Source organism: Triplophysa dalaica, chromosome 3 (assembly GCF_015846415.1).
Source record: "Triplophysa dalaica isolate WHDGS20190420 chromosome 3, ASM1584641v1, whole genome shotgun sequence".
Classification (NCBI taxonomy): Eukaryota; Metazoa; Chordata; class Actinopteri; order Cypriniformes; family Nemacheilidae; genus Triplophysa; species Triplophysa dalaica.
In genome coordinates this window covers 13,148,251-13,287,629 of record NC_079544.1, presented here as the reverse complement: position 1 = coordinate 13,287,629, position 139,379 = coordinate 13,148,251, and the positions used below count along the sequence as shown (strand labels likewise).

The 139,379-nt window shown below is 38.1% G+C and overlaps 16 protein-coding genes and 1 pseudogene across 30 annotated transcripts in view; 9 read left to right on the top strand and 8 right to left on the bottom strand.

Moving 5' to 3' along the window:
• Positions 1-9,449, top strand: part of pex5lb (peroxisomal biogenesis factor 5-like b) — a 27,531-nt gene extending 18,082 nt beyond the window's left edge. For both annotated transcript variants that reach the window (XM_056744440.1, XM_056744439.1), the window contains 7 exons: positions 794-913; positions 2,899-3,042; positions 4,194-4,264; positions 5,506-5,724; positions 5,964-6,129; positions 7,628-7,785; positions 8,150-9,449. In XM_056744440.1, coding sequence (XP_056600418.1) covers positions 794-913; positions 2,899-3,042; positions 4,194-4,264; positions 5,506-5,724; positions 5,964-6,129; positions 7,628-7,785; positions 8,150-8,339 — 1,068 coding nt within the window. In that variant the 3' untranslated portion in view covers positions 8,340-9,449. The remainder of the gene's footprint in view (positions 1-793; positions 914-2,898; positions 3,043-4,193; positions 4,265-5,505; positions 5,725-5,963; positions 6,130-7,627; positions 7,786-8,149) is intronic.
• A 2,736-nt stretch (positions 9,450-12,185) lies between these two features.
• Positions 12,186-20,189, top strand: gnb4a (guanine nucleotide binding protein (G protein), beta polypeptide 4a). Of its 2 annotated transcripts, none has more exons than XM_056742974.1 (10): positions 12,186-12,343; positions 13,767-13,869; positions 14,158-14,196; positions 14,640-14,746; positions 15,250-15,313; positions 16,406-16,568; positions 16,729-16,795; positions 17,209-17,410; positions 17,558-17,774; positions 17,893-20,189. In XM_056742974.1, exons 2-10 carry the CDS (start codon positions 13,813-13,815, stop codon positions 17,997-17,999), a joined length of 1,023 nt encoding a protein of 340 aa, XP_056598952.1. In that variant the 5' UTR covers positions 12,186-12,343; positions 13,767-13,812; the 3' UTR covers positions 18,000-20,189. The 2 variants fall into 2 exon arrangements, with proteins under 2 accessions (XP_056598952.1, XP_056598951.1); XM_056742973.1 differs by having other exon boundaries at positions 12,186-12,347.
• A 1,879-nt stretch (positions 20,190-22,068) lies between these two features.
• Positions 22,069-33,037, bottom strand: mfn1a (mitofusin 1a). Its single transcript, XM_056742419.1, is given in 21 exon segments — positions 22,069-22,162; positions 22,387-22,521; positions 24,251-24,441; positions 24,515-24,637; positions 24,803-24,918; positions 25,120-25,222; positions 26,171-26,275; positions 26,434-26,560; positions 26,681-26,802; positions 27,315-27,386; positions 27,698-27,847; positions 28,551-28,650; positions 28,754-28,882; positions 29,268-29,290; positions 29,293-29,333; positions 29,336-29,393; positions 30,438-30,477; positions 30,479-30,548; positions 30,551-30,585; positions 30,887-31,022; positions 33,007-33,037. Coding segments are annotated over 21 exon segments (2,001 nt in total).
• A 1,232-nt stretch (positions 33,038-34,269) lies between these two features.
• si:ch1073-184j22.1 (erythroferrone) lies at positions 34,270-40,135 on the top strand. 2 transcript variants are annotated; one of them, XM_056743718.1, is made up of 9 exons: positions 34,270-34,640; positions 35,024-35,381; positions 35,685-35,801; positions 36,203-36,317; positions 37,959-38,086; positions 38,318-38,429; positions 39,263-39,353; positions 39,461-39,539; positions 39,729-40,135. In XM_056743718.1, the coding sequence occupies exons 2-9, from the start codon at positions 35,244-35,246 to the stop codon at positions 39,825-39,827; spliced, it is 879 nt and encodes a 292-aa protein (XP_056599696.1). In that variant the 5' UTR covers positions 34,270-34,640; positions 35,024-35,243; the 3' UTR covers positions 39,828-40,135. The 2 variants fall into 2 exon arrangements, with proteins under 2 accessions (XP_056599696.1, XP_056599695.1); XM_056743717.1 differs by having other exon boundaries at positions 34,992-35,381.
• Positions 40,136-40,922: 787 nt separating this feature from the next.
• si:ch1073-184j22.2 (dual specificity protein phosphatase 18) lies at positions 40,923-44,012 on the bottom strand. 4 transcript variants are annotated; one of them, XM_056744617.1, is made up of 4 exons: positions 43,880-43,909; positions 42,990-43,083; positions 42,740-42,778; positions 40,923-42,400 (listed from the first exon to the last, which is right to left on the bottom strand). In XM_056744617.1, the coding sequence occupies exons 3-4, from the start codon at positions 42,770-42,772 to the stop codon at positions 41,837-41,839; spliced, it is 597 nt and encodes a 198-aa protein (XP_056600595.1). In that variant the 5' UTR covers positions 42,773-42,778; positions 42,990-43,083; positions 43,880-43,909; the 3' UTR covers positions 40,923-41,836. The 4 variants fall into 4 exon arrangements, with proteins under 4 accessions (XP_056600595.1, XP_056600598.1, XP_056600597.1 ...); XM_056744620.1 differs by lacking the exon at positions 42,740-42,778 and having other exon boundaries at positions 40,923-42,419; positions 43,880-43,918; XM_056744619.1 differs by lacking the exon at positions 43,880-43,909 and having other exon boundaries at positions 40,923-42,419; positions 42,990-43,305.
• On the top strand, positions 43,492-45,033 carry sft2d3 (SFT2 domain containing 3). Its single transcript, XM_056744616.1, has one exon. It carries the CDS (start codon positions 43,722-43,724, stop codon positions 44,562-44,564), a length of 843 nt encoding a protein of 280 aa, XP_056600594.1. The 5' UTR covers positions 43,492-43,721; the 3' UTR covers positions 44,565-45,033.
• A 165-nt stretch (positions 45,034-45,198) lies between these two features.
• On the bottom strand, positions 45,199-57,450 carry wdr33 (WD repeat domain 33). Its single transcript, XM_056744613.1, has 22 exons — positions 57,268-57,450; positions 54,902-55,124; positions 54,755-54,823; positions 54,572-54,676; positions 54,324-54,419; positions 54,077-54,228; positions 52,494-52,591; positions 50,268-50,394; positions 49,877-50,031; positions 49,716-49,794; positions 49,513-49,623; positions 49,319-49,413; positions 49,150-49,236; positions 48,924-49,063; positions 48,637-48,789; positions 47,843-48,553; positions 47,692-47,755; positions 47,338-47,575; positions 47,168-47,239; positions 46,805-46,950; positions 46,366-46,563; positions 45,199-46,250 (listed from the first exon to the last, which is right to left on the bottom strand). The coding sequence occupies exons 2-22, from the start codon at positions 55,103-55,105 to the stop codon at positions 46,123-46,125; spliced, it is 3,228 nt and encodes a 1,075-aa protein (XP_056600591.1). The 5' UTR covers positions 55,106-55,124; positions 57,268-57,450; the 3' UTR covers positions 45,199-46,122.
• A 978-nt stretch (positions 57,451-58,428) lies between these two features.
• dusp28 (dual specificity phosphatase 28) lies at positions 58,429-63,394 on the top strand. The gene is made up of 2 exons (XM_056744622.1): positions 58,429-58,826; positions 59,115-63,394. The coding sequence occupies exons 1-2, from the start codon at positions 58,482-58,484 to the stop codon at positions 59,238-59,240; spliced, it is 471 nt and encodes a 156-aa protein (XP_056600600.1). The 5' UTR covers positions 58,429-58,481; the 3' UTR covers positions 59,241-63,394.
• A 136-nt stretch (positions 63,395-63,530) lies between these two features.
• On the bottom strand, positions 63,531-67,649 carry proca (protein C (inactivator of coagulation factors Va and VIIIa), a). Of its 2 annotated transcripts, XM_056744615.1 has the most exons (10): positions 67,546-67,649; positions 67,222-67,274; positions 66,743-66,826; positions 66,419-66,576; positions 66,318-66,342; positions 66,129-66,239; positions 65,851-65,991; positions 64,962-65,083; positions 64,735-64,852; positions 63,531-64,373 (listed from the first exon to the last, which is right to left on the bottom strand). In XM_056744615.1, the coding sequence occupies exons 3-10, from the start codon at positions 66,810-66,812 to the stop codon at positions 63,814-63,816; spliced, it is 1,305 nt and encodes a 434-aa protein (XP_056600593.1). In that variant the 5' UTR covers positions 66,813-66,826; positions 67,222-67,274; positions 67,546-67,649; the 3' UTR covers positions 63,531-63,813. The 2 variants fall into 2 exon arrangements, with proteins under 2 accessions (XP_056600593.1, XP_056600592.1); XM_056744614.1 differs by lacking the exon at positions 67,546-67,649 and having other exon boundaries at positions 67,222-67,512.
• A 4,252-nt stretch (positions 67,650-71,901) lies between these two features.
• Positions 71,902-73,718, top strand: LOC130417106 (collagen alpha-2(VIII) chain-like; annotated as a pseudogene).
• A 611-nt stretch (positions 73,719-74,329) lies between these two features.
• Positions 74,330-79,224, bottom strand: saga (S-antigen; retina and pineal gland (arrestin) a). The gene is made up of 15 exons (XM_056743196.1): positions 79,162-79,224; positions 78,955-79,015; positions 78,796-78,840; positions 78,235-78,434; positions 78,073-78,132; positions 77,436-77,503; positions 77,125-77,260; positions 76,843-76,927; positions 76,660-76,732; positions 76,439-76,576; positions 76,185-76,262; positions 76,074-76,088; positions 75,566-75,618; positions 75,421-75,430; positions 74,330-75,250 (listed from the first exon to the last, which is right to left on the bottom strand). The coding sequence occupies exons 1-15, from the start codon at positions 79,207-79,209 to the stop codon at positions 75,148-75,150; spliced, it is 1,173 nt and encodes a 390-aa protein (XP_056599174.1). The 5' UTR covers positions 79,210-79,224; the 3' UTR covers positions 74,330-75,147.
• Positions 79,225-80,570: 1,346 nt separating this feature from the next.
• Positions 80,571-82,848, bottom strand: cldn15la (claudin 15-like a). The gene is made up of 5 exons (XM_056743816.1): positions 82,431-82,848; positions 81,540-81,704; positions 81,345-81,426; positions 81,063-81,176; positions 80,571-80,960 (listed from the first exon to the last, which is right to left on the bottom strand). The coding sequence occupies exons 1-5, from the start codon at positions 82,645-82,647 to the stop codon at positions 80,873-80,875; spliced, it is 666 nt and encodes a 221-aa protein (XP_056599794.1). The 5' UTR covers positions 82,648-82,848; the 3' UTR covers positions 80,571-80,872.
• A 2,698-nt stretch (positions 82,849-85,546) lies between these two features.
• On the top strand, positions 85,547-89,529 carry crfb16 (cytokine receptor family member B16). 2 transcript variants are annotated; one of them, XM_056743522.1, is made up of 7 exons: positions 85,547-85,856; positions 86,278-86,401; positions 87,269-87,456; positions 87,546-87,670; positions 87,783-87,924; positions 88,334-88,485; positions 88,646-89,529. In XM_056743522.1, exons 1-7 carry the CDS (start codon positions 85,736-85,738, stop codon positions 88,766-88,768), a joined length of 975 nt encoding a protein of 324 aa, XP_056599500.1. In that variant the 5' UTR covers positions 85,547-85,735; the 3' UTR covers positions 88,769-89,529. The 2 variants fall into 2 exon arrangements, with proteins under 2 accessions (XP_056599500.1, XP_056599499.1); XM_056743521.1 differs by having other exon boundaries at positions 88,331-88,485; positions 88,646-89,522.
• Positions 89,530-89,555: 26 nt separating this feature from the next.
• On the bottom strand, positions 89,556-94,364 carry parla (presenilin associated, rhomboid-like a). Of its 3 annotated transcripts, XM_056743519.1 has the most exons (11): positions 92,900-93,038; positions 92,596-92,807; positions 92,009-92,195; positions 91,794-91,907; positions 91,588-91,717; positions 91,363-91,458; positions 91,118-91,267; positions 90,631-90,701; positions 90,259-90,360; positions 90,068-90,165; positions 89,556-89,921 (listed from the first exon to the last, which is right to left on the bottom strand). In XM_056743519.1, the coding sequence occupies exons 2-11, from the start codon at positions 92,673-92,675 to the stop codon at positions 89,795-89,797; spliced, it is 1,155 nt and encodes a 384-aa protein (XP_056599497.1). In that variant the 5' UTR covers positions 92,676-92,807; positions 92,900-93,038; the 3' UTR covers positions 89,556-89,794. The 3 variants fall into 3 exon arrangements, with proteins under 3 accessions (XP_056599497.1, XP_056599498.1, XP_056599496.1); XM_056743520.1 differs by lacking the exons at positions 92,596-92,807; positions 92,900-93,038 and adding an exon at positions 94,227-94,364; XM_056743518.1 differs by having other exon boundaries at positions 92,596-92,988.
• A 784-nt stretch (positions 94,365-95,148) lies between these two features.
• On the bottom strand, positions 95,149-98,224 carry LOC130418293 (uncharacterized). Of its 2 annotated transcripts, none has more exons than XM_056744355.1 (4): positions 98,004-98,224; positions 97,758-97,876; positions 97,116-97,280; positions 95,149-96,914 (listed from the first exon to the last, which is right to left on the bottom strand). In XM_056744355.1, exons 1-4 carry the CDS (start codon positions 98,126-98,128, stop codon positions 95,464-95,466), a joined length of 1,860 nt encoding a protein of 619 aa, XP_056600333.1. In that variant the 5' UTR covers positions 98,129-98,224; the 3' UTR covers positions 95,149-95,463. The 2 variants fall into 2 exon arrangements, with proteins under 2 accessions (XP_056600333.1, XP_056600334.1); XM_056744356.1 differs by having other exon boundaries at positions 97,758-97,889; positions 98,004-98,143.
• A 129-nt stretch (positions 98,225-98,353) lies between these two features.
• mb21d2 (Mab-21 domain containing 2) lies at positions 98,354-104,106 on the top strand. The gene is given in 3 exon segments (XM_056744357.1): positions 98,354-99,045; positions 102,013-103,196; positions 103,198-104,106. Coding segments are annotated over 3 exon segments (1,521 nt in total). The 5' UTR covers positions 98,354-98,795; the 3' UTR covers positions 103,285-104,106.
• Positions 104,107-105,707: 1,601 nt separating this feature from the next.
• fgf12a (fibroblast growth factor 12a) lies at positions 105,708-136,531 on the top strand. Of its 4 annotated transcripts, XM_056744426.1 has the most exons (6): positions 114,662-115,526; positions 116,230-116,277; positions 118,037-118,147; positions 126,650-126,753; positions 134,069-134,267; positions 134,986-136,531. In XM_056744426.1, exons 1-6 carry the CDS (start codon positions 115,331-115,333, stop codon positions 135,099-135,101), a joined length of 774 nt encoding a protein of 257 aa, XP_056600404.1. In that variant the 5' UTR covers positions 114,662-115,330; the 3' UTR covers positions 135,102-136,531. The 4 variants fall into 4 exon arrangements, with proteins under 4 accessions (XP_056600407.1, XP_056600406.1, XP_056600404.1 ...); XM_056744429.1 differs by lacking the exons at positions 114,662-115,526; positions 116,230-116,277 and adding an exon at positions 105,708-105,800; XM_056744428.1 differs by lacking the exons at positions 114,662-115,526; positions 116,230-116,277 and adding an exon at positions 109,394-109,939.
• Positions 136,532-139,379: the final 2,848 nt, after the last annotated feature.

The window sequence follows — 139,379 nt, the reverse complement described above, 5'->3', positions numbered from 1 at the left end:
TTAGAAATAAAGAGCTTTGCTTCAAAAAGTCTTGATCGACTGTGAACAGCAAGAGAATGTTTTGTTTATTTTGATAAAGGTGCATGCATGGTGATACTTGTTAAATGTTATGTAAACCGTTCATAGCTGTGCTTTATTGTCAATAAAGCAAAGCTATTGACCAATCAGAATCAAGACTGGAACTCCACACTGTAAGTATGTAATATTTTACAACACAAACACAAACACAAGGGTCATTTACCATAATACTTCTGCTTGGGGTCCACAGTCAATGATAGGCTAACTGGAATCTGCTCTGACTTATATCTATAATAAAGATCTATTACTGACACATTAATCTCATTGGGAATGAATAAGTCATACACACACACATTGAGCACCGCTTTTGCTGACCTCTCAGATTGATACTGTATAAACTGGATACTGAATGAAATCGGAGAGGTCTGTCAGTAATCCTGTTATTAATGTGCTTCCTGTAGATGATGATCCATAAAGAAGACTAATATGGCTCTTCGACTTTTTGACCTTCCGGCTTCAAATCCCATTTAGGCTTTTATAGATAAAAATAATATTTCCTTATAAAACTGGAGCATGCGTGAGTATCATTGCTCCTATGGGGAACAATTAGAATCAAAAAGCACACAGATCACGCTGCCAAGTGTATCCTCAGTGTTCCCAGCAGAGATACATTGTTGTTAAAACCGTATTTTACGGAGGCCATCCCGTGTGGGCCTCTTGTGTGTGATATTCCAATACAAGCTGTGTTTAAAATTGATGTGTCTGTCTCCTGCAGTCAGATACTGAGTTCTGGGATAAAATGCAGGCTGAGTGGGAGGAGCTGGCGCGCAGGAACTGGCTGGAGGATGCTGAGAGTGAAGGCCTGGTTCCACTCAACTTCTCGCCCACTGAAAAGGTATCTCAACCAGTCAGAATGCTCTGCATCGTGATGCAATTCTCATCATCCCGACAGCTGAAAATGAACACTAACAAGTCTGAAGGCAAATAAAAAAAAGCAAAAAGAAAGGGTTTTACAGTACATTACCCAATCAGAAAGCACTCAGGTTATTCGTATCCAATCAAATGTGCTATACCCAACTGCCCCATGAGATTACTTGAAGGTAATGCTTTCAGACCTTCAGTATTAAAAAATGTTCCATGCTATCACTTCAAAGGTTACAGACTGAGGTCAGATGTCAGATAATGCTCACTTTCATCTAAAATTCCCTCTCATGTTCCAACATTGTGCGTCTCCAAGCAGCAAAGAAAGTTCAGATAAAAACCACCACAGAGCTTATGGAGTATTCATGGTTTGTTAACATTGACTTTTCACTTTGCAGTTTCAATTACATGACTCATTAATGGAGGTAGTCAAAAACTGAGTCATGAATGATCTAAATCTTTACTTGAGAAGCGACTGGCTGTTTTATAAGTGCAGCAGAGCAGTTTATAACAAGATTCTGTCAATGGCTGTGGAGAACAAAGTCACAGTGTGGTTCTAGGGTGTTCTGTGGAGTTGCTAAGTATTTACTGCCCAAGATTTAATGCCCCTAAGTCTATGAGATCCCAGTACCTGGATATTGGAATCTATAAAAACACCTATAGATTTTTTTGTCTGTTTGTGTCCGCCAGAGGAAAGTCATTTACAAAAGACAACACAACTCTCCTCAACAAATCACATCATTTAAAGGTGCAGTTTGTAACAATGTTGCCGTAAAATATCCAAAAAACACTATGCCAGTGTTATATATTTTGTTCAGCTGAGTACTTACAATATCTCAAATGTTTCCAACTACTTGTAAGTCATGAAAAAATCGGCATTCTAAACAATGACAATAAACAAGTGACAAGGGGCTGTGCATTCGCCTGTCAGTGGCGTCATATCCGCGTTCCCTGTTGTTACCGGCTTTACTTGCGTAGAAACCTCGTGACAACAGTGTTGGACAAATGTGGAAGTAATGTCTAGCAAGCCACTAACTTGTTTCGAGCAGTCACATATTTATGGACCACAATTATTCGCAACAATTATAAAACTTTACCTCATCTGCTAACATGATTTCTCCTTCCCGTCTGATTGATGGCCATCAGCGGTGGAGTTGAAGACAATAGATGCCATCATTTCACACTCCTTCACAGCGTCATCAAGCTACGGCATTGTTGTTGTTTTGATCGTGCGCCCTCTAGCTGCGGTTTTTACAAACTGCACCTTTAATACCTAATGTCTGTATCACAAATGTCTTTGGTATGCAGTTTGAACGAGACAATGGCAACGTGTCACCTTGGAATTATAAGGTTCGATCTGCATTCTGAGTAGTTTTGAGATATTGAGCTTCAAAGTTTTTGCATTGCATTTAAGCTTGTAGATAGAAGCTTTTTGTTTTCTAAAGTCAGTCCCAAAATGTACACAACATAAAGAAAAAAACTCACGAATATGTGAATAACTAAATTTTGACAATAATATCCGATAAAACCTTTAATTCCATGTTGTCTAACAGTGTTGACTGTTAAACTTGCACTTGGTTTGTCTTAAAACAGTAAAACCGGCACATAGACATATAATAAAAGTAAAAATTAGATTTTCACCACAGGTGGAGTCTTTGAAGCTCAAACTTTGATGTGTAGTGTCCTGGATAGAGGTACCGCAGTGTAGTATCAGTGTTGGGCATGTGTATTAGATCATGTGAAGTTTCAGTTCCTGTGCCCTTTCCATCTCCACACGCCTATGATTAACCCAACTGCACTTTTCACTGCAATATTTAAGACCTCAGCATGATCCAATTATCAGTACCAACTACCTCTCTAGATATATAAAAGCATCACACTTCACACCACACTCGAGTACTCTATTAAATATACATGATATTTGCCGCTGTGTTTATTCTTTGGTTCTTTTGCTTTCAGGGTTACATCTTTCAAACCAATAACCCGTACAAAGACTACAGCAATGCCTTTGAGCAGGGCCTGCAGAAGTGGAGAGAGGGTGATCTAAACAGCGCTGTAATGCTGCTGGAAGCTGCTATCTTACAGGACTCTCAGGACTCCGAGGTAAAAGCCTCCATCTGTTATCGTGACTCTGGAGATTTTGCCAGATCATTTATTAGGCGTTTACACGTCAGATCTGTTCTTACCTGATGAGCTCCAGACCTAAACAGCATTTGAAAGCAAAAAAGGCTGTTGATATATGCTTCCGGTCAGAATCTAAGGCATTTTTGCATGTAACCTTCATGGATGTGACTTTCCCAGAATGCATTGTGCTGAGTTCAGCAAAACAATTCATCATAGACTTTGGATGAGGCAGGAGAAATGTGGACTGTAAATGTGATTGTGTTTTATTTCAAATTGAAAAGTAATACAAATGTTAAAAACATAGTATTTGCTTAAGATAAATTATGTATTAGCTATGATTTAATGTTCTATATTACGAGAACATACGATTTTTATTTTTATAGGTGGTTTCAGCACCAACAACATAAATAAACGTTATTTGGCAACAAATATTAGTTCTTTTCAACACTCATTGAGTTAAGTACATAAAAGTAACATGCTATGTTATGTTCCATATAGAGATGACTATAGAGAGGCAAAGGTTATTGCAGCTTTAAAACATTTCCTATTAGTCACTGTTGAGGTCCAGTTCTGTTAAGATACTGCCTTAGTTGTCTGCTGTCAGTCTAAGCAAGTTTTGGAACCGAGCAATCATTTAAGTTTAAATCCTTTTATCAGGATCACCTCCTTACGAAAGGCGACAGATTACATAACCTCCCGACTTGATGTTTTTAGATTTTTTTACTGCCCCAAGCAAATATATGTGATAGCCAGTGGAAATTCATTTCCTTCCTTCCCTCATCGTTGCTCAGTCAGCACCGCTGGGCATTTAATGAAATTTCCCACATTTTATGAGCCGAGACGTTGGTAGACAGATGGCGTAAACCTCTGGGATGGCTTATGAATGAGATCCTGTTTAATTCGTATCAAAGCCATGTTACAATCCACCGTCAACGTTCCTTGAGTGACATTCCAATAAATGCACTGACCAAGCATATAATGAAAGGGCACAATGATATGTTTTATAAAACTGTCAGCCCTGGAAACTGAAAAAAAAATTATGTTTCCCTTCAAGCTATTTATGTCCGGTCTATTATTTTGGCCATAATGATGCTTGTTTTATATTGTTATGTTTATTGTTCTTCACATAGGCTTGGCAGGTTTTGGGGACCACGCAGGCAGAGAATGAGAATGAGCAGGCAGCCACTGTTTGTCTGCAGAGGTGAGTAGACGTTCACAGGACTATTGCGATTAATGCTTTACTAAAGATGAGGTTACACACGCAGCTTCTACCAATCTCATATTAATCTTGAGGACCCATACAGTAGTATTACATACGTTGTATCTTTGAAGAGTATTTAGTTTGATCCGATTTTATAAAAGATAGTTACAGCTGTATGATTATTTCTTGAAAAACAAGAGTTGCTGGAAGCAGGCAGGAGGGATGGAACTAGAGCACGAGCACACAATAACATTACCTCATCGAATTAATCCCTTTGTGTTTTTTACATTATGCACGTAACGTTACGCGCCAAATGCCAACAAAACACAGACGTATGACTTGTCCGGCATCTTTTCGCACTAGGATCGTGCCATCTATCAGTTTCAAACGATCTCCAAATCCAGCATTATATCCACTGTTTATATAACATCTATCACTGAAATGCTGTGAAAAAAACAAACGACTAACTAATATCACTTACGCAAGTGTAACGAGCTGCAGGCCACAGCGCAGCCAATCTTGACGCAGTGCAGCCAATCTTGATGGTTGTTGCTTGGGTGGACTATGTCTTTCGCCATGCCGAGGTTTTTTGGAGGAATTGCACAATAAAAGGTTTCGAAACAAGTATGAGTGCTGGGGGAGTGTACTTCAGTATTTCAAGGGCAAAAAAAACTACGTCATACATCCAACATGTTGTTTAAATTGACCATGCTATGCATGAGAAGACAGCACGTTTGACATTGTACAGAAGTCAGAATGCATGAAACATTGTTAAATCCCCCCTTTAATGCTCTGTTCTCTGAGAGTGAAGGATGTTGTAAAAACAGCCTTTTTAAATTCCCTTTTGTCAGGGATTACACACGCTTTTGGCGCACTGTGATGAATCTGAATCGTCTTGAAGAATGCAAGGTGTTCAGGATTTATTTCCTTAATCCACAAATCATTGAAACATCTGCTCGATTAAATACTCACATGGTTTATCACTGAACATTCTATTAAGATGACTTTAAAATCATGTTTAATAATAATTTCATTATAGAAATGTTATATCGAGTATGCTTAATGTAAGCCTATATAGAAAATCATCCAGATACAGTGACACACTTTTCAGCGCTCTACGTGTATAAATCAGCTTCCTTTTTCTGCCTTTATTAACTGTCACTCAGTCATTATCTTATGTCTCAATTACTTCTTACTGTTCTTACTTACTCCCTTGTGTCTGTCTGTCCTGGTTTTATCAGATGTTTGGAGCTTCACCCAAATAATCTGAAGGCCCTAATGGCCCTGGCAGTGAGCCTGACAAACACAGGGCAACAACAGGAAGCATGTGAGGCTCTCCACCGCTGGATCAGATATAACCCCAGATACAGACATCTGCTGCAGCACAGAAGCCCTCTGGACGGCTCCCCGCTGCCTCGCCGCAGAGGATCCTCCATCTCCCCCATCTCTACTCTTGGATGGTACAGTCCACTTTGTTGTGCCTCTCAGTTTATTTATTTTCTTGCTAACTATGTTTTGCCAAATTTAATAAAATATAGCTTTAGATCAAAAACACAATTCACAAATGCTTAAACATAAATCCAGAAGCCAAGAACTTTAGGGCTTCTGTAGAGTATGTTTGGTAAAATATTTGGTTGTGACACAAGCGTAACTTACGTTGTAAAGCAGCGTAAGGTTTACTTGACTGATGTGTGTTTAGTTCTCAGCTGGTGGAAGTGTTGGATCTGTATCAGGAAGCAGTGCAGCAGAATGCAGAAGTAGTGGACCCAGATCTCCAGACAGGTCTGGGTGTGCTCTTTAACCTCAGCTCGGAGTTTGACAAAGCTGTGGATGCCTTCAATGCTGCATTGTCTGTGCGACCCGAGGTAAGCGAGATGGTCAGAGTCATCAATTTTTTTTAATGCTCCAGAGTTTTTTATGCAGACATTGTCACCCAGCTGTTTAAAATCAACGTGTTATCCCAGTCTGTAATGCATATCCTAGCTCATGCTTACCGACGTCACACAACCTTCATTCAGGCAGCAAGGACATTGAGCCATGTAAGATTATTTATATTTAACAATAATTGAAATGATATACAAACGTTTTTTATTTTTATATTTTGTATATAAGTATGTCTTTACAAATACAAAATGAATATGCACAGAGCACAGACATATATTATGTAAACACAAACTTGATTCTGGATGAGATTAATCGCAATTAATCATTTGACAGTCCTACTACATAAAAATCATCCTACATAAAAAAATATTTAGTCCTGTTCCAACTTAAATGATTTAGACATCGCTTCTTGAGCAATTTCTAAAATCACATAAATGGTTATATGTACACATTTGTTTATATTGAACACATATATAATAAACATAGCCTTCAGTAAAATAATAAAGCAACTTATTCTGAAATCTCGAGAGATTTCCTTTGTTTACAGTCAGGATTTAGTTTGAATCTGTTCGTGTGTGGTGTGCTTTCTTCATCACATCACAGCGTAACACACATTACTTGAGCAAAACAATTAAATTTATGATTTTTTTGTCCTTATGTTTGTGGTGTCTCGCAGTTAAAAACTCTAATAAGATTTGAAAAATCTGTTGGTGAGACCCCGGCTTAAGGACCTGTCAGATTGAAAGCAATGTTTTTTACACCGTGTCTAGACCCGACAAGACACTACAAAAGACATTAGAAACGCATTAGAACCCATTATAATTTCAAATATTGTCCACACTGGATGCGGTGCATAAAACGTTGTGTCATAAAATCAGTAATTTGAGTATTTATATATAATCTAAAATATCTCAAATAAAAATATAAAATATATATAAATTTATATATATACCGTATATATGTCAGTTTTGAGTACTACATCTCATATTACGTCATGTAATCTATTATTAATAGCAATAAACACACATTCCCTATTTTCTGCAATTTTATGGCTATGACTGATGCGCCTAATGTCATAATTAGAAATCACAGTCAGGGTCCAATATACATCCCTTTTATAGCATAGATACTGTAAGCACACTGTATTTCTGCTATAAACGGGTGTTTATTTTCCTTGTACTTATTTAACCCAAATCTTTTTTTTACTTTTTGCCAGATGTACTAGATATAATAATTGAGAGAATTTTTTATTTAATCAATATATTGTTGCAAAAATAGTAGAGATAATCTATCTATTTGTTTTTATTTCCATACTGAATACGATTTGCTAAATCTTTTCATTTCTTGTTACATTTTCCACTGACTATCTAGCACCCTCTTGTGGAATCTGTTAGTTCCTTCACCTCATTTTGAAAACAACCTGACCCTGCAGTGCTTTTAACTCACCTCCTTTTTTTTCTAATCCTGACTGTTCCACAGGACTATTTACTGTGGAATCGCCTGGGGGCCACGCTGGCTAATGGAGACCGCAGTGAAGAGGCAGTGGAGGCTTACACCAGAGCTCTGGAGCTCCAGCCAGGCTTCATCCGCTCCAGATATAACCTCGGCATCAGCTGCATCAACCTAGGGGCACATCGGTAAAAAACCTGTTAAATACTGTTTACCATGACGTTCGTCAATAAAGGGTACATATAACCCATGAGTCAGGATCCGGTCAGAATCATAATTGTACTTCATAGTTTCAAGCATATTTCCAAAGGGACATGTGCCGTGCATTATAGACATCCTGGGCTGAGAGGCAAAGAATATTATGATATTCTGAAGTGTTCTGGAAGGCCTCTTCCTCATAGGACTGTAACAGACACACCTTTTTGAGTGATCTTTTACAAGTGTCATTTTATATGTGGTGTTGAAAATCACTTGCATTAGCTCTGGGAAATACATTCTTAACTGTTCTTGTTCTCAAAAAGGCTTATGCATACAATTTCTTTTCTCCTACAGGGAGGCAGTGAGCAACTTTCTGACAGCACTGCACCAGCAGAGGAAGAGCAGGAGTCATCAGGTGATGTCCAGCAATATTTGGGCTGCTCTGCGAATCGCCCTTTCCCTCATGGACCAGCCAGAACTTTTCCAGGCAGCCAGTGTGGGAGATCTGGACCTTCTTATGAGGGCCTTCAACATGGACATTTGATTAATATTGGACATGTGAAATCTTCTATTCACTTCAACCGCAGGCACAAAGCTAGGCATGAGTGAATGAGAAATGTCAATATATTATGCAGAGCGTGCCCAGCTTTTTTTGGACTAAAAGACCATCTTTACCTTCTTTAGAGGACTTCCACTGTGTAGGTTATTTATTCAATAGAGCACAAAATGAAGGGTTTAAAACTAGAGTAATAGATAAGATGGACCTGAAATATTTAAAGAGAAAGAGTGAGAGCAAAAAGCACTTTTCCTTGATGTAAGTTATATTTTATTGTAATATTTTTAAGCTTATCTGAAGACTTTGTATACTTGAGAAAATGAACCAAAAGGGAATATCTGAGATATTTTGTTCAGTATGCATTGAATATTACGCCACACAAAAAATATCTATTTATCATGTCCACTTCTCAAGCATGCTCTTGTGACATACTGCAAGGCTTATTCCTCACCACTAAGTGGAGCTGTTGCCCACTGAAAAAGCACATCCATAATATATCAGCGCATCATCTACCAAACCCAGTGACACTAAGTGCGGTATGACATTATGAATGAATTTTACTTTAGGATGCAACGCCCTCTCTGGGTGATCTATGCCCAGGTGTGCAGGCAGGGTGTGTTCCCCTGGCCATCTGTCTTCCAACAAGCCCCTTTTAATGCTGTGTGCTCCGGGGCACTCTGGATCAGGGCTCGGTGGGGAACAACTTCAAAGACTCTGCATGAAAGGTCACAGCAAAAGCGGTAGCATGTTGAAAGTGACTTGATGTTAGAGCATTATCCCAAACGTTTAAATAGAACTGAATACATTGACAAATACTGTAAATGATCTACTATATGTAAGCAACAACATCCTGGCTGTACAGTTCAACTGTTAGGCTTTGTAAGTTTAAAGTGCATTTACTGTGACTGAAAACCCTTTTTTCTAAAGAGATACTGTATATTAACAGAAGCCATTTGAGGAGGTAAACTAGCACAGTTATGATTTGAGCCCAGTTCAGTTTTAGGCTGAATATTTTTTGAAGACATAACTATGCAAAACGGAATTGCTAAATTTACCAAATATTTTAGTGTGTGTAATAAAGTTTGTCTTGCCACTATGCACCGATAGTGAAGTCTTTTAAGAAGTCGGATGAGATTTTTGAAGGTGCATTGTGTAATGCTGATAAATTAAAGACAGATGATAAGTTGCATGAAAAAATCAAGGCATTATTCTGTCGGGCAGTGAGAGACAAGACTTCTTCATTAGATACACCTACTGCTTACATATTACAATAGATTTAAGTCAATTGATAAAAGTGATAGCATGCATGATACACAAATAGCCTTTTCACATTACTGAATGTTATTAATGTGCATTTTAAAGCCTCCATTGCAATATAACAAAATTAAAACTATGTTCATATGACAATATTTAAATGCCACGTGTATATATGGACACAGTATGGGGCATTAAAACACTTGTCTAGTAGTATATAACACTAGTTTTGCTATGACCAGAGCTGTTACCTATGTAACTATCAATATTATTAGAAATGACTCTTTAATATGTAGAATAGCAGAATAACATTTTATTTTATTTTTTAATAATGTAAAAATGATAATTTCATGGAATGAACAGTCATACAATGTATGCATGTCTAGCTGTCAAATATCATGATTCTATCACACCTACATTATCAGGTAATCCATAAAGTCAAAATGCATTTATAACCAATTTATTAAAACTGTATTTTAGAAGAGCTGAAATATAATGTCTCGGTTTTCTTTCAAAAGGAGTGCATGTTGCATGACTTGTTATCGAAACCCCACTCCCTCACAGGAACTTGGCTTTCCTTCCATCTGACTTGCCACTTTTACTTTTGAATGAGGATGTTGGAACCGGAAAGATGATACAAAAATAAAAATAAACAAACATGAAAAACATCCTTTGTAAAGGCCTGTAGTTTTACAGTGCCCTTACTGCAATACCTTGCATTTGTAGACCAAATGTCTATGTCCCTCCTATTTTAATTAACACGTAACTTTGAATAACCTTATAAGCATGAATATGTGTTCAACCTCTTTCCCCTTGACAGTGGTTTGAAATTTTAGACGGTGGCATCAGTTAAGCTCTGAAAAAGAAGCTGTGTTGTTGAGAAGGAGCTTAAATTAGTTTATGGATTTCTTTAGGATTTTAGGGACAATGAGGATGTGAGGTTTATGTCTCAGCTGGGTTCTGTTTCATGCCCTATCGTATCATCCTTAGATATATAGTGACTCAAAATACTTCCTTTGTAACTGGAATCTTTTTAGTGCTGTCAGTATTTTTGGGTAGAAGCATGCAAGTAAATTCTGAGGCCTAAATTCGACTTCTTTTTACTTTCAAGGTTGATTTGCTCATTCTTGCAATCGACATTCTTTTAAATGCAAAATCTTTGTCTGTTAAAATCACGCATAAACATATAAGTTAGGAGACATTTTTTGATCAGCAAATAATTTGTCTGTATAATTAACAGCAAGCAGTTCAATGAAGCACTTAAAATAAGTGTTGACAATGCATTATAAAAAAAGCTTTCCATTTTAATAAATTATTGACAGCCCTTCGTTATGCGATCAAACAAATGGCAGTCGTTCCAGCATTTTGTGCAAACACACAGATAATCTAAACAAATGGTTAATAATTAAAGGTGCTGAACAATGCATATTTTGCTTAATATTTACTCAGTTGTGACACTGACAAATTGAACAGATGGCGACACCAATACTGTCTCTTTAAGACCTCATCTTTCCACTTTCACTACCCAGCCTCCCCCATTCAACCCCACCTTGTCACCACTATGAGCAGCTCTCACTGTAGATGTGCTGGTCATTTACTAAAGTACTTACTGCCTATTCAAGTGACAGTACTCTGATCAACACCAGCTCACACACACACACACTACGGAGGGAGCTCTGTGCTTCCATTGACCAGCCTAGCACTGAAGGATTCCACCTACACAATAGGTAAGACCTGAAGTCACTATGTAATGGATTTGTCACTTGTTTTTTATTTGTGTACTTTCATTTGGTTTACATATCAGCAGGCGAGATCAATTTATGAGTGAGGAGTTTGCCATGGTTGTCTTTTAACCCGTGGCATGCCACATGATGCTTTCATATTTGCTATTATAATTGAATCCTGATGTGTGAAATGTTTTACATTAAATATTACACCATATCTTATATTTATATTAAACATAACTTAATCAAGGCAAAATATAAACATTTTTTTACATTGAAAGTTTAGCTGAGAAACATGCAGCGTGTCTTTAAATAACGTGTAATTCCGTGAGAGGATTCACCCCAAAATCAAACAAGTAGATGAAAGTTTGCTATACAACTAAGAGCACCATTGTGGTCTCTTAATTATTCTTAAAGAAGCACTAAATTGTAAACATCTCCATGTTTTTAATATATTCTGTCAATTTAAATTTACAGAGAACAAAATATCACATTAACTTCCCATTCAGAATGTATGTGATTTCATATGCACCAATATCTGTTACAAATCAAAGGCTTTTGACATCGCATCCAAATGTAACAGTCTACTTAAGTCATTTTGATAATTGAGGAAGCTAATGGCCAGAACCATTGCAAACGCGGGTGACACTTTAAGATGGAAACGGTTGAATATCACATTCTTTAGATAACAACTAACAATTTGTTTATAATATATTATATCACGGACATACATACGGATTTGATTTGATCTTTGTTCCATATCCAATGAATAACTTGGATTAAAAACACAGTAAGCTTTCGTTTCCCCCTTCACCCAACTGTTGCCATGCTCTCAATATCAGTATGGGTGTGGTAATCGTACTGTGAATTGCCTCGAATCTCGTCAATTTGGCGCTCGAGGGCCTGTTTTGGATATAAATAAGACGAAATGGTCAAATTAACATTTTGAAACCTTTAATCTACCCATTAAAGGCATCGTTCCAGACGGCGGGAGGAATTTGTAGTGTCGTTACAGTAGGTAATGTGTCAGTGTCTGTGTTGTGGTCTGAAGTAACTGACATGATACAGTTACAGTTCGCTAGCCTGTGTGCTAACCAACTAAATAATAATATAACTATCTAACAGTTAGTTCACCGGTCCGATAGACACATCTGCAGGTAGTTGTGTTTTAAGACCGTTTTCGTGCAAACGGTGGAGTAGATAAATATTTGTGTAGTGCAACATGTGGTTTTAAATCTGTTATAGTTGAGCAACGTTAGCTTCAAGCAGCGCGAGATGTAGCATTTATATCGGCATTAAATGACAGTTATCTTCTTAAAACTACCGACGAGTTTAAATTAAACGCTTACGAAGTAAAATAGCTGCACAATGTTGACGTGTTATTTACAAGTGCGTTTTCTAGGGTTTATCGCAGCATTTTTAACTGGCTCTGGCTGTCATAGGTTAAATTGGGAATTATGAAGGATTATTTTATTTGAAAACAAACACCCGGATGTACATATTAAATTGTTGGATTAAAAATGCAGTATGCTTTGAGTAAGAGGCTTTGCATATTTATTTATCCTATGCTACCCCATTATTGAATCGCAATTTTGTGATTGTTTGTGACAAGAGTGTTCATATTTTTAAATGATATAAATCTATTGATAGAAGGATATTAGTTAAAAAAAATAGACTGGTTGTGATTGCTTGCTTTTCCTGTATTTTGTCGTTGGGTTGGTGGGACCAGCAATCTTCCTGTTTTTAGCAATGCTTGCCATGCCACTGTTGTTCCCTAAAAACCTTTATGATGAAATTTACAAAAATCACATATGCTTCAGAAAGGTCAGGACAGCCTTAAGGGGGTATTCCCATATTGTGTCAAACCACAAATGAAGTTTGCCAGTTCATCTTCCTGCGTTTAATTTTTGCTGAATATTGTACTGTATTTGCTTTAAAACCGAGGCTGTACAGCAATGTGATTCTTAGGATACGGTTGGAATAACTGTTGGAGGGACTTTGCATATGGCATTTGAATACGCCTCATCCTTTGGTTTCACTAATGTGAGTGTTGGTGTAACTTCTCCAAGGTTTAAGCATTTTTTTGGAGGTGGTGACCGCTTTATTTTAGGGAAGTCAACTATTAGGCTGTGCCAAGCCGTACTCATTAAACAAAGGAGCAGAGCGTGCCCATCTCTTCAGTTGGCACTGCTATAGCTGGTGTTTTGTTGAATGGCGATACAGCCTTGGCTTCATTCAGCATAGTAAAACATTTCATAAGTGCCTACAACACGCATTTCAATGTGAACTTGAAGTTCTGTCACATTCATTAGACCTCTGAGAAAACGTTGACATGCGAAATAGAAATTCATGATATGTGATGAGTGCCTTGACTTATCGATCCACCACAAGTGCTTCCTTTTACTTTCTTCATTGACATGTGACTCGTTTGTTGCAGATCTCAGTATTATCGAAGCAGAAGGGATTTAATTGCTCTGAGTATCATGAGTGAGCTGGAGCAGTTGCGGCAGGAGGCGGAGCAGCTGCGCAATCAGATCAGAGTAAGATCCTATATGCTTTTAGATTTACCAATCCATTTCCACACTTCATTAGCCGGCAAACTAGTATTAGATTGATATGCATTGGGCTGGATTGGCGAATATACATTTTAAAATGATCTGTGTGATAACTGTCCCTCATTGGCTGAACATTTAAAGGGGAAGTTCTCCGCATATAACATGGAAGCGTTCAATATAAATGTACTCTTTTAAAACATACTTGATGTGGAACTGACGTGCATTGTATATAGTAGAATGACTACTTATAACATGCTGCTGATCCCATTGCAGGATGCCAGGAAAGCATGCAGCGACTCCAGCCTGTCCCAGGTAAACCGCTCTGCCACCATCCCTGCTGTGTCCCCCTCACCGCATCTCGGGACTAACCCATCTCATCATGGGGAGTGTCTATGGAGGTTCCCATTCTCCGTGTTCTGAGCTCAGCACAGACATGCAAATTAGCCACTGACGTATACATGCCGAACATCCTCTTAAGTGCACTGAAATATTAAATGCACTCCTACATGCCAGAACCTCCATCAAAATTTAAACATCCTGCTGGTTTTTGGACTTGTGTGATTCATAATTTCATTTTGGAAATTTATGACTGCTGTGACTTGTGTGCAAAATGTGTAATCTACAGTAGATAATCAATATATCTCCTGAACTACCAGCACATTTCACGCTAGAGTGATCAACAGCAAGACTCGTGTTCATGACCGTGTCCCGCTTGCTTTGAAATGTCATTGTAACTCATGAATTCTGTGTGTTAGATTACAGCAGGTCTGGATTCAGTGGGAAGGATCCAGATGAGGACGAGGCGAACCCTTCGAGGCCATTTAGCCAAAATCTACGCCATGCACTGGGCCACTGATTCCAGGTCAGTTTACGGAGCGAGAAAGCAGGTGGGAGCTGGAGGATGGGCTTTCTCAGAGAAGCCCTGCAGCTCTGTCAGTGTACACTCAATGAATAATACAGCAGGCCTCTCACAACTCGGGGGTGTTCTGGGATTATGCAGGCTGCCTCCTGCTCCAGTCTCTCTTTCCCTTCCTCCTCTCCTCCCTCTATCATTCTCTCTTTTTCCGGCCGTGCATCCCTTCTAGGGATTCAAGGGAGGAGGCACAATTGTTAGATGAAGTGGGCTCATGCCCATAGTACTTGTGTAACACTAAAAAGTATGGATAAAATATTCTTCAATAAATCTCAATCAAACTGTGTTTTAGATCAGTCTTTACTGAAAGGCATTAGGTTATTAACAAGTCACTTGAAATTGTCTTTCAAGAAAGTATTTTCTACCGACAGTTTTAGCAGCAGTTGAAATATAAACTTGCTATATAATATAATTGCTGTAATTTTAACCGCTTTGTGTTTTGGAATATTAAGGTTACTAGTTAGTGCCTCACAAGATGGCAAACTCATCATCTGGGACAGCTACACCACAAACAAGGTGAGTCCATCCCAACAAGTGACTGCTAGGGGTGTGATGATATCTTGTGGCACGATTGATTCGACTGGCAGCAGTGCTTTGGGAGCGCGCAGCGGACTGTACCACAAGTAGTATAGCAATTGCAAGTTCACATTACCTCTGCTAACACGAGGACTATGCCAAAGCATATAGAGAAAACAACCACACCACTTTCCTAAAAGCTGCACCTGTTAAGAAAACCAAGCATACTTTTTTGCAATTACTGACTGACAGTTGAGTTTGTAAGAAAACATTTTGCATAGTTTACATATTTTATAATTAATACAAATAGTTGTAATTTGTTTGAAAAAATACTAGTTGATTTTAGAATGCCTACCTTTTTTCCATTTTGTGTTTCTTAAGGTGAAAACGAGACTTTTTCCCCTATGTATTTTATTATTGAGGATTTCTATAAAAAGTTTTGCTCTCGTGAACTCCGTCTTGTGGGATAAGTGTCTAGTCACACCCCTAGTGATGGCATATCATTTATATATTGTGTGATATCTTCATTGCAGAATCTACAAAAACAGATTTTCAAAACAAATGCACAGATCTTACCTTTCAAGAGACCGAAACATCAAATTTCAATATGTATTAATATTCATTCATGTTATTTCATACCTGTATGAATTGTGTTCCGATGAGCAAAAAGACGGCTAATTAGAAGAATGTTTATAATCTTCCGGTACATCATTAACTATCATAGTGGGAAGAATTAAATGGTATCAATTTTCCTAAATTCTTCAAAATATCTCGTGTGTTCATCAAAACAAAAAATACCATATTTTTTTTCCTACTCTGGTAGTGGATAATGTCCCACAACTGAAAATTGCTAATATACTTCCAAAAATATTTCTCGTGTTCATTGGAACAAAGACTTTATACAGGTTTGAAACAACCTGGTTGAGTAAATGACAACAGATTTTTCATTTTTGGATGAACTATCCCTTTAAATGGTCCCAGCATTAGGACCCAGGCTCTGTGCAGTATGAGCTCACCCTGCTGTCCTGTCCAAAACTTCATGTTTTACAATCGCTAAATTGATCTGGGTACTGTTTCTGATGTACTATACAGATGCATGCCATTCCTTTACGGTCATCATGGGTGATGACTTGTGCTTACGCTCCCTCCGGGAACTATGTAGCATGTGGAGGCCTGGACAACATCTGCTCCATCTACAGCCTTAAAACTCGCGAGGGCAACGTCAGAGTCACCAGAGAACTACCTGGACACACAGGTAAACACGTCACACATGGACCAGACAAATGTTTTACTGTGGATCTGTAATCTGTACGTCTTTGATGCTGGGGAAAAAGTCATTGGGTGTTAGGTAGTGAGTTTAAGTGGAAGATACAGAGGTGTGAAGCCAACTTGTGTTGTGTTGTGTGTCTCACTAGGCTATTTGTCCTGTTGTCGCTTTTTGGATGATAGCCAGATAGTTACCAGCTCCGGCGACACCACATGGTAAGGCCATCCCAGTTTTGAATATTTAAATAAACTATATCTTACCTGTAACTTGAGTCATGACTGTTTGATTTAGGAAAGCCATTGTTACAAATGAATGTAGAAGTTGGATGATGAATGGATGATGTAAATGAAGTATTTAAAATCATTAATCGGTGAGCTGAAAGCAATTTAGTCAACCAATATGAAGTTTTCAATGTAGAAAAGGCAGGGCTGATATACAGGACCGGCTCCTTTCTGTTTGTTCCCACCATTGTCATATTTTAGGAACTCTGCTTGGCCACTTTGACCAAGTTACTGCTTTTCAGCATAATTGTTCAAACTTAAAGGGCAAACTGTATTCATATTAGAGTACTACGCTAAGGAGTTATGCAATTTTGTTCGGAGTATGACCCAGATGTCCTCCTATGCAGTGCGCTTTGGGACATTGAGACCGGTCAGCAGACAACCACGTTTACAGGGCACAGCGGAGATGTGATGAGCCTGTCCCTCAGCCCAGACTCTAGGACCTTCGTGTCAGGTGCCTGTGACGCGTCCTCCAAACTGTGGGACATAAGAGACGGAATGTGCAGACAGTCTTTTACTGGACATGTGTCGGATATCAATGCTGTCTGTGTGAGTGTCCAAATGAAAAATCAGTTTATGATCTTCATCTGGTTATATACATTTTTTTTTAACACCTTTGCTATGTTATTTAAATGTTGTATTGTATTCTTCACAATCGTGTTTGTTTGGAAGTGAATCATGTTAATGTTTCTACAGTTCTTCCCGAACGGTAACGCATTCGCCACTGGCTCCGATGATGCCACATGTAGGCTGTTTGACCTTCGTGCGGACCAGGAACTGATGATGTACTCTCACGACAACATCATTTGTGGCATCACCTCTGTTGCCTTCTCCAAGAGTGGCCGGCTTCTGCTAGCGGGCTACGATGACTTCAACTGCAATGTGTGGGACACATTAAAGGGGGAACGTGCAGGTCAGTACTGATGTACCCACTGTACATGCTAAACATGTGCTTTGTGTCGGCCATCATTATTACAGCTTTTTAGAGATTTTCCTGATATTCATCCCAAATACATCCTTTGTTGTGGTAGGTGTTCTAGCTGGGCACGACAACAGGGTCAGCTGTTTGGGCGTGACCACTGATGGCATGGCTGTGGCCACTGGTTCTTGGGACAGCTTCCTCAGGATATGGAACTGATCTCACTGGGTGGGACTCTACAGAACCACTCTTTCCAATCACAGTCACTGTAGTGCACCTCTGCCACGCAGGACCGTCCCCTTTCCTTCTCCCTCCTACAAATGGCCTGGTTTTCTTCAGCTTCTCTTTCTTAGACCACACTATCCTTCCATCCTGCAGTCAGTCAAAGAGACAAGGACCAGCATAGAAGACCCTCCACTGGTTCTCTCTCTGTCTCTAGGGCTCATGTCAGACTTGAGGTGGAGGACAGACTGTATTCTGTATATATCAGTCATTCTTCGTGCTTGTATGTATAACATATGCACTTCTGACAGTGTTTGGATGTTCTGATGTGTGGGTACTTGTGGTGGGTGTCTTACTGTCCCCGTTTTCTTTTCCTGCTTAAAGATTCTTACATTTTTGCCCCAATCGTATGTGCCACGTGCAGAGGCTAATGTCCCGAACGGAAGGACGAGCTGCGAGGGAAGGGATGAGGCTGACACAAGGTTGTAGGCTATTGCGTTAGTCTTGTTGCTTATGTGTTTGACCTCCGCTAAAGGGATGTTTCACCCTGAAATGAAAATTGTTTATATTGTGTTGTTTTAAATCCATTTGATTTGACAAGCAACACACTGGAAAGATCAGACCAAGCCTGCCTTACATTCTTTTGTGTTCCACTTAAAAAGGCATGTTTCAGTTTTGGTGAACTATAGCATTTAACTTGGCCAAATGTGTCTCTTGGTCTGTTCCATCATAAATGGTTCAGTCTCAGGTTGCTAGCGTGTTGTTGTGAGAATCACTGATATAACGAAGCTCATATTTGCTGTCCTTTAAACCTGACAAGTGTTTGGCCTGTTTTAGTATAACTGATTGTATTACTGACTGCTGACTGCTAACTCCAACCCATGTCTTGTGATCGTTCCATATTGTCACTAGGGCTCAAAAGATGCTTTCCATGAGCCAACTAGACGCATGTATTACAGAATGATGGTTAAGCTTGGGTTGAACGGTTTGTTTTCGCAAACAATAGGCCACCGCTTCTGCCGAATCTGACTTTCAGCCTTCCCACACACTATTAACACCTGCCCATTTGAGATGAGAATCTAGGACTGAATGCTTTTGCACCAGAAGATAGTCACGTAACACTGAACACACTGATGTTTCTGCACACGTTTGAATCTGAATTTAATGATGTAGTGCTTCGGTTGTATGACAAGCTGAAAACCCTAAGACACAAGCTACACTGTGCGTATATTTCACAAATGTGAGTGGTGAATGTGTCTTTTCCCTATGTCAGAAAAAAAGATTCAGAAAGTAAGCCTTAATGTCATAAATCACTTGATCATCATCATTCATTTTGTGCCAATCGATACAAATGAACTCGATCAGTCTGAAGGTTTTTGTATGCGTTTTAAAAATTGTATCTCTTCTACTTCTCTTTTAATTCTAGTTGTTGGACTACACACAGGATTTGGGGCATTTTAGCCATTTCTGAGGTATTAACAATGCTTGCAGGTTTTATTATCCGTTTATGATACTAGAATGCATTGAGTGTTATGAATGAATTGATGTTGCTTCATGCCTTCGTCTCATGACTTTGCTGTTCAACAGATAAACTTTTGTTAAGCATTTGAATATTTAATTAATCATGCGGTTAGTTGTGCTATGAAAGGACATCCAAACAAATAAAGGAAACTAAGTGATGTTCCTCAGGTGTTTACAACATTTAAACGCTTAAGTTAAGGTACATGAAGTTGAATTAATGTGAAGGTAAAATGAGTCAGTATAACAAACATACCGTAGATTCAAGAGGGATTGTGGTTCTGGAATGACAAGTATTTAACAAAGTTAGATTTGATGAAATGTTCTGGGTTCAATTGTGATTCTTTCAATGATACAGACTTAACACTGAGACCATTTCTATTACAGCGGTGCCGTGTTAACTTGTAAGAAATTAAAATTTTAATTGTAGTCCATTTACAGTACATCTTCCTTGCATTTACTGTATGTTCATCAGAAACATTTGCATCAGGATTTGTGAAGGTGCAAACCTTGCAGTCCATACAATCAGAATAACAAGGGGCATCATTTTCTAGGTTCCCATTATTAATCATGTCGGTCATGTTGTGACTTCTCTTTATTGTGATATGTTTGTTACTATAGTAGCTAGAGTGTTTTTGTGGTAATCAATAAAATGCCACAAAACTGTCAGTAGTTTTCTTATTGAACCTGGAACATTTCTTTAAGCATACTTGTAACATTAAACCATAAACCCCACTTTCAGTGACCATAGCCGTAAGGAGCAAGCTACAGACTATCCTATGGATATTTCCGCTAGCCAACTGAGCCTTATCCTATGGATAAGATCACACACTGTGCTAGCCAGTCCACAGTCCACTCACTCTGAAAAAATCAGCTTGCTCCCTCAAAGCTGTAAACAAAATAAACCTAAACGGTTTCTGATTCATTGCATATCGAAGTGCTCTAAATAAGGGCCTTTATGGGGTTAGAAGAAACGAATCGGTGTGAACAAAGGTAACTGTGAAAATGATTTTAAATCTGAATTGTTAGAACTATCATACTATAATGATGTGGCGTCTGTAATATCCAGCTCTTTCTCAATCAGCTTTGGTTTCATTTACAGTAGACGCTCAACCTGTGATACGATCCCTGAGTATTTATATTTTCCAACAATGGTTTAATTTTCAAAGTTCGCTTTCCAAATGTGCTGGCCTTGTTGTTGGAGGAAGTGAGCGGGAGCTTTAGTTTGGTGAATGGTAACTAGGCCATGGTTGTTTTTACTGAAGTGCTTGTGCTGGCAAACATTACTGAAATTGCTGCACTGTAACCTAGAGTAAGATTTCCTCATTGCAGCAATTCACGTCAATCATGTGATCACAATACTACAAAGAAGTGCTCTGCCCTCAGCTTTAAAATTGAAAGTGTTACAGAGGTAATGCAGCATTCATTCGCTGTAGCACGAGCATAGGTTTAGGGGGTTTAACGGTTTTGGCACACAAGTACCAAAAAGCGAAATATTTGTTGTGCTATTTGTTTTTACTTGAAACAATTTGAGCACAGCAGGAACTTTATATGGTTATTAAACAAACAGCACACAGACAACCGAAGTGCAATCTTGCAAGCATCTCGCACCTGACGCTCAAAACGCATTGTGTTTACCAAAAAAAGTATGTGTAATTTAAGTGGTTTTGATGTGTTTTATATAGATTCCAGCGGTAGATAGTCAAAATATGGAAAGTCAGTTCAATGTGCCTGTAAATTACAAAAGAACGATACTAGCTGGCTTAATGATGGACAACAAGTATCTGGATGGTCCTACATATGCTGTAACTATCTGATTAAAGACCTAATAATTTAGTTTTTCATTAACTTGATATGTAATTCTGAGTTCTGCTGTTCTTGAACAACAACAGCAGACATAACTGCCACTCGACTCTAACACATTCCTCTTAATTTAGCTGCTTTATTGAAAACAGATTTGTATTATATCATTACGTTGGTTCTTAAAACAATGATCACTTGCTGTGGGACCTTTGTCTTTTTTAACACCCGGAATTTATTTGTACTTGTAAAGTGGCAGTGACACCTGTTACTATTTGTTCTCATAACCAATAAAGGCTTTTCATCAAAAAGGGCATGTGTACAGGGTGCTCATTTCTGAATACAACACATTTAGTTTTTATGAGTGTAAGAACAAATATAGCTGCAAGCAGTGATGATGGGCCCAAACCATCAGTGCAACCGCCACCCTGATGGCAGCAGGAAAACAATGCCCAGGGGGCACATGAATTTACAGTAAACCTCTGAAAAAAGGAGGTGGAAAGGGTTCTCGCTTTTTGAACACAACACGTTTGGTTTTTATGAGGGTAAGAACAATCGTGACCTCCGCACTAAATTGAAATACATCTGTATGTCAATCAAATACAGAAGAAAACTCATTAGGGATTTTATCACACACTGTAAAACATTATAAATACATAGATCTTGTGATATCCTCGACTAACTCATGGTGTTACTGAAATGTGAAGATGTTTAAGCTTTGAACATTAGAGAACAATCTAAATACAGCTCACCAGCATCTCTGCTCTGGGTAGTTAATGTTAATTTGTAGATACTGAGCGGAGAAGGACTACAGTTGGGATTCCAGATCAGTGGCTTTGTGCCTGTGAATAAACAAGTTCCATTTACAACAGTATGACACAAGCTTGTTAACAAAAATCAGATGAACCTAAATTCAAAGATGTGACAAAGGGTGATGCCTCACCTTTCCTGTACTTACCCTAAAACCAGTCTTATCTAAGGATTTGATTTCAATTAAAAGTAATTATCTCCAGTATCTGCTATCATTCAGTATTTCTCTCTCACACATATCGTGACTGTCTCATACCAGAGCATTTTGGAGTGTCTCTGGACACTCTCCAGATGCTGGATACTGGCAGCGAGTCTGCAGATCTCCGATTCAAGCTCAATCTCGCTTTTGTCAACCTGTTGACACATGCGGGCGAAGACGGCCACCATCTTACTGAAAGAATGCAGAGACGCATATCCTTCACACCTCACCCGCTCACCCTCATGCTGCAGAGCTGGTAAACCAATATTTCATATGGCCTAATACGTTCATTAAATGTATGCTTGCATGGAGATCGTGAAGTGAACTGTTTTATTTTTATTTTTAAGTTCTCATCAGTTTGAAGATATATTTATTCTAATCTAGTGCTGGCAAAGGAAATTCATGTTTCACATTGTTTAACTTTGTTTCTTAAAGGTCCAGTGTATGAAATTTAGTGACATGGCATCTAATGGTAAGGTAGGGAACTGCAACCAATGGCTCACTTCACTCCCCCTTTCGAAACACTACATTGGCTGCCACAGGACAAAGATGTCATCACGTTTGAGCTTCTTTGCCAAAAAAGATAACGTATTTTGAAATGCACCCTGTAGAGCAGTTTGTCCTTTCAGGGCTACTTTAGAAACAACATGGCGAGTTCCATTCAAGGGGACCCGTGGTGTATGTAGATAGAAATAGCTCTTTTATAATGTAATAAAAACAACGCTTCCCTATGTTAGGTATAAAGGAATTATGTATAAAGCACCTCTGAAGACATCATTTTGTATATTGCATTTTTGTCAATAGAGCCTCCAAAAAATTACACATTTGACTTTTTAATTGTGTCAGTCAGGAGTTATTTGAAAAACAGTAATTAATTTGCTCATTCACCACTAGGCCTAGTTTTGATATAAACTAAGATTTGAACTGTGATAGGTTTATATAAATTGTTATATATTAAAGCGCCCATTCCCTGTGATGCCAATTTTCTAACTTTAGATAGTGTGTAATGTTGCTGTTAGAGCATTAACAATATCTGCAAAATGATAAAGCTTAAAGTTCAATGCCATCGAGATATTGTCTTTAACATAATTCTCTTTTCAAGGACTATAGAGAACACCTGAAATCGGACTACAGCCCTATACTTACCGGGTAAATGATGTCACTAACACAAACTACTTTCACTTTCATCACAGTCCCACAGCTGGTAATAAGAATTCCGCTACACACATTTGAAGATATCCAATGGTCAAATAACAGTTTGCACTTTAACTTTAACATCGGCTGTGAAAGCTATTCTCTGTAATACACTGATATTTTGTGTGTGTGCACATACCTCTAAAACACTTGAACACTATGAAAAGTCCTTTGAAGTCCTGCTTGCAAATGTCTCCTGATCAATCTGCTTGTTTTATTATCTAACTTAGGTCCAATATAAAAAGGCAAAACTAACGCTTCGGTTATTAGTGCTAATTAATATAACCGGTCATACCCAATCAGTCCGGTGTCGTTTCCCTCGCCATAGTAGGGAAAAAATAGATCTCTAACAAAGATAAACGTTTGTACATGCACTCGCAGACCTCCAAAAATACTTTAATCGATCTGCTTGTTTTTAACTGATTAAGTGGAGTTGACGCCATTGTTACTATTTATTGCTAAAAGCCAAAGCTTATAAATACACGTGACCTGAGAAGTGGAAGCTCGCTGACATGGTACCAATCAGAACGTTCAGAAGGAGGGACTTTATATAATCCGGATAAAATCCAGCCATTGTGTGAGTAGTGGGACAGCGGTGAACAATAGACTTCAAATATGTGAAATATAATGCGTTTTTCGACACTAGAAACATGAACATCCATGTAAAACACCCCAAAAAGATAATCAAAGCTTCAAAAACAGCAAAAGAATGTCTCCTTTAATAAACACCTGCCGTCCACAATTACTGCTGATAATATGATGGATGGCCTGTACTCTTTGAGTTGCATAATCCACAGACTGCTGTTTGAGGGCTCTCTCTTTAGAGCTGTTTGTCCAAGTGAGTCTTTCATACAGGTAGAGCAAACTGTAGAGACTCACAGAAAGAACAACAACCCTCCATCCCACAGACCTCCACACCTGTGCAAACAAGAGATGTGTACATGTTTATGTTCCAGAGCTATAATAGAGCTGTTTAAATCCTAATTCTTACCTCTCCAGCTACAACCAACATGCTCATTGATGCTCTTGAAGGGAGAGAGACCAGCCCTGTTGCCATGGAGATGGCCAGCTCCACACGGGCCTGGGTTCCCATGGGAGCAGAAGAGGATGTGGCCTGTGAAAAACCACACATCATCTCACTTAGTTTTAGAGGCAGATTACTGGCATTACTTCATAGCATTTGTCTCTCTCTACATTTAGAGAGGAATTCATGACAAACGGCTAATTTGTAGACCTTTAAAATGTTTCATTTCGTTTGAGCTATTAAAACAGCAGGTACTTTGACATTTTGATCCAACAGGCTCAATGCTTGTCTCGCTTTTGCAGGGCCCAGGAAACGGTTCATCAAAGATGCCAAGCCCAGTGAGAACTGAAACTCGATGTCTTCCTCGAAATCTGCACACAGGCTGGCAAAATTCAGGTCAAAGGTCATATTAAACTTCCTGTTGTAGTTGACCTCGGGCAGCAGGGGGCAGTAGAGGACGAGCAGTCAATACTTAAAGCAGTTAGGAGTAAGGTCTCATGCAATGATATGGAAAGGTAAAGCTCTCTAAAAAGTAAACTTTTTGTAATGATCTGTGTGCAGGAGATATGTACCCATAATATTCCTCTGAGATCTCCGAACACAACCATTATTAAAACTAGAACAACGGAGGTCCACATTTTTCACCATTCTCTCTTTTACATGCGCCAGAAGTTTCTGCAAATTAGGCACAAATTACTTTCAGCTCTAATACAATTAGCAATCCCATAACCCTTAACTGAGATCTGCCAAGTAGGACATGTACCTGGACATGCTCCTTATGTCTGGATCTTTGATAGACCTGGAACTACATTCCTAACAGTCAGATTTTAGGATTAGGGTTAGAGCTGACATTGGGTTGGGCATTGAAAAACGTTCTTATCAACAATCATTAGCCTACAATTGTAGGGGTAGTTAAGGTTTCGGGTTAAGGATGGAGACTGGACTTTGGTTGTTAGACAGGAATGTTGTTTGGGACCTGCCAAAAATGTTCATCCAGGAATATGACCTATTCAGCAGTTTTTTGGGTTACTATAAAATATTTGTGTGTTTCTGTGTTTAACTAAAAAACGGACTGAAAAGTAACATACCATCTGAACTTAATGAATTATTGAATCATTTTACAAATTAATGCTAAAGTGTATTTGTTCGAAGAACTGGTTCTCTGAATCTTAAAGTGATAGTTCACCCCAACTGTCTTCATTAACTCACCCTCAAGTTGTTCTAAACCTGTATTCATTTTATTTTTTCTGTTAAACCTCAAAAGAAGATAGGCTACAGTATTTTGAAGAATGGTTGTAACCAAAGAGTTCTGAGGCACTATTGACCGTGTCCTATGCTAGAATTGTTTGGTTACAAACACTCTTCCATCCAATTTCCATCCATTTATTCAGAATAACAACAAACTTTATAAAGCTTGGAACATCTTAAGGTGGGTTATGATGACCAAATCAAAACTATCCCTTAAACTTTGCATAGATTTCATCCTTAAATTGTGCACATCAATTTTTTTATTCTGATTTCTTTAGCTTTATTGGTGTATAATATAATGAAATATTGTTGGTGATTTTTATTATATGTAAAATTGGAAGAATTATATAAACTTCAATGTAATGTAAAACTCACAGTGTTGTACAGGGCTTAAGCATTAGGGGCAGGAATAAAATCAATGCAGAATTCATCCACTAGTACAGACAGGCCATGAATCTCTTCAGCCAGCGCATTGGCTACCTAAAAAGCAAAACTGAGGACGTTTATTTTCTGGAAACAAAGTTTAAGTATCGTCAGATCGAGATTATATTTACATTTTATTTATTTATAAGATATATATAATGTTTTGTCTAAACAAAGGTAACCATACTGTTGTAAGAGGTGATGTAGGAATGTACATTGGCGGCCACTTCGTCCGTGACAGCCTTTATTTTGTCTTTTACGTTCTTGGTTAGGAAATTCAGCTGATTTCTTACAAATTCCAACCGGTCCATGAAAGCCTCACGTTCTTCCAGGGAGAAAAGTCTACAGAACAACAAGACATGTTTATGTATACAGCAATGGCTTTGAAGTAGAACACCTTTAGAAGAAACGAATGGTTCTGTTCAGACTGAGAGGTCTCAATAGTGTGATCCTGGAACTCACTTCTTCTCTGCTGAAGAAATATTGATGGCATCCATGATGGCTTTGACAGACTCCTTGATCTGCCAAGCTCTGAATGTGTGCTGCTCAAACTTTGTCTTCACTGGAGACCAGGAGATAAATTCCTGTAAAATGTACACAAAGCAAATTCTAGAGTAATTATTGTGCAGTTTACTCAAGGTTCAGGGATCACACTGCTATTAAAATGAATCTAAAAGAAGATTCCTGCTAAGATGTCATCTACACTCAACATAGACGACATGTTTTGCTGCACTCTGCTTTCATAGTTAGATGTTGAATGTTTTCAAGGTAGACCCATCTATTATGCCATCATAGATTACTGTGAATTTTCATCCCTGGGTTCAAAGAATGAGAGGTGCACTCACCTACTCGCATCCACTAACTGCCACTATTGGAAGGATGGTTGGAATCTATGAGGGAAGCTAAGCATCTCGCACATCTAGGATCCAGCAGCAGAAGGCCTGAACTGACACAAAGCAGCTTTGCTGAAAAGGGACTGTCTTCTAGTCTAAACAGCACGCAGACCGTACTCGGACAACACCAAACACTTCATTCTTTTCATCTTTATTGTCAGACAATGATAACCTTGAAGCCGTTGATGGCAGTGTGTCCTCGCCTCAAATGTTCTCTCAAAACTCTGGAACTCTGTCAGTCGCTCCTGGAATCCTTCAGCCAAAGTGCCGCCAGTGAATATTAAAAGCACACAAGCCATTTCGCCCTCATAATACCAGCCAACAGCTTATAAAATATAGAAATGAGGCATGTGCAATTGAGCATCATTTTGTGTATTTTTCCACACTTTACGGTAACATGTAAAGCATCGTTTTTTAAATGACTGTATCAACTCTGATTTATTAGCATCTGCCTCTGAGAGTTTTATGGTTGTTTTACTCTCATTTTTAACTTGGCTGAGACTAGTTTTTCCTGGTCTCCCTCCAGAACAGTGTCAAAAACAGAAGGCTCGGCGCTGTGGGACACAAAGCAGTGGAGCCTACCAGTCTCTGGCATCTCCTGGGCCCAGTGCATCCTGGCACTCAGCACCTCCTTGGCAGAGATAAAGAAGATGCGATCAGGTGCTTTGCTGAGATCCACTACCTTCCGCTCCTCCACCAAGAAACTGATGCAGCGATCCATGTGCTGCTACCGCACCTGAAACACAATGAAGGAGAAACGAAGCAAATCAAAACGTTCACAAATTTATTGAAAAATAATAACAAGAGAAAATGTTTCATTTCATTAACATACTACTGCTTAATGGACCACAAATTCAATTATTATGCATTTGGCAGATGCATATAAACAACATATTAAAGTACTCTATATGAATGTTATACATTGTATTAAGTAAAACAACTAAAATGTACATATTATATATATTATATATAATTAAATATATACAAAAAATATTCATATTTAAATGTACACAAAACTTATCATTTACTCACCCTCTTGTCATTTCCGACCTGTATGACTTTCTGTTTTCCGCAGAACAGAAAAGAAGATATTTTGAAGAAAGTTGATAACCAAACAGTGACAGCCCTCATTCACTTTTATTGTATGGACACAATTCCAAAGCAAGTCAATGGGTGCCGGTTTACAGCATGCTTCAAAATATAATTTTTGTGTTCTTCGGAAGGATGGTCATATAGGTTTAAAATTACAAGAGGGTGAGTAAATTATGACAGAATTTTCACGTTTTGGGGAACAGTCGCTTCAAGTTTACCCTGAAATATGAATCTATAAATATCAAATGACAAAGAAACATGCATCATGGACAAATCTCACTTAGCACAGTGGTTTATCACTCATAATTCATAAATAAAGTTTATGAGTTATGTGTTATAAAACATACATCTTCCAGATATTCTGACTCCAGGACAGATGTGTCAAAGCTATTGTTCAGGAATAAGATGTTGTGCTTTGAAATGCGCTCATTCACTTTGTGACTTAAAGTGACATGTGAAAAATGAGCCTCCCATTTAATAAAGAAACGTAATTGATAAATGGCAGATAAAATATAATGAAGCCAGTAAACATGTATTGTTTTTGTTACATTGTTTGATTTGTCTGCTCAAAGTGTTCATGATGGTAGATTCAGAGTTGGCCACGAGCACAAAGACATCAGCATCTAAACAGAACTTCTCAATCCAGCTGTCCAGCTCTGATGCGACATTGGTCCCCGGGCTGAGAGGTGAGATGCATATTGGGTCATTAAAATTACAATCAACTACAGATCAAGTTTTGCTTTTATATCAAAGATCTGACATCAGTCTAGATCTTGGTGTCTATTATGCCTGTCAACAAACAGCATTTAGAAATGAAATATATGCACCAAATAAGCTTCTGCCACCCATGAGACATCTAGGGCGGTACGCTGCCAAAATCCATTAGTGTTTTCACTTGCCCCGCTTTCATAACACGTCAAACCTTGTAGAGCTCCTTGCAGACGTCCATGTATCTGCCAGAGTGCTCTGAGTATGCCAGAGATTGTCTGTTGTTTGTTAGCCAAAACCATGCAGAGACTTAATCCAATCCTGACAACCCGAGCTCAGACTTGACCGATACTTACCTGTCTATTAGGACCAGATCATCTCAGAAAACAGGGCACACTTAGTTTTGGGCCAAAAACTGTGACTAAACAGCCAAAGTCAAGATCCCTGTCCACGTGAAGAGCGTGGGCCAACTGATTGACTGTCTGTAGAGTAAAAAAAGAAAAAACTTTGAGCTTTAATATAACAAAGTATTCATTATTGGAAGACCTTCACACAGAAGAAATTTATCTCAGGCCACAAACGTTATTTAGCAAATGGTGCATTGTTAAAGTTGTTGAAATTTTGCATGTAAGCTAGTTATTATTATTTATGATAGTGTTTTTATTATAAAGCCACCATGAAATGGAAATTGTGATCGTGTTTTCTTCCAAATTGGGGCGTATGTCTAAATGCAACCATAAATATCGACCACTTCAGAAAACCTAAACAACACTGATTCAATGCTGGTCCAGAAAAACTTTCCGTCTTTTAACACTACACAAATGTTTGAACCAACAGAACATTTATAACCCAAACAAAATGTTGAACAAATATATTTTGAATGGATAATTAAATAAATAAACCATTTGAAACTCTATTATAATGTTTATTACTTTCAAAGCGGTCTATACTTAGAGTGTAGTGGCTTCTTGAATAAGAAATATGTGTTTTGGAATTGATTGGACTGTTTGAAGGTTGATCCCTGGCCATTGGACAGTCAGTATAGTCCCGCCCCAGGCTAAAAAAAATCATGCAGAGAACGTTTTTGGTGAGTTGTATAAAAAAATAGGCACTCAATTGCTCCAGCTTCGACCATAGATTTGAATATGCAAATGAGTCCCCGCCTCCATTCAATCGCACGAGCTTGGACCATTGATTATAGGTACATATTTCTTATTCAATGTGTGAGCATTGTGTGCTTGTGTTACAGAAGCGGAGTTGAAACAGCAGCGATCGGTTCAGTAACGTGTCTATGCGCCATCCTTACATTTCTATGGTTCAAATCTGTACCAATCACGTTAACAGATTTGAGCCATACATGAAGTTGTAAAGGGGGCAGTTTAAAACTGCATTCTTTAAACTGTCTTTAGTAAACTGCTGTTATATGGAGAAAATACTCTGCAATGTTTTAAAATGATGAATTAGCACATGGTTTATCTTAAACCATTAAAATCACCAAAAAGACACTTCGTCTATCACAAGGAGACTTCGATGCTCTTCCTGTTGTCAGAGTTGTCAGTGTTAAGGTCCGTCTCTGCCCTCCACATGTAGGAAACAGTTGGTGGTGTCTCCGCTTCCACTGGGCAGAACTCGCGGGGCATGGCATTAATGACTGTACTCCTTCCATTACTCGTCCTGTGAGGAACAACATAGAGCAGCAAGAAACATGCTATTTACCTTTTTGTTGTTCACATGTTAAAAAACTTTGAGCAGTCCTGTGGTAACACACAGCTTTTTCTACACTGTTCATGGTTTTGAATACATTATTGTAATATATTGTATATATTAGCCTATCTGTGCATATAAAACTACATGTCTTATGTTATTTGGTTTGGCTGAACTGAAAACGTTAATAAGCCATCTCATTCTACTGGCCCGTCGTCTCCATTTGGTTTACATACCAGTAAGCTTAGATCAATCATCGTTGTGGTTTTACCTGCCAGAGAAGGCCACCTTCATATGTCTGCGGGCTAACACATCTTCACTGACGCTGACTTTCCTGGAGCAGGCCTGGATCTGCAGGCACAGCTCTTCCTCAGCTACACGCTCTAAATCCTCACTCTTCCGGGTCTCTGGGTACCCCCCACATATATACAGATGACGTCAAACACCACCTAAAAGTTCTTCTCTAAAGTCTGAAATAATGGCAACCCTTCGTACAATGGAATTGTTGTAAGCGATACATTGGAAGTACAAAAAATGATCTACATAAATGGGGCATATGCATATGGGACAATGACGCACTCCTGCTAAAATCTCAGCAAGTTATTTCACTTCCACTCTCATTGCGCTGAGGTTATTTTTCATTAAGTGATTACGATGTGTTTAGTAATAAAACATTCAAATTTCAGCGAACCGAACACTACGGCTGAACATTGCTATATCCCTGTTGAAAAAACAGCATATGCTGGTTTGGTATGTTTTGATTCTGGTATGTGTTGGTTCAAGCTGGCCGTGTGCTGGTCACGTGCTGGTCCTTAACTGGTTATTAAAGATGGTCGAACCAGCATCAAAACATACCTAACAAGCGTATGCCGTTTTTTTCAACAGGGATGCCTTTGTCCTCATGCCTCGAGTAAGTGTAAAAGTTTACGTAGCTTTTTTCATATTTGTGAATGTAGCTGAAATGGATAATCTGAAGCGCTTCTCCTTTTTGGTTGATGATGTATGATGTAGTATTTGGATAATTTGACTCATGTCGTTGACTGTAATCATGTGCTTCTTGACCGAGTGAAAAATGCCACGCTACCTGCAGGCTCTCCTGTTTTTGCCAAGTGGTTGATATCCTTAGGACAACGTCATGTTGACCCTGGGACAACATTTAAATCAACCAATCAGAAGTTTACAGTTTATTTTAAGTTTAAGTTTAGGTTTTACCTTACCGTATATTTAATATCCTTTATGTTCTTGTTGGCTATTGGTCATTTGATTGCTTCCCTCTTAACCCCGACATTATTCACTTTACAATAATGGCTAATGGCAAAATCCTTTCAATTCCAGTGCGTCCATCGAAAAAAGATGTTTATACAATAGTATCTATCTATACTTGAAATAAACCACATATATAGTTAAACAACATATTTATAACAGTAGAAATGATATATATCCTTACCTTCTACAAAATCGGATCCCTCTGACAAACTGCAGCAGCTGATGAGAAGTACTGCAGTGGTGAAATATCATCCATGTTAAAATACTAAAAGCACAGTGAGTTTGTATGACTAAACACAGGATGACAGAATGTTATATAATTGTATGAGCCTGTAAAGTGGTAGCCTATATGCATGAGTCTTTGGTACTCATTCAGCCAACAGGATTTCAGCCAAAATATCAACTGTACCGCTTCTCAAATGAGGTCAAAGATCAATACAAGTATATTAACATCTGTTCTATGTTTCTGTATTTAAAACTCATGCAGCCATTAAGGAATTCTGTTTGTGTACAGTAGTGAGCAGTGAGCGTGTCTGTGCATAGCAACGCTAGCAATCTTAAATCCTCTTAACCAAGTCTTAATTAAGTTGACTGCCTACCATCACCTTGTAACCACAAACTGTTATTTACAACATCAGTTAAATAGCTTCAGGATTGTATAAATTGGCAGTCAGATGTGTTTTTATTACAAAAGCAGTGGATTTAAATTAAGCTTTTAAAATAAATAAAAGAGTTGCCATTCCCAGCAGTGGCTTTGCAGATCCCATTACTTCGAAAATTTGTTTTTTGATTTTGGTTCATCAGTACTTTTATCCTAACTGGATTTCACTTACACATTAAACATTTATTATTTACAGTCTTTCTCTGAGAAAAGGTAAATAATTACCCCCATATGCTTAAAACATGAAAAAAACAAGCTCTTGTCTCTCATTTATTTGTTTAATTATTGAATCTCCATTAGTTATGCACAAGCACATTGCTGTAGTCTTCTTCCTGGGGTCCACACTTTAAATTCATACGTAACATACATAAAAAAGATTTTCACATAAACCTTTCTTAAATCTTTAAGTACCTTTAAAGGTACAAAACCTTTTAGAAATACAACAATCCAAGGTGTGGCTTTACCTGGCTTTAAAGGTCCAATGTGAAAATTCATGCAGGATCTATTGACAGAAATATAGTATAATAAACATAACTATGTTTTTAGATTTGTATAAAATGACATGTTTTGATTAAAGTGGAATTATTTATTTCAATCTACATACACCGCGGGTCCCCTTACATGGAATTCGCCGTGTTGTTTCAACAGTAGCCCTAAACGGACAAACTGCTCTACGGCCCACATTTGCTATTACATTTTCTCCTTCGGCAAAGAAGCGAAAATGTGACAACACCTTAGTGCTCTGTCAGCCTCCGTACTGTGCTTCAAAAGGGATGGCTGGAGCGAGCCGATGGTCCAAATTAGCGACCTCACAGATGCTGCTAAAATGTATACACTAAACCTTTATATTCTGATTAAATAATGACAGTGGTAAAAGATTGCATGCTTTCATTGCTCTATACACTACTGTATGTTTAAGAAAATTCAAGGGACGAACTGTCCACGCTTTTTTATGTGGCTAAAGATGATACCATCACCTAATAAGGATAAGGTGCTCTACTCTTCTCTAAATGTGTTGACTCAGGCTGAAAATGATTATTGTTTTTCTTTAGCATTTCGTGTGGCAACTGTTTTTCATTTTTATTATCTTGTTTGGTTCCAAGGGCTGGTGCCTGTGTTCTTGTATTTGAATTTTGCAAAGAATGAGTCCAACATTTTGATGCTTTGGTAGCACAATAGAGTTTGTGTGAAAAGTAAAGACCAGCACAAATTTCTGTTGTGTCAGCCAGGAAAAAGCAAGGGCCAAAGGCTGATAAAGAGAGAGGTGTGGTGGTTTACTACATGTAATGCAACTTTCCTCTCAACTGTCATCATGCTCTGTAATTCAGCATATCTGAAATGCACATTTTTGACCCACCCACATGCTGCTCGCTGCTTGCAAATACTGAATATAGTCTGAGGGAAGAACCTTTGGAGCAGATCAAGTTTGACAAATTAAGAATTAAGAGGTGGAATTGAACTTGGATGAGAATGAAGCAATGCAACCGACTGTAAAAGTCTGAGAAAATAACTTTTTTCTTGCCATTTAGCCATTTAATGTGTTTGCTATTTATTGCTTGTTACTTATCTGTAAGGAACATCTTTAAACAGAGTAAACCCCTTAATCCATTTGATAAATCCCATAACATGGCACTAGGACCCTGCAGCTGATGGTGATGGTGAGAGTTAGTGTTGGCAGAAACAGAGGAATGAGGCAAACACAAGACAAACGAGAAAAGGGGACTCCTGAACACATTGTAAGAAAGAGAGACAGACAGAGAGATGGAGACAGTGTCCGACTAAAGAGACAGAAAGCTGATGAAAGACAAAGTGACAGGTCAAGATTGAGTGTAAGATATCAAGAGGAGTGGACAAACTAAAGGGGGAGGAGGAGTCTGGTCTGAGAAGAAGCTAAAAAGAGTGGAGCGCGAAAAGAAGCCTTCAAAACACTGAACCCACCGAGGCAGAAGGTGAGACACGGGGTTGAAATGGAATAAACTAGAATCTGGCAAGAACTAGGCTGACAAAATGAATTATCATCACTGAAGGAATTACCGAAAACATAAACAGACTGTGCGAAGGCACCAGAGGGGATCAGAAGACAATTCAATGTAACAAGGTGAGATACCACCCACAGAGAGAGATTGTGTATGCCACACACAGGCTTCATCACAGCCGGTCACATCACAACCGACAATAAACAAACACGTTAACAAAAGCCACACACAGAGTATTTATGGAATACACACCTATGCACTGTGCGTGACTGTAACACAGACTAGACATCCATAAGTCAAGCTAAGAGAGTTTAGACTAAAGTCAGGAGGCATTGAGAATCTTGGATGACACGTGAGGTAGCCTAAGTGTGAATGAGAAGACTACTGGCAAAGCCTGGCAGACAGCTCTCGGTCTCTTACATCAGAATGAACGCATGTGGTCTCGCTTCTGAACTGATTTAAACCAACTACAGGTTATCTTTTCCACTTGAAAAACAAAACACAGTGGAAATCACCGAAGAACATCTTTAGGAACTACCGTCAACAAGAGGACTATTCCCAAAGTAACATATTTCCTCATCCTCGGATCTTCTGGACCACAAATCAGTTCCAGCGTGTGAACCCAAAGGACGTTCGGTCACCTTTTTGTTGTGGGATGGAAGCTGTGCATTGAGCTGCCAAGTAGGGGTTGAGTGTGCTGGACGCTTATCTACTGACACTGCAGCATGAAGCTCAGGCATGGGGCTGGAGGGGCACTGATGGCCTTGCTGTTGAGTTTCCTGCTGACTACATGCACCACACAAGACAGTGAAGAGAGCCTGGAGTTGCTGGATGAAAACAACACAGTCAGCACAGAGAGCCCTGTAAGTCATATTTCATACACACACCTGCTCTTCACCTGTCAGGGCCTAAAGTGGGTAACAGTGAAATATTCATAAATCAGAATGAAATACGCTGCAAATATGTGTTGAATTTCATCGCGAGGGTGTGACTATCATTAGACACGAGGGAAGTATGGTAATGGCCATTGTAGACTTTGTGGAGAATGTGACCATATTTTGAATTACTGATTCTTTTTTGCATCTATTTGTTGTACTGTTAGCTTGATGACAGGTTGAAGAAGAAGCTGTCATGTAAAGCACTGACATGCTTAATAACCTTTACAGGAGACTGTATCATCAGACTTAACCTTCGTGAGCCCCCGCAAGACATGGATAGCCTTTAGAGACAACTCCAACAAGGGTGGAAATAAGAAACCAAGAGGAAACAAAAGGCCCTCCAAGGTAATATAGGTTAAACACATGTGTTGCTTAACATGTATGAAATTAAACATTATAACTACACTGACTGAATATTTAACAAAAAACACAATCATTTCGCTGCCGTCCTTCTTTAACATTGTATCTCTTTATTTTGTTATTTTTTATAAATAATTAAATAAATCGTTGTTATTTGTCATCCTTTATGTTTGTCACTGGATTGCAAATATCTTACCAATAAAAAGTATAAAAGATTGCGTTAAGTGTTCCTGAAAACGGCAAATTTGGACATCAGGTTTCAGAAAGACAGCATCTTTTTACTATTGAACACACAGGCACCCCAATGAGGCCTACAAGAACATGTTGACTAGAAGTATGGTTATCATGTAATGTTATGGTAACTTGAAAACTTTTTACATTTCCAGCATGGCCTACCAGGTCCACCAGGTCCTCCGGGCCCCCAGGGGCCTCCTGGTCCACCTGGCCCCCAACTGCCCCATCATCCAGAATTGATACAGGACTTCCAAGTCAAATTGAAAGGTATTGTGGCAAATGTGGGGCCCTTCATCCATTTACACACGATCACAGACAGAAAGGGGGAGACATATCTCATCACTCATGATTTTATATGAATCTCAAGAAATTAAGAAAATCTGTGTATTTTAATACTGTAATATGATATGTTATTTATAGCCTACTGACCGTCTTAGAGCTTTTATAATGCCATTGGACTCTCAGACACTCTTGGGGCTTGTGTGAATGTCTACAGTGGGTTACATCACGCTTGATGTAAATATTCAGAATACTTGTACTGAGACACCAGCATTGCTGAAGTAATTGGTGGAGACAACACACACGTTTTTACAAATGGGGATGTCCCCAAAGCTTTTTTTTATTTGTGAGGTTTTTGCGATTTTTGGGTACATATTTGTACCCCCAAAAGATACAAATAGACACATACACAAATTAAAGATAATTACTATAATAGTTATAAAATTCTGTCATCATTTACTCACCTTCTTGTCATTTCAAATCTGTATGACTTTCTGTCTTCCGCAGAACACAAAGGAAGATATTTTGAGGTACTTTGGTACCCGGTGACTTGCATTGGTATTGTGTCCATACAATAGCTGTAATTGTACCACCATTGCTCGGTTACCAACATTCTTCAAAATATATTATATGTGTCATACAGGTTTGAAATTACTTCTAAATGATGACAAAATCCCTTTAATCGTTTTAAATTATATCAATATATTTAAATATGTATCACGTATGCGTCTTAAACAACTGCTTCTTTCCCCTTACCCTAAAAAAACTTTGTGGTTTTATTCTAGTATTAGTGTACAACTATGTTTTTGACAAATGAATCGCCATTTATATTACTATAGTTTTACTACAAATCATATGGTGGTGAAACCAAAGCAAATGTGCGGTTACTATGGTGCTACTACAAATAAAACAAAAGTATGGTTGTTATAACCATGGTTAAATTTCATTAGGCATGGTTGTATGTTTTTGTTTTGGCTAGTTCACCTTTAGCATTGCTTGATGTTTTGGGATGTGTGTTGTCATGCTCATTTGTCGGGCAGGCAGTTATTCTGGTTGTGGGCTGGGCTGATCTGTTAATAGGTGTAATTTTCCAGGACGTGGATTTGACTTGGCCACGCCAGAGAATTCCACGGATTCCAGATTTTGCATGTGTGTGTATGTGTGTGTGGAATGAGTGCTGGAGCAGTGCCAGGAAAGCAGACACAGGCCTGTTTGTGCTCTGGTGCAGTGAGCTGCGGGCTGTTCTGACAGCAATATAAAACATAAAGGCTCTTATTCACAGAAAAGCACGGTGGCGCCGTTCGCTCGTACGCGCTAGCGTCCTCATTGCCTCACACTTCCATCCACTCAGTCTGCTCGTAGACGTTCACGCACTCCAAATATTTACATCTCTTATTCACTGAGAGATTGTTTAATGACTTCATATGCAGCCAAGTGTCAGTCAAAAACAATCCCAAACATTTTCCACTGGCTGTGTTTCAGTGTTTTCGAGTATGAGCGGCGGCAATCTGCCCTGTCACTTTTGAAACAGTGAAGTCAGATCTCAGTTTCAGGATTGATGGGAATTAAATCTTGTCTTTAGAAGAACCCAAGATTAAAACAAAGTATTGACATTCTCTTTCCGCACAGAGATGGTAGAAACTCACTGTCTGCAATGTGATCAACCACCTCGTGTGGCCACGGCCTTCCGCTGCCGACTGCAGCACAACCTGATCGTACCCCGTCGCAGTCTTCAGGAGCTCCAGCCCTTCAGCACTGTGAGTGGAAAATCACATTTTCACCCAAACCCGAAATGTTTTGTTCTGTCCATCAACCGTAAGGTAGCACCTCCAAAACCATTTGGTTAAAATGAAACTCTGAGTGGCCCTGAACTCATTAGGTATATTAGTTGAGCTTTTGTTGATGGTGGGACAGACTGCCGAGGAGCTGGCATGGGAAGAGATGGGCAGCGGCATATTCAGTGATTCCATTTCTGTGTGTTTCCACAGCCTTCAAACACAGAGCAATTCCATCAGAGAGGACAGGCTTTTAACACCAGCAGTGGCCGATATACAGCTCCAGTGTCTGGCTTCTACCAGCTCACAGCTAGTCTGCTACTAGGTACGTGGTTCAGAAATGTTTGATCCAGGGTCGTTGATTTTGAGAGGGATCTGCCTTTTTCCAACCAATTTGAAGATCAGTTGTTACTGATCGCATTTGAAACACTCATCTAATGTTTGGGAAATGTTCTTAGGCTGCCTCTTTAAAGTGCAAGGCTGCTTTGTGGTGAAAAAAGATCAAGATTCAATGTATAGTGAGTTTTCGGTATATAAAGGAACAAAGGAACAGGTTACAGGAACATTGAAATAATTTGATGGTAAAATAATTACAGAAATCTCTTGTAGCTCAAAACAATTCCTATCATGCATGCGTCTTTTTAAGGCTCCAATGTCAACCACAGCAAGTCAATTAGTGGTGAAAATGAACTCCGGTTTTACGAAAAGAACCATAGTTTACTTAAGGTATTTGTAGTAAAACCATGTACAATGAAAATGTGAAATATGTACAATAGTTTCTCTACAGTGAATACAAATGGTACTATAGGATTTACTTACATTTTTAAGTGTGTGTAACTTTTTTAAGTAAATCCTACTAGGTGTTTTTGTCGGTATAAGCAGATTACAAAAAAGTAATAATCGTAATAGTTTGTTTCCCTTGCAACATGCACTGATAGGAAATCAAGCTGTTCTGTTTAGACCCCCTTGAAGGTTGCATCATGCTACAAGCACTATGCAATATCTTATACCTGATTGCATCATGCCATTTCTTAGGGAGTGTTTGACAAAATAGTTCCATCCAGCAGTCTGTCCTTCAGATAAAGCTCGGCAGAACAGGGGTGGGGTCCTTGTGCTACTCTGTCTGATGGCATTGTGTATGTGTTTGTTTCCTCTCAGACTCAAACGAGTCTCAAAAGAGGCCTCAGGCCAGGCAGAAGGACTGTGTCAAGGCCTCCATATGTATAGAGTCTCTGTGCCAGAGTAACGTGTGAGTATTAATGATCCATGATCATGCCCAATAAAGTCTTAATGTTAAAACCTCAAAATTAGTCAAGCAAATCTCAGATTAGGATTAATGTGTTGGTAATGATGCAGGTCTTTAGAGACGGTGACTGGGGTGAGTGCTACAGGGGGAGTATTCAGTATTCTACTTACTGGAACGCTTTACCTGCAGGTATGAATAACAAACATAACACAAAAATGTAATAAACGTTTTTAATGCCAAAAAATAAATTGAATAAAACATATAAGGAGGGGGGGTCTCTTTTTCTTCAGGGCCTTCACAAATGACTCAAAGATGCATTGAAGACCTAATGCACAAACACAAAAACCTTCACAAATGTACATGTTTCTGTTTTTCCAGGCTGGCGAGTATGTGTCTATTCTCATTGACAATGGAACAGGCTCAGCCCTCACAATTCTCCGTGACAGTTTGTTTTCTGGCATCCTCATTGGAGTATAAAGACACCTAATTCCAGTTTCAGTGTTTATGTAAAGTATTCATGACAAAGTAGAGTAATTGCCTAAGAGAAAGCATCTAAAAGAGACTGGAAGACGCTTCAGTAATTATATCCTTAATGCTGTTGCCGGGGCAGCAGGATAGCACTGTTATTGCTTTCCAAAATAATGGCAACAATCAAATGCTGTTTATAGAGGTGTATGTAATTTTTATGTGATATGTTTATATATTCCATTCTAACAGGACTGAAGTTTATTTATTTGCTTTTTGAAAAAAAATGCTGATATTTGTGTGTGTTTGTAATAAAACACTTCATAGCTGCTGAAACATGCTCCGGGAATGAATTCAAAATGATTTACATAAGTGTAAGAGTGCTTGTTAACGCCTCAGGACAGTGTTTCAACACGCATTTGAAGGTTTAGCCTGATGCAGATGCACAGATTTTTCCCCCATTTTTTTTAATTATGCAGTTATAGGCGAATTACAACGCATGCTTTCAAGGCACACTTTCAGTACGGCTTAGTCTTTGTGTTGTTTGTTAATGCAACTAACCTACTATTTGTAGGGTATGTAGGGTGGACCTGGACGAAAATCTCTGCAAGAACAACAAAACAATCCTGTTTCCAGAACAATTTAGCAATGGCAACAAAACCTTCATTACACAATAACAAAACTGTTCATTTTAGCTGGTAGTGCTGTTGATTTTTTGTGCATGGATGAGAACAGAGCCTCTGAAATGATGATGTATTTAGACTATATGTTCTATTAGGTTGGAAAGGGGATGAGGTCATTGCGCTGGAAGAGTGGCGCCTGGTGTTTGGCACTATGCCCTGCCCCCTCTCGCTCTCTTTCACACACACATACAAACCTAAATGAAAGCTCTGCTATACCTTCCAGGGAACATCTAACATTGCATTTGCGCGGTTGGACTGCATTACCTTACAAGGATGGTTGAAATAATGTGCAGACAGATAAATGACTGCATGATAATGACATAGTTATTTATATCATGATGGGCTTAGTGAAAGTAGCCTCTCATTTAACACACAGAGACACAAAAAAGAAACACAAACACACAACTTGTTTCATTAATTGCAGAAGATGGCTACGGGCCAAACAAAAATTACATTTATTTTTCAGGATAAATAAGAGCCTTTCCATCCCAAACATTTCTGTTCTCTTTACCGTCTCAAAGCTTTCAGCACATTCCCTCGCCCCGCTCAAGAGAAGCATGTCTAAAACTTCTCTCTCCTCACTCAGCACCAACACAACATCGCCAAAAGCACTAAACACACATTACTGAAATGAGATTTAGAGGCATAAAATGGTATTCGAAGGGTGATGAGAGATAATCTGACATTGTATTTACTAAGTGAAATGTTCACCTTGTGTCACTCAGCTAAATCTGTGATACAGAAATATTTTCAAAAGTCAGATTTAAAAAAGAAAGCAAATAAATACAAAATTAGCCACTCGATGTGAAGATCTATCAAATGTCAAACAAATATTTAAGGTGGTTCCATACAAAATAAATTATCTTGTTCACGCCCAGTACAATATACATCACAAACTCAAGCATGTTGTTCTTATAACATTGATCGAAAGCTGGTTTATAATACAATGAAAAATTTTCATATTCATAATCATATGAAAAATGTTAATATTTATCCTTTTTTCAATATAGATTCAATCCTTACCCTTTGTTTCGTACATGATTTTCTAGATGGTTCAACAGTGTCCTCTGTTGGTTAAAAAATGTAACATATAAGGTGTCAAAATGTTCTCCATAACCCAGGAATTCCAGCCAAGGCCAGCAACAACAAAAGAATAAACAAACATGAATGATGAATTACATTAGATACCAGGGGTAAATAAAAAAAGTTGTTAAAACTGAACAATGGGGAAAAACAGGACAGTTGGACCTTTTGAGATGTTTGTGGTTTGGCTCTCCATAGTTTTTCAAGTTATGATTGAAAAGGGCCTGTCCACTGCAGCTGTAATTCCTCCAATGGTCATTTAGCAGAATAAAGCATAATGGAAGTGTATCGTCCGACCCGGCCAAGCCTTGGAGACGGAGGAAACTGTCTCATGTTATACTTAGGAGCCAGTCTTGGTGTTTTGGGCAATGGAAGTGGATCCAATGGTTCAGCCACCTTCACAGTATTCTTCCCAAATAGTTTCTTCTCATAATCTAGAAGCTGGGCCCAGAAGCCTGAATTAAGGCGGATATAGGGTCGACTATCTTTAACCCAGTTATGCGCCTGCCGCAGGGTCACTCCTTTGTACTTCATAAGGTAGGCCATAATCAGAGCAGGTGAGCGACTCATGCCCGCAACACAGTGCACCAGGGTTCCTCCAGCCCTGTTGTTGTGGATTCGAGCTGCCACATGTTCAAAATGATCACACAGACGGGCGTTCGGGAGATCGGACACAGCGACACGTATACATTCCACACCTGGGTAGAAAGGACAGGTGTGGGACAGGGTCACGTTCACAATGAGTGTGATACCTTTCCGGGTGACAAGTGGTTGATTCAGAGGCGCATCAGCCCCACTCAGGAAAAGGGTTGGTGTAATCTGTGAAAATGACATTGCTCTGAGTGGAAAGAGATGGAAATTTCATTAAAAAAAAGATATTGTCTCTCATATCAATTGTTTTGTGTCAATATAGTCTTTAAACTTCTATATCTCTGAAATACACATAGAATTGTTATTGCACTTAGATCATACATCAGAGAATCACAAATGTCCGCACATGTATGAAAAAGCAGTCAGGAATATTACATAATTATGAAACACAACAATAAAGATCACACAAACAGCAAAAGGCCTAAATCCATCAAATAGGTAAAATGGTTAGTCAGTTAGTGATGTAAAATTGTACAAGACAACCACAACAAAAACATTTTGGCTTACCAGTCGAAGGCAAAATACAAAATGGCCACACATGAAAATCTAAATACAGACACGTAAACTGTGCTATTCAATTACACATTAACATTCCATTGCAATGTAGCATGTTGCCCATTGTGTAAGACTTTGTCACATGCAAGCAGTTTATACAGTCCGTAAGCTTTGAGGCTCCATTTCTATTGTTTTTGTATACTAAACAAGTGCATTGACAATTGAACTAAAGTGTGTTTCAAGGCTTATTTTCAGTACTGACCTGGTCCCTTGGTGTTTTCTGTCTAATATTTAGGCTCTGAGTGTAGGGAGACCCCTGTTGGCACCTTCAAACCCTAAAAAGGCTTTGAAAACAACTGGCCAATAGAAAGAGAGATTAATTATAAACACACCCAGCAGCATTGGATGAGCTCATGGGAAAATTAGCCTCTTCATGACAAATCAATGGACAAGCCTGTCTCAAGAAGTCAAAAATAAATAAATAATACAAACTCGAGACTTTTTCAAAATTGAAAAGATCTTAAAGGAAATCTTACGTTACATTAAAACAAAACAATATGATTTAGGTACCAGACTTTACAATTAAATGATCTAAAAGAGATTATCCAAATGATCTGAAATTATCTTATTTTAATTGTTAACTTTTTGCAAAGTAACGTTTTTATTAACTTTCTTAATTCAGTCATATACTAAATTCTGTATGAAAATTTATAATTTTCGGTTTCGGTATTCTATCTATTTGATAAACTAGACTACGTTATGAGCCCTGGACCGGTAGATGGAGCACGTAACGTTTCTATGACCCTTGAGTAGACTTGTCAAACTGGTGTATTATTCATTAGTAAAAAAAATGCTTATTTTTTTATCAACTGTTTGCAAAGTAACGTTTTTTTCTTTCTTATTTCAGTCATGTGTTTAATTCTATATCGGCCGTGTACAACAGCGTCATCGGTTATGCGCGACTTCATGAATCGCTGCGCAGACCAAACGGCATATGACACCCAAGTACCGCGAGAGCAATGCGAGCGCATACTGCTTTGGAAATTTTCGCGGTGTTTTGATGTTAAACACCGATCGGTCCGCAGCGCCGCATAAAGTCAAACACGTCTATTGTGCGACGTCATCACAACTTCCTGTTTGGGTTTCACTTACTCTTCAGCTAACAATGGCTGAATTAAACAGACAACTACAGGAGTATTTGGCCCAGTCTAAAAGCGGCGCGAAGACGATATCAGAGTCTAGTTCCAGCACCATCGTAGACATCGATAAACCCGCTTCGGTTTCAGGCAGCTGGTTCGGTAGGTGGTCCAGTCCGATCTCCAGGAACAGTCGAGGAGCTTCATCAGGCCAAAGCTCCGGCAGCGGGGTCTCTTGGCCGTGGTCATCAGAACCGGACCCATGTTTACCGGGCATGAGTCGATCCCAGCGCCTGATCGGGTTCGGGACGTGTATTTTCTTCTCCGCACTGTGCTTTGGACTGTCGGCGCTTTACGCTCCGTTGTTATTGCTAAAGGCGCGTAAATTCGCGCTGTTGTGGTCACTCGGCTCCGTGTTCGCGCTTGTCGGTGCGGCTATACTTCGGGGACCCAGTAAACTCATCTCGACTCCCACGCCCGGAGCTGTGGTGTATTTGTGCTCTCTGGTGGGCACCCTGTACGCGGCCCTGAGCCTCCACAGCACGCTGCTCACTGCTCTCGGAGCCGGCCTTCAGATTGCTGCTATCGTCGGTTACATTGTGGCTTTGCTGCCTGGTGGGAGCGCTGGGATGAGATTTGTGGGTGGCATGGCTGCTTCGGCTATTAAAAGAACCGTGTCCGGTAAGACAATGCCGATATGAGCACGGATGTCACGGAATGTACAACACACAAACTGTTGAAGTGCTACGCCATGGACACCGTAATACTTCTACTACAAAGTGTGATTGTGAAGACTTTATATTTATAGAGGAGCCGTGTAAACAGCATGGATTGGATGTTCACATTTTGCCAGTTTAACTGTGACAGGGACCATATACTAAACCTGATAATGTGACTAAAATATCAAATGCAACTTAACTTTTAATTGGGTCTAGAAGATTTTTATGAACACTTTATTCAGTAAATAAAACGAAGCTTAAATCTGATGAAAGATGACAGTCTATGACCTATTTAAGATTTTGGTAGGCCAAATGTAAAAGTTGAATGGTTTTGTAGGTGGTTAAAGACAACTTATTACTTTTATACTTTAATAACTACCTTTTGTAATCTTGGATTTTAAGGCAGGTTTTCAGTTTCCCTCTTGGATCAATAAAGTTATTTTTGAAATCACTTGTGGTTTAAATTCATAAAGACCCTTTTAACTTCACAACCGAGTTTGAAAAGCAAATAACCAGTGATTTTAAATTTGATAAAGAATACCCTAACAGTTGACACACTTCCTGGAGTATCTTGAAAAATGGCTAAAGAAACAACAAGAGCGATAGACGGTTTACATAAATTTTGCACAAATTCTATTTTGGTTTCATACAAAAATGACAAAACAATACAACTTTTGTGACAAACTGTACATACAAACAAAGCAGCCTCGTCACTTGAGTAACCTGGTAATGTTACAGAAAGGTTCTCTTCATTATCTTACATAAAAAGGAAATTAAATACATGGCACATAGCCACTGGAGGAATAAACATTCAGGAGTCCAGTTTCTCCTATAATAGACTTAGTCCTCAAGATGATGTAAATTTTGCATCGTCCCTTACCTAAATTGACTTCCAGCTGCTGGATGACATGTCACTTGTGTGTTCTTTACATGAGAATCATTTAATTTCATCGAAATGGAAAAGACAAAGGGGTGTTAGGGGGTGGTACAAACTCAATTATGTTGCCATTGTTCAAATGAATCGTAAAGCAGGTCATCTGCTCAGTGCTGATGTGATTATTTGGGAGGGGATGTCCATGGCTTCTACATAGAGTTGTACCATGCATCACAAATATGCTTTCTGGACCACAAACAAATCTATTACAAGAGATGTTTCTTCAAACCATGATGAACCCTCCATTCGTCACTTGGTTGGGTGATAAGTTTCATGTACCATGAGTACATGCATAATAAAGTCTGGATCAGCAGGTGGCAGAAGGCATCATGAGCCAAAATACCTAAACCTGCATAACCTTTTGTCCTCCAGCAATGAACCCACCACCTTCTGTCCAACAAGTCAGAGTGGAAAAACGCAAACCATTGCCAACAATTATAGTGCACCTAAATGATTGGCAAATTATTCCACAACTTTCTTGCTGATGTGCCTCCAAACATCTTTCAGGAAGCTGATATTTGGGCTATGTGTGGTTCTTTTTGTCCTTGTTGACACTGCAGCCGTTTTTTGTCCTCCTGTGCCCTGGAAAAGCGGGCTTGACTATTCCTACCGGCCCCGACCTCCCCTCATTACACCGCGTGGAGGCCTGTTAGGGGGTCCACCACGGCCCCAGCCACCTCGTCCTCCCCTTGATGGGGGCCCATATCCACCGTCATCTCTTGTTGGTGGTCGACCTATGGACAGTTAAATGATATTAGTTGGATTAATTTCTAAAAGTTGTTCCACATACTTGCTAGAATGTTTTACACGGTAACATTCTTTGGCTGTTAATTTCACTACTCATCTTACCTGCTCCTCTTTCGTCAGGTCCCGCACTGGGAGAATCCATGTCTCCTGTGCCTGGGCCGTCATGCCATGGCCGTTTACGTGGTGGCAATGAAGCCATATCCATACCCTGTAGAGATGAGGAACGCTCCCTACTTGCTGGCGAGGGACTGTCGTGAATATTATGGTCTGGGCGCTGACCATCCCGATAGCCATCATGACCTTAACATACAAACACCAGCATTTATTTTATAATATTTTACATTAAGCCTTATGTACTGGTGCAAAGTCTACACTACTGATACAATCCTGCTGTATTACTACAAAAGAAGAAACCCTAAACTACCATATGCAGTCAACGTTAACTTGCAAAATGATCCACCTGAGCAGATCCGCGACACTCCCGGAATAACTGGCAATAAAATCTACAACAGGTTGAAAATAAATCAGCCAATGGTTTTACCTCCTCTTGGTGGCCCGCCACGTGGTCTGCCTCTTCCACCCCAACCTTGGCCCATTTCTTCTTGAGAATCGAAGCTTTCATCTCCTCCATACTCATCTTGATAGCCTCCCATTCCACCACGCCCGCTTTGGCCACCCCTCCTGTACCTGCAAATTCAGAGTGTTCAGAGATTATAGTGTGTTCTATTACATAGTTTCTTTGTTTAAAGCTAGTTTCAAATTAGTGGATACCCCATTATAACACTTTGATTTGAAGCTAGGGTTACCCAAGTTACCACGTCTTCCTGCCTGAGTAAACGTTTAGAATAATATGTAACTTTACTGTGAAAATGATTAAGGACTATATCACACAAATAACACTTACGACTCATCACCATGTGGTGGCCGTCTCGGTCTCTGTTCAAACTCTTCACCAGAGCCTTCATACCCATCATACCTGCAAAAGAAAACATGTAAGACACTCATTTAACTAGGATTTTACCTTTTAATCCAGAGTATAATCTGGACATTAAACATATGTTGAATTTGAAGTACCCGTCGTGACCCATGTACTCTTCATCATTGGAGGAGAACATTTCTTGGCTTTCCCATTGGCTTCCAGAGCCTCCTCTATGGCTCCTGGAGTCTCCAGGACCTCTTCTCCAGCCCTCTTGATAACCTCCCTCTTCACCCCAGTACTGGCCCCCATCAGAGCCCTGACCTGGTCCTCCTGGGCCTTGTCGCTCTGGTGGAGGTCCCATATGATGGTTAGGTGGTCCTCGAGATCCGTCTCCTTAAACAAACAGAAACATAGTACACTAAGAACACTCACATTAGTATTGACTAAACCACATTGGTCAAGTTGCATCACAACTAAAACAACACACAGCAATGTTTACGGAGAAATACCTTTGGTGTTGGGGCCCTGCTGTCCTATGCCATGCATCATTGATTGATGCCCAGAATTCTGTCCCTGGAAGACATGCAAAACATATAAGTTCACGAGAACAAGAACTCATTTCATCTAGAATCAGCCTGACAGTTTGTTTTCTGTTGTTACCTTATTGAACTGTCCTCTGCTTCCATCACCCATGTGTGGTGGTTTGCCTTGCATATATGGTGGAGGGCCCTGTATGTTTCCTGGGGGACCCTGCATGTTGTTTGGTGGTCCATGCATACCCCCTGGAGGAGGACCCATCCCATGCATATTTCCCATGCCCTGCATATTGCCATGAGTCCTGGGCGGAGGTCCCATCATACCCCCTGACATGGGACCCTGAGGACCCATTATGTTTCCATGAGCCACGGGACCCCTCATATCCTGATGCATCATACCTCCCTGTTGTGGTCCCTGTCCTCGTGGTGGTGGTCCCATCATACCACCAGGTCCTGGGGGAGGACCCTGCATGCCTCTGGGGCCAGGTGGCATGCCAGGAGGACCTTGGGGTCCCATGTTCCTGTGAGGGCCAGGATGACGTGGGGGTCCATGCATGTCTGGAGGTCCCATCATTCCCTGTGGAGGGGGACCCTGGTGCATGGGAGGTCCTGGTGGACCCATTTGACCTGGAGATATGAATGGACCAGGCATTCCACCAGGGCCAGGTGGAGGCATGTTGTGGGACATTTGTTGGGGGGGCATCGACTGAGGAAAGCCTTGTGGGGGAGGGGGCATCGAACCACCCTGCCCAGGAAAAGGAGGCATTGGTCCTGACTGGCCAGCAGGAGGCATTCCCTGTTCCTGCAACTGTGCCATTCTTTCGATCTTTAGTTGCTATAAACAAAAAGACGTTTTGCTTGAAGGAAATAAACTGTGACAGAAGTGATAGAACTGCATATGATGTGATATCTACTGACCTCCAGCAGCATAGGGTTTGTATACTGGAGGGTAGCCATTTCCTGCTCAATCTCTGCTTGAGTCTTTTTCTTGCCATCCCCTTTTTTCTCATCCTTCCTTTCCTTTGGAACCTCTCCAGGAGGCATCGCTGGAACTTTATTATCTGCCCAAGCCTAGTAAATATTTTAAAGGGGACAGTGGAACACATCAGTTAAATTATGAGTATACTTTAAGATTATAAAATATTCCACAACACCAAAACTTCAGTGTGTCTAAACGTGCTGCCAATGGTATGTTAAGTACTGACCTGCTGAAACTGAGCAGGAATGGGTTTTGCATAGGGAACCTTTTTGGTTGGAGCCCTTTTCATGTCCTTCTGCATGACCTCCTCCATTCCCCAATCCAGTCCTGGGATGCTCATCTCAGACTCTGTCACAGTCTCTTTACCTGAGCGCATATCATCAACAATAACCAACAATCCTATTGTTTCTTGACAGTTACGTTATTAAACAACTTAGTATTCGGATCCTTACCAATTTGTTCTTGTTCCATGGCACTCTTCAGTTGTTCTGGGATCCCCATGCCAGGAATGGCTGCAATACTGTTGGGCTCCAAGTCATCTAGAATTTACCATAAAAGCATTGATTTCATATCCATATCCTACAAAACGCTTTTAAAAAAAACTGGGCAAGTAATACTTACCATATTCCACCCCATCCTCTGACATCCCTGGCAACAAGTTTAGATTATATCTATCCCGCATCTTGTCGCCCGGCCGATTCCTGGTCCAAAATTTGCTGAATAGAAAACAAACAATATAGTAAAATAACAATGTTTGGCTAAAGAGTTATGATAGATACATCTGAAAATATAGATATTCTGTTAAACTAACTCACCTGGTGTGGTCATTAGACCCTGAACATAAGATATGACCAAGCGGATGCCAGGCCAGACTCCAGATCATTCCTTCATGAGCCATCTCCATCCCTCCCACCTCCTTTTCCACACTATTAAAAACATTTGACCATATTAGCACTTAAACAACATAAATAAATATATATTTGGTTATGGCTACTGAGAGGACGTGAACAGTGCCCACCCTGCATTCCAGAATAGCAAAGATCCGTCAGATCCTCCACTGGCAAACATGCCTTCATGAACCGGGTGCCAAGCTACAGCTGCAAGCAACAGGAAATTTTGAGTATATACATACAGCTTCACACATAAAAGCAGTTTGTCCAATAAAAAATTTGAATAAACCTGTGGCTTCTTTTTTGTGTCCTCTAAAAACCTGCAGCTCCTCCTTGAGGTTGCGAATGTCAAACAGTTTGCATAAATGGTCACGTGATGCAGTCAACAACCAATTGCCATTAAGGTTCCACTTCACCTCCATGACTGTGTTTTTATGAGCGTGTCTAAGGGTAAAGTATATAAAAAAATATGTTTATCCTGTCCCAGCAGAGACAAACTTGTCAATATTAAGATAAAACAAAAGTTACAGCTATTACTTTAAAAAGGTTCAGAATGCAACAATTCTACTGTTAAAAAGACTGACTCTTTGTTTTAATCCGTCAATCCTCTCATGTTAGAAAGAGTTGGGTACAAAGTGTAAAGGAGCCTCCATCTTTCTAATAGCAGTCTGTTAACTTACAGTGTAGCCAAACTCTGTCCAGTCTTGGGGTCCCAGAATTTGATAGGTTGTTGGCTGTCTTTGCTGCCAGATACCACCAAGCCCTTAAAGGGATGCCAGTCAACACACTTCACATCTGCTCCGTGACCTGGTGAACAATAATAAAAGAATGTTTTAAACGTTTAAAAAAATATACAGTTTTATAATGTGCCTATTTTAACAGTCTAATTTTTAAACATTTTATTTTATTCAAGCATAGTATTCATTTTAGTATTATTTAATAAAGAACTTAGCTTTGCATGTTCTCAGTTCTGTTGTGTAAAATAATGTTAACTGGATCGAATTCTATTATTAATAGTAAATTAAACAAATACAATAGTTTTATAGCGCTTCAAGCTCGAACCCTAATAAATGAATAAATAAAATAATTATACAATCTTGTGGAAATAATTTCAAGGAATTCAAGGGTGTTGGATGGAACTAAGAAAGGGTTAAAAACTAAGTGAAAATCTCTACAGAAATATGCAATCTCATGCAAATGTATTTGTTTGATATTGAATTAGTAAAATATAACCGATTAAATGCAGAATACAAATACCATGTGGAACAAAAAACACTACGCCTGGAAAAATTCAAACAATGTGGCATTAAAAGCTTAAAACAACACCAGGAGGAAGATTTAACAGCAATGACGAAACCTATGCTGTATTTTTGTAATACTATTGTGTTTCATTTATTTATCTGATATTCAGTCAGAACGTTTTAATGGCCATGTCTGAAACATGACAATGCTGTGCTTTCGCTCTGCATATTAAACATCTAACTGGCTTATTAGGCCAAAGTCATCCCTGTGTTTAGTCATCTGAATAAGGAGCTCAGAATATGCATCTCAAGATTCACACACATCATTCAGATCAAGTACATCAATCTTTTGACCAAGTTTAAACCAGTAAGAAGGAAGTCACAACAATAGTAATGTTTGCATAAACTAAATTGTTGGCAAAGTGCTTTCAATTTCATTGAAACCAAATTTTCAAACACACCACTACATTATAAAAGAATTGAATTTCAAGTCCCTTCATTTTATCATGCTGATGATCGCAAGCATAAAAACAGCTAACTTGGTATTAGCACCCTCTAGTTTTCATTTAAATAAATATGTTTCGTCATAAGGTTTTTTATTCACATTTTAAAGAGCCATCTAAATATAAGAAAAGCTGATCATGCGTTTTTAGAAAATGTTGACAAGTCAGTGATATAAATATTTGTACTGTTCGTATTAATTAAGTGAAAGAGATAAAGACCTTAACCTTTCCAAATTGTAATGGAATCTATAGCAGAAAACTTTTCTCTCTCATACAAAAAGATAACTAAAAGGAGTACCAGCCCACATTTATCTCCTAGCAGTTACAAAAAGTATTTTTAATCATATATAAAAATGTTTATAATATAACAATTTGTTTTATATATATTTTAAATGTATATTAATATTTTAGTGTACTAATTGTATTAAATTGCATTAAAACTGCTCAACAGTTACTGATTGAACTGTCTTCAGCTAAATAAACCCAATAGGTTTGAATTTGAATCAAATATGAAAGGGTAATCATTTAAATTAGCAATATACCTGAAGTGATGTTATGTCAATTCAATAAAATGTCAAATTTACTTAAATCATCTGATTAAAATGTATATTGTACTTCTTGAAATAAAACTAAATCACAGAGGAAGAAAATCCCAAATGTAAGATAACACACAATGTTTAGAATGACTGATATTTTAAAACGACTAGTAAAAATAGTTGGGAAATATGTATGACAGATGCATTTTTATGGAAGATTAAGATTTTGTATGTTTATCTCACGGCAGAAAAACAACACAAGAAAATAAACAAGAATATAACAACAGTGATTTCTAAAGACACAAAACATTGTAAACATGAAGTAAACTATATGTCTTTATCATTAATATTTAACATACAAAAAGCAGCACTGAGTCAGCTCAGTAAACAGTGAATTATTAATTACATTGTCAAACAAAAGGCCTAATGAACATTTATTTCATCAAATAACAGACCTCCGGAAAAAACAGTGCAGATATAAGAAACTGACATTGGAAGCCCATGTTAAATAGTGCATGTTTGTGTGAAAAGCAATGTGAAATTTGTGTTTGTGAACCCAGATGACAGTGTGCTTTCACATTTAAAGAAAAGGTTATGTGAAAATCTTCACATCTGACATAACATACCTCTCAGAATTCTTTCCTCATGACAGCGTAGAAAGTCCCAGATGCGTACAGTTCCATCATCAGAGCAAGTGGCAAATTTATTATCCGTAGGAGAGAAACTGAAGACACAGCAGGAAGAGAATGAATAATGAAGGACAACATAGCAGCTCTCTGTAGGGGCCCTTTGAGTTGATTCTGACAAGGAACCATCCATCTCTTTAACCGACTTTTATGACAGCTCAATCTACTGAAAACTCCTATCCCACAACATACTCCAATGCGTGAAATGCTTATTTTATGAAGAAGTGACTGATGCAAAACCTTAAATGTGCACTGCACCAAAGAGCTTTTATTCCCACAAGCTAAAAGGATCTTCCCTGTATTCGAAATCCTGTCATGGAGCATTAGAAAATGGTATTATGGTTTACTTATATAGATAGATGAAATGCATTTCTTCTCTTAGCTCAAGCAGTACTTTCAAACATGAGTTTATTCAGGCCTAATATAAGGATTTACTTTCTCCAAAAATCAAACAAGCAAATTAAGATTTCCCAAAAGTGAGCCTGCCTCAACTGACTATGAAAACATTATTTAAATTTCCAAAAATACACACATATACAAGCAACCAACACCGTGAAGCACAATCCCTAACCATAGTGCTCAAATATGTTCTGCAGTTATACTCAATTTTACTCAAAATTAGCATTTTACTGAGGTGAGCAAAACTCTCTTATAAGCCTGTTACACATCAACCCATGAGCAAGAAATCTCATCTAATGATCTAATAACGCAGTTTTTAGATAGTTATCCCCGTTGTTTTTTGTACTTTGGAGTTTACGTGTTATTTTTATTGCATCAGAAAGGACTTTTATGTGCTCTGCATTGTGTTTGGATAAACAAGATAAATGAGAAAAATGTACTGTGTACTGTGATTGAAAAGGCTAAAACAGCCATTTGCATTTGTACCCATGTCAAAGTTGTCTTAAAGTGAAAATCTGTATTCTTTATTGGTAAAATGTTTATTAGGAGGCGGATTTTGTTATAAAAAGTTAGGGAAGAATCATCCGGGGCTGATTGAAAGCATGTCACAAACTGTGATGGCCAGCACAGCTCTTGCCCGTATGTGTGGTACCAGTGTGAAATGAGACCTAGGGTCATGCAGGTTTCCACAGTGCACCATTGCATGGACAAGTGTCCATCCTCTCCAAAACAGAGGAACCATAAAACCTTCCAACAAACACTTAAGGCCCTGAGGGTCTTTTCATCAATCATTTTTGTATCTAGCCTGCATGTGTAATCACCTTAGAATATGAATAATTGGGAATACTTTATTAAAAAGTGTGAAAATACACCTTTGCTGTACAAAGTAGATCCGTATATAAAAAATGAGGATACATAACTCATAAGCCACAATTGACAAATAAATGCAGTGTTGCAACAACACACACGTGTCAAAAATCCAGGACATAAACACTGAGCAGCACAGGGAAGAGTATTTCAAAACTGACAGCACTGAGGAGAGCCCCCTACAGGCAGAGCCCTGCCATTGCAGGGGTATTAACAGGCTTGGGTTAACTACAGAAAAGGGTAGATTGTGTATAGACCTGGCCTCTCTAATCGCCTCCTTGTGAGCCTGGAACATCTTGACGTTATTCATGTTGGACTGCCAGTACTTCACGTAACCTCCGTGGTCAGCAGTCAACATCCACATGTCATTGTGAGACCAGGTCATTGCCCGAACAGGGCTGTCGTGAGCCTGTAAAATGGGAAAAGAGAAGGGGACAATCAAATTGCCCTTTCACAAGCTTTTGAAGTTATGAGGAGGAGTTTGCCCTTCACAAATGTAGTTACCTGCAGAATTGTCTCAAAGTTAAAGGTGAGTCCATTCCACAAAGTAAATTCCCCACTGGAGGCACCGGTGACAAGTCGTCTCCCTTCCGGTGTCCACTGTAAGAAGAGGAGCAAGGAATGATTTAGAGCAGTCAGAGGAAAACATAGACGACATAGTAAAGGACAAAATTTTCCCTTTGCTTTGGTTAAACAAACACACAGATCCTACTGCCAATTTAGCACAACTTGAACGTAAACTTAACACTTACCCGCACAACAAAGACGGGGCATTTTACTTTGTTGGTGGAGGTTCTGACAAACTTTGTCGTAACAGCATTCATAGAGTTACTAAGCATACCAACCGGAGGTACAAGCTGCAGATAAAGTGAGATATGAAGAGATTACATACTAGAACTATCTTCAAAAGCTGTAAACAATTACATTTTACTTACATCATTGTAATAGCCTGCATCTGGTTGAATAGCACGAAAATCTCTATGATCTCGCTGCCACAATCGGTTCTGAAACAGAGTATTTTGCAAAATATTAGAATCATTGAGGCTTCCTGTTTTTAAATTTCTGTTTTGTTAGCCCTATACCTCCAGATATCTGATGACAGAGGGATTATAATCGATGGTCTTGCGGTTAACAGCTTTCCTCATGCGCTTGCCATCAAAAGTGAGCTGTTGCATGGCCTGCTGCTGGGCAAAGTCTGGCCTCTTGTAGAAGAGCTGCCGAGGTGCCTGGTGCTGAAATCGAGGCATGTGGAAGAATCGGGGAGGAGAGCCGATATCTGTTGCCATGGTGACAGTTTTTTAACACCTAAGGATGTAAAAGGAAGGCCGCTTACTTAGTCTGACACACATTAACTTGTTTTAAATATAAACAAAAAGTAAAAATTAACTGGACATGTCCTAGAAAAACAGACGTGCAGGAAGAAAATAACACATCAATGTCAATCTTGAGTAAAACTTTTGGCACACTTTCCCATACAGAACCCCTTCCAACTTGCATCCTTTAATTTGTTATTAATAAGACGTTATGGAGTTCCTTTTATAACCTTTATAAAGCTTAATAATAATCAACACTGCTTATGGACCTAAAAGTCATTACATACACCTCAGCATATATAACCTGTGATCTTTCAGTACTGTGAAATATTTCCAAAATGCAGACTTTGTAACCAATTGAATTCATGTCTAAGAAACCACCCTTAAACTGTTAAAGAATGTTATAATTTGTTTAGGACTTTTATGATATTATGTTGAAGGTAAACAAGGTTATTTAAAATAAGCATTTTCAGATCAAGTAGTGGTATAGCGCAAGGGAAATAGGCAAGATCACAAATTTTTACAAATTCCAGTCTTTTCCAACAAACATACTGGTGTTACAGATGTGCTGGGATGAGTAAAAAACAAAGCTCTATTTGAAAATAAAAAAAGCACAAATGTTGATTATATAAATTTAAAAAAATCATCACGAAAGCACTAAACTTAACAAGCATTTAACCAGCAGAGCTTTAAATGTTTAATAAAGTGCAGACAAATATAAAAAAATCCAGTCTCTCGTAAAATATATGTTATTTCTTCACACCATTTTCTTAAATCATTCAAATTATTGAATAGAAACACAGACAGTAAGAAGGGGTCTGAATACTCGTGCCTTCAGAAACTGCATACAGCAGTGCATAACATTAACAATTCTTTAATATATATATATATATATATATATATATATATATATATATATATATATATATATATATATATATATATATATACACATATACCATCAGTCCTGTAACCTTTCTTTATTTTCTTGACATGGCCGGAACACTCAAATAAAGTAGAATTTATTGGATTATATCAGTTTTTCTTACAGTAACATTTTAAGAAAGTAATGATTGTAGCTGTTGTTACAAACAGTACAGCTCTGGTAAACTGTTTAAATGTGTAACCCCATCAGTAATTTGCTTTGGATAAAGTGTCTGCAAAATGACTAATGTAAATGTTATTAGGATTTGAGGAATAATGAATGACGTCAAGTATAAAACTGTTTAGACATGTTCCAGGCTATTACGACTAGTCTGTATTAAAGTGTATTGATGCCGATAAAGAAGAAGAGGATTTAGCTAAAATAACCATTTATTTAATATGTTTGTCAGGTGCCTCAAATAACAACAAAAGCATGTTATGGACAGCTCTTAAAGTAAAAACCCTCTCAAAGCAAGTGTAAAGAGTAAAGGATTTCCCATAACATGTTGTCCATAACACAGCTTAATAAATCTGCATAAAACAAACTGAATACAGTTCTTCTGCATATTTAGTTTTAAAAAAAAATGTGTTATGACAGGGTGGAGGAAAGAGCACGTTTCACTAGCATAATAATGGCACTCAAAATTAGTTAAACTTGGGTAAAAAGAAAACTAAAATAAATACCACGCAACTTCTCAATCATACTAAATTACACTATTTTAAGCGTTATAGATTAATACAATCCATTTTGGTATCATTGTCGGGTTTGTGAAAGCCAGGAAAAACACGTAACGTTAAAGGAGCATGTTTCGTGTAACGTTAGTCTCTTTAGGTGGAGTGCTGCATTAAACATTCATATTAAACACTCATGTATGCAAACAAACACAATAAAACAATACTGCCGGCTGCATAACAATTTACACGTGTCGCCTCTTGTTCACGATATCTCTGTTCAGTTTGAGGTCTGTTAGCCGCTAGCCAGCTAACACAATAACTAACGTTATCGCAGGCCCTTAGAAACGAGACACATTTCATCCGTTTAACAAAACGAAATTATTCCCCATCAGTGGGAAAATTGTGCATCGAGTTTATTTGAAAGCAGAACCTTTCCAATGAAGGCTTTAAATGTGTGCTGTGAGAGTGGCTGTTTATTCAACTATCTCACGCACACCGTGTTTAAATGGCGCCCGGTCAATACTTGAGAAACTCACCCAAAATATCCAGTGCTGACTGTCTATATATCTAAATTTAAAACACGACTCTTCCTTGTGGAGACTGTTGTGTTCTCTTTCTGAAAATGATAAGTCAACCGTCTCCAAATTAGCTATCAACTTGTTATTTTGCGTTAAATTACCCCCCTGCCTCCATCTCGAGGCTTCCTCTCATCTCGTTGCTTTGAATACCGGAAATGACGTTATGACGCCATACGTAACGGCGGGAGTGTGGATAACGGATATTTGTTACGCTCAGATTGCGTATTCTTTTTTGCTTCTAGTATTACTACTGCGAAATATTGATTATTAGTGTCTAAAAACTGCCTAATGCTTAATGTTATTTATAAAGAGCGTAGATTGTATGTAGTGGCGCTATGCTCAGATTGTGAACATCTTCCTCCGAGCAATATCCCATCCATATCCCGAACAGTACATTTTCCTGTCCTGTCCTTTGAAGACTCAACTAAAAAAACATCAGCAGGCATAAAATTTAGATTGTGTCAGATGGATGGCAACCTCAGGTTTCAAGTAACAGCTATTTACAGTCCTACACTGCCATTGGCTCTGACTCTGCTTATTAGAGTACGATTCACAGATGTGGGCGGGGTCAGCCAGCTGCAGCATGTGTTCTCTTCACGTTTATTTGACCTCCGAGTACTGTAGTGGAGGCGATGGAGACAGAAGAGACGCTGTCAAATCTGTTTCGAGGATCAACCCCCAGATTAAACTGTAGGTCAGAGTGATTTCTTATTCAATGTTGAGGTTATTTATTTGGATAATTATTAAAAAAAAGTTCTTCCAAATATGGGAGGTTTTAATGTGTAGATAGGATCTAGAGGGCAACACAATAGTTATTTTGGATGTTTAAATGTATTCATTGATTCATTTATAATTATGTTATTTTTGAATGAGGTTGTCCTCGGTATATTTACCAAAACATTGTTCTCTTTTCTCTGATTTTATCAACAGTTCCTTATGAAGTGAGAATTAATGCTGGCACAAAACGAGGGCATTAGGACCAGAGGGAAATCTTCAATCAGTTCTTCCAGCTCATGCATAAGACTTACAGTTTGGAGTGTATACTACTATCTAACCTATACATCTTTCTCTATTATAGGAGCACTTATGTGTTTTATTAGTGGATCGTCGAATGTAATGCTCAAGACATTCAAGACACATTAACAAGCGTAAAGGCTCACATATTGTTCAAGATGCTGCAATTGTGCACAGTTACTGACTGTCTATTGATCAGTAATGCACGGTCAGCCTGTAATGATGAACTGATCCAGACGGAGGCGATCACTTTCTGTATCAATGTGTCTAAACAGCAGCCCTTTCCCTCTTCACGGGTCAGCACTTTGCGTGTGCCCGTCTATGATGACCCTAATGAAGACCTGTCCAAATATTTTGACCGCTGTGCTGATGCCATAGCAAGCGAGGCTCAGAGGGGTGGCCGCACCATTGTGTACTGCAAGAATGGACGCAGTCGCTCAGCTACTGTATGTGTAGCCTATTTAATGAAGCACCAAGGACTCACTTTAACGGATGCCTTTCAGGTATAAAAGGTTATTTACTTTAAATATTTTGGTCAGGAAACAACTAATTAAGTTGTTCCGTTCATCCAAGTTTATCATATCTCTGCTTATGAACCTTAATTGTAACTAACATAACTAACTTGTTTCGTAATTAATGTTGCTTTTACTTTGTGTAACTATAAAGGTTGTTTTTTTAGGAACTACCAAATAATATTACAATGAAGTGCAATTTTATCGATAAAAACTATAGATCCCTTCTAAGTTCTTGTGCCATTTTGTGGTGTTTCTAATTCTCATTTGTTCCAACAGGTCGTGAAAAGTGCCCGGCCAGTGGTGGAACCTAACCCAGGATTTTGGACTCAGTTGGAGCTATATGAACAGGAGCTGAAGATCCAGAGGTCAGCCAGGAGACGATCCAATCCTTCTTCACTTTAAAGAGTAAACATTCCTTGATTTTTAAGGTCCTGCACTATTATTTTTTCATAATAGGCCATTTTCTTACCTAACTTCTTGACTGACAAATGATTAGTTTCGGCGAATCATCTGTCTAATCCCATCCTTTCCGCCAGCCTACTCTGATCTGATTGGTCAGATGGTCTAGTCTGCTGTGATTGGTCTGTCGCAAATGTGTTTGGGGGAGAACAGTGAAGTTTTTGCGGGCAGTCCTAGCAAAACGTAGGCGGAGACTATATGTAGTGATGTGAATCCGCAGTGGTTCAGGAAACGGACTAGGGCACGACTCGTTTGCGTTATTCAGAATTTACTCCCTTTTTTTCCAAGCCAATTACTTTGTGAATCATTCTCCTTCGGCTTTACAACTTGGCAGACTGCTTACATTCACACATGGCAACATTACATGATCTCGTAATATGTACTCTTTAACTTGCCACCAATATTTACTTTGTACCTGTTCTTAGAATTATTTTTATTGGTTTCTATATCTAAGGCCCAGACACTTTATTGTGTAGCGTGTTTAAACTTATTTGTCCCTTTAAATTAGGATATGTGCCTTAAATTATTATCCTCAGGTTTTGTTATCCGGCAGTTTTATTTTATTATTTTTCTTGATGGAAGGATCACTGGTAAAAAGTTAGCTGTTTGTAAAGCCATGGAACTCAGGTCATACATTGAACATTGAAACTCTGTCAACCTTGACAGATGTAAGTATGGACTTCATATGCGATAAAGACTGCTCACAAGGATATAAGGAGGTTAACACAGCTCATCCATAACGTTTCACAGTTTACTCAGAGTAGTGATCGTGGGAGGAGTTACAAATAGGCTGGATTTTATTAAAGGAGTAGTTCATTTTCAAAATAAATGTTCATGATAATTTACTCAACCCCATTTACTATTTTTTTAAATGTATATGCTTTATAAACACAAATGCTTGTCTGGGTCTGTTCTGTGATGCGTGTTCATGAATTCCCCTTATACGTAATAACGTTGAAAAGATAACGCTTTTTTAATATTACAACACCCACAAAACGCACACGAAATTACCATTTTGAACAATAAACGGACACAAAGACATTTGAATATGTGTCATCGAACATCCAACAACTTTTGAATGGTCCTCCAGGTTTGTAAACACTGACTCAGTACTTCCACCTTCGTCAAGCATGACCTTTTTTAACGTGATTACGTATAACGTGAAGTCATGAATGCGCATAGCAGAACAGAGCAAGACAAGCATTTGTGTTTATAATTATAAAGCATATATTTTTTTTTTTGTTGAAAATGACAGATCGTTTCGCAAGACAAGGCCCTTATTCATAGTCTGGTATCGTTTATAGCCCTTTGAAGCTGTAATTTTTACCTTTAACCATTTGGAGTCCATTGAGGTCCACTATATGGAGAAAAGTCCTGGAATGTTTTCATAGAAAACCTTAATTTCTTTTTGACTAGAGAAACAAATACATAAACTCATCTAAATAATCTTGGATGATATAGGGGTGAGTAGATTATCATGAAAATTTATTTTGAAAATGAACTACTCCTTTATGGATGGCAGGAGGTAGAGACAGTAGTGAAAAGAATATTAAAAAATACATTTTCATCGTAGTTTAAAGTTTTGTTACAATTTTTCAAAATGCATCAATTGAATATACAATATAACGAAACAAAAAGATTTTTTATAAGCAAAGCAAGTTCAATGCAACGTGAAGTTACGGCCATGGCATGATACAAGTTTCAACCAATAAAGACTCCGTAACAAAAATGTCTTTACATTGATACAAAAATAGTAACTATGCCTATTCTTGTATTTTAATTTCAGAAATCGCAATTTCTCTAACCACTGCGAGCACTGCAGTTTCTATTACCAATTATTAAAAAAATCAATCAATGATGTTCTGACATTTTGTGCTACCATCCTATTGTGTTGCCCCTTCACATGAGAAAGTTTTAGGTTGGGGGAGGGGGTTAGTCTTTTATTCTTTTTTACAAAATCTCAAAATATTCCGCAAAATATTTAATCTCAAAAAGATTTGTCCAGCAGGGGGCAGTAACGGATTGTGTATGGGGCATTGTGAAATCCTGTGAAGAAGCAGTGTTCTGCGCAAGTGAATGCTATTGTGTGCATGTCTGAAGCTGTGATGGGTCCTCAAAAGAGTCATCTTTTTGTTAGTATCCCAAGATACTACAACTATGGACATTGAACCAAAACTACAACATGCGACATTAAATGAACCAATCAAAATCCTCTGGGGGTTTGCATGGCACAATTGCGGTTTAAATCCCTCCCAGTTGCGGTTCGAGCAAACTAAGCAAGAAACATAAAGCGCATTCTATTTCCATCATTCGAAATACATAATAAATTATTTTGACATCTTTTAGTTTGTCATGAAAAAACAAGCGCTGTTTTTTTTAAAGTGCGCATGCGTACGTGCACTAGGACCCGGGGGAATGTTGCTTTAAGTAAGAGAAATAGTTGAATAGTTATTATAATTTTGTGTGCTTTTCAGACCCACACAGGTAAAAAAAAACGAAAGTTCTTCCACTCCTCCAAAACAGAGGCTCTTTCCACAGACAGGACATTCTTCAGATATAGATAGATAGATAGATAGATAGATAGATAGATAGATAGATAGATAGATAGATAGATAGATAGATAGATAGATAGATAGATAGATAGATAGATAGATAAATGCCTTTATTGTTATTGCATTACAATGAAATTTTGTGTATGCCCTTACAGCTACATACCCATCACACAACCAATATTTGACATAAATACATATGTTCACAATCAATTCAGAACTTCAGTAAAACTGCACTGTATATTGCACATAAATGAATGCAGGTGTACATCATAAATAGAGTGGATGTCCTACAAAATAAGCTATAACAATTGAAGGTACAGAAACATTATATATGTTGAATGGTCTTTGGGTACAAACTGTTCATAAATCTAGAGGAACAAGCTTTTATTGACCTATATCGTACCTGAGGCCACGAGGTCAAATACAGAGTGGCCAGGAAGGTTACGGTCTGTTACAATATGTTTAACTCTAGAAAGGTAACGAGTGTCCACAATCTCCTGAAGTGAAGAAAGAGGGCAGCCTATAATGTTCTGTTCTGTATGATGACCCTCTCTAGTGGTTTCTTGTCTCCTGCTGAACAGCCTGTATACCACACTGTGAGGCAGTATGTTAAAATGCTCTCTAGTATGTTAAAATGTTCTCTGAATTTGAGTAATGTGCTGGGAAACAGTCATGCGTGTAGAGTGAGTTCAGCAATGGGCTCAACACAGAACACCGTGGGGAGCCAGTGCTGAGTGTAAGAGTGGTGGAACGATGGAAACAATACTGAACATGTTGAGGACAATTTGTGAAGAAATGAATGCGTTAATCTAAGAGTATATTATTGACCATTGATTGTTTGTTTGCCTTATTTTCATCAAGCATTTTCATGCAATAACCCTTTGCTATCTAGGATTTTGTTTAGAATATAAAATATGTTGTACTATCTATAATTGTGCATCTTCAGGAATGGTAACAGATGCACTTGGTTCCGTGTGCAGCATCTTTTCCTGAATTTTGTTAAAATCAGGTTAAACGCTACGGAGTAAACACTGTATTTAGGACAGTATTTGTTGAGTCTTGTTGTACTGTTTTTTTTTTTAATGATTATTAATATATCACTTAATGACTTAATACTTCTAGCAAGATGCAAATGCTGAAAATGACAATATGCAAATATTCTGTATAAATTCTAGCCCAATAAAATAAAGAATGTGTAACATTTACTTCATTACTGACTGGCAGTCTAATTTCTTTTAACATACAGACAGTGAATTAACCGCAACAATGTGCATTCCATGTAGCTTTCCTGTAGCTCAGTGGTAAGAGCATTGTGTTAACGACGCGAGGCCTTGGATACGTTCCCATGAGATTGCACATACTCGGAAACAAATGTATAGGATAATGTAAGTTGCTTTGGATAAAAGCGTCTGCTGAATGCATACATTTAATGTAACTTTAAATCATATTATTGAAAGAAATATAGGAACAATTTAAGCACATTTTTATGATGATCTGAAGACATGTTGGGGACCTAAGCTTTACCCTGCCCCTGACGAATACTATCTATCCAATCCAAATAGTTGGATACTTTGGTATAGATGACAAGTTCGTTTTACTGCCCACAGCTCACAGTTTTTCTGTACCAAATCAGGTTAAACACTAAAGAGTAAACACTGTATTTAGCACAGCATTTGTTGAGTCGTGTTGTACTGTATTTATTTTTTCATTTCTCTGCTTACCACTAACATAATCACATTATTGCATAATACTTGAAAATAACAATATGCAAATATTCTGTATAAATTCTAATCCAATAAAACAAGGAATGTATAATATTTACTACATTACTGACAGTCTAGTTTCTTTTCACTTGCAGACAGTGAAATAACTGCAACAATGTGCATTCCATGTAAATTATTTACTGAAAGTAATAGGAACAATTTAAGCACATTTTTATGATGATCTGAAGACATGTTGGGGACCTAAGCTTGACCCTGCCCTTGACGAACACTATCTATCCAATCCAAATAGCTGGATACTTTAGTGTAGATGCCAAGTTTGTTTCTGTGCCCACAGCCTTCTCCCCAGGACACCAGACCAATGAGAAACCACGTATCATGAAACAGCGTCATCATTGGACCCCCACTGTCCCCCTCACAAGCATCTTTGATCTGCCCCAGCACACCAGCACATAACATGTTCTGTGTCAGATTGTTCATCATATATTTGGAACACTCTTTATGGTCTACAAGTGGAATTTCCATGAAGTTGAGAGTTGAGCTGAAACGTTGTGCTGTCTCATTATCCTTTCCCCAGCCAGTGACTATTGTCAATGTGCCATTGCGATGCAGCATCCGTTCTGCAAGGTTGCGGCTAGGAAGGCATGCTGGAAGTATGTATTGGGAAAGTTTTGCTGGTCCAGACAACTGCAACAGAGCTATGTCATTGTCCACTGTGACCGGGTTGTATTGGGGGTGCATGATGTGTTGTTTGACCAAAAGAGTTTGTTCTGTTTGTTCATGCTTGTACCGGTCATAGTCACCTGAGGAAAAATAACAAATTGAAAAAGTGAAATTCATACTGATGCGAAAGTAGCCCTTTATTTGAGTATCCCCCCCACTTCCATAAATATAAATAATTGAAAATAGATAAATTAAGCAGCAATAAAATGTAAAAAAAAATATTTGTGTGAAACCCTTAATCAAATAAATAAGAAACTATAAACAAACAAATATATATACGTAATTAATAAAATAAATATAAAATAAGTTAGTTTTAAACGTTTTAAATAAACTTATTTGCAATGCCATGTTCAGCTGTTTGATATCGAAAGTATCATCGGCTAAATGTGAGGATAAAAAGGATAATGCTGTCAAATGGGCTGTCAAAAGTGAGTTCTGTACCCAGTCTGACAGAGAAACGTGTGCTTGTCTCTAGGCAGTGAGCAGCAGTGAGAACCCAGTTTTCATCAATCAGAACTCCACCACAATGAAACCTGCCCAAATGATTTAGTATAAGAGCCTGCAAAATACACACATATTGAAATAAGCTGTATAAAACCATTGATGCCAAAATAGGTGTTTCAAATATTTGGTAAAGCGGTGATCATTTATATTAAATACGATAATACCTGCCAGGGACTCTCTCCCTTTTTACCAACAGTACCACCCATAACCCATGGCTGTAACCCCTTAAGAGGCTTACTAGAAAAGGATGATCTTACAATCTGAATCTGGCCGCATGATGCCTCATCTGTAAATGAAAAAGAAACACATAGACCATGAAAAATATAAGGGGCTCAGAAGTGTTTATTTGTGTGTTTTACTGAACCTATTATTTATAGGTATGTATTTAAGTAGAATTATAATTGTTGTTTCATTCTGTGATCTATTTCTCCCAAACTGCAAACATAAATGTAATTTTTTATTTGCATATATTTTCTGAAATTATGTTTGTGTAATGTGTACTGGAGACCGCCTTTTTTTCCACCCAACTCAGTTTCTCGTTCATGTCCCACTTGGTTTATTGGTGGATGTAATAGTTGCCACTCAAGAAGTACTTTTGACTCTAGCTCAGACTGGATTTTTGTATATTTTACATATTTTATTTGTGCTGAATTAAAGTAATTTTATATCAATCAAGTATAGCCCACAAGGGGGTCCCAGCTGACCTTCAAGGGGGCCTCAATCCTTGGTCCTGACCAAGATATGTCTTATTTGGCCATTTTAATTATGAATAAATGTTTGTTTTTCAGTTAATGTCAAGGTCGTAAATAATTTATTTGGTAAAAATATTGAATCTTTGTAAGTGGGAGGGGGGCCTTTGAATATTATTGAGTACAGTGGGGAGCCTTGGATTCAAAAAGTTTGAGAACCCCGTGTTTAGCAGATGCTTACAGTGGATTCAATATACACAGATATCATTATATGTGTGGCCTGCTAGTGCCATGTGTGGCCTCCTAGTGCCATAAAGTTGAGCCAATCAAAAGGTTTACGTTCAGACCTTAAAATGCTACTTACTTTTGGGAGCACAATTTCTAGCGTTGTCTTGGAGTTTGTATCCTTCAATACAACTGCATGCGCGACCGAGGCCATCCTCTTTCATATGGCAATCATGATCACAGTCCCCGTTGTTCACAGAGCAGTTAGTGGCTGTGCTAGCTGAAGACAAAAATCACAAGATATTTATACACCCACACCATTGCTTTTCAGCCTAAGGGCGTCGCGGCATGTCAAAAACCACAGTTAAAGCACTCAAAAGAGGAAGATCAAATGGAAAAAGAGAGCAAGAGGCTCACGTAGGTCACAGTGTCTCCCTTCAAACCCAGGATTGCAGTTGCAGGAGTAATCCTGAAACAAGTCCACACACTTTCCATAAACACAGGGGTTTGAGATGCACTGGTTTCCATCTAAAAGCACACAGCACATGCAATGAGTATTGGTTATAATGTCTTACCGAGATATTTTACAAGCCTAATCAGACTAACCTTTATACACAGTCCAGAATTCCAGCTAAGAGAGGAAAAGATCATTAGTGGATCATAATTTAGAAAAAAATCTGTACGATTTAAAACGTGGCATGACTGACCGTCGCCTCCCTTGTTTGAAAGATTTCTCTCGCCTCTTCGAAATCACAGACTTCCTCCTTACACTCGCGCTCCAATGATGCAGGCTTTAGTTCCTCCATGAAAGTGTTAGCTCTTCTTGAACGGAGGAGCATGTGTGCTTTAGGGCTGTTAGAAAATACTGACCAAAAATACATACAGGGATGAGAGTGCAATATCACAGTCAGTATCAGAGATTACAGGCTACAACAAATTGCTTTAGTACTGAATCAAACTTAAATAGTCAAGCAATTATTGAATTATCGTACAATTTCATATTTTTTTTTATAAAAGAGATATAATCTCACCTGATTTGGAGAGTGCCCTGTCAGACCAAAACATAACCAACACTGAGAGACAGAGGAAGAGTCTCTTCATCTTGACAGCAGACCCTGGAAATACAGCAGAACTGAAATCCCCATTATAATTTAAAAATGATAATGTATTTGATGGTGTTTAATTGTTGATTTAAATTACTTAAATATGTTAATTTAGAAAAACACAACAGGAACATTTTGTTGAAGCTATAAGTCCTTGAATGAAATGAACATCTTTAGAAATGTGTCTGGTATCCATTGTGGAAAGATTGTTATAGTTTGTTGCTGATTCGACATGAGCAAAAATACATTTTAAAAAGACATTGTGGAACTTACAATAAAACAAATGAAACAACACACAATAACACATACAGGGAAAGTTAAGTTTTGCTTACACAAACAGTTGTTTGCTCACATTCACAGTGGCACAACAGTGGCAGAACGCAAGCGAAAAAAAAACATATTCTTACCGAATTCCAAACTGATCAACAGGGACAGCTAGAAATTAGTCCTCAGATGAGAACTTTAATGGAAGACACATGAAATAAAAACATTTAAATGATTTGTCTCTGCTTTGTCAATAACCCAACAGACCAGCACAGCATGAACAATCTTTAGCAAGGTAACTGAACTCCAACAAACATTGCACTACACAAATACCAGCTAAGATCAATCGCATTTGGAATTTGGAAGAACATAAATATCATCCAGTTGTTAAACAGAGCCATTTAGTCTATGCTTCATAAATGCATGATGTGACTAACCCTCACATGTTAATAAAAGTAATAACTTACATTTTGAAAAACAGGAAAGAGACAGAAATGGAGGATGTTATGTTTAAAATGTGTTAATGACTAACTATATCTGTTTACTAAGAGTCCACAATCTGAATGCCCGAGCACTCTCATTCTCTGTCCGCAAACATACACCTACACTGTCAAAATTATTTGTACATGAGGACACTGATTAAGTTACCCAGCTGCCTTAAACAAATTTTTGGTAATTTAATTTAAACAAATTCGTTAACATATCAATTTTGAATCAAAGTCATATAATAACTCATATTTTTATGTTGAATAAGTGCAAAATTTCAAGGCAGCCGTCCAACTTAATCAGTGTACTCATGTCAATCACTATAACTGTCAATAACTTAACTTCTCAATTTCACCTTGGGCATGTTCAGCCTCAAACCGGTGTGCAACGTTTTCCTAACGTTTCCGGGTTGGATGACATGTTTCCTGGAAACGGTTTGCAACGGGGTTTGAGATACGTTTTCTCTTGTTTGGTGGGTGTGTCAAGAATGTCAGCCCAATCAGCAGCAACATGTATATAACCCACGCAGTATTAAAGAGACAGCTCGCACAATGGGTCCAAGTAAAGTCGTTTAAATGTGTCTGCTGCATCTCGGTATATGCAACTATTGTAGATACTAGAAGAGATTTATTTTGCAGTATTCAACACGTATTTATACCAATTTCACCAGGCTCCGAAAATTCTTCAAAAAGAACACAAAGAATGGCCTCCACAGCTGCCATAGTTCAACACTTGCATCATCACAACAGGGTGTTGATCCGCACCACCGTTTCCATTTAAAAAACGTTTTGCACCGCTTTGTCGGGCCTGAACGCAGCCCTGGTGTTTTCCTCTTGCGGGTTTGCTGGTCTCACAGGCTATAGCCAAGCTTAAAATCTGTTATGTTTTGTTAGTTTTAGGAAGATTAAGGGCACTTGATTAGTTGGTAACACTTCGGTATAGGGGGCAATGTTCACTATTAAAGGCAGTGTGTCCAATTTCTCATAGCCGTTGTTGATGTTGAAATCACTAAAACAAACACACCCCATCTCTCGCTTTCGTCAGCGCTCGGCTAATGTCCGTCCTGTGCACTGTGCACCTTACTGCTGATTGGCTACAAGGTTGTTTTGGTACTCAGCCCAACTCAGTTGTCTAAAACGTAATTCGGAAATCAGTTACCCCGCCTTTAACTAGTTGTTATTAGCATGCTTTTTATTGGCATATTGGCTGATTATTAACACTTATAAAGCACATTATCTGCATGACCATACTCTACATCCCTAATTCTACCCAATACCTTAACCTAACAACTACCTTACTAACTATTGATAAGCAACAAATTAAGAGTTTATTAGGGAAAAAGATTTGTTCATAGCAAGAATTGCACCCTTTACTTAAGTGTGACCCAGCAAAACATTCCTATAGTATTACAATTGTCCTGCATCTTTTTATGTAATTGATAGGCGTCACAGTCACCAGCTGGAGTGCCATCTCAAAATCCACTAGAAGGCACTCCCCTCATCACCCGGACTCTCACTGCACACTAGTACATTTCCCATAACCCATTGCCCAGACTCATTGAACACTGATCATCCTCATCTGTTTGTAATAACCCATGTCAATATAAGCCTGGTTCAATCATGCTGTCATTGCAAAGTCTTTTTTTGTGTTACCCTGCATTTCTGAGCATTCTACTATTGGATTATTGTTTTTTGATCATCGTTATGACCAAGTTTATGCCTGTTTTCTGCCTGCCCTGACCATTGCCTGTTTTGTATATGCAATAAAGCTGCATTTAGATCAACACCTGTCAAGCCTCAGAGCAGTTCATGACAATAGAACTTTATCAGTTTGTATTGATTGTGGCACATTAATCTTTTACCCTTTACAGCGGCTTCGCATCAATACATGCATGTTTGCATCTTTACAAATTTTGATCAGCACAAACGTTTACATCTGATCATGTTTCAGTTAAATAATGGGTCACATTCTTGCTTTCTTCGTAATATTGGAATGCTGTATACAATCAGCTTATAATAGCTATTTGATACTGATCCTGAAATAAAAGCTGTCAGCAAACACCTCTCACTGAAAAACATAAACAATTCTTAACAACAATTGATTACAATGGGTCCAGAAATGAGCACAGAAATGTATACATTAGTGTCATAATCACCAGTTGTACAGTTAATATCTTGACGATTAGTTTTCCTAGTGAATCAGAAGGTTCTTGCTGGTTAAAATGGTCAATATTAACATCTTGTTGGTTGAGAATTATGACCAGACTAGCTCGATTTGAGAGCGCATTTGTGTTTATGTATGTGTGAAAATGAGGGCACATAATGTCTTGTATTATACTTCTTTGTGTAAAAACCTTGTTCCAATGGCTACAGTTTCCAATGTACTGTTTGATTCATAATAAGGCTTCTTGAATAAAGCTTACTCAGGTTGCATGGCTAAGTGGAGGAGTAAGGTGTGGCCCCAGGACATTCTAAGTATCTTGTTGGTACTAAAAAAATAAAGCAGGGCTGCCTAATTTCTAAACCAGGTAAGAATAACTTTGTGTGGAGTTGAAGTCCAACAGTGTCACTACAATAAGCTGAAATGTTGTTCTTGTTCTAAACCACCATCATCAATACCAGCATAAACAACAAAAATTGATATGAGCTGTAAAAAGTAATTAGTCTAAAATCTTTAACAACAAATAAATAAATAAAATTAAAATGTTATAGAAATTCCAGATTTAAACTTGTTGAGATTACAGTATGTGGCTTATGACTGACGCTAACAGTAAATGACCATCAGGCCAGCCTGGTATATTATTTTCACAAGAAACACTAAAGCCTGTCTGAGTTGGGATGAAAGAAAATGTAGTTTTGCAACACAACAGCCTTCTCAAAGGGTTCACTTTCATTCTGGAGTATCTTATCTTAATATCAGCTAGCTCCTTAGGACCAACTGGGGGATGAAAATTTGAAAAAAAAGAGATCTTTTGTTGGTTACTATTGTGATTAGCACTTACAGACCATGATGTTTATCACTAAGGAGGTCATTTTGAATGCAGGAGCCTCAGGAATAATGTGATATTATATTCAGCCTCTCTGCTTTGTCTGGGGGCCTGTGGGGAGAGGTTTAGGTTCTCTGTTTGTTTAATCACCACTTATAAATTGGCCATTCCCTTGGTAACACTGCTTAGCTTGTTTTACCCAGATGGCTCAAGATTCCTTCCAAATTGTAAGTATATTTAATATTCACTCAAATAATTTTGAATTCTGTATATTCTTATAACTGTTTTTTACTAATATAGAATGTGCGTTCTCTGCATCGGACAAAGTAGATAGTTTAACTATATACAACTAGATAGTTTTTTAAGTGAGGGTGTGAATAACAAAAGATGTAATTCAATTAGTTTATTAGTAATAGTTTACAAACAGTAGTTTAAATAGAACATTCAAAATTATTTGACAAAAATGTTGTGTGTTGTACTTTTTAAGAGTTGTTAGAGAGATATCATGTAGCAAGGGTGTGACTTTGGTTTGAGAAGTTAGGGGGGACACAAAATGGGGGAAAATGTTTTTGATTTGAATCCCATTTCTATCCAAAAACAATGGATTTTCTGCTTGAAGTGAGCGATGTGCGGATGGAGGGCTGCAAGTGATTTTCTCCACAGGGAATTCACTATCACAAACTCAAAATACCTATGTTTTGCATCATTTTTGATTGTTTAGATTGATTTAACCATGAAACCACACAGTGTTTTTATTGTTTTGCAAAAGTTGATGTATATGAAGGGGGAAAGTGCGAGTATTGACAGAGAACCGAAAGAAATGTCTTGTCACGAGCCAGATTACTTTCTAAAACACTTAACTAGGTTTAACGTACCTTAACATAAACTATAAGAAAACAGCTCTTGTCTTTGAATTTGTCATAGTAAATTTCCAATGGAGAAAATCACTTGCTGCCGTGCACGTGATTGAAAACAACCTTTCAGTAAGCTGTGCACGTGACGCCAGCATCGACGCAGGCATACTGTTCGGTCCTACTTCTCCGTGGCAATGACTGCGTGTGGTTAAAAATCATAACAAACTAATTTGATAGTGGAGGGGACATGAAAAGGATATTGAAAAATGGAGAGAACATGTCCCCCTTGTCCGCAGTGGAAATTAAGCCCCTGACATTAACAGAAATATACTCTATTTTCCATATTGATTTTTATGTTCTTCAAAAGTAAGTACATCTGCTCAAATGCAATGCTTCCAGTGTTTATCTAACTCTTTTAAAAATTAATTTCTCTGTATTTTCCTTAGATGATAATGATAATTGTGGGACTGTTGGTTTCTTCAGTCCCTTCGTTTGGGATGATTATTGATTTTACGGGGAATCTCATACATCCACCTCCAGGCTCTCCTGACAAACCCATTCCTCCTGATGACTATTTTGAGGGCTCTGCTGCGCACAGTGACAACATGCCTATGTATTCTTACGATAATTACTTTATGCCAAAAGGAGACAATGCCATGGCCAGAGAAGCGCCAATGATGTCAGGATACCCCATGCCCATTTTACCAGTCCCACCTGACAGATACCCCGTCATGCAACCAAAACCTCCAACTGGAAACGTGACTCAAGGATTCCGCACTATGTTTACTAGACAACAACCAGACTTTTCATACTGTGATGTGCTTCTTGAAGCACCTGAACCTCCACCGGGGAATCAAATGCCATGGTTCTGCATTTGTCAACAATGTAAAGGTAGACCCGTAGCTCCAAAAGGTGACAAAGGAGATAAAGGCCAACCAGGTAAGCAATTTTTCTTGACTTTCAAAAAACATGCATATGAAACCTGCATTGTTCGCCTAAATGTACTGCAGCAGTAATTGCACTGTGTCTTTTTTTATTTAGGTCCCAGCGGTAGTCCAGGAATAAGAGGCATTAAAGGATTTCAAGGCCCCTCTGGGTTTATAGGTTTGCGGGGGCCGAAAGGTAGGCTCCAGTGATTCAAGACCCCTGAAACTAACATTTCTGATACGGCTTCCTTGATACCATTGTGGGTTATTTATCTGTCTCTGATCTATTGCAATGTTCTCAAAGAAAGCATTCCATTTAGGATTCTCTTTTCCATTTGAAAAGGTCTGAAAGCTGATATTGGTGAAAAAGGATATTTCGGTCGATCAGGTTTTGCGGGACAAACAGGATTAAGGGGTTTCAAAGGTGAGTTTACATCTTCTGCAAATTCTAGCAACAAACTGCTAACGAACAAGATCCTCAAGTGTCCTACTTTGGCACAGGGGATAAAGGAGACATGGGTGTGGATGGGGATCCAGGCCCCCAGGGATTAACTGGCGAGCGAGGAGACTGCCCCGCAATTTGCTACTCGATGGAGGGACCTCTAGGAGAAACTGGCCCACCTGGGATAGTAGGAGAAAAAGGCCTCCCAGGGGTTGGAGGAAGTTCAGGGCTGAATGGTCCGAAAGGGGAGTTAGGAAACAGCGGCCCACCTGGAGCTTGAGGTTTAAATGGCCAGAAAGGAGATGAGGGAGAACAGGGGCTGTGTCACTGCAGGGATGGAGTAGATGGTGTGAATGGGACAACTGGAATTCGTGGAAAAAATGGCAGTAAAGGGGACGATGGCCGTCAAGGTGGGGCAGGGGTAAATGGAGCTAATGGGCAAAAAGGGGATCCAGGTGAAACAGGTGTTCCTGGTCCTTGCTCTCCAGCAATACAGTCTGCATTTTTTGCTGCGCTAGACAGCAGTTACCCAGTGCCAAATAAACCAGTTCCTTTTACAGATGTTATTTACAACAAATGGTTTAACTTTGATGCATTGACGGGTGTCTACAAGGCTCCTGCCAATGGCACTTATGTCATGAGGTACGACTTGGCTGTCTATAACAGAACGCTTAAAGTAGGCCTCTTCCACAACTTCAGTCCTTTAGTAAAAAGTACAGGGTCAACCGGTTTAGGTACACTTTCTCAGCAAGTGATACTGCACCTTACCAGGGGTGATGAAGTGTGGATTCAGGTGAGGGATGCCAACTCAAATGGTATGTATGTTAGCAGTGAGTACAGCAGTAGTTTCTCTGGCTTCCTGCTCTATCCAGACAGCTGTGATATACCAATGTCACGTGAGTTACCAGAGCTGATTAATGGAACTTATAGCTGGGGTGAGCTTTAAAAACCCACGACTCCTGCCTCAGATGGTAGTCCTAAATTAGGTCTAATAGTAAAGCTTTTAATTGAATTTACATACGATAGGTGGATAACAGGTGTATTTGTGCAATATCTGTGCACATTGAACTATCTGCCCAAATTAGAAAATATGTGCTAAAAAGTTTTCAGTTGATTAAAACTAATGTTGTCAGTAGCGTTCATTATCATTTAAGCTCTCAAACAGTTAACAGACCATATTATGCTAACTAGAGACATAAAACATATTACTCCTAAATTAATAATATTGTGTACAAAACATAACTGTAGTCAGCTAAAGACTTATTTTGTTTGTTGAAATGTAATATATTTACACAACTTCATCTGGAAAATGATGATATTACATATCTTTTTAGATTACTATCAAAAGTATCTAGTAATTTTAATCTGTATGAAAATATATTACTTTTATTTCTTTTGAAAATTCAATGAAACTATACACATGTTTATACCTTGCTGTATTGGATTGCGCGAATTCATTCAAATACACTTGGAAAACTGAACTAATTTCAGTGCATTGTTATTGTATTATTATTTGAATGAAAATAATGATTAAAATAATAAAACAAATTCCAAATCTGTCTTTGTAATATATATTTTACACTAAAGCAACCATGCTTTTAATACATTGAACGTCCAGGGGATTTTATACAATACAATCCTTTATAATAATACATTGTCTTTAGTATACGTTAACAGTAAATATTTTTTCTAAAAATTACAACAAGACTATCACTGCAATAAAGACAGCTAGGAATCGAATATTCAATTTTTAAAGACTTTCTACATAGCCACAAGCATAAGAGTTTCTTCATATACATAGACGTTGACCCAAAATAATACATCTATAGATTGCTTTCACTGCTATACAATGTGAAGCAGCAGCAGTAAACTAATTCGTAATTCTGTGATCTTCTTTAAATCAGCCTCATGTAGAACGCTTTTCTACTTAACAGCCTTAAAGGGTTGTTTCAAACCTGTATACATATCTTTGTTCCAATGAACACAGAGAAAGATATTTGGAAGAATGTTAGCAATTTTCAGTTCTGGGACATCATCCACTACCATAGTAAAAGATATTGTATTTTATATTCTGTTTAACACATAATGAGATATTTTGAAGAATTGAGGAAAACAAAGAGTTCTCGGGCACCCTTGACTACCTTTGAATTCTTCCCACTATGGTAGTCAATGATGTGTAAGAACTGAAAATTACTAACACTCTTCCAAATATCTTTCTTTGTGTTCATTGGAACAAAGTAATTTATACAGGTATGAAATAAAATGAGCGTGAGTAAATGATAACAGAATTTAAATTTTTGGATGAACTATCCCTTTAAAGATGTGTTCTCTAACTGTGCAGGAAGATGCATCCAGAATTACACTACAGGCGTTCCTCAATGCTCGCCAGTTGACACATTCCCTTCATCGTCATCCTCAATCATGCCCTTCAAGTAGGCACGTTTAAACTCTTCGAACACCATTTCTTCCTCCAGTTCACTAAATATAGACAAAAAAATGCACATACCATGCAGACACCCATAAGAAATAAAAGTTTCAATATTATTCAATATTTCAAATATGACCTCTAACATTTCTTATAAAATGTATCCAAAATCCAGACTATTTTACCTATACATTCATCATTCAATTTTAAAACCATTACTGACCTTTCTTTGACTCCAAGAGGCAATGAAGAAAAGACAATTTTTAAAACACCCACATCCAGACATATGTATATACATGTATTAGAAGATATTAATGAGAAATGTAAGAACATACGTAAGGACACTTACGCAAGCTCGTATATTATACCTGTATCAGGCTTCGGGTGCATAAGTTGGAAAGGAAGCTCCACTCCTACCTCACTGATATAGATACACAATGCAGTTTACAATTTGAACTAAATGTATAGTGGGGTCCAAAAGTCTGAGACCACTACCAATTTGCACTACCAAATCCTTTTTAATAAACATAAAGTCACGAAAAAAATGACAATATCAGTAAACCAACACGTTAAAGGAATAATAAAATAAAGAATTTTAGGATTTCTGGTTTTTGGTGCGCCTTCCTTTTGCATTGAAGGAGTGAAGTTGCACTGAAAATAAAACATTAGCATAGTCAACATGTCAATAAATTGCTTATTTTATTAGCGTCCCATATAAATTGTTTTTAAAGTAATGCGGTTTTCTTTTTTAAATCCAGATTTGGACTATTGGACCCCACTGTTTATGTAATAACATTCTTGCTTAACTTATATTCATGTGAATACTTATAATGAGACTAATATACATCCGAAATGTAATGAAATTATAATGTTTACCTGGATCCTATGATCCTATGAAGAAGAACAGAAAATGTTAGGATGGTCTGGACACAGCACAGACTCAATACAAAACACACATGGTCTGAAGCACAGCAGCATGATACCCACCCGCCAACAATAAGCTTAACAACAATTCTGTAAGACACCAGGATGCCCAGAACTTCCTTGAGCACACCCTCTTTAACTCTGCAACAGAGCATTAATACATTTTAAACGTCTGTGCTGGCATAAGTACAGTATTTGGTATATTTTACAGAACAATGATTCTATATCTGAATTTTGAAATACAAAATAACTAAAAAGAAGCAAACCTCAAAAAAGCTCTCCTATTTTTCAGGCCAATGTTATGCATGTTGACTCACATGCTTGATGAGGCTAGATTGGTGTCCTCATGCTTCAGTTTTCCATCAAGCACAATTCCTAATCTTTCTCTGTTGTTGGCCAATAGGGGGAGCAAAGGATAGACTTTGTCCAGTTTGGCACCAGATTCAACTGAGTCCCTAAACCAAAAGGCAACATTTAATTAGATTAGACTAAGACTTGATCATTGGATTCAATCTAATTATCGTAATAAAACTTTTACCCAGAATCCTCAATGGCCACTGCTTTCGTGTAACTGTCATTGGAGTACAGAACCACATTTGCAATTTGCTCCGCTAAAAATAAAACAAATCAGTGCATTTATTTTATGTTTGAGGAAGGTATGACAGTACTGTAAATAGGGGTTGGGTTAGGTTTGGCTTAGCTGATGAATATCCCCTCTCACCTGAAATAATGATGTTTCTCACATTTTTGTTGGAGTCATTGTTGATTTTCACCCGCACATTGATAGGTTCCCCATGATAGTAAGTCTACAAAAATATCAGCTTTATTAATAAACATTGAAACCATCTTTTACAATATTATTTACATGCATTGTTTCCAAAAACCTAATTCTGCGATTAAAAAAAATGAAATACAAAACATAGCTAAGAACCCTAAAGAAAGAGATAAATTATGACAGATACATGCTCAACTGATCTAGTTTTGTTATATAAAAACAACCCACCTGCTTCTCTAAGCTTGCCTCCATATGCAGGGGTTTGTCAGACATCAGAAAGTCTCGGTTGGTCTCCACACGAGGTGCTGGTCCTGGATTCTCTGGAGCATACTGGACCTTTCGGATCATCAAACGTACTGTGCTCCTGATAGACGAAATAAAAGGATGTGTGTTATTGGATGAATGTGCCAACAGTTTTCACTTAAGTTATGACCCAGTGTGATGATACAGTAATTAATCAAGTCTGAAAAAGCTTGTGAATGCTGTTCATTCCACTGTATTTTCACCTGTCTACAGCATAAGATAAACAGAGGACTCACCGTTTGCGAACTTTGGCATCCTGGCTCTCAGCACAGAAGGCTTTCACCTCAAACTCAACAGCACAATGCTGTAAACAACATGCAGACGAGACATTACTTAGGGCTCCCATACATACAAGGTAAATTATGTTACAGTTAAATCACCAATAAACTAGAGTTTACGTTGCGAGGAAAGGTTGAGATCGTTTTTAAATATTAAAATAGTATCTTTCAATGGCCTTCATATAAGATCAGAAAGGTTTACTAAATTTGAACGTAAAGTTAAAAGTAGGCATATTTTAACCAGCATAAAAGTAGGCCTTATGTAGCAAATGTAGGACAAGATCGCCTATTAAAATGACATTTCTAGACTCTTTTCTAAACTGATGTATAAAACCAGGAATGATGTATTCAACTGTCAAGTAAAATATCAGGAATAATACAAAACTGTTTTGTAAAGTTACGAACACATTTGCTCAAAGTGCGCTGATGTAGGCTATACATTTATCAGTAAGAAATTGAGAAAGACGGGGATGGAACGCTATACCTAGATATATCACTGTGTATTATTAGTTCTAAGTCTGACTAAAGTCATCTTTGTCACATCTATGTTCAGCAAAACTCAGTAGACTGATTTGATAATATATAATTCATCCACCTTTCCAACGTCTTTCAGAGCTGGCTGCAGTCCTACTGAGCAAGGCAAGTTATCCGGGAACTAAAAAACAACATTAATGTTCAAATGCAGCACTCATTCCAGATTGACAAATTGATTTTTGATTTAATTCAAAGAGTCAGTATGAGTCTAAACATAGGTTACTTCAAAGAAAAACGGGTAGGCATTGTCGCCCAGCTTGCGCAGTAGTTTGTCCTGCACTTTGGTGAGGATGCCCTGGTCTTTGTCCTGCAGTGGTGGGTAGATCTGTCTGGTCGACAGGTAAATTTCTCGCCTAAACGAGATGCCCAACACGTCCATATCGTCGCGTCCATATCGAAAGGTGCAGGATAAGGTGACGTACGCTTGGGGGCGACAGAATCAAAAAGTGAGATCTCATGTCCATCAGCTTCCAAAAGTGATGTCCAGCTTCGGAAAATTAACGTCTATCCCTCTTCATTCTTACTAGGCTATACATCATTAACCGTTGTCTTTTCGTTTTATATGCAGTTTTTGAATAAAATAATAAAACACAGGCTACACCTGATACACTGTATACTGATACATCTTTTCCTCAATTTTACTATCAGGCCTATTTTACTGATTGTGTTCCTCATATTTACTGATTTATTCAAACTTGTAGGGCCATTGAGCAAATACTGTTAACCTCAGGCCTGTATTTGTGATTCAATGTCTCCACTTTGTAATTCTGAATGAACCATTCACCTTTCTTCCCCTTCAGCTGTTCAGGGTCGATAAGAAGGACACCATCTGTTGATAAAGGTGAAAATCCGATCAAAACAGAAGAATAAACAAAGAATAATTACAAATTAAAAAAAGTGTGAGTTGTTTTTATTCCATGACAAATTTGTGATTTTCACTTACCTGCTGGATCCACAAAATTAACATGGTCAACAAAGTCTCTCTTCCCCATGTACACACCCACCTGATTCAAAAACACAACCAAAAGACATATAACTTGCACAATCTTTCCTTTTATTGATTCTAAATGTAATATTTCAAGTCATGTTTAAATGTTCTTTTTTCCACATGTATACTTAAATAGATTAATTTTTATAAATTGTAACCTACCGACTTGTCCTTGGATATTTTCTTGAAGATGACATGCTTTGGGCTCATTGTTGCTTCTAGACCTGAACAACCTGTAAAAGAGAGACAGTGGATTAGAGTCATTCATTGGTGCTTAAAAATGTCGGAACGTATTATAATCCTTCCTGCAACGATCCCACCATGTTGGTCACAAAAGGTTCTTTAGGTTGTACTTTACATGATCCTCGTCATATGGTATTGTGCAATCTTTATCCAATATCACCAACACTTACAAACTGTCAGATTATAAATAATGGTTATTAGTATAGCCGTACACTTAAAGTTATGGTAAATTCAAAGTCCCTTATTGTGTTAATCCACAAAATACGCATTTAAATTCTACATCCATTATAAACTTGCATACCTGGTGGTGATGATTTGACTAATTATTGATGTCTGAGGTTTGAGACAGATAGCGAGCGATGAGTCGTGGAGATTGTATTTGTACCCAGGATGTCAGGAGGTATTGCCCAACCCATTCTCCATCCTGCTCAAAAAACATCAACACATACCCAGCCATGCTTCCCGCAGGGGCTGTACCTGCCTGAGCCGATTGCGTTAGTTCCCCTTGGTCAGCAGCTAGGGGGATTACTCTGGGCATGAGGAGGAACGGTTTAGTTGTCAAGACCAAGTCACGTGCCAAGAACTGTGGTGTCTACAGTGGGCTTTGTAAACAGTTCATGTTGGATGAAAATGTATATGTGGTAAATAAGAATGTGTATAGGAACAGGGGCAGTGATGATTATAAAAGCACCCATTATAATTCATGAGTAGTAAGATATACACTTGGACTTCCATACAGACTCAAGGAAAGCAATACAGCAAATTCATTGATAATGCCTCAAGTTTAATCCCAGACAGTCAGTGTCAGCAGTGTAAAACCCTATTGAAAGCTGAGGAGGGATTAACTCAATGAGAGACATGAAGTAATAGTTATCTAACTCTGGATCTCATCCACCTATGGGCATTGTGCATATTTGCTTAGAAGCCAGCACAGATGTGCACCTGAATACAAACATTAATCTTAGAGAAAATGGGATTTAGATCATTTTTTTATATTTATACAAAATCAAAAGATTTCTACTCATCTATTTAATTCTGAATATTGTATGTTGATATTTTTAATTCCAGTTTTTTTTATTGCTTAACATTTACATGGAAACTACATTTGTTTCAATGTTTCTGAAAGGGCAAAACTTAATACTACATCTGTAAAAGCTGTGAAAGTTGATGGCCATAAAAACAAATCGATTATTTAGTATATCATTTGTTATGTAGCATAATGATTTGAACAATTTCAAGTTTATTGTGTTTTAACAAAACTTATTAAAGAAATAAGAACTTCTGAAATTTTTAGTTATGTATTTTATTCACATTTATTTGACACTCCATCAAAATGGATAAAAATGATGACTAGTAAATTGGATATTAAATGGTCTCTTCTGTACCTATGCATGTTTATACATTTAAAAAGTAAGTAGCTACAGATCTAGATTATCAGAGAATTAAGATTATATTTATAACAGAAGATTTTGTTGAAAATGTTTGACATCCATGATGATTCCATTTGAATGATTTTCACATTTATCATTTACACAATGTACGTCTAAAACAAGTAGCAAAAAATAATGGAGTTATACAAACATCAACGTAACAACAGTTCAGCCTTGCTAATGCGTGTGATCCTGGTAACTCAAACGTAGGCTCTTGCAGTCTCTGATTCCGGAGCTACTGAATAGACTGGCTTTGGTTTATTACTTTTATTACTTGGATAATATGCCCTGTTAAAAAATACAAAACACATAAATAAACATACTGAGTTCAAAGAGCAAGATTATCCAAAAAAATAAGACAATAAATTGAAATCTAAAGTGTGAATTTACCCTTTGGGGTTTGGTTGAGAGATTCTTTTAAAGGCACAGCACATGAATGAACCGCCCAGTATAGCCAGACCTACACCAGCCCAAGCTATATAGAGACCAGCACCCAGCTCAAACCTGCAAACACAGACATATGGTTAGATAATGTACGCTTGTGTGTAAAGGGAGTCAGTTACTGGAGGGGTCTTACTCTCCTTGACATTTGAACTTAGGACCCCTCCCAGTACGTTGAACACACACTGACGAAAAACTTGTTTGAACTTGATATAATGATAGTCTTCTCACCTGATGCCACCAAAGAATGGGTCATTGAAGTCTGCGATGACCCGTGAGGCATACCAAGATGTAGCCACTATGCTGCAAAGACCTGTTGGGAAAAATTGTATGTAATAATGCAATATCTTATATTCAACAAGTTTAAATAATACTAACAGAAATAGTTTGTTAAAATACTATATATTTAATTAATATTGTGCTTACCAGCCAGAATAAAGAGAACGCCTCCACTGAGTGCAATTTTGCCTTTGGACTGATCGCTTCTGCTTCCAATGTTAATGCACTTCATCCCCATGGTGGATACAATTATAGAGACCAGACCCAAGATAAGGGCGATGATCATCAATGCTCGACATGCCTGAATATGAACTGAAAATGAGACAAAATCATGGCATGTTCTGACCTTAACAGATAAAAATGGACTCACACAAATTTATTGAAATGTTTTCATTTAGAGCTTGAATAACTTTTATTAAACAGGATATATTAACATTTATACTTTTTACATATATACATAACACATTTATTTGTATTGTAGTTGACAAATAAGTGTGTAATTGTGTTATGTTATCTTCATGTTATCAGAAAGTTATCTTCATTGTTATTTTATATTATACATAAAAAATAAATTAAAATATATATATAAATTAAATATTATTACCAGTTTGTTTTCTAAATTTTTGTTGTCACACCAGAAGAAGCATGTCTGGTCTATTTTTCCATTATCCATATAAACTTTAAAAATCGCCATAACATTTTCAAGGATGATTTATTATAAAAAAAAGTAAGAGTATTTTTTATAATTAATATAAATGAGTTTATACGACCAAAAAAAGGGAATAACAAGAAAATGATGACGAAAAATGTTCTCCATCTTATCTGGTGATTGCAACACAAAATGGCTGCCAGAGATTGAGATGGGAAAACATTTTTCCTTTCCAAAATCATTTTAGAAATGTAAATCCAACAATTTGTTGTCCCCGTTACTCTTCTGAGACACTTTTAAATGTGCTAGATATAAATTATTAACTTTTAAACTGATTGAGATTTTATGCTTATACATTGATAACCTTGTTTCGTGAAGTTCTCCCCTACCTGGCAAGGCCAGCATGGACTGAAAGTCTCGACACTCCGCTATCCCCGAACTGTCCTCAGCACAGGAATGCCACAGATTCTCATACTGACGTGTAGAAATGATCACACTGCCCGAAATAGAAGAAATCTTCCAGTAGTCATTAGCCAGAGAAACTCCAGTGACCATCCAGCTGGCCACACACATGATGAATCCAGTCACTTCCAACGCTGTCGACATTTTTACCTCCAAGTTTTCACACAAAGTGAGCGACAAACACGAGTAATATTGTATTATTAGGCTTGAATTCAAACTCAGAAAACCTGACTCAACGATGAAGCGGTTGTACAGTGGTGCTATCACTTCTCCTGTTACCTGAGTTTGAGTTATCTTTCAGTTAAGCAGCAGGACTTCAACCTTTGCAGAGGGTCATAAAGCCATTGCCACACCTAAGAATCCACTCATCTTATGATGACAACACCATGATGATGGGTGTGATCGTTTCGTTTGTGGGGGCCAGAGACACACATTTACCAGATGACACGTTTACCATGTTTGGTTATCACCGATAATTGTTATGTCTTTTTTGTCTATTTTTGGCTCTTTCTGTGACTATAATAAACTTCATGTTGGAGATATGGCAGAAGCCAAAACAAAGATTGTGATGGGCAATCTTTAAAATCTTCTGAAGAAAAAAATGACCTGGATAATAACAAAAAGATGTGAAATATCTGTATTCTTTCTTATACATTTAAATAAATTCCGGATTACTTTCAATGCATAATTGGATCAAAAGCTGTTGTGTTAAATTAAAACTGAATATGTTTACACTTGACCCAATATGGGGTCATAAAAAAAAACTGGTTAATTTACAACCCAACGGTCGGGTTAGTCCCTTTTTGACCCAACACTACTTATTGAAAATAACCCAGCAGTTTAGGGTTGATCTCTAAAAAATACTTAATGCTTCAAGGTTATCTCATTCGTAGTGAATTGAACTTGACAGGGTGATGGTATTACCATTACATTTATTGCAATATTATTCTGAGCTTATTGATGGAGAAACCAAAATGTTCATGTGCTAATGACTCATGACACAGAGAGAGAGAGGTTTATGGATTAGATATCAACTCACTGTGTACTCCTCCTTCAAATAGTGGAAGTTGGCAGGATTTGTTTATATGGTATTTACAGTTCTTACAAAGGTTGTCTCTTGAAAAAAGCCAAAGCAAATCGATACCAAATTGCTGAGAACTGAAAACATCACAGACGCAAAAATTCTCCTGTGTCACAATGTATTCATTTTAATAACTTTGTTCCCATTCTCTGACATTAAAGTAACACATTTCAGTGGAAGTCAGTGTGTGTCTGTAAAACATTCAGGAAATTAAGAGAGGCTGTAGGCTACATAACTACCACATCAAACTCAGCCCTGAATGGGGTAATATTTTGATTTAAATTCTCTTCTCTTACTACCACAAGAAAGCAAGTGTCAAACATTATCTACAAAATACCTGATTTGTATAACTAATCATTTTTTCTGTACTTACAACAATCACATGATTTTCTTAATCTATTTTTGTTAGTTGCCACTAATGAAATAAATTAATCTGAGTTGACAGAATATATCAAGTTTCACAGTAGTCTAGTTTCGAGAGTCACAGCCATGTTTAGTAACGTATATGGCTTTATGACTTTATTGCTTTATGACTTGGCAGTTAGATGATTACCATTTGAGCTCAAAGTCCACAGTCTCTCCGCAAGCAGAAGGCTTCTGGTTTTCTCTTTCCCTCTCGTTCTTCCTTATATTGATTAACTACCTCACTATCTGTTGATAGTTTAAGTTTCGATTAAACACTTTGTATTAATAGTCTCATGGTTATCCTTAAATTACATCTCTGTAAAAAATCTGTAAAATAGGGAACTATATAAATACCCAGAAATGTAATAGTTTTGAAAGCCTTTTCAGTTGTTTTGATGTATTTTAAATGTGCCACTGCATTGCATTGTTTTAAAATCAGCGGATTACAATAATCGGATACTCCCAGAAAATTACCAGTACATTTTCAGTTTTTTTACTGTATACAGTGGCCATAGTGGTCATCAAACTGGGAGCTCCCATAGGGAATGCTCCACCCACCATTTCGTACATCAATAGGATATTTGAGACTCTTTTAAAGGTGCCTTAAGGTTCTTCTACTAGTAGGTCTTAAATTTGGGCAGACATTAATTTAGGACCATTCCTACATGTGTGTGGCTCATGCACATTATTTCCTCTGCAAATGAATTGATCCAAGGAAACTCAATGCAAGACTCACTTCTGCCATCTTCAGTATCAACTGTTTCATTACATGTCACAAACAGTTGCAATGTATTTTGAATGGGTGTCGTCCTTAAGATAATTGCATTCAACTAAATCGTTAAATGTTAACAATGTTACCATTTTCTTGGTATACATTCATTTCTTTACTGACATTTTCTTAGCTTTTCTCACAACTTCTGTGTTGGATCATCTTGGTCATAACTCTAACTTTCTGTGCACTCTCTCTCATTTATCTTCACATTAACACATTGCTGCACTTTACAAGTTACCGCTCTGGGGATTGTGTTTGTCATTGATTTCTGCTTTAAGGAGTATTTGCAGATGTGTGTTTCTGCATATATTAAAGGCAGGATGTCCGATTTCCCAAGGCAGTTGTTGATGTTCAAAACACCAAAACAGTCACACCCATACCCCAATCTTTCACTTTCGTCAACGCTTGGCTCGACTAATGTCCATCCTGTGCACTGTGCACCTTACTGCTGATTGGCTACAAGGTTGTTTCGGTACTCGGCCCGACTTTGTCTAAACAAGCGTAATTTGAAAATCGGACTTTAATGTAGCACACTTATTAAGTGTCTTAAAGAAAACTACAAAGCATTGAGATAAGATTTTACACTATGAGATTCTATGAGCAACATGTTACATTCCTAAATGAAATACATTAGTAATCCAAAACCATTTTACATTATGCCACAGACCAGTTTAAATCAACACACCTCTAACAGACGTTTAAATTCTAATCATAAACCATTTCAAACAGGTCCAACTGCATGGCTTCAATTCAGTTAACATGAGGCATCTCACCTAACAAGTCACTCTGTTTCTCAAATCTGTTTCAGTTCTCGGCTCCACACTTCACAATTATGTGTACAGGTGCATTTTACAGCAGAGAAACAAATAAATATACCTCCCAACACAGAAAGTGTTGGTTTATCTTACACATTTAAGAATCAAGAACACTTGCAGCATGAAAATTCCTGTACTCTTTCAGTTTGAGACCAACGGATGCTTCAGGGCTTGATCAGGACTGCTGATTCACAACGAAAGGGAGAAAAGGAGGTTATGTTAAAGCTCACCTATTTGATTAAGAGCCTTTATCTTCTGTTCATGCATTTCAACATTAACTGTGAGTATTATTAACCCTCTGATAAATTTAGTCACAATAACATTTACATGTTATTTAAAACTGAAGGTTTCATTTCATTTGAATTGTGGGCTAATATAGCATAAGTGAATTAATCTATTTCCATTTTCGAAAAGTTATAAATACAATCATTGCAGATGCATTGCTGAGCCATTTACAGATACATTTGGCCTGCATTTTGCTTAATATGTTTCAACGCGAGTAAGAAGATACTTGAGCTTCATTATCAATGTACTCAAAAAAAATCTGCGGCCTGTAAGCATTGACAGTGTGTAAATGTTTGTGTGCGTGCTGTATTCCACCCAGTTAAGACTGTTATTAAGACATGTTATATTTGTGTTTACTATTAAAAATAATTTCTCTATATTAGAATAAAGACTTAAATGTAGAATTGTTTTTTCAGATTCAAGTTCACCGCCTGCACATCCTAAGATTTCAATACAGTCTGTAAATATGAAGCACATTTTGATATGGAGCCCTTGGCAGGTGTCCTGTTCAACTGTCAACTACACTGTGCAGTTTCAGGGGTAAGCAAGTTTTAAATAAATCTTTTTTGCTTCTGGCAGTAGAAATCATGCTAAAGCATTGTATCTAGCCAATTAAAACGAAAGAGATTTTTTACATTAATAACAAATTGTCAAGCAGTGTTTTAGTTTACTGAGAAGAGCTATTTAAGGGACTGCCCATGAGAAGCATGTTTAATCTATGACACACATCATAACAAAAAGAGTTTCTTAAGCTCTAGGCATTTTAAATGACGTTTGCCCTTGATTCTTTATTGTACACAATCTAGCAGAACAAGTTCTTAGACTATCGGTCTCCACCCATCACATAACAAACCATGGTAGCCTGTTAACTGTCACCCGTTCCGTATGCAGGACACCTAAGTTTGCGTCAATATTGTGCATGTTATTTCTAGTCGAATCATGACAAACTACATATCATTGGAAAGGTCTAATACTCTAGAATACAGATTTATTTGCTTTTTTATAATCTATGTAGGGGGAGTAATTGATTCTTTTTTAAAAAAGAGTGTGCTTAGATTTTTACCCATCCTTTTGCGACCCGTATCTTTTTTATTTATTTTTTAATCAAAGAAAAACATTAACTTTTTTTCTTTTTTTACTATAAACCTAATAACATACCTTTAAAAAATGTTTGTGTTCAATTTTTTTTACAATAATGAGTTACTTTTATAATTTCAAACGAGACCAACCGTAAGTCTGTATTCCAAAGAAATCATGAGTTACCGCCATTTTAGTTCCAAGATGAGTTTTCATGTGCAGCCTCAAAAAGGGCTCCAACAGTTAACGGGATTTCATTAAAATCATAACACATTACAAATGCACTACTTTTCCGTTTAGATTAATATTACACTTTTGTTCATAACGCAGAGAATATGAGTTACACAAGCTAAACGGAACTTGGGTGGATGCATATGATTGTCAAGAGATCAGTGAAAACCAATGCGATCTGACTTCTGACCTGGCATCTAACTCTGATTACTACATCCGCGTGATGACAAAATGTGATAACAAGACGATATGGACTCGACTACCACTAACATTCAACAGGAAAAACAGTTAAGCATTACAGCTATAACAACTCTAAGTTTTTAAGAGACATCAGAAATGAATGCAATGCTAAATTGAATACTTTTGTTTCTAATAGCTGTGTTACTGGCTCCCGTAATGACAACGGTTATAGAGGGAGACCTCGTTCAGGTGGGATTTAGCCCAATTCTTCCTGATATGACCGTATACATGGAGTCCTGGAGTGAGGGAGATGAGCAAAACGTGAGATGTTGACATATTTTCATTTCACCAACCACCAGTTACTTCCTGTAGCATGGACAGAAGTGTGATGTACTCGCTAGTAAATGTCTGATCATTATGGGTTTCTCTGCAGGCTCTAATTCATGTGATCAGAAACTATCCATACCATTTTACCATTGCCACCCATCGAGGAGAAAAGATGTGCTTTAGGGCAGAAGCACTTGTGGAGGCCATTAACAAGAGCTGCAGCATTCATACTCGGTGCATCAGTACGCGTGAGTGCTCCTTGCTTGGATTAAACAAATACTTTTAGTATGTAAATACAATTTCATTGTATAAATGCATTGAAAAGACAACTGGTTAGAAGTTAAAGTTCGAAAAAGGTAGACCTGAGGATGTTAAAAGGTTACAAAACAATAATATTGTGATTCTTTATTTTGTCATTCTTTAAGTTTTTTTTAAACTATGTTATATCTTTCGTCTTTTGCTCTATTATATTCTCAACTCATTGAATTTTATTGAAACTGTTGTGTTGACCTAATTCTAGAGTCAGCTATTTTGCAATGCCAGAATTACTTTGAATCTCCCTTTTCCTGAAAACACTGTATAATTTAAAGAAGATTGAGATTTATGGTAAGAAAAGTGATAAGACTACAACAAAGTAAAACATTTTCTTTTTAGCAGAGACATCAGAAAACTTTGCAATACTAGTTGCAGTGAGCATAGCGGTGGTGGTAGTCGTTGCCTTGGCTATTTTTCTGGGATGTTCAGCAACACATTTTGGTCCATATATAAAACAAACCATATGTCAGAGAGAGCCACTTCCCAATGTACTGGTAAGTGAGTTTTTAACTCCTTTAACAATTCCTGCCCAAGTATATAAGAAACCACTAATATTCTTAATAGAAAAATAAAAGTTCACACAGTCATAAAATGTTCTAAACTATTTGCTTTGTGTGTTGACTTGAAAATAATTATTGTTGTTTGTTTTTCCAGCTTGATGATCGGCCCATCAGCACTTCTATCCTCTATATAGATGTTTCTATGGAGCACACCGACACACTTTTGGTGTTCTGCCCAGCAGAGAGTCAGTACACAGGTGTGGAGGAACCAGCCTGAGTGAAGCTATTTACAAGAGGCTGAAAATTAAACTAAAGTTTGTTGTGAGGATAGAAAGCTGTTATTGTTTACAACCAAATACGTGTTAATTTAAAATACATGTTGAACATAAGGTTGATATTAAAGTATTTGGTGGAACAAGTTACACGTTTAACAGAAGAAGGTCTACCTCTAAGAAGAACATTTCGGATTTTGTTGGTCAAACAAATTCTCATATCTATTCACTGCCAAAAAAGGTTTTAACTTAAAGTTTTTATACTTTTTTTAATTACTCATTTCACATGAGTTTGCAATCAGCTTTTTGGTCCTGGTGATTTGCTTAAATGATATCAAGATATCATGCTTTGTTGATGCAATGGTTTACGCACCACAGAAACACAACTGTTAAGCACTTACTTTAGACATTTATCAGCATCTATGTGCTTCTGTTCTTCTGAGCACGGAAAGCCAGAATGTTTTTCAACATTTGTTTTCGAACAAGTGTCAAAAGGTTTACTAATGGAAAAGTAAAAAAAACATTAGGAACTTTTTGTTGTTGTTGATATTTTTAGTTTGTTTACAAATAAGGCTTACACTGTTGGAATTGCTCCAGTAGTTCTATAAATACAAAGTAGTATTCTGCAATTTTTGTACAAGTTTTTGTAAGCTAATAGAGTTTGTGTTTGTTTTAATGTATTTGTACATTATGAAGCCATAATGAGTCAAATTCAGTTCAACACTACGCAGTAATATTCAGGATGTTTAAGAGCAAGATTGTATATAGAAGTCATCATTAAAGCAATGAATATAACAGCATGTGAATGACTTTATTTTCCTATACTTCTCTCAATACATCTTCTGAGAACTGAACATTTTTTTGATGTTCATTCTCTAATAAATATGTTTTTTTTCAAATTATATATAAACATATAATTATTACAAATAATATCATCATAAAATTTGAGGGAAAAGTTTGAGTTTACAATCAACATGAACTGGAACATCCGCTTACACTTGGTATGGGTTTAATATGAGTTTGCTACCCCTCTAAACTTGCCCCCCACCTCCACCAGGAGGGGCTTTCCCAGGCGACCTATTCCTTAACGCATGCCAGAACTTAACCAGTGGCTCACGTTTTCTCCAGATCATCTCATTACCATAAAGGATGTACCATCTGTGAGAAGGGAAAAAGGAGAAATATGCTCAATCCAGAGTGTGGAAAACATCTAAATGAAAAAAAATTCACGTGTTCAGGACGGGGGCAATGCTGTGAAATAATAAACCTGATAATATCTGTGATGTGAACAATGAGAAACTCACACTCCGAACAGAGCACCCCCAAGATGGGCTGCATGGTCGAAAAACCTCCAGCCTAAGAGAAGACCAGCTGTATCCATGGCAACAACAGCTTTCAAAGCCTAAAACACATCAAAAGGCATTATTAGTATAGCCCTCCTGGCCCACACACAGTAAAATGCTAGATATACATGAATGTGCTTGCACACACTTACATTTCCAGCACTGAAGCTGACTACAGGAAGTAAGATGATGCCTAGCTTAGCTTCTGGTATCTTGGTGCAGACAGCAGCCAATATAGTCATGATGGCCCCTGACTGCAGGATACAGATCAAATACTCACTTCTTAGCTTCTATCACAAATTCAATTACACTTGCACTGAAGAACAGTGGCGGTACTTAACATTCACTCTTATGAAATCTTCAGTATACTGAACCGTCTAAAAGCTGCTTTAAGTAAATTATTGTAGAAAATGGCTGTTTGAATGTCTGCCAGTACATAAGGGAAAGATATACAGCTTTTTCCTGTTTGCACTCATTTAAATGGCATTTAAACTAGATTTAAAATTTAAGATACAGGAACTCACCGCTCCAAGAGAAGGGCCCATAAGTCCCGTAGATGTCTTGAAAACGTAACTGGCGAAAGTGGAGATAACACCTTCAAATTAGAAAAACAAGGCTCCAGATTAGTCTAAAGCAGAAATATATTTTAAGTCAGATGGCCTGACACACAGAGATGACAGGCGCAAAAGGAAATGATTCTTGTTTTACAATGTTTTTTTTTCATAAATGACCACCTGACTGTACATTTCCAATTATACCATCACTACTTCAGGAAAGTTGAAATAATATTATAATGTGAAAAAAAAGATATCTATATAGAGAGAAACGAGAGACCGCACAGTAACAAAGCTATGCATGAAAACGGTTGCATGGGAAAATATTGGGACTGGCCAATCAGGATCAAGTTTTTCAGAGACCAGTATAAAATAACAATACAAACAAAATGTTGAGGTCTATAATTATTTTTATACTTAACACCATTTATTCATTATAAGAATAAACAATCAGTACCTCCAGACAGGTAAAGGGCCAGAAACTGCTCCTTCCCGAGTAGGGAGACAATGCTAGTGGAGAATGTCCACAGCACATACATATTAGCCATCATGTGAATGATAGAGTAGTGACTAAAGGAAGAGAGGACCATGGGAAAGCACCGTGTCCCTGAAACAAAAAGCAAGAAAATCAATGGCACGTGTAAAGAGCAAGTCACTCCTGACATTGTAGACTACTAGAAACATCTTCCAGTGTTCACTTACTGGAGGCAGGGTTAGAGGTGAAGTACTTGACCATGGTGCGCTGCATTGAAGGTATTCGCCAACAACACAATACCACAGTGTTTATTGCTATGATACCTTAAAGAAAAGGACAATTGGATGTTATCTCAAATCAGCATTAATACATCAGTTCAGCCCTAGATATAATGGCTTATAGTATTAGCCCTGTTTTTAGTCTTGGCACAAGATCATATGAGTGAGCAGAACCTGTGACAGTCTTCTGTCCTTCACTGAGCCCACTCCACCACTCTTCGATGCCAGACATGACAAGAATCACTTGCTTCTGGAAATCTGACAGCTGATTCCACCAGTTGTGCCAGTATGTTGTGTCATGAGCCTGCACAAAACGCAGATGACTCTGTAATGATTTTCATCAAGTTATTAACTCTTTGGAGATCTGTTGCAACTGATACCTGAAGAAGCTTGTCCTGTTGCTCCTTATTTTCCTCTTCCATGGCCATCTGCACTCGTGACTTTACCGATTCATACTGCAAGATGGCAGCTACGCCAAACGAGCAGCCTGTAAACTAAAATGACAATTGCCTCACATTAACCAGCTATATCCAGAATTAACATCGACACTCATTATAAGAATCATTTTGTTTTCTCTGTAAGAAGGAAGAACTACCCCCACAGTGAACACCAGGGGCCTGAAAAGTTGATCTGGTTTCATGAGTGGCACAGGTGCCCCTGGCTGGGACCGCACACCATCTTTATATCCCCCTGCATCTGCCTCCTCTGGATGAGACCGCTTTGTTTCGGATTGTCGCTGAGCTTTCCGGAAGCCGCATCTTTGCTGAGGATTTAAGTTACATCTACCATGAAAACACAGGGCAGTACTGGTGTTATTTTCAGTATGCAATGATTCATGAATGTTACACATTTTCCAATTCGTCCCGCTGTCACATCAATTTGACCTTTAGGTTGCCTAAAGGTTGATGTCCTCTAGCATAACAACTTACAAGCAACAAAACATACAAGATGGCAATGCCAATTCAAATAGAAGAGAAGAACCATGATAAGGTAGGAGACACTATTCAAGGGCATGCTACGATACTGCCTCAGTCTTCTCTCATGTCACACACTACATTTAAAACTATGTTGTGTCTTTTATACTTTGCAACATTGGAGATCATTGAATAAATCTTTAAAGCTTGATGTCAATGTTACAGCAATTGCGGAAAATAGGCTACCTATGCAAGATCGGTAAGTTACCTTGTGTTTTTTGAAAACAATGAAGATCCATTAATTGAATCTAGTTTTGTCCATTTATTAAAGTTACTTCTCCATGCCATGTTGTGATGAACTTCTATCCACGGGGTCGGGAAGTCTTTTGTAACTCGCTAGTCACTCTCTGCGTTTCTTTCGTAAGTGATCGTCCCTATGCCCTACTCCCTTCTAAGAATAAAGCTCTTGATGTGTAAACTCTAAAGGGAAAAACACAATTGTACCTCTTAATGTGTCCGTTTAAAATTCACTTGGCAAAAGGTGCAATGAATAAAAAGAAATGTCTCTTTACTTGAAGAGACGTTTTGTATTGTGTCCCCTTCCCGAATTGGGCCCTACGGAGGGGGCTATATCCCGTTTGAGACGCACCAACTGTTGTTTTGCCGTCATCAGGAGTCACGTGGTACAAGCGAACCACACTTAACCATTTGTGTTCATGACATGTCACAAAGTCACCGTTAATAAAATAAGCGGGTGCAATAAATGGATAATGTGAATGTTCAAGAACGTCATGTCTGCGCAAACGCAGACACATAAATTATATTACATTTGGTACATCTCCACACTTCATTAATTAAAACACGGCACTGCTGGACAAGCCTGGGTTTTCACTATACCATGAAAAAAGTTCCTAATATCGTAATGTTCTCTTTAAATATTGTGACAAATAAACCACAATTTGACTTAAACAGTAAAAACAAAAGTTCACAAGGCTGTATTTGGAGTATTTAAGGTGTTTTAACACTGAATTCAATGACTTGTAGACAGATAAAAAATGAGCACAAATCAATGTTTCAGTTTCTATTAACCATTTTGTTAAACAAACACAACATTTAGGGTGGAAATGTTATAAATTATTATTGATTTAATCATTTTGCTGTTATAATGTGGGGTGTGTGATGTGAAAAAAGAAAGCACTCCACACAGAATTTCTAACTGAGTCCTGACTGTAAACACAGGAAATCTCGCAAATTCTCTTGAGATTTCAGAATAAGTTATTTCTTATTTTACCGTAAGCTTTTTTATTATGTATGTGTTCAATATAAACAAATATGTACATATAACCTTTTATGTATTTTAAAAATAATTATTCATCGTTGAAAAATTGCTCAGGCAGCGTCATCTAAAGCATTTGAGGTGGCACAGCACGAGATATAATTATACTGCAACTCAAAAATTGTTGTATTTACTGTATGTCTTCACGGTAATTAAAGAGAATAAAAAAAGAATATTAATAAAGTTTTGTAAAAAAAAATAGCTGCTGACATTATCACGAGAAAGAGTCTACAGTCTCCAATAGCTCCACTGGACATCTTTTTCCGTTCCACCGCATCCGCACACTCGGATTCCAACCACTAACGTTACCGTCACTTTCACATAGTCTGGTTTTTATTGAAATTGTTCGTAATTGCAATGATAGTGTTTTTAATGTTGAATATTCACATTTTGAATCGGGGCGGCTCCAATGTTCTTCCGATCAGGTTAATTCACTCTTAAAGAGTACATAACTAGCGATTTGTAAAGTCCAACTTTTGTCTATCGATTATCCAACAACAAGTTTATGTACTTAGAAGGTGTAAAAATATTATTATTTCGTAATAATAGGCAGTTATTCTTACCTTACTTCTTGACTGACTCAATTGATTATTTCCGTTATTTATTGGTCTAATCCCCTCCTTTCCGCTAGCATAGTCTGATGTGATTAGTCAGATGGTCTAGTCTGCGGTGATTGGTCTACCACGAATGAGGCTTACGAGCTACATTGTTTGGGGGAGGGAAGTTTTCGCGGGCAGTTCTATCAAAACGTAGGCGGAGACTATATCTGGTGACGTAAATGCGCGGCGGTTCGCGTATCGGACTCGGGACGACTCGTTTGCGTGATTCAGAGTTGACTCTCTTTTTTCCAAGCCAATAACTTTGTTATTCATTCACATTCAGATTTACAACTTGGCAGACTGCTAACTTTGAAACACGGCAACATTACACTGCAGGAAATGTAATTTTCATGAACTCATGTTATGAACTCTTTAACACACATCACACCCCAGAGAAATCTGAAAAGACAATCATTAGAGCTGTTTAAGGTCATCGGGACTTTATCTAGGACTGTCGGAAGGTGAGAAATTGGACTGATTATCTTTTGGTGTGGCCCCAGCATAATTACGGGTCACCTTGTTGCAGAGTTAGCATAAAACAACCGACTTCTGTAGATAAGGGTAAATTTAGGCCAATTAATTTAAGACAATCTATATTCTGTTTGTTAACTTTAAAAATTATTTAGAAGGCATACAGACAATCCATAATCCTTTGTTGTAATTTAAAGCTGACCCTTGTTGCTTTCTGCCACCAGTTCGGCTCCGCCTTCAGAATCGCATCACACTACTGTTTGCAAACAATAAATAGGTCTATAAGAACCTTGAGGGAGTGTATGGAGCACAGAAATACTACATAATACATCCAACTCGTTTTTTGACATGTTGACCGTGTCAAGCATGAGAAGACAAGATGTTTCACATTATAAATAAGTCAGAATGCTTGAAACACGTTGCACATTCCCTTTATATCAAGTACTAAGAGAAACAAACACAATAAAAAGAATAAAGAAAACAGAGTTTTACTATACATCACATATATACAGTACACATATAATTCTGAATTCTGAGAATGTTGTGCGAATCTTGAATGAAATTACAGTGCAAAACTGTTTTTTTTATGAAAAACAAAAATGTCTTCCAAATGGCACAGTTGAACCTAAAATATAAAAAATCTCTTAAAAATATTGTGAAACATATATCACACTTTACAGTTTGTGTTAAGATCTTCCAATTAGTTTTTACATTACCAGCTTCAAATCAGTTACAGTTTATCCAGCAACTTTGTCATCAGAGCCTCAAAACCCTGCTGAGCAGACCTTAGTTGTGCTAGAGTCTCCTCATGACGCCGTTGACTAGCTTCCTCTGAGTCCTGCAAAAACTGCATCAATTCACAATCCACCTTTTGACGCTTACAAGGAGGTGATGATTCAGAAGTTGGTAGCGTTTTCGGTGAAATACTTCTGGAATCTTCTAATGCTTCAGGTCTGCGCACCTCCACACCCACGGACGCGCCAACAGCAGGGAATTTTAACTCATGCTGCTCTCCAAAAAGGGCATCCATTTCTGAATAAAACTGAAATCGGATGGTCCCCTTCCCTCTAGTTTTATTGCTCTCTTTTATTTTTTTGTAGGCATCTATAAGTGTATACCACTTCCTGGCCACCTTGACAGGGCAGAACGGCAGCATAAAATGGCTGGCCAGCTTATCTGCAGCATCTCTCCATAGGTCTTTCTTAGTGCCCCTTGGAGATTTAAGCAGTGCATTCAGCTCTTCCAGACTTTTGGGGAGTCTTTCACCTTTACTCTCTATCCGCTGCCGCATTAAGTCAATCAAAAACAAAGTTTGATCTTTGTTTAAACCATCATTTTCTTGCACTGGCGAAGTTGCATGTGATGTGCCATCGGCAGGGATGACCACATCATCCTGTTCTCCCAAGAGGGCCTCCATTTGTGTAAAAAACTGGAAGCGGATGGGCCCCTTGCCTGTAGTTTTATTGTTATCTTTTACTTTTTTGTAGGCTTCAACAAGTGTATACCATTTCCTGGCAACCTTGTCAGGGCAGAAATACTGCATAAAATGGCTAACCAGCTTATCTGCAGCATCTTTCCATAGATCTTTTTTAGTGCCCCTCTGAGATTTAAGCAGTGCATTCAGCTCTTCCAAACTTTTGGGGAGTCTTTCACCTTTACTCTCTATGTGCTGCCGCACAAAGTCTATCAAGAACAAAGTTTGATCTTTGCTAAAGCTCTCACTTGCTATAATTTGCACAGGTGAAGCTGATGGTGATGTGCTACCAACAGGGGTTGCCACATCATGCTTCCCTCCTAGAAGAGCCTCCATTTCTGAATAAAACTGGAAGCGGACAGGTCCCTTCCCTGTAGTTTTATGGTTATCTTTTATTTTTTTAAAGGCATCAACAAGTGTATTCCATTTCCTGGCCACCCTCTCAGGAGAGAAAGAAAGCATGAAATGGATGGTCAACTTATTTGCAGCATCTTTCCATAGATCTTTTTTAGTTCCCCTTGTGGATTTAAGACGTGCAATCAGCTCTTCCAGGCTTTTGGGGAGTCCTTTACCTTTTCTTTCGATGTGCTGCCGCATAATGTCGATCAAAAACAAAGTTTGTTCTTTGCTGAAGCTCTCATTTGCTGTCACTGGCTGAAGTGAAGGTGATGTGCTGGGTGCAGCATCATTGTTCTCTTGGCAGCTTTCTGAAATACACATAAAAGCAACATGTTAGCATGCACAACATTAATAACATTATTACTATCGTCTATCATTAAAGGAGTAGTTCACTTCAAAATTTGCCCCCATTCACTTTACTTAGTAATTATTATTCCTACTATGGAAAGTGAAAGGCGGCAAATTTCGAACTGAACTACTTATTTAATTGGATTAATTGTTTATCATACCTAATTTAGTGTTCAATTCTTCATCTTCAACCATGTTTATCATAACTGTAAGGTCCTCATTCAGGTAGTATGTGGTGGGGTCTGCTTCCTTCTGGTACAAGGGACCAGGGAATGGAGTGTTCTTCTGGGGATCCTTGAACATATTCATGTCGCTATCCAAATATACTAGAAAACATCCACACACTGTTATCTGGTGTTTTGAGATAGTTAATTCACTAGTTTTTTTTTTTTTTGCTATAAACAAACTTAAAGACCTTTCTCTGTTAAAAGCCAACCCCAGATCAAATCCACACAATTTCAAAACCTCTTCCCAGTTCTGGAAGGGTGTTTTTACATTTTCTAATTTCTTGGAATTTGATGTAAAATGCGAAAAGCTGTATTCTGCACAGTTAATGCACGTGTACCCCTGACACACAGCCAATCATGGAAGTGACATCATACTGTGACAAAGTTTTGCAACAGTCAGATATAGTTTAAGTACCAGTGCTTTCTCTTTTCAACTAACGCTTTTTACCAAACTATTAAACTATTCCCCGACATAAAGCAGATAATTCAGTGTAGTGAATTGTCTCATCTATACCATACCTACCGCAAGCTTACGTTTTTTGATAACTTTGGAGGCGCGGCTTTAGTTTCACTTACTGTCGATGCTCTCAGCAGCCACGTTGGGTTCTGAAGTCGGAGTCGATGCTGTTTCTCCGACTGTACCGGTCTTCGCTATGAGTTTCTGTGTTGACCGCAACACCGAGGACATCAGTATCCTAAGTCAGAGAACTGTATTTACGTAAATAATATCTTGACATTTAAATATTGCAGTAGCAGTTTTTATTTGTACTTCAATCTCAAGGGATCTGACTGTATAAAGTTGGTTCAAAATAAGTTTAGTACCTTCTTCGTCGCCTTTCTTCTTCCATTATGTTTTTCAGGTGGACATCATATTTGTTTTTTAGTTGTGTGTATTCCTGAACAGCTAGCACAACAAACGTTTGCTTGGATGCATCCATCTTGTCCATCCGACTTGTGAACGAGAACGCGTTCAACTCGGATGTGACGTCATACCCAGCTCCGACTTCCGATGTAAATGGAACAACCCATTTGTACGTAATAGTACAAAGGCCTACGTAGTCATTTTTAATTTTTAACACTGAAATATAAATAGGTCTATAGCGTATGGTTGAAAATATTTATTTTATATTGTGATGTTGGGGATTTTTATTCAGGCCATACATTTTTTTTAATGACAACAATGTTTGAAACGTTCATATAAATTCCTGTTATAACGAAAGGATTTATGTAATTATGTAATCAGAAATAACATATAGATTTTATGGGGAAATATTCGTCAGATTAATTTATATGAACGAACAAATTATTAATGAACAATCGATAGATTAAATCGTTCAGCCTGTTGTTTTGCTTGTGCATCTCCCTCAATATTTTAACCGTAGCACTATGCCACGGCGTGGTTTTACCCCTGAAAACAAATTCATAATCTTTAATATATCCTTACGAAATTGTATGTGTGTTTGCAGTGGATTATTGTAATTTTATAGCCTAAACGTGTAAACTGTATAAGGATTGCGTGACATCACAAGCCCCATTGAAAGACCACCTGATGTATTATAAAGGAGGGGAACCCATGAGAAACGTTGCATCCCAGACGATTTCTCTTGTGTGAAGATGGCGGTCCCAGCTCAATCCAACAGGACCGGATCTGTTAATAGTCTGGGAAACAGTCCAACGGCAACACCGGGCGGCTTAAACAACCACAAGCTGTGGTGCTCTCATGAGCTTGATTTCAGGTCCGGAGTAAAGATTGAGGAGCTCAACCGTCTTATTCATGAATTCAGTAAACAAGACCAACGCGAGTATGATGACCAGAGGGCATTGGAAATACACACAGCCAAGGATTTCATCTTCTCCATGCTCGGTAACAGTATCTACCATTTAAAACTCATACTAATGCACATTGTGCATTTGTTTATCATTCAATAAAATGGATTATAATTTTATAAGGTGTCTTTTTTTTAAGCAATCATGGCTATAAATGAAAGAAGTAGTGTGTGCAATAATGCTGTTCATTTGCTTAGGTTATTCGTGCTGAATTTTACACTTAAGAATCACGACTGTAACGCTCCCTATCTCACAATCTCTATCCGACCATTGAATCCATTTTGGTTTGTTGTTAAGCGGTTTTATGTCTGACCCTTGCGATATAATAAATTAACAGTAGTCGGGTGAGTATCTTCTAATCTGCTGTTTGACGGGATCAGAAAGATTATGTGTCCACGTGTTGAATCTTTTGAACATTAAATGAAAAGCTGGAGTTTGTAAAAATGTATCTACGTTGACAAAGGTCAGTACCATGGACAGAGCAGATCACACGTGCATAAATGGTTAATGAGTGTGATAATGCTAGTAATGTTATTTTTTTAAAAACGAGGTTTTTATTTTCTTACTCTACATTTACCTAAACTCTTTCAACGGCTTTCATACAGTGTCTTGTTTAAATAAATAAAATAATTGTTCATTTACTCCCATGTTTTTGAGCATTTTATAGTACAATAATTCTAGGATTTCCTTGTACCAAAATTACAGTAATTGTAGTTTGTGGAGCTCTCTTAGTAAGGAACCCCATATTTACAGTGAATGTTAATTTATTTATTATAATTCACGTGAAACCCTCTTTAGTTTAATAATATGCTCTAAAAATACTTGGCACCATGTGTTCTGAGATGGGTTTATTATTAAGGATATTTGCAGTGGCAAATCAACGGGCCTGTCAAATATTTTTGATCTGAGACTCAGCAGAAACAGGGATAAAGCAGCATTCAAATGATTGTGGGAACCTCATATCTATTGAGGCAGAAGTAATATACAGCCCTGTGTCCCATTCTGTTCTCACACTTTTAGTCTCCACCATTCACCCAGGCTCAATTCAGATAGCAGGAGGCTGATTGGCCAGCAGTGTCTGTGTATGCAAATGAGACAGATGGAACAAAAGTGACACTGGATGTCTTTGAGAGTTGGAATCACTCTGAGAAAAAGATTGAAAGAAAGATAGGAAGGGGCGGAGGAGTCCGGGGAATACTTCACAATTGTTTAACTGGGGTCATGGAAGACTTGACAGGAGACACACTAATGCTCATGGTATCCATAATGTAATTTTATGGATTATAATCTCTCCTGGAAATCACAAAATAACAATGTTATAATTTTTTCACCAAACCAGTATGTGTATATGGTGTATATAGTAAATCATCTAAACAAACCACTTAGTCTATAGTCAAGATAAACAAAATTAAAAGTTCATATCATCACCTAGAGCATCCATCCTTCTTCATTGGTAATGTAAAGGGTTCAACTACTGTATAAAGCTCCTGAAAACTACTTTTTATTTACGAATACAAATTTTTATAAATGTATTACTGGTCTCTGTAATTGTCATGTGATTCAGTGAGTGTCAACCATAATTCATACCCACAACTGCCATTTTTAGCAAGGAGTTTACAGTAAAAATTCCCCCACCAAGAAGTCTGCGAAATCTGGCATGTTTAAATCTGTAAATGTCGTGACAACTATTCGTTATAGAAACAAAAAAACATTACATTATGACAAGGCTGATTAGCTGATTGAACCACACGAACATGGCAAAGTCTTGATGACCTTCCTAAACTAAAGAAAAGTCAATTTTATGCGTTTTAAATCCCTTTAAATTAAATATTTTCTATACTGTAATTAAATATTACCAGATGGCTTCTTTTCATATATTTGTCAATGAAGAAACCAGATGAAACCATTAGAAGACAAATACTGTAACACGATGATGTAGTTACAGCATCTACCACCAGAGGCCAACAGCTTCATGCTAATCCTCTAAATCACAGGTGTCAAATTCAGTTCCTGGAGGGCCGCAGCTCTACACAGTTTAGCTCCAACCCTAATCAAACACACCTGATTCACCAAATCAACATCTTCAGGATTATAAGAAACTTCCAAGCAGGTGTGGTTTAGAGCTGGTAGGAGCTAAACTGTGCAGACCTGCGGCCCTCCAGGAACTGAGTTTGACACCCCTGCTCTAAATCTTTACATCTTCATTAACTGCTTGACACTCATTTGTACTCAGTTTATGTGAAAATGTCATGTAAAAGTGTTTTTAAAAGTATTGTAAAGTGGAATAAGAACATGGCCATATGATTCCAAGAATATGCTTCTAAACTGTTCCATCCAGAGAACAGATAAATATTTGAGTATATTCCCATCCCTAAAGGGAATAGGGAAGAGCTCAGCTTGGTGTGGGCCTGCCTGCTTAAGAAAGATAAGAAATGCATAAGAACAGTAAACTGCTGCCTGCATCCATATTCAGCAACAACTGTGTGTATCCCTAAACATCTCTCTTTGTGCTTTAAAAGCCAGTAGATACACAGCCTATAGAATGCAAACAACAGTGAAGGATGTTGCATTCTCTATTGATCTGGTGCATTTTCCTAGGACTGGTGTTGGCTTTCAGGGTTCTTTTATTGATCAGCTGGAAATAGATGCTAGAGGAGAGTGTTCTGCTGTATGCAGAGAAGTGAACGAGCTTTGGTCATGTGACAGGAAGTGTGCGCTATAAAAGTGTGGATAAGTGGTAGTACAGGAATGCGAATGTATTATTCTTAGATTCTTCTTGTATTGTTTTCAAATAACATTTAGAAGAAATAAAATATGTTTCTTCAGAAATAACGAATAACTTTTTACAGCATCATTTTTTATAATGATTTTAGTTATGCATTAACTTTGTCAGCAATATAATATTAAAACTATAACTGAATTATAAACAGAAATTGAATTGTATAGATAAACTGCCAGAAAAACAGGTAAAAACTGTAACTAACATGTTTTGTCTCTGTTTCAGGCATGGTGCAAAAGCTCGACCAAAAGTTGCCTGTCGCGAATGAGTACCTGTTGTTGTCCGGTGGTGTGCGAGAAGGTGTGGTGGACATGGATCTTGATGAGCTCGGTATATACAACCGTGGCTCGGAATATGACATGTCCTTCACCCTGTTGGTTCCTGCCTTAAAGCTACACGACCGGAACCAGCCCGTCACACTGGATATGCGTCATTCATCGCTGGGTCACTCTTGGCTCAGCTTAAGACTATTTGACGAGGGTACCATCAACCGCTGGAGGGACTGCTGCACGCTGACCGACCATCTGAATGGCACCACCAACTACTTCTTCTCGCCAAGGCTGGTAGCTGACTGGTTCCAAGAAGCAGTTGGATTAGTGCTGGCAGAGTTACAGCGCAAGCCGCAAAGGGGAACCCCGAGGGTGGAACGAGTTGAACGACACTGCACGCTGCTGTCCATGGTTTTAGGTGTGGGCAGCAGCCGCATGCTTTATGACATTATTCCTGTGGTGTCCTTCAAAGGCTGGCCGGCAGTTGCTCAGAGCTGGTTGATGGAGAACCACTTCTGGGACGGAAAGATCACAGAGGAAGAGGTTATCAGTGGCTTCTATCTGCTGCCTGCCTCCTCAGCCTCTGGTTGCCGGGACAACGAGTGGCGTCTCTCCTTTGCCCGCAGCGAGGTGCAATTAAAAAAATGCATCTCCCCGGGACTCATGCAAGCTTACCAGGCATGCAAGGCGATTATTACCAAGCTGCTTGCCCAACCTACAGCTGTCAGTCCATATTACTTACGCAGCATGATGTTGTGGGCCTGCGACCGGCTACCTACAAGTTATCTGGCACAAGAAGACTATGCTGCACACTTTATGCTCGGTCTCATTGATGATCTTCAGCACTGTCTGGTTAATAAAACCTGCCCTAACTATTTCATTCCCCAGTGTAACATGTTAGAGCACCTATGTGATGAGACTGCCATGTTTTATGCTCGTAAATTGGCGCTGGTACGATCTGATCCGGCAGAGTACCTGCGTTCCATCATCGAGCAGGCAAAATCAGCCAATAGACTTACACAGGAGATGCAGCGCCGTGGAAGCTCCTCTGGTCTGCCTTCTCCGCTGGCCGATCCATCCTCTGCAGATCACCAACAGCATGATGACCGCCTGGCCAAGAAGTTACAGCAGTTGGTGACCTGAGAATCCAGGCAAATCGATCTCTGTATTCATCAACCCTGATGATGTCACACGACCTCACTTCCGTATCGATGACAAGTTCTTCTGAGAAACGAGGTCTGTTTTCCCTTCTTCTTTGCTCTCCTTGTATTGATCATGATTGAACCTGGGGATGTGCATGACACTGTTCTGAAACCAGAGCCTTGTCCCTGTGACTGCACACATCAGAAGTGACTGGATAAGAACCTCCGCAAGACTGTTATAATGAATCAAAGATGTATAAATCTGGCCTTACTGAATGGAGAATGCCAACCTGCTGTTTGGACTGTAGAATCTGCAGCTGCAGGTGTTCATATCACTGAGACTCAGAACTCAGAGCTGTGTAGGTCTGGGAAATTACACATGAAACATATGAAAGTATATGTGCTCTAGATGGTATTGTATTCTGAAGAAACAAATGTAACACATATTAGAATCAGACATTCCTTTTCTTGTGTTTATCTATTTGTATGTTACCTCTTTGTGTTTGTTTCAAAGGAAGCCAAACATTTTACTCTCTATAAGGGATTAAAATCATGTTCCATAAGTGCAATTATTAGAATGTTAAGTATCCCTGTTATGAGTGAGAAATTGTATTTGATAAAAACATTCAACTATAAGAATGCGGAAAAAGGCTTTTTTGTAAGGTGTGATAATATCTTGATGTGTGGGTAAGTTTTAGCCATATACATTTGCTGCTACTAAATGCATATTATTTAGCTATTTACATTTGAGATTTTTAAAGGGAGATCTATTCACAGTGACAAGCAGCAGTTTAAGTATCAAATCCAAGCCCACTACTTATGTTGAGGGTGCCACAAACAAAAAATACATAATAGGACATTAGTCACTAAGTTTTACTGTATCTCAAATACATTTTAGCTTGACTGTGTTGTTCTACCAGTGAATAAAGAATTGAACAGTATTTTGCGAGTTTTGTTTCATTTGAAACACTGCATAGCTTGTTCAAAATACATTCTTTTCATTTGAACTATTCTTAGGGCAGTAATAGTGCAGCGAGCGAAATAATAAAAGTGAATATAGGAATAAGACGGTTTCAACAACATAAACAAACGTTACTGTGCAAGCATGCTTTGGTGTCCCAAACTTAACTTCTGGTGAAAACAATTAAATTACATTACCTAGCAAGTTAACAGTGTCTAGCCTGTATTATTAAGAACTGTTACTTGACTAAACTTAAATGTGACAAAGTGACACGATCCATTCAACAAATTGTATACTATATTATTAAAATATAAATAAGTATATTATTAGCCACTAGCCAGACCGATAAACAAACACAGACAACTTCGGGCCAAGTATTTGCGTCTGTCTAATAAGGAAATAACTTTTTTAATGTCATTATAACAACTATATTTTCACTGAATAGGTTTACTTCATTCTTGCATCATTCTGAAACGAAATACAACGAAAAGCTTTTGTTTCCAAAAAAGCATGATTTTGCTAAATAATAGATGAATAATATTAGCTCACATACGTCACCACAGGAAATTGCCAGAATGTAGTACCATGTATTCGGCACTCTATAGAGTCAGCTTGCTCTGACATAAAAAGATACAGTGGACTCTGCAGACACGCTGAGTAAGCCCATTCTGTGACATAATATCCTAGCCTGCTCCATTCCACATAACGACAGCAGCAGCCTCCATCCTGATGACGAACAATTTCATACATCTGCAGCAGCACAAATAGACATATCCACTGTCACCTGTCTCACTTTGATACCCCGACAGTATTTCTCAGACCCCTCCCCCCCCCCCCCTACACACACAATGCTGACATGACTTCACCCTAAACCATTACCCTTCCAGACATCCTGAAAGACTTTGAGAGGTCATTACAAATGACCCCAATACTTTTTGGTGTTTGACATTTCTCTGGTATCAGAACAGAACATCTTATAGCAGCATCTAGTTATTTTTATAACAGTAGGGCTGTAACATAAGCTGTTATTCCCTTGTCCCTGCATACTGCTGATAGTGCCGTTCTGCAGAGTTTGATCAATGAGGCCATTACAATTTAGCTTACTAAAATACAAAGAGAAAATATGAAAAGAAAAGAGGGTATAGAGTGGTCACAATATAGACTGTCCCGTGACAATTTCACACTATCTTTTTCTAACACGTCCTTTGTGACATTCAATAATAAAGTGTTTCTGTATTTTATATGATAGATTTTTTATGCTACTGTAAAGAAATCACTTTGGTGCCACACAAAGAAGTCACTCAGTAGGTGAACAGCTGTCCTTAGCTGTTCAATACTAACACTAACACTATCTCTCTCTCTCTCTCTCTCTCTCTCTCTCTCTCTCTCTCTATCTCTCTCTCTCTGTTAAACGCAAATACCTGCACAAGTACAGAGCACTCCCACCCTCAGTGTATGGGATACAAACTCACTCGTACTATTTCATCAATAGCGTCTAAAGACTGCTCTCTGGTGCCGGATCACAGCCAGATTCAGCTTTCTGTCCACTGAGGCGCAGACGCATCCCACAACTGCTCCCAAACACAGCAACCCCACAAACTCCATTCAAAACACAGCGCGACATGGATAAAGGAGATAAAGGTAAGAAACTTAGAGGCGTTAAGTGTTTATTTGCTCGCCATGAAAGAGTAAGTTAGATGGAGTGAATGTTGTTGTGAAAGTGGACTGCGGATCGGACCGACTGGTTCGGGAAGTGCTGGGGTTGATTTGATGCTCAATGCAGTATCCGGAACAAAAAGCTTAGCAAGCGCAAAAGAAGCTGTTCACAAGGTTACCTCATCGGGATACTCCTGGTTTTGATCTTTTTAAATGATTTGTTGTTGCTCTTAAGTGGATATATCTGATAACGTTAGCGTTCAGAGAGTGTGCCAAGAAACAGGCAGGGAGAGCTTCCTGTGCAGATGCTCAGCAGAAAAGAATCTTGTCATCATGCTACATTTGCGAAAGACAGAAAACCACAAATTTGTTACTTAAGTTAATCTTATAACGAGAATTCGGTATTTTTACATTTGAGCACAAGCTGACTTTTTGGGGGAGGAATAATTTCTGCCAAGTAAGGGCTGGGCCAGGTGCTTCTATGAAAAGTGCTGCCTGTCCACTTTGTTTTGGAGACATGTGGTGTGTGATGTGGCTTCTGTGACACTGGACCGTAGATTAGCATGTGCAAGTAAAGCCTCTTTGAGGAATTCTCGTCAATGCAACCTTGCAGTTTATGCTAAGAAAGGAAGTAGGCTATAACTTTACCATTGGAGGACATTAAGTCATATAGAATATCAAAAGGTTTTGAGTGCTTTAAGGGCAAAATGTCTACACAGATTTGTATAGATCAGTTCGAGCTCTAATCTTAATGCTGGAAAAGGGGACAATGACTGACATGTCAACACATTTACGCACATACACAGAGGGAAGGTATAGGGACATATTTTTTGCTGTGTACTGCAATAACAGAATAAACATTTTCCCTCTGCTTTCTTAGCTTCATTATGCCTGACGTTTTTCTGCTGACCTACACGTTTTCTGTTTGTCCATCGTTTTCTTATAAAGAAGTGCTCTCAGTCCTCTGCATATCGCTGCACTGTAAAGTAAAATCCTGTTAAACAATCAAAATCACAGTAAAATACAGAATGGCATTTTAGTATATATATTTCTGCAAACTATGTATTAAACTAATGTAATACCAACCTGATATACTAAAATATGCTTTGTACCTTACGTCTAGTAAATTAAATGGAAGACGCGATGAAAGTTCAAGTGGCCTTTCCATTGACCATTGACAGTAATATTGGCACATGGTATAATATACTGTAAACTATAAAAAAATGAACATAATATTTTTGTCTTGCTTTACAGCATTAAAGGAGCAAAGGCTCAAGGAAAGTGACCTAAAATATGTAATCTTCTTTTCTAAAAGAAAATATATTAGCCTATAAGTAAGTTTATCTGCCAGTTTAAGAATATAAACGTGCACTAAATTCTACATCTTTATTAAGTACTTAATTAAAGAACAAAATTTAAATCTTAGTTCACATTCTTTGTAAGTGTTTTTGTACTGTTAAACATGATAAAATACAAAAAACACAAAACATCAAGAAAACTCAGAAATTTTAAAAGTTAATTAACCAACTAACAAGTTTGTAGCATTGTACACTATTTGTCATTTCAAATTATTTTTACCGTGCCCTAAAGGAAGGCCCTTCGCTTTGGTCAGGTCCTATGTACATGTTTTTTAATGTAATGTATTATATCATTTTGATCATTAAGTTTTAAAAAAGTTTGTTTCTTTGTTACCTGTTTTTGCATTTCAGTATTGTAAAGTTACAGTAATAAGTGTGTAAAACAACCTTTACATTTTTCACACATTTCATGTATCTAACTGATCTGTTTTTACAGAGTATCTAAGTTGCTTTTGTACATTTCTTAAATCACAGTTAAAATTAAGGAAAAAACTACTTCAATGTCCACATGCACATAAATTTCTAGTTTATCTGTCTTGTCTTATCTTGGTGTTAGATATTTCTGGACATTCATTAATGAATGGTAAACATTCAACTGATTCCCCAGACAGCACTGCATTTACAGTTCTGTTCATGTGCTGTTTCCATATGTTTATCTTTCTACTTTTGCGTTTGTATTTCTTTTGTATTGCAATGACATAGTACTATAATTTGTTGACATAACCTCCCAACAGTAAAGTTAGTGAATCCTGTCCCTTCTCTTGCAATCAATATCATACACACAGTAATGTGCAAAGTTGTAATGGTAATATTGATATGATAATGTGAGATATTAAACATTTTCAGTCATTGTCACCGTAGCCATAATGTACACCAAATAATATTGACAGCACACTGGTATGTTGACAACATGGTATTATTAATTTTCACATTTTTGACAAGCATCTCGGTCATCATGGGTTCGATCCCAGGGATTGGACATAGAAACAAATGTTTTTGCATTGGATAAAAGCGTCTGCCAAATGCATAAAAAAATTAAATGTATGTAAATGTTTGTTAAAAATGACACAAGTACTTGTTATTGTGTTGATGCTGATTAACATAAATATGCTTTTGAGAGATCAAGGATATGAGCAAATTACATTATTTTGTGTTGTCTGTTGCATGGTGCTGATTTTACAAATTGTTTCGAAAACTGCATTTTCTAGTGACTAAGGAAATGTGCTGTTGTTATGATAGAGAGATGCAGAGTTAGATGAAACTTTGCCATGTTAGCAGGAAATGATCCTCTCCATAGCACAATGTTAATGGCTATGTTCACTCTATACTGTTCTGCCTGTCCTAATACATCGTCCATATTTGTTCCCTATTCACCTCTTCTTATGTCTCGCTGACGATGGGATGATTTAGTTATTCTGCTGCAGAGACAACACACAACTCTGGTGCAGCTGCAGGTCATGCAGCAAGAAGTGCCTATTTCCTTACATTCCTTTTGCGATCAGATGTTGGTGTTTGATAAGCTATTTCAAACCAACTTGCTTAAAAGGAATGTTGAATTATATAAGTTATTTCAGGCCACTACATGGTCAATATTTGCACCTGAATTTTGGAGGCTACATTGTGTGCTCTTGGTTGCATTAACTCTCAAATATCTGGTGGTGTTTATATCTACAATGTTGTAATGACTTGAGTGTGGAATATACAGTTTTCTTACACAACTCTGAGGTAATGAAACATATTGACACACTTTAATGTCCTTACATGTTTCAAACTCAGATATCGATTTAAATGAATTATTTTATATAATGGTCAGAACTAGAAAGTTACAAACACTACATCAAATTTAGCTTATTGAATTTTTTATCTCTTAGGAACTACAAAAATGCCATATGTAATATACCAGGTCTAATTTTCAGGAATTTTAAATTGAAATGACTGAAAATATTGTGCTGTGTATTCTCTTCAAGGGCTTCTCTTGTACATTTTATTGTAAATAGTCCGTTTTGCTGTCGTTGATCATTTTAAACTCTCCTTAGGCTAAAGTAATTTTGCCTTTGTGGTAATTCAAAGCGTTGGTTTGGCGCGTCCTCTAGCGGTCAGATTGGCTCACAGCGAATGCGAAACTTCTTGACCATGCGCTAAAAATCTCTGTCTTTAAATGTAGGCTGCATCTGACGTAGGCTGTACGCCTCTCTCCGGTTCCCCATGGACACGAAACAATTGGCTTTTTAACCCAACTATATTTGCCGCCGGTTGCCCCGTGTCGCCAAAATGCCTCGCCTGCATTACCTCATCAACGGCCGTACCGTCACTCATACCTGCAGTTTAACTTTCGCGTGCACCGGTCTCTCATTTTACGTCCGCTAGTAAAGACTGAGGCATGGGCACCAGAATGTGCAAATTACACTAACGTCCTTGCGCAGCGTGCATCCGAAGCTAACTATGCTAAGGCGAGAAATTAATAGTCCACTACTGGAAAAGAAGAGTATATGATGCGCTCGAGATGCTTCGTTCGAGACTATTTCGCTATGCTTTGCTCCTTTGCTGTTTTTGATGCTTTGAACGTAGAAGCCGCACTGTACAACCATTCGAGGGGCTCACACTACAGTCACCCTCTGTTGTGATCCTGTGCCCGTTTGCGTGGATTGACGAGGGACCCATACCAAGTCAAATCAATGAGGATTCTGAGGCTCTTCCTGAAGAAAGGAGCGCATATGCTGCAGTGTCTCTGTGGACAACGATCGGAGCCGACCACAACCACCAGCGGTGAGACATTAAGCTGTGCATGCTCTCCGTTGAGCGATGAAAAACGCTCTCATTGGCCGCTGGCGCTTGTGAGCACATCTTCCGTGTCTGCGGTACTATGCGCTCCCACTCCACGCATTTGTGCTAACTTGTTTGCGAGGGCTCATGCGACTTCTTACGACCCGCTCATGTCATTCCATCACACATCTTATGATACGAAACGCATCTTTATCATGGTCATGGGCAAAATCCGCCGCCACTCGGCGCAGTCACAGTTTTAGTGCCGAAATCACTATCCATGTCAAGGACGTTCCTTATGCTTACTGGGAACAAAGAATGCAGGTTGAATGTAGTAAACTATTGATGCATATGCAGCAAATGCGACTCGCGAGGCTACGGCAGACAGACGCGTCCCGAGCTGGTTTGAGGTGAGCTAAGCAGGCACCGGCAAAAGAGCTCGGAGGTCTCGTGTGTCCTCCAGGACAGGGAACTTTTGCACGTCATTCAGCACCTTGGACAGCAACCCAATTCTGCATCGCTCCCAACTCTTCCGCCTGTCTCACTGCACATTTCAGTCCATCAGAAGGCCTGTCCTTACAATGATATTATTTAGTTGCTGTCTTAATTAGAAGTTGTAAAGATCCATAGCGGCATTTTATCAAAGCCTTAATACAAGTACTCAGCACAAGACATGTACAATAAAAAAAATCCTAGCTATCTGTTGCTTAAAATATGTCAATAATAACATGACCACTGTTATGCTTTACGTAGATATTCCTAAAAGCCTCCGACCTCTTGTCCATAAAGCCTTTGGGATTTTACACTCAACTCTGTCTTTAATAATGCTAAATTGCGTTGCATCAAACAACAATTTTTATACTATAGACTGTTTTCATTTTTACAAAAATAAAATTGCTTTCACAAATGTATGCAGTTGCAGAAAGTGTGCATAAATGTGCCATGTCCCTGCTGTGGCTTCACTTCATTAGGCTTGACAAGACAATGCTGATTTACACACCTTTTCTGTGTATCCATTGTTGCAGGCAACTTAATTTGGCTAAGGTTCAGTTCATACAGGTGTGCTTCAACACATAATTATTTGTGGATTATGTGTGTCAGGCTTATTTTTGTTTTAAATCACATTGCCATGTGTTTTGCTAAAGTGCTGTATATTTCTGATTGTATTTTATATGTTTATTTGTCCATAAGTTAAAGCTTTGATACCTTTTTGAAGATCTGGAGTTTGGCAAATGCTGGCTGAACCTGATTATTAAATCATACTTTTTCATTACAGATGTAGATTTAGATGTTGTATTTCTGGTGCCTACTTTCATCACATAGACAAACAGTTTATTTTTTAATAGCTGGGAAAATATTTTATCCTATATCCAGTTGATTTTAAATATATAACTTTTATTTTTTGTCATTGAGCATGCAGCATGTAGGCTAGCCACTGTGAGACACGCTTTATATTGAGGGGTCACTCTCAACTTGGCCGATGACATGTGATGAGTTGATGAAACACTTTGTGCTCTATCATGAGGGTCCTTCACACTCAGGTTTTGGCTCCATGAATAAATTAGGTTTTGAAACCAGGACAGCGGTTCTCAGGAGCATGTCCAGTAGGCTTGCACAAATCACCATGTCTGACATATGTAATGAGTTACCGCTCTTCCCTTGAATGTGCGTCTTGGGAGCATTCAAAATAAGTGTACCTTCTCCTGCAAATTATGGAATTTCTTTCATAAGCTTGACATTCTCATTGCAATTTAATGCACATAATTAACCTTGCAAATTCTTGATATACTTGATGATGTGTTTAATGTTGTTGAAACATTTACACGGAGGGAAACATGCTGCACTCTACTGCCATAATGCTTATCACATTGTTGCATTAATATCTATATGCTGTGTTATGCAGGGGGCAAGAGATACCGTTTGCAATAATAATGATTGAGTAGTGTAAGCTTATAGTCCTTGTTCAGCTAATGCACCTAATGGTGGTACATAATACGGCACACTTTCATTACAATAAAACCCAATAAGTTGCCATGAGGCAGTACTTTGTGCATTCCCCTAGCGTGGACACTAGATGGCATTGTATACTTAAAGTTGGCTATACTTCCCTTTGAGTCTATGTGGAATTGGCTTGGTGTTGTTGACAGGCTTTGTGTATCTGTATTGGAAAATGCACCAGGTACAGCTAGTAAAGCTATCTCTGTTTATTCAATATAGTGGTCAGTAGTAAGCTCTTGCGTTTTCACAAGCTGTATGTATTGAATTTATATTATGAGCGTAATACACCTCTTGAAATGTAAATCACTACTGTATGCTCAGATGGAATACACTGTAATATTTGTAAAAGTCTTTGTAAGGAAATAGCCATTTATACAGTATTTCAGCAACTTTTTAAATGAAAAGATGTCCAAAATACTTAACATATCAGTCACAGTCCTGTTTCCAATTTACATGTATATAGGCGAGTAAATTTTACATTTAACAAGCTAAGAGAAAATTTGCAAAAGACTAATGGATATAGATGGCAGTTTCATATCCTTAGCGACATAAATTACATAAATATGCACTATACTGGAAAGAAATTCAACATGGTGTTAAAGGTAACGTTCAAAAGTCACTTAAAATTTAATTATATTAAACTTGATCTAGTTAGCAATGTAGTTGCATTTCTTATAACATATAAAATGAAGTTGAAATGACTCATTGAGCGCATGGAAAAATATCATCTTTACTAGTATAAGTAAAATATTAGTAAATATTAGGTAAGTTTTTAGTTAGAAGTTATTTTGGTTTCCTATCGTTGTACTTGTGGTTCTTGGGAAATATAAAATGGATTTGAAGTTTTGAAAGAGAATTGTGACAAATTTTATGTACCCAATCTGTCTCAAAGGCCGCTTTTGTGTCAAAAATTTATGAAGACAAAATGCTGTGTCATTCACAAAGACCTCTGTAACAGAGGTAGTTGTAACTAATAAATGTACCATTGTACAGTACAATACCTTCACTCCATTACATAAAACAGTTGCAACTGATGATTTATGATCCATTGTATTTGCGATTTAATTTATTATCATTCCCATCTTATAATTTTGTTAGCAACCTCTATGAATTTTTCATGCTATATTATGAATGTCTTTCAGACCAACTATTAAAAACATGAGCAGTGAAGTGCCTCTGTGGATAAATGCCATTGTATAGCACGTGAAGATAAATAACCCGGCTGGCTTGCTATGACCAATCTTCCCAATCAGATAATTAACCCAGCTGGCTTTCCATGACCAATCTCACAAATCAGATAACAAACCCGGCTGGTTTCCTATAACCAATCTCACCAATCATCCTTTTTGCTAGGGAGAAAGCCCCTACAAATAGACAAAATGCCTTACCCTCATTCTCTCTACATTTTCGCAGCATCTCTCCCCCCACCCCAACTCCTCATCATCAGCCTGTTTTTACCGCAGTATAACGGGGGGGAACGACCCGAGACCGGGCACATAACAGGCCCGGGGCCCTCTCCCCGGGCAAGGGGCAGGCACTCCGAGTTCGGAGGAGCTACCAAGCTCGGAGCCCACTCCCCAGTGTACTTATTATCAGCGAGGCGAACTCGTGAAAAGTGAGATCTTAGCACCACATTAAATTGAAAAGAATGAAGGAGCGCGCTCTCAAAACAGAGTGAATTTTTAATGCTGCACTTTCACGTGAGGCAAGGAGCTTCTCGTGTTCGAGCCGCGTGATCCACCCACTTAGTGTCTGCAGAGTTAGAAGACAAGCTCCCCCATAAGAAAACATGAAACCCCCCTCATTTTCCCTACCGTGCACACCCTCTGAAAACCAGCTGATGGACGAGAACTTCAATTCCCGGGACGCACAGTCAGTGCCTCGGCTGCGTGACATAAATGCAGCATTCTGGTGTTATAGCTTTGATATTTAATTCTTACTGTGTCTCACAAGGTGTGGTGTTCCCTCGCTGCATTACCTACTAAAGTAGAAAGTTACATCTCTGCGGCATGCTTATCTGGTTCCTGGATATCTGTGGCTGTGTATCATCCAAAGTGTTGTCTTGGTTTTGTGTCTAAAGTCAAAAGCAGTGTTTCATTCTTGACAATATTTAGACAAGCCTTCTGTGTTCATGCCGTAATATGCTCACTCATATGATTAGACTTGTACACTCCAGTGCAGTTCAGTCATTCAGTGCAATCATACATATTGGCATAACAAATCAATTAAATGCTTACCTCTGCATAAGCTGCGTTCCAGGAGTTTTTATATTAACGAAATATTGATGCAAATACGTGAGCGCGTAGGCCTTTAATGGCTTGTATCAGTCAGACCTGTATATTATGGACTTGCCACATTGAAAGCATATTGAACAATAATAACAGTGAGAAACAAGGGAGGATGATACTTGGCAGGTGAATAACAAGCAGAACTGGAACAGAGATGGTTCTCTGTTACAGGATGCGCCACATTCACTCATAAGCAATAAACTAAGCAGAGGTGGCCATCTGTTGGACCATCCTTCTTTACCTCTATCATTAATGTCTCTCGATCTTTTTCTCTCGATCTTTTTCTCTCTCACCTGCTCTCTTTCGTTTACCCCTGCGAATTCCTCATCCAAACCTCAATCACGTATGATTGCGTAGAGAGAGAGAGAGAGAGAGAGAGAGAGAGAGAGAGAGTCTATCACACAACATTCATTGCCTCGCTGCCAGTGTACCACAGGCAGCACCAGTCTCGGGGAAACAATTTACAACATTCCCTCAAATAGCTTCGATGGGGTTATTAGCGTTCTCGTTGGAAACGCTTGACGTATGCTTTACATTTCGTAACAAAATACGGATGCGATAAACTCCATGAGGAACTATGAAGAGCTTCAAAGTAATTTGTTCAGAGAGAGCTCCGAGAGTAAGCGGCATTGGCGCGTCACTCACATACCCTTATAGCGACTGAGAATTTTCGCTTTTGTGTCATGGGCTACATACATGATCTGGATTCGCGCAAAGTTATCTGTACACGTTTGGAATGAGCTAGACATGTGGATCATACAGGAGCCGCACGGACGAGGAATTGCGCGTCTGATGTCTTCGTCACCTGGAATACCTGCGCGACAGGTTACATACGTTCACACGGGACGTCTTTTTCTCTAAACTGCATTTCCATTTTGCACCTTTTTGCAAACATGCTAAAACGTGCATGATCTAATCTCGTGCGAAATTCCTGATTATATACAGCCTGAGAAGAAGATGAAATTGCAACCCTAATGCATAGGATCCTCTGGATTTGTCGCACCGAATATCGGAATGAGATCTGGGTAGCGGACAATTCAGTCTCATTTCATTCAGTCCCACTTATTACGTTAACAGTGCTTGCAGCTCGTTTAATTTGGTACTCGAGATGGCCGCGATCGCCAGCTCTCTCATCCGACAGAAACGCCAGGCGCGGGAATCCAACAGTGACCGAGTGTCTACCTCCAAACGCCGCCCCAGTCCCAGCAAAGACCCCCGCTCTCTGTACGAGCGACATTTTCTGGGGGTCTTCAGTAAAGTCCGCTTCTGCAGCGGCAAGAAAAGACCTGTTCGCCGGCGACCAGGTCAGTGCTGAATGCATTTTGAGACTACCGCCCCCACCCGAAGCCTGTGCTGCAGTCCAAATCTCCGTCTGCACCGCTGGAGGAACATAGCTTATGTATCCTCCGGTGCATTTTTTCATTATTATGTAACAATGACAAAAAAAAGAAAATCCACCTGTTTCCTAGCAAATGTGCATTGGTATTCACCAAACGTTTCGCTATCGAACCTATCTGAATGCTCAAATTGTTTTCTGTCTAAATATTTAATATATTTATATATATATATGTTTGTTTTATTAATGTTACTGTTATGGATTTCTTCACTGGTCGTCATTATTGCCATAATAAAGCTGTGGGATCATGTCTGTAAGAAGTTTGCCCTTTAAATAGTGCAATAATGCAATTTATAACCGTCAGAATCCAGTGGCACTGCAGTGCACCAGGGCTTACTTAGATGAAATGTTTAATGGTAAATGTTTATCACTGCTTTACTGCAGTGGGGAGGGATTGCACGGTTAGTTTTATTGATGGACACGGTTTCATTGCCCACCGAACCACGCTCGTCCTTTTTCGGCATCCAGATAATGGCACGAAGCGTGCCTCACCTCCCTCACGATTTAGGACAAGCAGAGTGTTTCCCCTCTCCCAAATATAATCATTTTTTTAACGGCTGTTGCTGTTAAATCTGTCTGTAAAAATGTTGTTTTTCCTTCTCCCCCGTAAGATGCGCCCTCGAAACCTCCACAGGTGTCCCGTAAGGGCGTCAGGCTAGGTCAGTAGCTCAGCCTCCATCCATGTGCTGTGTCGTCCAGTTACCCACCCCATTTCGTGCTCATGGGAGACTAGCTCCGGTCTAACGGCAGTCGCCAGTGTCTGCCTTGTCCTTGCAGTATGCTTTCGACTATTGTTCTATCTCTCTGTCTTTATATTCTTTTGATGTATGTCTTAACCCCCCCCCCCCCCTTTGTTTGGTCCCTTCTTTCTTATGATCTCCCTTTTCGATTTCTCTCTACTTATGTTTTAATCCCCGTTATCATGTATGCTTTGTCTCCACCGCTGCAGTGAGGCTCATGTTTGTTCTGTGCTGCTGATGTGTCGTGTTTTTCCTGTCAGCTGTGGTGATTTAAGCAGTCGAGGGGACCATTCACCATTTCATGATCACGACATCATCTCTCAACATATATTCAATTATAACTGTTTCTGTCTATGGAATGGGACGATCTATTTGCATTGTACAGGAATATCGCCAAATGGTGATGCAAATATGACATGGATTAGCGGATAGACTCACAAATGAATAGACCCACAAATGAGATTTTAACTGTTTTTATTTTGTCTATGGAATTGGGCAATATGGAACTTGGATGAATGAAAATAACAGAAGTATATTGTACAGGAATATGTCTAAATATGATGCAAATATGACATGCATTATTCAATGGCACATACCAGTGCATTCCTACACATACATGCATGCATACAGTGAAATCTGACTATAACATGTCCCGGTCATATTTTAAAATTAAAGGGAGCCCAAAATTGAAGGAACACACTCAATTTAGGGCCATTAAGGTTTTTTTTGCATATAAATGTTTTCTGTATTACAGTATTGGGAATCTAATGAATATCTCTACTGTGAATACAATTAATAAAGGTAAAATATGTTAATGCATTAAAGTAATTAGAGGTAGAGAATGGGGGCATTAACAAAAATGACAATGCAAGAAGTCAAGTGGTTTAAAAATCAGCCGCCATTTTCATGAAATTTCTTTATTTTGTGTTATATTTTATTGTGTGAAATGATGTGTCCTGGACATGTTTTTGTTAGATTCCTCCCCATATGGACATCTGATATATGGACTATAATCACTTTTGTACATATATGGCCGTATATCAGATTTCTGTATGGAATCTAGAGGCGCACACACGTACAGTATGTGAGTAAAATAAAAAATTCTCCTCAGGTTAAGGGTTATTTCCTAAATGGAAGTCTTTATTAACGGAGGTGTGGATTGTGTGTGTGATTTAGTAATGTTCTTACTGATGGATATAGGTAGGCTCGTTCATGTGATTGATGGCCCTTCCAGCCTGTCAGAGATATTGGGTCTGCAGTGGATAGATGAGGTCCATGATGAATAGCTTTTCATGACTATCATGGACATTCACATTCTTTTCTGCGCTCTGTCTGGTCTTGATAGCTGTGGAACTTTGCTGCATGTCAGACCTTCCATGTGCCCCTCTTCACTTCACTCCTTCAAAGAGTTATTGTACCTGCTTGTACGGGTCACTACTCCACCAGAAAACACCTGTTACTGCTCCAGCTGGTCTTCTAAACTCCAGGTGTCCGTAGTGAAATTGATTAAGGGGGTCACAGAGAGCAAATATTTACAGCTTTATCAACACAGTCATTCATAAGTGCACACACTGCAATCATTGGATAAGACCTTACTTCAATTTCCATGTACAAAAATGCATTGTTTTGGGGCGGAGTCTGATAAAAGTGTGGGCTGGGCTGTTTTTATTTGTTTCAGAGCCGCAGCTGAAAGGCATTGTGACACGACTGTTCAGCCAGCAGGGTTTTTACCTGCAGATGCAGCCAGACGGAACCATCGATGGCATCAAGGATGAGAATAGCGACTACAGTGAGTAATTAAAACTGCAGTTCCCATCAAGCATCAAATGTGCAGTATATGCACATTAAGAATTTAGATATCTATTAGATAAATATGCCTATAGGGTACTACGTGTAGGAATCCCCTCTCTTGTACAGAATTACATTGACAAGCTACAAACTATGATCACAACCTGAAGGACAATATCAAAACCTGTACACATCCTCCATCATACAGGATTTACACCACAACAATGCTTTCCTGGATCCGCATTAACAATATTAAGACATTTCCCTGCATACTGTCTCACTGGCAAATGCAAGCAGCACACACTACCACACAGCTCTACCAATTCAGTTCCATCAGTTTCTTCTATAATTCACACACAAACACGCCGGATTCACAAAACTGTTCTTAAAAGAAAATATTATAACTTTCTTAAGATAAATTATAGAAAGTTCTTAAGAAGTGCAATTCTCAAATATTTTTTTAATTATACTCTTATGCTATAAGAGTAAATTGTCCATTTGTTAAACTTTGCTTGTGTAACAAGCACCTGGCGAGTCACCTTCTTATGTAAACGTGTAATGTGTTACAGTTAACGGCATTTTTGAAGTATTGTAAGTATACTTCTTTGGCCTACTGTATATATTGCGACATCCTAATATTTGTGTATGTAAACATTTTGGAATGTATGTAAAAGCACTGTGGATTATCTAATAATGATGGCTAAATATTGGGTAAAGTGAGGCAGTTACTGATCAACATTATACAGTAGCCTATATAAAATTGATAATTGGCAAGGAAACACCACCAAATAAATGTAAAAATACTCTTACCTCGTAAGATTTAACACAATTTGGGGGGGATATTTCAACTCATTATATTTACAACAATAAAGCCGTTCTCATTGACCTATTTTTCAGTTTCTGATGTCATTTCATGGCGCGACATCATCTAACAACTCAACATAAAAATTTTGACTATATTTTCTTTCACACGGCCTCATATTGGCTGAATTACGCGCTAAACTACTTTCACTTTCAACAGTCCTATAGCTGGTAATAAGAATTCCGCTACACACATTTTAAGATAACCAATGGTCAAATAACAGCTTCCATGACTTTAACATCGTCTGTGAAAGCTGTTCTATGTAATAAATTGATATTGTGTGTGTGTGCGCATACCTCTAAAACACTTCTATGAAACATCCTTTAAAGTCCTGCTTGCAAATGTCTCCTGATCAATCTGCTTGTTTTAATATCCAACTCGGGTCCAATATAAAAAGGCAAAATTAACGCTTCTGTTATCAGTGTTAATTAGTATAACCGGTCTGACACCATTCAGTCCGGTGTCATTACTCTTGCCATTGGAGGAAAAAAATTGTGATCTCTAACAAAGATTGCCATTTGCACATGCAACAGCAGACCTCCGTTACACTTCGATTGATCCTCATGTTTTTAACTGATAAAATGAAGTTGACGCAATTGTTACTGTTTATTGCTTAAAGCCGAAGTTTATTAATACATGTGCACTGAGAGGGGCACCGACCAATCACAACAGCCTGGGAAGCCGAAGCTCGCTGATATGTTATGGGTTGGACATCTTCACACACACTCTAAGCGGGGAACCAATCACGACAGACTTGGTCAGCTTTACCAATCAGAGCGTTTCGGAAGGAGGGACTTTATATAGATCGGAAGAAATCCAGCCGTTTTGTTAGAAGAGGGAGAGCAGTGAAAAATAGACCTGAAATATGTGAAATATAAAGCATTTTTAAATTAGAAACATGAACATCCATTGTTAAACACCTAAAAAACATCAAAAGAATGGCCCCTTTGATATCTTTAGCTGGTATTCCACTAGATCTTTTTCAGGGTAGGTAAAGTCTTGTTGGACAGTCTTTTAAAGTAATTTAAAAGTAAATAAAAAAAAAGAAATGCTGTCATCGCTCACTCTCTTGTCATTTCAAACCATTTATTCAAACATGAATAAAGAAGACTTTAAATAAAGAATACAGTAAACACTAAAACAATTATACAGAAAGTTGTCAAAGCTAAACCATTAAACTTATTTTCACCAACAAAAATGGAAATTCATGAAACAAATTGTATCAAATTCTTATGTTAAACAACTTGCCCTAACCTGACATTTAAGAAAAACAGCCCTAAAAATTTAGTATATTTTTTAAGAGGTCTTATTTAAGACGTTTCTAGTTTAAGGCACTTTACATAAATAGACTATACAAAACCTGCTTAACAGATAAATAAAGCATTTGTGAAAATGAATCATTTTGATCTGTTTAAGACTTCTTAAAAAAGCTTTAAAAAAAACGAAAGACTACAAACACAGGATATAACAAGATACACCTGGGGAAGAATAATCAACCAGAAAAACTACGAAAGACTACAAACATGGCGCATGACAGGAAATAACTTAAAAGTCCACGCACCACAGGGAATATGCCCATGTTAATTCCTTATTACCGCCTGTTTAAAGTTAATATCTTAATTTAAAAACACCTCTCAGCTAAGAGGGGGCTCTAGTAGTAATGTTATTGTACTGTTTACAGGACAGAAACCTGAGACAGGAAATTGGTACTGATTTTAACTACTGAACTGCATATAATAAATCCAGTGATGATGTGTTCTGTCTCATTTTATTCTTTAAGTCTGTCTGGTTTGGTTCTGCATCATATCGATAAAATAAACGTTACAGTAGTGGCAGTGCATTGTGCTGGAAAGACATCAGCCAATCCCTTCCGTCAGACTGGCATCAAACTTTATGTTTCAGAAAAAGCATGTGCTTCTTTCATTATCGAAAATGTTTTAATTATGTAAAATATACTATAACAGACGTTTTACTCACAGGTGCATTGGATCGTTGTCATGCATTATGTATGCGTGTTTATTATGTCTGCTCTGTGTTACTGTGATAGGGGATTAAATAATTGTTTATGTAGTTTATACAGTATAGTAAAAGAAATGGAAGAATAAATAGAAGAATAAAGAAAAAATAGAATCTTATGTGTAGTATTGAAACCGACCCATGAAAAGATTGGAGAAGGACAATACAGCTGTTTATGGTAAGCAAGGTCTAATTTATTAAAATTGGTTACAGCACAACATCATACTTTGTATTTCTTAACCTTGGTTAATTTTAAAGTTCTACATTTATTACGTTTTCACAATTTAAGTTTTAACATTTTACGTTTGGTATCATGAATGAACAAAGAAGCGTATTTTAATTCCAATAAAAAGAAAACACCAATATTTTATTACTAACAATTATTCACAAATTACACTATATGTTAACACTGTATTTAACAACAATTTCTTATAATACAGTGACAGGATCACATTTAAATAACACGTGAGCTAGGGTGTATGAACTCAAAACACTTAAATGAATATTAGCACAAAACAGATAAACGCACAGATATTCATTTGTATCTTTAATATAGATTAAAGTTACAAAACAAGACAGTACAGATACACGTAAGTAGCTTTAAATGACACAAGCACATTCTATTATAATGGGATTTAATCTGTAGGGGAAATTTCTTTACCCTGCGGTGACGTAGTTTCCAATTCATGGGAAAAAGGGTTTTCACAGACTGAATCATGAAATGATATATATTAGATATTTTAATGCTTATTTAATATAAATCAACACCAGGTATGATTCATTTTTGTTGTTTTGACTGAAAATAATTATTCATAGTTAAGGGTAGAATGAGTGACAATATGAATTGTGGCCTAAAGTAGAGCCCATCTGATATAAAGCTCTACTCTGTTGTCAGAAGATCTTGCTATGAGTCATCCTTTTCTGTGGGGTTTCCTAAACAAAGCTCATAAGCTCAAGGTCCATAAAGATGGTAGTTAAAGTGTGAAATGTTTACATTTCCTGCAAATTGTGCAGCCTCTTTTGCATGAACCCGCTGCCTAGAGAATTAAAGACATGCAACTCCAGGGAGTGAGTCAGAGAATTTACATTTCTTTTTTCATTAAAAGGTATTTCTTTATATAAGGAGCAGTGGACCATTGTGCGTAGTTGTGTGATTATGGGAAATAGCCTTTCACTTGTCTGCCATAAAGGCCATATATGAAAACATTAGCATCACCGTGGGGGTTTAGCACCTACACTATTGCCCTTTCAGAAGAGAAAAACAATTCTCTCTGTGGGACTGGATTCACAACCAATGAACTGTTCTCTCAAGGGCCATGCAGGTCACATCCCTGTCCTGACTTTGTTCAGAAAAGACTTGTCCAAACCCTCTAAACAGTATCAGTAAGTTTCCAAAAGGCATTTGCTGGTAAGGATTTGTCACATTACCTATCTACAGAACTTTCGCATTTAAAATTCAACAGGGAAATGATTTTGCAGTGTTTTCACATCTCTACAGAGCGCAAAACTTTCAGTTTGACGATTGATGAAAAACTGTCCTGTTCACTATCTGAAAACAAAGAATAAAGATAGACGGTTGAAGTGTGCTTCTAAAAAAGCCTCAAGCTGTTTTTTAAATTAGATGAACGTTTCCTTTTCTCCTGTAATCCTCACATGTATCTGTCAGTCTGTTAACAGCTCGAGATCAATAAACTGAAGTAAAAAATGTAAATTAAAACTAAAAGGTTACATCTGCATCTGGATTAATCCCAAACCAAGCAAGCTTAATTAGAGAGTTTGGTATGCAGATCCAGGTTCAAATATTGATGTTCAGGATGGATTATCATTACTTCCCCCTTGAAATGATTGACCCTTTGAAAACTACTGATAGTATGCACGCGTTCTGCCTTTCCAGAGCTCTGGGTTGTTACAGTTAGCGTTATTTTAACAATGCATAATTTATCTGACTCCAAAAGATTAAAAAAAAGACCTCGTTGAATGATATCATTTGTATTTGATTTTTATGCGTGATAATAATCCTGCAATTTGGGTCATTGTTTGATTATCCCGCTTAACTCTAAACTATATTCACTCATCCGATTCTAATGTCGCTTAGAGTCACTAACTCTCCACTCTTGGCTACTGCCAGAGGTAAGAGACCAGTAACTTTTAGGTAACCCCCTGCAACTCTGCTAAATGCACCTTTTTAGGTCAGCCTAGATTATTAACACCTAATCACAAGCAACAATTATTTTCAGCCCTTGTGTTGTTCTAAAGGGATATTAACATTAACAGCCTCTAAGATCTAAGTACACTTAAACTAATGCCAAGTTGTTAGCCAGATCTCTAAAATTCTCAGCTGGTGTGTCTCTGCCAAGAGACAGGATTCTAGTCCGTTACTAACCTGAGCGGGGATTTGCGGTAACAAGGATGTAACGGGATACAATATAGTTCTTATACTGAATACATAATATAAGAACGTGTTGATAAATTCAGAATACTGCAGAAAAATTTCAAACATGACAATTTATTAGTCAGGTAAATTTTTCTTCCCAATTACAATTCAATTCAGAGAATACGAAAACAAAACATCAAAACCTCAAAGATTAGTCTAAAATGCATACCTGACAGTAGAAAGTAGATGCGATTGGAAAAAACACAGTGCTGTGTGTCTGAAGGCATACACACAGCACCGTGGGGTTCATCATATTAAGAATTCCCCAGAACATTTTGCCAGCTTCCCTTAAATACCCTTCCTCCATACAACAATAATTTACATTGTAAAGGACTCTGTCCTGGATCTGATCAGACCACAAATGGGCATTTATATGAAGACACAACCTCAACAGTGAGCAGAATATCTTTAAAGCCTCAAACCTATATGTTATGATCTGCTCTACTGCTGTGGATGAGACCATTGTACCAATCGCACTGCGGCATTTCAAATGATACCAAATATGCATATGAAGATTCTTTGTTCATATAAGATATGGTATTTGTCAAATCCAGTTCATGGGTGAGCTTTGAACTGCTCTGAGTTCACTTGGAGAGAAAGAGGAGAGGGGGAGAAGAGAACAGATGTAAAGGTGTGAGTTGGTAATCATCATTCATTGTTGTATGCTGTCTGAGATGGAGATGCAAACCCTGTGGGGAGTTCATTGTATTGGATGAAGTTCTGTGTTTCTCGGGATGTGGTGCCCTTTTGGTGTGGACACCTTTGCACCAGCCTTACAGTATTCACTAGGAAATGAATTAATCTCCACATCAGCTTTCTGTTGAGGCTGTCAGCAGATCAGACAGGACAACGCTCACTGAATATTGCATACAGCTTGACCTATGCGGTTCGCAACAAACGATAAAGCTGATCTGTCAGTGCCATCTCTATTTGGATGAATCCCTCTGTGCTGAGAAACAAGTACTAAAAGAAGGCTTAATAACATATCATACTGGAAGACAGGGCCATTGTCAGGAAGGATAGCTAACAGTGTACCTTTAAATGCAAATTTACACAGCTGGGTATTTGGGGGGTGGCTACCAACTCTATAATTTTGCACCTTGCAGAAGGTTGGTCAGGCACTATTTGTAAAACATCTTTCAAAAAGAATGTATTGTCAATGGGATAGTTCACTCTAAACTCCTTCTGCTGCAGAACACAAAAGGAGATATTTTGTATAATGTTAACCACACAACATTGGCCCCCATTGACTTCCACTGCATGGTCACAAAACTCGACTGGACTTTTTCGGGGGGCATGAATCAGGCAAGGCTGCAATACAAGAACAGTTGAATGTGACAGATGATGATTCATGTTCCTTGGTGGCAGAGTAGATCACATATGATTACAAACTGTTTACTTCAGCCATCCATAAGATAAGAATCTGATGATGTAGTACAGTGCATTCATTTTCTCTTACATGAGAATGTTTCAAATAGCTTGTCATCAGATGGCAGGCGTTTAAGAAATCATTTTGAAAAATGAACATTGCTCCAAATTAGTAGCAAATAACAAAACACTTTTTTAAATGCCTCCTCTGGGTTATTAAAAATGTTACCGATTGATTAATCATTACTGCCAAGGTAATTGGACAGTACAGGTTTAGCCTTTAATCACGGCTAAAAAAAACTTGTAAGAATGCAGCAAAAGACTCGATGCACCCTCACTTCCGCGTTTATGCTCAGGGTGCGGGAAAACATCCGCTGCCCCACAGGAAGCTATTCATCTCTACCTAGAGCTGTGAACATGACAAAGGGAGAAGATGACAGTGTCCAGTCAGGTCTCTAAACAGGCGAGATTAGGCTCAATTATATTTAGCAGTCTTATGTTTCTTTTTATTGTGCTTTACCTTCAGGTATTCTCCATATACTGTAGATTACATCCCTCCTGTCTAGAACCAGTATTCCCATCCCACAACCCATGTGTGCCTTTTAGAATCAGCAGTATTAGCACATTAAAGAGTGGCTGTATCTGCAGGCTTTGATTTATATGATGTATTTCTGGTGGATAATAATCATAAATCAAAAGTTTGGAAAACATTCAACCATATAAAATAAGAGCATTCTCAGTCTAATAGGCGTTCTTTTGCTGTATGGTTATTTATAATCTTTCTCTTTTATTAAAAAATATACCTTTTTACGTTAATTATACACGCTCTCAGTTTTTCTGATTTTAAAATGTACTATTTATAGGTATGGTTTTAGGGAAAAGGATCATTTCTGTTTCATTCTGTGAACTGTTTAGTATTTCTAACTTTCAAATGAATATATTGTTTCTATTTGCAATTATTTGCAGGAAATAGCAATGGGATAAACGGGTCAATTCTCAAGTATATTTTCTGACCTCAAAAACAGCAAAGAAAACCTCAGTTTTTATCGTGTCTGATTCTGTTAAAATCAAGAGACACTTGACTGGAATGGCCACAACACATCAAAATGCTGATGAAAGAAATTTGGAATGGTCTCTTATTTTTTCCTGCGGCTGTATATAGATAGAGAGAAAGAGAGAGAGAGAGAGAGAGAGAGAGAGAGATAGGGAGATCATATATCATATATATATACTATAACTAAGTATATATATATACTTAGTTATAGTTTCACTTTAGAATCTAAAATTTATGACTCTTATGACTTCATGTCAGGGCTCAATTAACCAGAGGAAAGCACACAGACATAGAAACTCACTGATTTTACAAACCAAAATAAAACCATATCCTACTGTATTACAAATGGTCTTGTGCAGCCTGCAGTCAAAAAACACACCTCTTTCCCCCCTCCTCCCCGTGGCATCTGCAGCCTTTCAAGTGTATTTACACCACAGGGCAGAAGGCAGTGATTTTTATCATGTGAGATTGAATCAGCTCAATGGACAAGTGCACGCTGGCATCGCGCCACGCTTGGAGGCATCCGCAGACCTTGGGGAGGAAGTACCTTGGCTCGAAAACTCTTTTAAAAAACATACAGTAGCCTACACTCACTTCCCACGTATTCACCACTTTTTAATAACCTAACTAACCTAGTTTTCGGATCGTCATTTCCATTACCAATGCTAATGCAAAACTTTAGATAATGGAGTTCTGTGAAGAGTTTGCGTGTGAGCTTAGCAGTGCTAGATTCTATTATGTTATATAACTTTGGCTTGTATTTCTCCAGCTCTTTTCAACCTCATCCCCGTTGGCTTAAGGGTGGTGGCCATTCAAGGAGTGAAAGCAGGTTTCTACATCGGCATGAATGCGGAGGGCTTCCACTACAGCTCAGTAAGACCCGCATTACTCGGTTTGCATGCTCCTGTGTGTGTGTACGTGGGAGAATGCTGCATGCGGTGCATATTGTTTTCCGGGAGCTCATTTATGCATGCACTCCGTGAGCTCAGCCTCATTAGCACAAAAAATGAATACTCTTCCCGCAGAGCAACCTAGTCTTTAACATCTTGATTGAATTGTTAAATTTGTGCGGTATAAAATCCTAGGAAAAAGGGCTGCGTATGGCATGTTTTCCCTGTAGGCTCTAGCTGAGTTATATTGTGGATGACAGGCATATGCTCTTGCCCCCACTCAGCCTGCAGTTGAAATAGGTTTGTGGAAACATGTCAGAGTGAGTTATGAATTTCTGACAGTTTATATAAGAGCCGTTCACAGAACTCTTAATCCCGTTAAAGAGAATCTGAGAGAAAAGGAATAAATTTGTTTCCTTTTGTCACCGACATGCTGTGAGTTGACATGGATTTGGTTCCCTGATCTCTGTTTGGGCCAGATGAATCTGGAAAAGCAGCAAATCTCCATTTGACAATAATATTAAATCTGCAGTTCTGTTATTAATGATAAAAAAATATTAAACTCCACCTTGCAAAATATTCAACAAATAAAAAAGTGACAGTCTGTGAAAACCCATTTAAAGTCATTTTTGGTGGTTTACTGTTTTCCACATTAACTCAGCCTATATAATGTAAAGAATATTCTGTCGAAATATAACCTTGATTTCTTTAACATTGACTGAGGCCATGACAAAAATTGAAATCATTGTGATATTGTGGGTTGACATAAAACTTTGATAGTTGTTATCTTATAATTCGATTTTAAGACTTAAAGGGACAGTTCACCCAACAATAAAAACTCCCCAAAATGTACTCACATTCAGGTTGTTCCAAATCTGTATACATTTCTTTTTTGTGAGAATGCTTGTAACCAATCAGTTCTTGGCCACCATTGAGTACCATAGTTGGAAAAATTACAATTAAAGTTTTTTTCTCTTCAAAAGTACAAAAGGAAAGAAATGTATACAGATTTGGAACAACTTGAGGGTAAATAAAGTTAGACTGAATTTTCATTGAACTGTTCCTTTCAGTGTGTTTTTCACAGACTGGGTCACAAATACATTTTTATAAGTCATGTAAATTTACCACTGGCCAAAATTTTAAATAGTAAAATGAACTGATCAATTTGATTAGACAAAAGGTAAGTTAAGATTTTAAAAGGGATACTTCACCCAAAAATGAAAACTCCCATATAGTCGAAACAATTCTTTTATCAGTTTTTTTGTTCTGTTGTTAATAAAGGAAGACATTTTGAAGAATTTAGTACAGCAAACAGTTCTCGGGGACTTTTGACCACCATTGTATTTTTTCCTACTATGGTAGTCAATGGGTGTCGAGATCTGTGTGGATATAAGCATATCTTTCTCTGTGTTGATTAGAACAAAGAAATTCATACAGATAATGAACAACTCGAAGGTGAGTAAATGATGACAGAATTTTCATTTTTGGGTTAAGTATCCCTTTAAACTTTAAGAAACAGAGATTGTCAGGAATTCTATACATGTAACATTTTTATGGTCAGCGGTCACCTGTTCATATTTAAAAAATAATCTTGGTTAAACCGAGGATTGTTTGGAGCATATTTCTTTGTAAACTAAATTGACTGGATTAAAAATAATGTTTGAAGTGCAGCATATGACTGAAGTTTACACAGCTTTCACTAAAGCTAAACAGAATGTCACCAAGCATTAAGCAGCTGGCTTATGTTTATCGCCAAGTTGTGCGGTACAGATTGGCACTAGCTAAAGCGAAATGAGAACATTAAGGATTGTGGCTTGGGAGCAACTTTGTAAGTTAACAACAATTTTTAATTAAATGAAAGGATCATTTTCCTGACATAAGGTGCATCTGTATTTGGGCATTTATCGAGGGAAATTAACATTTTCATATAAATCCAATAAGATTAGAGGATTTCACATGTGCCTATTTAATGTGTTTGATTCCATTACTTTAGTACTACTCAGAATGTTTCTGGTCCAGTCAGACTGAGGACTAGAACAGTCCGTTATATTTTTATGTTATGCGTGTTGTTAAGTTCCTTTTCTTTTTAATGTTACACCTCTTAAAGTGTTGTTCTTTCTGTAATAATGGCTAAATGTCCTTTTTGGGGACCGTTAAGTCTTTCTTCTTGTTTTTTCACTCAAAAAAGCAGTTTACCTCAGTTGCTTTAAAAGTAGTGTTCAATCGAATTGATGTATTAACAGGTTAACCTGAGTTTTTAGATAAACAGAAGAGATATAACTCTTATATGTGATGGTAATAATTCAGTGTATTTGAATGTTGGCTTTCCAACTCATTGCAATGTTCCAGGTGGTTTACCATCCTAATAACTATCTCATTTAACGTCTTTAGTAGTTGCAGCAGAATATAATTATTTTTTTATGTCCTTTGTGGAGGATATTCAGTCAGACCACTTGTCCTCCATGGTTAGTTTCCTTTGCTAATTTGCTCAGTTATTATAACGCTGTTGTAGGTTTTAGTGGGAGTATTTTAAAGTGGGAGTCTATGATGCATAAGGGTTCCTCTTTGCATCTTTAAATTTGTGTTATAATTCATCTATGATTAAGGCATGTTGATGTGTTTGAAAGATTAGGTAATGAGAAGATATATCCAAATGCTGCACGATTTGTGAAAAAATTGATTCTCCAGGGGGGCAATTAATTGAGGAAGTTTCCCCAGCTATGAGACTGCTCATTATCTCTGCCCCCCCCTGAAGAAATGTTGGGAAGAGATTGTGATGTGATGCTTTAATGATGTAGCTCTATGTCAAAATAGTTGGCATGCTTGTTTCGATATGGCATCACGATGTCTTTAATCATCTAATGTTCAGAATGATCTATATTTGAAACATTCAGAATCACTAAACACAGTGGGTGTTATTCTCTAATTATTGTATTTTTGCACAGAAAGGTAAATGGTTTGACTTTTTTTTAATTTGAACTTATTTTTTGAAGTTCTATATACATTGGAACTTTGAAAAATCATGTTTCTTATCATGTTTTTATTGTGTAAGTAAGCAAATTTTTTGGAGTTATTATATTTTAAATCAAAACAGACCAACTGCATTTTTATTGATATTAATTGAAATGCACAATAAAAAAACATGAATTTTGGAAAAAAATAACAGAGTTATTTCATTTTGGAACCAAACTCTTTATATATTCTATTGTTCAGAGTAGTGATTCATCAGAGGAGGTCATAATGTTGCATTCCTTCCTCAGAACATTCATCCATCTGTTTGTCATCGTAAATTCCACAATCCAATTTGTCACTTGGCTTAAATCTCACCGGAGCTTTGAGAAAGAGTTGTACTATTTGAAAGTCATTAGAGTGAAGAATGTTTCAGGACTTCTCAGAATATGCAAATACATTTTATCAACACTAACCCTCATGGCCTAGTTTAAGTTGACTCCCACTGGCTTGACGTGAATATTTATGCACATTTTAATACCTCACTTTCTGAAAGAAATAGTTTTAGTTTACCAAATAATAACAATTCTATCACCGTTCAAAACAAAAAAAACTGTGATAATCCTTATTAATGGCCTTGTTAAACTCTGAAAACCACAAAAAAGATAAAAGGCGGTTTATGTGGGTTGTGAGCTTTAGTTGAACTGTTTGGGCTTGTTTCATTAGCTGTGGAAAAGTCAGAAGATTCTCAAAAAAGAAATTTATCAAATGGGCTATAGGTTTGACAAATAACATCCCTGATAGCACACATACATCTTGGATATGTCTAATTGATGTCTTTATTTACATGTACAAGATGTATTTTTTTATTGTTTGTTCATCTGCAATACGTCTCTGAGACGTCTGCTGTCAGATGTCATATAAACATCTAGAAGATTATATACCACATTGAAGAGAGAAAATGTTAAATGTTAAAAAGTGCCCAACCCTTCAACATGCTTATAGGACCGAATGCTATGATCTGTAAACAATCTAGCTAAGATTCTAGCTTATTGAACCAAATTAAGCAGAAAAGCTTGATCATTTAGACTCAATCGTCTCGTTGCGAATACCCACAACTGCAAACAAGAACCGTCAACAAGTGGTCAATATTTGCTGCGGGCAGTGCATTTAAACGCGCATGCTAATTTGAGCTCACAGGCATTGTGTAAGTGCTTAGACCTGATGGTTTGTAGTGCTACCCGGTGGCTTGCGTGGGAGTTTGGGTTTAGCTCTAGTAAGTAGTCATCCTCAATTATTTATCGTGCTTTGACTGTGACCTACTTAACAGCACAGCGGTAAGCACAATTCTGCCTGTATTTCAAAATGCATTAATTAATGTACAGGAACACCCTCGAACACAGAGACACGAGAATATTTTTGCATAGTTTACATGCAGACATACATTGAGCTGTTTTGTGCATTGATCATTTATAAATGATTTCATACTAAAACATCCAGAATTTATACCATTAAATGGCTTATGGTCCATCATTCACACTAATAGATAAGCTATTGAGGTAGTTGTGCACAAAACTTCCTCAACATTCATTGTATATGCTCAGTAGTCCAATAGATTTACTGCATTTCTTTTACTGCAGTACACCCCTCAGCAGATACGACTCCAGCAGTAAAGTGGGGATTTTAGTTTTAATGGGGCGTGATTTACATTATGCACACACGCATACTTTGCACGCAGGCCTGAATTTTTGCCCCTCTGCTCTTACATTAGCGGAATAGGTTTGATTAACACAAGGATTGTAAATGTTGATTGCTGTTAGCATTGAGTGCATTAGATGGCTAAGTAAACTGGGCCCCATTAAAATCTTCTAGAATAGACTGGGTGTGGTTCAATCTGTTAAAAATGCCATTATTTAATTCTGCGGCGAGCCTGGTCAGAGTAGTATAACCCTATATATCACTTTATAAGGCTTTACTCAATGCATTTCCAGCATCCTGGTCATTGGTTAATGTAAGTGATGTACTTTGGAAGTGATGTGAATGATTGACTAGATTTGCAGAATGAATCACTGAATATTTCCTCACCTGAGAAAAGCTTCAGCAGTATCACTCGGATGATTGATTGGAATCTATGCAGATGAACAGCAGGCAGCTACATTAATGACATTTTAGATTAATTAAACCCATCACTCAATTTTGCAAAATGTTACAATAATTAAACGTTCAAATAAATCCTCTTATCCCCAGAAAACGTATAAAAGCAATTATTAAGCATTCACCTTTTACCCCAAGGACTGTTAAATTGGATATTCTAATCTGGCAAACACTTTAATCTCATTTTTTCACTTTTAGCAAAGTGCACTTGAGTAGACTTTCCATTCTTAATCCTGGATTTAGTGCAGATGTCCCGAATAAAACTTTTGTGTGCTGTCTTTGAACTTTCCTTCATTCACTGAGATGGAACTGTGTCCTTCAGCAGTCTCCCAATGTGAATGAGCCAACTGTCTAGACATTGCTCTGCCTGACCTTATCCTTTGAATAGTAATGATGAAACTCAAGAATAAAGAATTCATCCCTTTGAACACCTCTGTCTAATCCAGACGCACAACAATTCATCTCCCTTTACGTTTTCTTGTACCTGATGTGTCAGGACTTTTGCATTCCTCTCAGGGCTTTTGTATATATTAAGCATGCACGTCACACATTTATCAGACTATTAGGTATTTCTTAGTGAAATATCTGGGCCATTCTGCAAACTCAACAGCATGCCCTTTGGTTGCCCAAATGTCTGCTGCAGTGCTTATGGTTCATTGAATCAGTCTATTATTCCCCCAATTTAAAATGCGACTGGTTCGTTCTACTTTGAATTGTGTGCTTTTTCGCCTTATTGGTCCTTGATGGCCTCATTTGCCCGTTCGTAATACACTGTGCCAAAGAATGAAAACATGCATTTGGCATTGTTTTCAGCACACTCACTGGCAGGCGAGGAAGATTATTCTTATTTTATTATTCCTCAAGGTTCTAAGGTGTTCCCAGATAAAAAACTAAAACTGTAAAGTCTAACATTACTACTATTATAATATAAGCATTCATATTAATTTTTAAAGGTCCAGTGTGTACTTTTTTGGAAAGTCTTCACTGGTGTAAAGACCTACATAATGAAGCCTTATGTTGTTATTAACGGGTACCCTTACATGGAATTCGCCATGTTGTTTCTACAGCAGCCCTAAACCGACAAACTGCTTTTCACAGCGTGTTTTACAAATACGTTACCTCCTTTGGCAAAGAAGCGAAAACATGATGACATCTTAGTTCTGTGTCAGCCACCCTAGTGCTTTGAAAGGGAGGGATGGAGTGAACCGTTGGATGCAATTTGCAACCTTACCACTAGATTCTGCTAAACTTCAAACACTGAACCTGATCTTTTTACTAGTGAGCTTTCTTCACTGTAACTCACTTGTTCCCATTATCTCACTCACTGGGGTTTGTAAGGCAGACAACTTTGTAAAGCTATCATGAATATCCCAGATATTTCACTAAGAAATACCCAATAGACTGATAAATGTGTGACGTTCATGCTTAATATATACGAAAAAAGCCATGAATGTAAATGTCCTGACACATCAGGTATAAAAAAACGTAAAGGGAGATACATTTTTGTGCGTCTGGATTAGACTGAGGTATTTAAAGGGATGAATTCTTTATTCTTGAGTTTCATCATTACTATTCAAAGGATAAGGTCAGGCAGAGCAACGTCTAGGACAGTTGGCTCATTCACATTGGGAGACTGGAGAAGGACACAGTTCCATCTCAGTGAATGTTGTAACTTTTACTGTAACTTACTAAATTCAATAAAATGTAACAAAATATTGACTAGCTCAGTTTCGTTGGGAAAACTATATACATGTATAGTCTTTAACTCAAAGGTCATACTGCAGTGAGATGTAAACTGACCTTTTGGACAGGTGCAGGACGGATCTCTGCCCTGTGGTCAGGTGAAGGTCTTAGCTTCATCGTGTTGGCTTGAGTGCTTCAAGCCAAGCTTACCTCTGCAGCATCCCCAGCAGGTAGCGTCTGCTGCTTGACAACATGTCACATGACCCAGATAAGAGACGCTAACTCCTTCTGCCTCTCTCTGACCCCCACAGATCAGCGGCTGTTCTCTATAAACACACACTTACAGTCAGTCTCACAAAAACACACACACACTTTTGCTTCAAGCCACTTTACAGCACTTTGCAGCCTCCCTTGGGACTCCCCAATAGAATGGTTTGACCTCCTTTTCTCCTCTACTCACAACATTAAGGAGCACGTTAAGTCACATATCGTTATTGTTTTTTTATCCTCAGGAGATGTTCACACCTGAGTGTAAATTCAAGGAGTCAGTGTTCGAGAATTACTACGTTATCTACTCATCCACCATGTACCGCCAACAGGAGTCGGGTCGAGCCTGGTTCCTGGGCCTCACCAAGGAGGGTCAAGTCATGAAAGGGAATCGAGTAAAGAAAACCAAGCCCTCTTCACACTTTGTACCAAGACCAATTGAAGGTAGTGTGTGTTTTTCAACAGTGTTAGTTCACCTTCAAAATGAAAATTCTGTCATCATTTCCTCACCCTCTTGTCATTTTAAACCTGTGTGATTTTCAACTCAAAGAAGATATTTTGAAAAATGTTGGTAACCAAAAACCCTTGGTCCTCATTGACTTCTATTGTATGAACACAAGACCAAAGCAGAAGAAAGAAAGTCATACAGGTTTGAAATGACAAGAGGTCAAATTAGGTGAAGGTGAACTATCCCTTTAAGAGCATCAATATTTTACAGTATGATTTAGCATTAAAAATGAAATGATGACTAACATACAAAAACTGAATTGTACTTATCAATGTAATTATATTAATGACATTGAAAACCCTTTGATGAGTTACAACACTTTGCTTGGCCAACTCTATCTTCATAACTGTTTGCTACAGTAACATATCTGACTTCTACCCTTAAACTAAAGCAGAATTGAGCCATGATGATTTTCTTTGTAGTTATTTAATGATATAAATGATAAGTCACATTAGTCATAATAGATTATTTAAAAAAGGAACATTTATATGATCACCATTTACCATTTTAAGCTAATCTTTCTTTAACTTGTCTTTATGCTGTTTTCTTTACCTCTAGCTATATTAATATTCACTTTGGTTCAAAGGGTCTGCTAAATTAATGAATGTAAATGTAACAAATAATAATCTCCTGACATGTGTTTGCATGTTGCAGTTTGCATGTACAGAGAGCCTTCACTGCATGAGATTGAAGAGAAGCAACGCTCCAGGAAAAGCTCAGGAACTCCAACAATGAACGGAGGCAAAGCGGTCAACCAGGACTCCACATAGCAGGGCCCAACACAGGAGGCTACTATAGCCCAGCTATAGCCCAGTAGCCCCTCAGCCCTGCTACTTGCGCCTCCAACCAAGGGAACAGAACCACACGCTACAACGAGACGACGATCTGAACTCTTGCCTGTGAAAACTTTTAGAAGAACACAGAGAGGGAAAAAGATACAAACAAGTTACAGCTCCAATCAGGACTTGAACTCACATCTTATGCAAAAAAAAGCTCAATGGGCAGTCATGTGATTCAAAACGATAGTAATATTCTTTGTTTGGGATTTTTGCTGTGAGAAATGAGCTTTAAAACATTCTCATCTGTTGATTTTCATGTGAATGCTTTAGCGTCATGCTTTACTCTTTTACTGCAAAAGTTCCTCTCTTTGCTCGGTGTCGTTACTACTAATTTCGTCTTTGAATTTGATGGAAATCTTCGAGTATTTTGGTTTTTGTATTCTTTGAAAGGTATATGCACTTTGGGACTTAAGACAGGGACGTCGAGTGGGTGAATGTAGAGCTTGTTTTAAAGCAGGACAGAGTTACTTTCAAAGAAGCATTTTTGAAGGTTTTCCAAGCATTAAGCTGCTTATTTATTTTGGTAAGTGTCACTATTCATGCAACGCTTTCTTCAGAAGTCTTGCCCTGATGCACGTTATGTCCAGCACAAGTGCACATGATGCTTTTATGTGCGCGCAGCCCTATTCAGCTCCTCTAGACTGCGACTTGGTTTCAGCTGGAGTGCAGCACTCTACGATGGACGGTTTGAGCAGAAAGTAGGATGTTTTCCTGTGAATTATTCACAAATTCAGTGCGTTGAAGCAAACCCTAAAAAATATGCAAAAAATGAACCCTTTATAATTTAAATCCAAATCTGACTAATATGAATTTTTAACTCAGGAAGTCGAATGTGTGGCCCTTACACTAGCCCTGTCCAGTTCAAAGCACAAAGAAGGCCAATAAGGTTCCCCCCACAGGGGTTTCCAAGCAGTGGGCCTGGACAGGGCAGGTTAATTGTGGGTAACTGACGAGGTGAAAAAAGCAGTCATTTATAAGTCTTCCACTAATGATAGCATGAGAGCTGTGCTCAAGTCTGCAGCAATAAGGAACAACAAAACTACAACACTTTAAACGCATGAGTCATATGAGAAAGTTTGTCTATGCTTAACTGAGAACCGGTCAAATGGATAGTATGTAAAAAGTGTGTAAAAACAGGCACGCGACAAAAATGTCTAGCTCAGATGGGTTTCCAGAAAACACGATTCATTTGAGTGTTTTCTTGTGTACAAACAGAACTCTTTATTTTTCATGTTTGCAGATGTTTTCACCTTACTGAAACACTATCATATATGCATTATGAATAATGGGATGTACAAAACATGCATTGATATTATAAAGCAGAATGAAATTAGGGTTGTTTAAAGAATAAAAGTATGATACTTAAAGCTTTCAAGCTCTCTGTTTTTGCTTAGCTATCGTCCAAGGACTGTAATAAAAACAGATCAGAAAATTCAATATAGCTATAAACGGACGTACACGCTGGCTTGAAGTTAACTTCCGGTCTGTGTTTGTATAATTTTTTTTTAAAATAATATAAATTGTTATAATAAAACAATTTATTTATATTTAATTTATATCAATATTCATTTATTGTAACATTTTTCGGAATATTCTTTGTATTAAATTGCATTAAACTACTGAACAGTTATAGATTCTTTGCGGAGGTTGACTAGAAGTTAAGTTTGAGCCACATAATGTTTGTTTATGTCGTTGCCGCTGAAACAGTCTATTTTTGTACTTATAAACATTGTTCAATGCTCCATAGAGGAGGCATACATGGATTTACACAGGTATAACAACAGCTGAAGTAATGTTTACTGTTTATTCAATAATTAATACTATAAATTACTTGAATTTTAGAGGAATAATTGAAAAATCTGCTTAATTGTTAACCATCCTATTCTATATTAACCGTTAACCATCCTATCAAATGTCTATGCAGCTTTTGTTCCAGTGCTTTGCAACGTCTTGATCACTAAGAAAAAACAAGAAGTTTAATGAAGTCATGTTGACCGCTTTCATGAAACTTTCATTGTGTTTCTTTGAAGGTGACACTACACATCCACAGAAAACCTGCCACACACAAAAAGGAGGATTCAGGAGCGAATGTGAAATAACAATATTCATTCAGAGAACAGTCCCAGTCAGGCAGAGTACATTAGCCAGATGTAGCATGTGCCTATGAATGGTCACTCTTTGTCGCGCAGAGACGCAAGGGGCAGCCGTGTTCCTCGGAGGTAATTCCAGATATAGCCGCAGCAGACTGGAACAATAGTCCACAATAGTCAGGAACAGTAATCCACAATATTCAGGAACAGTAATCCACAATAGTCAGGAACACTAATCCACAATATTCAGGAACAGTAATCCACAATATTCAGGAACACTAATCCACAATAGTCAGGAACAGTAATCCACAATATCCAGGAACAGTAATCCACAATATTCAGGAACAGTAATCCACAATATTCAGGAACAGTAATCCACAATAGTCAGGAACAGCAATCCACAATATTCAGGAACAGTAATCCACAATATTCAGGAACAGTAATCCACAAACACTGATCCACAATAGTCAGGAACAGCAATCCACAATATTCAGGAACAGCAATCCACAATATTCAGGAACACTAATCCACAATATTCAGGAACAGTAATCCACAATATTCAGGAACAGTAATCCACAATATTCAGGAACAGTAATCCACAATATTCAGGAACAGTAATCCACAATATTCAGGAACAAAAATCCACAGTAGACGAAGAACAGGACCAGGGAACAGGACAGGACCATCAGGAACACGGTAGAAACTGCAATGATCTGACAACAAGGGTTTGGTGAATTTAGTTCTTAAATAACCGTGCTGATAAGCCACAGTTGACGCTGATCTACTCATCAGCACGACCATAGACACGCGCACATACATCCTGGGCAGGCGGATTGATGGGTGAATAAATGGGCTTCAATTTAGTGACATGAAAATGGAGTGAATTCTCCTGTACGTCGGAGGAAGTTTGAGGCGGAATGCCACTGGGCAAGGAATCTTAGTGACAGTATATGGGCCGATAAATTTGGGGGCTAGTTTATTGCAAATGGAACGGAGAGGAATATTATTGGAAGAAAGCCACGTTTTTTTACCAATGACGTAGAGGATACACGATGAGAAAAAAATCTGTGAGAAAAGAGTGCATCTTGTCATCCGAGAAAGAGCGCTGGGAATGAAACATACCTACGCCTACCTCGGACGCGTCGATCTCCACCACAAACTGCCGTGTAGGATCAGGGGCTATGAGAATGGGACCGGACCACCTGAACATCGTTCTGGTGGAGCTCAAGGCGGTCAGAGGAGCGGCTTGTTGGCTGAAATTGCGAATAAAACGGCTGTAAAAATTGGCAAATCCCAAACCTCTGCAGGGCCTTATGGGAATATGGCCAATCCACCACAGCCTTAACCTTGTCGGGATCCATATGCATTCCCTCAGACGAGATGATGTACCAAAAGAACAAAACAGACTGTGCATGGAATGCACACTTCTCTGCCTTGAAATAAAACCCCTTCTCGAGCAGCCTCTGAAGCACCCACCTGACGTGCTGAGCATGTTCCTGGAGAGAAGAGGAAAATATCAATATGTCATCCAGGTAAACATACTGTATATGAACTGATTGACCACGTCTCTCCGCACGTCATTGACGAGCTTGGAAAACAGCCGGGGAGTTAGACAGCCCGCAGGGCATAACGAGATATTAAAATTGCACCCTGGGGGTATTAAATGCTGTTTTCCACTCATCCCCCTCCCTCAAGCGGACCAAATGATAGGCAAATTCAATTTGGTGAAGATGGATGCTCCCTGCAACCGCTCGAAGGTTGAAGAAATCAACGGCAAAGAACAAGTATTCTTTACTGTGATGTTGTTCAACCCTTGGTAATCGATGCATGGTCGCAGGGCCCATTGAATCATCTAGCTGTCCAATACAGTCTTACTGGGAGGAGGGTTGTGGATGAGGATTTCTCCAGAGATAATCCACCAGACAGTACCCTCAGGTCCACTGTCGGGCATGAACTTTAAGTGGACAGTTGGCAGGAAGTGACCCGCGGTGCCACAATAAAGACAGAGTCCCCTTGCTCTCCGACGGTCCCTCTCCTCCCGGGAAAGCCAAGCACCTGCATGGGTTGATGATGGGATTTGGGACTGACTGTATTACAGAAACTGGCAGCGTTATACTCA

Excerpts from the sequence above, each read along its gene's own strand:
- proca (XM_056744615.1), bottom strand. The coding sequence starts at position 66,812 with ATGAAGAGACTCTTCCTCTGTCTCTCAGTGTTGGTTATGTTTTGGTCT. Across the intron at positions 65,084-65,850 it reads TAGAAATTGTGCTCCCAAAA|ATGAGGCATCATGCGGCCAG; the intron begins GTAAGTAGCATT and ends TTTCATTTACAG. Across the intron at positions 64,374-64,734 it reads ACGTTTCTCTGTCAGACTGG|GTGACTATGACCGGTACAAG; the intron begins GTACAGAACTCA and ends ATTTTTCCTCAG.
- cldn15la (XM_056743816.1), bottom strand. The coding sequence starts at position 82,647 with ATGTCGACAGCGTTGGAAGTGACTGGATTCATCATGTGTGTGGCCAGC. Across the intron at positions 81,705-82,430 it reads GTCCATGCTGGCCTTGCCAG|TTCATATTCAGGCATGTCGA; the intron begins GTAGGGGAGAAC and ends TCTCATTTTCAG. Across the intron at positions 81,427-81,539 it reads CGTTCTCTTTATTCTGGCTG|GTCTTTGCAGCATAGTGGCT; the intron begins GTAAGCACAATA and ends TTTTCCCAACAG.
- crfb16 (XM_056743521.1), top strand. The coding sequence starts at position 85,736 with ATGCTTCAGGGCTTGATCAGGACTGCTGATTCACAACGAAAGGGAGAA. Across the intron at positions 86,402-87,268 it reads TACACTGTGCAGTTTCAGGG|AGAATATGAGTTACACAAGC; the intron begins GTAAGCAAGTTT and ends TTCATAACGCAG. Across the intron at positions 88,486-88,645 it reads AGCCACTTCCCAATGTACTG|CTTGATGATCGGCCCATCAG; the intron begins GTAAGTGAGTTT and ends TTGTTTTTCCAG.
- dusp28 (XM_056744622.1), top strand. The coding sequence starts at position 58,482 with ATGCTGCAATTGTGCACAGTTACTGACTGTCTATTGATCAGTAATGCA. Across the intron at positions 58,827-59,114 it reads CTTTAACGGATGCCTTTCAG|GTCGTGAAAAGTGCCCGGCC; the intron begins GTATAAAAGGTT and ends TTGTTCCAACAG.
- fgf12a (XM_056744426.1), top strand. The coding sequence starts at position 115,331 with ATGGCCGCGATCGCCAGCTCTCTCATCCGACAGAAACGCCAGGCGCGG. Across the intron at positions 115,527-116,229 it reads ACCTGTTCGCCGGCGACCAG|ATGCGCCCTCGAAACCTCCA; the intron begins GTCAGTGCTGAA and ends CTCCCCCGTAAG. Across the intron at positions 134,268-134,985 it reads TGTACCAAGACCAATTGAAG|TTTGCATGTACAGAGAGCCT; the intron begins GTAGTGTGTGTT and ends TGCATGTTGCAG.
- si:ch1073-184j22.2 (XM_056744617.1), bottom strand. The coding sequence starts at position 42,772 with ATGTGTGGCCATTTTGTATTTTGCCTTCGACTG. Across the intron at positions 42,401-42,739 it reads TTGTATTTTGCCTTCGACTG|ATTACACCAACCCTTTTCCT; the intron begins GTAAGCCAAAAT and ends TCATTTTCACAG.
- si:ch1073-184j22.1 (XM_056743718.1), top strand. The coding sequence starts at position 35,244 with ATGAAGCTCAGGCATGGGGCTGGAGGGGCACTGATGGCCTTGCTGTTG. Across the intron at positions 36,318-37,958 it reads CTTCCAAGTCAAATTGAAAG|AGATGGTAGAAACTCACTGT; the intron begins GTATTGTGGCAA and ends CTTTCCGCACAG. Across the intron at positions 38,087-38,317 it reads AGCTCCAGCCCTTCAGCACT|CCTTCAAACACAGAGCAATT; the intron begins GTGAGTGGAAAA and ends GTGTTTCCACAG.
- saga (XM_056743196.1), bottom strand. The coding sequence starts at position 79,209 with ATGAGCCCAAAGCATGTCATCTTCAAGAAAATATCCAAGGACAAGTCG. Across the intron at positions 77,261-77,435 it reads GATGCCAAAGTTCGCAAACG|GAGCACAGTACGTTTGATGA; the intron begins GTGAGTCCTCTG and ends TTCGTCTATCAG. Across the intron at positions 76,928-77,124 it reads AGGCAAGCTTAGAGAAGCAG|ACTTACTATCATGGGGAACC; the intron begins GTGGGTTGTTTT and ends ATATTTTTGTAG.
- gnb4a (XM_056742974.1), top strand. The coding sequence starts at position 13,813 with ATGAGTGAGCTGGAGCAGTTGCGGCAGGAGGCGGAGCAGCTGCGCAAT. Across the intron at positions 14,197-14,639 it reads GCGACTCCAGCCTGTCCCAG|ATTACAGCAGGTCTGGATTC; the intron begins GTAAACCGCTCT and ends TCTGTGTGTTAG. Across the intron at positions 14,747-15,249 it reads CACTGGGCCACTGATTCCAG|GTTACTAGTTAGTGCCTCAC; the intron begins GTCAGTTTACGG and ends TGGAATATTAAG.
- LOC130418293 (XM_056744355.1), bottom strand. The coding sequence starts at position 98,128 with ATGGACAAGATGGATGCATCCAAGCAAACGTTTGTTGTGCTAGCTGTT. Across the intron at positions 97,877-98,003 it reads GAAGAAAGGCGACGAAGAAG|GATACTGATGTCCTCGGTGT; the intron begins GTACTAAACTTA and ends TCTCTGACTTAG. Across the intron at positions 97,281-97,757 it reads GGCTGCTGAGAGCATCGACA|TATATTTGGATAGCGACATG; the intron begins GTAAGTGAAACT and ends GATGTTTTCTAG.
- sft2d3 (XM_056744616.1), top strand. The coding sequence starts at position 43,722 with ATGACACCCAAGTACCGCGAGAGCAATGCGAGCGCATACTGCTTTGGA.
- parla (XM_056743519.1), bottom strand. The coding sequence starts at position 92,675 with ATGGCATGGAGAAGTAACTTTAATAAATGGACAAAACTAGATTCAATT. Across the intron at positions 92,196-92,595 it reads TTGTTTTCAAAAAACACAAG|ATGTAACTTAAATCCTCAGC; the intron begins GTAACTTACCGA and ends TTTTCATGGTAG. Across the intron at positions 91,459-91,587 it reads AGGACAGAAGACTGTCACAG|GTATCATAGCAATAAACACT; the intron begins GTTCTGCTCACT and ends CTTTTCTTTAAG.
- wdr33 (XM_056744613.1), bottom strand. The coding sequence starts at position 55,105 with ATGGCAACAGATATCGGCTCTCCTCCCCGATTCTTCCACATGCCTCGA. Across the intron at positions 52,592-54,076 it reads GAGGCGATTAGAGAGGCCAG|TTTCTCTCCTACGGATAATA; the intron begins GTCTATACACAA and ends CTGTGTCTTCAG. Across the intron at positions 50,032-50,267 it reads GGACAGAGTTTGGCTACACT|ACACGCTCATAAAAACACAG; the intron begins GTAAGTTAACAG and ends CTTTACCCTTAG.